This window comes from Cololabis saira, chromosome 17, assembly GCF_033807715.1.
Source record: "Cololabis saira isolate AMF1-May2022 chromosome 17, fColSai1.1, whole genome shotgun sequence".
Taxonomy (NCBI): domain Eukaryota; kingdom Metazoa; phylum Chordata; class Actinopteri; order Beloniformes; family Belonidae; genus Cololabis; species Cololabis saira.
In genome coordinates, this window is record NC_084603.1 from 16,650,380 (window position 1) to 16,782,162 (window position 131,783).

The 131,783-nt window shown below is 41.4% G+C and overlaps 1 protein-coding gene across 1 annotated transcript; it reads left to right on the forward strand.

Moving 5' to 3' along the window:
• Positions 1-34,767: 34,767 nt before the first annotated feature.
• valopa (vertebrate ancient long opsin a) lies at positions 34,768-80,317 on the forward strand. The gene is made up of 5 exons (XM_061745406.1): positions 34,768-35,479; positions 44,563-44,773; positions 61,692-61,809; positions 66,186-66,419; positions 77,873-80,317. Exons 1-5 carry the CDS (start codon positions 35,113-35,115, stop codon positions 78,107-78,109), a joined length of 1,167 nt encoding a protein of 388 aa, XP_061601390.1. The 5' UTR covers positions 34,768-35,112; the 3' UTR covers positions 78,110-80,317.
• The last annotated feature ends 51,466 nt before the right edge of the window (positions 80,318-131,783 follow it).

Consider the following 131,783-nt stretch of genomic DNA (forward strand, 5'->3'; position numbering starts at 1 on the left):
ATGATTCTGACAAAGCTGATTTGGGGATGCCCAAGGAATCTGCTTTGCTCCATTATTATATTTACTGAAAATACTGCTACTTGAGGACATCGTTACAGAGCAAAACTTATTGTTTGCATAAATTTGGAAGACCCACCGCTGAAATAACAAACCAAATTTATTCATCCAACTCTTAAAGTTCAATTTGGTTCAACTCAATTTTATCAATATAGCATCTATTACAATACAAGTTGTCTCTAGGATCTTTCCAGAGACCCAGAACATGAACATAAACCCCCGAGCAATTATTAAATGAACTGTGAAATTTTAAGAAAACACAACCTTTTCACTTTTGAAAACTTTGTGAATTTTAGTAGTCTTAAACTGGTTTTTAAATGTTTCCATAATCATGTTTCACCCCTGTTCTCTGAAGTCCTTATTAAGTAGTAGGTAGTAGTTATTAGTTATTATTAGTTAGTAGTTATTAGGTAGAGTAACCACACGGGCCTCCACCAATGGTGATTGTCGTTTCCCAAAGTATAAGACCTCTTTTGGTGAGTCAGTCTTTTCTGTGAAGGTGCAAATTCTTTACCCACTAATTTAAAATTAGAAACGTGTGGCAATATTTTCAACAGAGGACTCAAACTATGGCTCAAATCTAAACAACAGACCTACATGAATAGTTCAGGTCTGGTTCTGCTCTTGAATGTTGTCTTTGCTCTATATCTTATGTCATCCTCTAATTTTATTGTATATTTTATTGTCTCTACTTTTTTAGAAGCCTCCTGTGGACAAGTGTTGCAAATTAGCATGTATGCTAAAACACTCAAACAGTGCATTTGGTTTGTCCTATGTAATTGTGATGTCCATACCAAATAAAGAAGAGCAGGAAAAGGGAGGATGAAGAACAGAGAAAATGAATAACCACAGATGTCACAGGTACAAAAGACAAGATTTATTAGTAATAACTATCTTTGAGCAGCCGAACTAAGAGTTTGATGAACATATGACTGATGCATGGTTAGTTGGTGGACTATAGAGACCACTATATAGACAGGTGTAGACAGCAGACACTCAGGTGGTCAGAGGAGGGGGGACAAAAGGTCAACAAAAACCAAACTGAAATCTTAGGTGGTGCCGCATTTAAATCATCTGGAGAAAATTAGCAGCCTGACTTTAATCTTATATAACAGGTCTTAGATTGATTCAATGTTAAATTAAGTGGTTATAGAGTCATTCAAATTTCTGGGCACCACAATATCGAAGAAGCTCAAATGGGATGAAAACACCTCCATCATTAAGAGGGCTCTCATTGGAATGTTCTTCCTAAGGCAACTACGGAAAGAAATAAGTCAACTTTTTGCATGAGATTATTATGTAGATCAAGAAAGACTAGTCTTTGTATAAACTACTTAATTTTATGTATGTGAATAATACATTTTGCAAGTACAGTCAACTTTAGTTTACTTTATTTATCAAAATTAAGTTGACTTTAAAAAGAAAAAAAGAAAAAAGAGAAAAAGGGGAAAAAAGGAAAAAAAGAGAAAAAAAGAAAAAATAAATAAAAAATTAAGTTGACTTTAAAAAGAAAAAAAGATAAAAAAATTTAAAAAGAAGAAAAAAAGAGAAAAAAGGAAGGAAAAAAGAGAAAAGAAAAAAAAACAACGAAAGAAAAAAGAACAAAAAAATTAAGTTGACTTTAAAAAGAAAAAAATAATAAAAAAAGAAAAAAGGAAAAACGAGAAAAAAAACAGAAAAAACAAGAAAAAAAAGAAATAAAAAATTAAGTTGACTTTACTTGCAAAGGAATTTTGTACATACTAAAAATTGATTAGTTTATACAAAGACTAGTCTTTATTGATCTACATAAAAATCTCATGCGAAAAAGTCCCCTTAATTTAAAGTAGATCAAGCAAGATATATTTTACCGTGGTGTTCTACTTAAACAAACAAAGCATGTTTCATCTAAACGTTGGTCAATCTGCCCAATAGATTAAAATTGTTAAAGGAAAAGTAAATACAACAAGATAATTGCTTGTTGTTTGTGTGTAAATGAAAAGATTGCCTGGGATTCACATAAATACTGCTGGTTAAGGAAAAAATGCACAATGTCTTGTTTTTTGAACAAATGCAGATTAAGTTCAAAACTAGATGTATTCATGTAAAGCAACAAAGTTCATTTTTAATTGTTAATATCACAGATTCAGTGTGTGGAAAGCCTTCTGACTTCATCCATCATGGTAAGGTTCACCTCAGCATCTGCCCTTGACATGAACAGGTAGAGTTTGCTCCGCAGAGAGGCTGACTGGACAGAGACGGCTGTCAATCAGTGCCCAGTATGAGGCCAGGGCAGGAATAGGGCAGGTAGAATTGTTGCTGATGAATCCCATCCTGCAGCATCTTTGTGCTGCTCTCCTCTGGAAGGCGGTACCGGGCCATCAGGACAAAGACCTCACGACACCTGAATAGCTTTTTTCCTAAGGCTATTTCCCTTCCAAATTAATTACTTCCCCATCTTCCTTGAGGAGTCTGAACTGGATGCCAAGTAAAATTCCTATGTCCATTGATGCATTTGGAAAGGGATTTTGATTCTGATTCCGAAGTCTCTCACATAATCCTGAAATCCATGAAAAGACTACATTAAAGGCATTTTCTAATTCTTTATTACATACCAGCACACATTTGCATGTGAGATGTCACAAAATGTAGTACTCAAGGTCCTTAGTTTTAGCCCAATATGAGAGAAAAATTAGATAAAATTACTAAAATTAGAAAAAAAATTAAAGCAAAAAAAAACAAACAAATCTAGAAACATAGGATATAAAGATGGCAAAGAGCCCAGTTTAGAAAAAAAAAAAGGTAAAAACCTATGGCATTTTTTTTTTTTGGGGGGGGGGGGGGGGGGTGACATCTACTGCTAAACCAGGAAGCAAGAACACACGGAGGCACACGTCGAGCATTGGAAATCTGCAACAAAAACCACAAACGAAACACGAAACTGGCACGGAGCCGACCAAAACACGAGGCCCAAATCCTCCATGGCAGGACCCTTCCATACCGCATTCTCACCGACAAAGACGATAAAATTCACGCACCGTTTCCCCCTCCCCGGGGGGGTCCAGCACTGCCACAAGGCACCCCAGGCTGCGCGGCAAGCCCCGCCAGGCCCGGGCATCGCGACCCATCTGTCCCAGGCCGGCGAGCGAACGTGGGTGATGTGGGCCCCCCCTCCCGCCCCTGGTGTTGAGTGCATGTGATTAATGCAATAAAAACAGGAGGGGGAGGTCATGCTGACAATGATCCCCCCCTTCAGAACTAATTATCCTTGTTAAATGTATTTATTAAATGTTGAATGTGCAGTGTCTACCGTGAGGCGGGGAGTACCGGGCCACGTGGGACAATGTCCCCTACGCCCCCCGCCCCTTCGCCTGTGTGCGTATGAATCGTGTAGGGGGGGGCAGGAGGGGGAGCGGAGGCCGAAGCCAGGAGGCAGGACCAGTAGAGCCGGCCCTGGAAAGACGCCCACGCTCCCCCGCCGGCCCTCCAAGCCGGGCCAGGGCCCCACCGTACCTTCACGTGCCCCCGGCGCAAAAATGCAATTAAAGAGAAAGAGGTAGTCCAGTTTATCACTGACCTATATTGCACAGTCTTCATATTGTACCTGGGGGGGATATGGGGGCTAGCAGGCACCATCAGAGTTCAGCACTTTAACAGCTTCTGGAAAAGAGCTGTTTCTCAGTTGTCCCACTGTGGATGCTCCTCAGCCGTCTGCCTGAGGGGAGGGGGGCAAAGAGAGGGGGTGCAGGATGGGTGAAAATGTCTGTAGTGATGGGCAGGCTGCCCCCCCACAATCTTCTGAGCATCCTTCACCCTCCTCTGCAGCACCTTCCCTCCTGCAGCCGAGCAGCTGCTGTGCCACACTGTGATACTGAGGATGCTCTCCACCTCACATTGGTGGAGCACAGACCCCCCCCAGCACAGAGCTTCCCAGTCTAGCACGTTGCAGCTTCCTCAGGTAGTAGAGTCGCTAGAAAATTTGGTTACAGCATTTGCTAATGCAGTGTTTCCTAACCATGTTCCTTGGGGCACACCGTCCTGGGTGTTTTAAATGTTTCCCTCGTGAAACATATGTGACCGGATCACCATCAGCTGCAATAAACACCTAATGTCATGTGTCAAATATCAGAATAAAATAATTAGGTGTGTAATTTCCATTCATGTATTTTAAATAAATGATATGCAATATAAAAATACACAAACACACACACACACACACACACACACACACACACACACACACACACACACACACACACACACACACACACACACACACTTTCATCCAACCTTTCTAGTTAGTCGACAGCTATGAAAAAAATCAGGCAAGACTAAAAAAAAAATCCTGATAATTAAGAGGACTTTAGATGAGGAGAAATAAAAAGATAAAATTTTATGGTAAGTATTTCCATTAATGTATTTTAAATACATTATTTGCAACACACACACACACACACACACACACACACACACACGCACACGCACACGCACACACACAGGCTCTGACTCTGAAGTTAAAAATGTGTATTGGTGTAAGGCTTAAACCTGCTACCGATATTGAAGACTGTGTAAGAGTTTCTGAACAACGTGACATACAGTATGAGTAAAAGTGTGTGAAAAGTATGTTAAGTTCCAAAACCGGCCACTAGATGGCAAAATCTAAGATGAACAAAAACGATAAACACTCACAAAATTTATAAAAATTGTGATATTTTAGGACATAAGAGATTTTTGTTTGGGAGCGTGTTGGGGCTTCTAGAACACTCTAGTATGCTCTGAAAAATGAGGACGTGAAAAATGTCCTGATATTTCCAAGTTTGCTTATGTTGAAGGTAAGTAGTAAATAAATGTCCTGATATGTCATGAAAACAAGTGCACACACACATACACAGCAGCAACAAAAAGAAAATTGAGCAGGCCATTACTTATGGAGACTGTCTCTAACGCTGCATGTCATGTCTACACTCATCATCACCTCCACCTACAAAGTGTCCTCTGTGGGTTTGGTGATCACCTCCATCTGTTTGATGAATCTTCAGGGGAGAAACTGCACAGATGTTTGACAGATATGAAACTGAGGTCTCTGCCATCCCAACTATGATGAAACACGTATGAACAGATGTGTGGAGATTGATTATTCACCCCCATGGTGTCGAGGCTTCTGTTTTAATGTGGATCAATGTTTCAATTTTATTTATATAGCGTATATTACAACAGAAGTCTCAGATACCTGGGCCAGACATGGAGGTAGTTCCTCTTTTTGCATCAATGAGGAAGAAGCTCTTAACCAGAACTAGATTTAACCGGGCCGGCCACACCTCTCTCACACACGGTGTCATCATTCTTGTATTTCCTACTTTCATACAAAGTCTTGACTCTGAATTGAAATGTGACTATTGTAATGAATTTATGTGTAATATAGACGGAAGATTCTTCATAAATTAATATTAAATATTTATTGTTTATTTTGTATCTTCTGTTTAAACTATATTATTTACATTTTTTTACATTTCGTAATTGTTGTGATAGTGTGAAAATATAAGATTTAAAGTTGAGAGCCATCTTTACAAGGAAACTAGGTGCACATTTAATAAAACATTGTACATTGACAAATAACATTTGTCGATGTACAATGTTAATAAAACAGTTAAAGGGGACCTATTATGAAGAACACGCTTTTTCTTGTTTTAACATATATAAAGTGGTCTCCCCTCACCCTGCCAACACAGGAAAGATTAAATCCCATGAAATTCTGCAAGGTCTGTACCCCCCGCCCGGCTGAATCTTCCAGTGTCATGTGACTTCTACGAGCCGTTCAGAATAAGCTCCTATCGTTACGTAACGATAGACGCTGATTTCCATAGGTCGGCCCCCGCTGCTGAAACCACGCCCACAACTAACTCCGCCGGCCGGAGCTTCCGCCATTGTTCAGAAGCGTTGGCTGTTTTCACAGTGAGGGGACAGTAAAAATTAGGTTTTGCATCGACATTTACCCTTACAAAAGGATCAGTGCCAGCAGTACGGAGCCGGCAACTGCACAAGAGTCAGCGGTAAGTGACGTTATTTTTTTTATGTTATTTATATTTGTCTACAAGTATGATCTTTGCATGGGCTAAGTACTTTATCTTAGCTCCGGAGCACCGGGGCCGCATACGGAGCTGCCGGAGCTGCTCACGGACCGGCCCGGTGAGGAGCCCCGGGCCCCGGCGGCTCCAGTGTTCCCTAACGGAGTGTTAGGTAAAACCGGAGCTCTATTAGTACCGTAATACATTTTTCTTCTGTTTATGGTTTCAGATCTTCCAAGCACCTGAAGCTGTTCAACGACACCTTCAGAAGACGCACGGTCCTTCCTTGAGCCAGCAATAGTGCATACATGTTATTTATATACAACTTTTGTTCTTTTATTTTTTTAACAATAAAGTTGCCATTTGTGAAAATTCAGTGTTGTGATTTATTTACAGTTAACATGATTCATTTGTCTTGTAACATAAGAAATGAAATGATGAATCGGAGTAAAGAACTATGGTGTAACTGTTTAGAATTCAATTAAATCTTCCTGTGTGAAGACGAGGTGACCCGGTCAGGTAACTAAAGGCTGATTTATGGTTCCGCGTTACACCAACGCAGAGCCTACGGCGTAGGGTACGCGTCGATTTAACGCAGAACCATAAATCAGGCTTTAAGATCCGTGTACCTGCATGCGAGCGTCCGACTATCACGTCGAGCTGCGTGACATCGGACGCTCTCTGTCCACACTGAAACCCTTAAACTCGCGGCCAGTTAGGACAGTCCAATAAAAAAAAAATAAAGCAATGGAATTTATTTTTTCGCCGAAGCTCCCTAGCATGGGACACGCTTTGTGTACGCAGCCGGCGGCTCTGGCCGGAGCGAGGCTTTGTTCCCTCCCCTGTTACACGTCATTCAAGCAGCCAATCAGCACAGAGCCTCATTATCATAGCCCCCCCTCCCCTTAGAATCCAGCACAGAAAAAGGAGGCTAGAATCGGTAAAACTAGAGACATGGCCCACAGGCTGAATTTCTGTTTTATGTAGAAAAAACAACCTTTAGATTGTTTTTAAGACATTCAAGGCTTGTTTAAAATATACATTAAATGCCATAATAGGTCCCCTTTAATCATTATGTGGTCTGACACTCAAAGACAAGGTGACAATACACGGGAGAACATATTAAAGACAGAGCAAACCTTCCAAATAAAACAACAACACAAGCTCAATACCAAACAACTAAACAAAAGCAAACAGAAGTAAACCAAGACCTATCAAAATAAGAGAACTTATCAAGAGTCAAATAATCTACAAGTCAAAATACCGTAGTTCAAGACTGAGGATATTAGAATCACATGTAGAACTGTCTTGGAACGATGGGTGATGTTACAAAAGCATGTCTGTGGTTTGGTTTTTTTATTATACATTTCATAAGGATCCATTTTTAATTAACAGAGTATGCTATTTCTATGAATATGTTTTTGTGAACAGAGATAAAGCTATGAAATTACTGCCTAGGTTGCTGAGGAAACAGGAAACTAACTGACTATATCATTCTGGGGATCAGAAATGAACCAGCAGAAGAACAAAAAACTCAGACATTTTAGATGATTCAGACGTTTCAGAGATTTTGCTCTGACCTTTCCTCATCAGACAAAGTGTTTGATGTGGAAAAAGTGCCGTCTTTTTTCCTCTAAAAACAGACCTACCGCAGCTGTCTCTCGCCCAGACTCATTAGACTGATGCACCGATTTCACAGTCAGAACTTCAAGCTACCATTAAATCTATGAAGACGGGGAAATCCCCAGGAGTATATGTTGGCACCCATCTCGGCAGAAGTTTACCGTGGAAGAAATACTCTGAGATTCCTGCCTCATACTTTCAAGGAGGCGCTCACGTCACTAATGCAATAATTCACTGGACCGTGGAAGGTTCAGACCCATTAGCGTAGTAAATGTTGACTGTGAGGTACCTACTGAAGTTCTTTCAATGAGACTAGAGAAAATGTTTTCTGCATTTTTCTCTTTGACTAAGCTGGTATCGTTACCAGAAGGTTCTCTTCTGAACACGTCAGACGGTTACTACGTGTGATATGGATGAGCTGCTTTATTGACGTCCATGTCGCTGCCTTTGTACTTAACCCCTTGTGCTGTCTTCGGGTGAAGGAAGGAGGAAGAGTAGAAGGGAGGGAGGAAGGAAGGAAGGAAGGAAGGAAAGAAGGAAGGAAGGAAGGAAGGAAGGGAGGGAGGCAGGCAGGAAGGAAGGAAGGAAGGGAAGAAGGAAGGAAGGAAGGAAGGAAGGGAAGAAGGAAGGAAGGAAGGGAAGAAGGAAGGAAGGAAGGGAAGAAGGAAGGATGGAAGGAAGGGAGGAAGGAAGGAAGAATGAAAAGAAGGAAAGAAGGAAGGAAGGAAGGGAGGGGGGCAGGAAGGAAGGAAGGAAGGGAAGAAGGAAGGAAGGAAGGGAAGAAGGAAGGAAGGGAGAATAGAGGAAGGAAGGAAGGAAGGAAGGAAGGAAGGGAGAAAAGAGGAAGGGAAGAAGGAAGGAGAGAGCAGGAGGAAAGGAGGAAGGAAGAAAGGAAGGAAGAAAAGAGGAAGGAAGGAAGAAAAGAGGAAGGGAAGAAGGAAGGAAGGAAGGAAGGAAGGGAGAAAACGAGGAAAGAAAGAAGGGAGAAAAGAGGAACGGAAGAAGGAACAGGAGAATGAGGTCATTTTGACCCGAAGACAGTACAACGGTTAATGCCAAGACGGCATTCGACAGGGTTGAATGAGACTTTTTCATTTCATGTTATCGAAATGTCACTGTTATAACAAATGGTTTAATTTCCCTTCTTCTTTAGACTTTCAAGAAGCCCCAAACCAAAGGATTATTTTGCTGGTCTTGTGTTTATATGATTCATTGGAGTCAAAGTTCTGGCTGGTGGAAGAGATCATAAAGATTTTATTTATGCTGATGATACTTTGCTCCTGGTCTCAGACCTGGGATCTTCTTCTGAAGTCAGCTGGCACAAGTAAGAGGTTATGCCTGGTCAGAAAAGACCATCACATCAGTGTCTGATGGGAAACAATTAAACTAAAAGCTCTGACCATGGCAGAATCAGAATCTTTTTTTTTTTTATTGGCCAGGTTCGAACATTGTCCAACAAGGAATTTGACTCCAGTAATTTCGCTCTTTAGGCAGTAAATAAACAAATAAACAAATGTGGTATTTCTTCTTGACATATGTACAGAATAAACATATAAGGTGCAGCAGTTTGAGGTAGAGAAAAAGGACAGTTCTGAATATAATAACCTATTTACAATTTTACAAAACAAATTATACAAACAATTATACAAAAGAAATACAAAAAGTGAGAGGTGCAGTAGAGTGAAGCAGACATGATTATTACCGAAGGTGCTAAATGATTATTATTGCGCGTGTTTGGTTACTCTGAGACTGTTATTTGTGGGAGTTCATCAGAGCAACCGCTTGCGGGAAGAAACTGTCTCTGTGTCTGGAGGTTCTGGCGCACAGAGCTCTGTAGCACCATCCAGAGGGGAGGAGTTGGAACAGACAGTGTCCCGGGTGTGAGGGGTCTGGTCCAGGTCCTGGTCCTGGTCCTGGTCCTGGTCCTGGTCCTGGGTGTGAGGGGTTTGCAGAGATTTGACCTGCCCGTTTCCTGGTCCTGGACCGGTACAGGTCGTCGATAGATGGGAGGTTAAGGGCTGAGTATGGTTCTGCGTCACACACACGCAGAGCACACGGCGCACCCGTGACACCGTCACGAACTGTTCAGACTTCTCCGTCTCTCCATTTGGTCGCGGTGCAGTACCCCCCGCGGCCACTAGTTAGCGATCTTTTTCTGAATGGTTTATCCGACTTTTTCCGGTCACAGTAAATCAAAGAAATAAGGACAACTATTGTGCAAAAAACAAAAACAAAAAAAATCACACATAAACGAAGAAAAAAGCCCTGGAAGTTCACTACTGATTCAAACCGGAAACCGGAAATGCTTCGCTTTCAAACGAACCAATCACAGCCCTCTCGGTCTGCGTGTGGACGGCGTCTCCTCGACGCATAGTTACAATTTTCGGGAGGTGCACGTCACTGACGGCGCATGTGACGGCGTGTCCTCTGCGTGTACAAAAACCACACGCCGTAGACACGGCGTCGTTTTGACGCAGAAGCATAATTCAGCCTTTAGTCCCAACTATCCTCTCTGCAGTCCTGATAGTCCGTTGCAGTCTGTGCCTGTCTAGTTTGGTGGCTGATCCAAACCAGACAGTGATGGAAGAGCAGAGAACAGACTGTATGATGGCAGAGTAGAAGGTGGTCAGCAGCTGCTGTGGCAGGTTAAACTTCCTGAGTTGATGCAGGAAGTACAACCTCTGCTGAGATTCTTCCTGACAGAGTTGATGTGGGTGGTCCACTTCAGGTCCCGGGAGATGGTGGACCCCAGGAATCTGAAGGAGTCTGTGGTGGAGACAATGCTGTTGAGGATGGTGAGGGGGGAGTGGCGGTGGGTTTTTTTCTGAAGTCCACCGTCATCTCCACAGTCTTGAGCAGGTTCAGCTCCAGGTGGTTCTGACTGCACCAGCTGTTCCACCTCCTGTCTGTACGCGGACCCGTCACCCTCCTGGATCAGGCCGATGATGGTGGTGTCCTCCGCTGAATGGCAAAACTGAGATATTTACTTTTTTTGTGCTGATCAGGAAATCATAATTCAGACTTAAATGATCCCTTTTCGTACAAAGACAAAGCATGATGACACTCAATTTAACCCTGTGGGGCAAGATTAGTGCCATAGTTAAACTATCTGTTGATGATATTGCAAATTACAATGGCCGAGGACCTTTTTAACCTGGCATACACATACTGTATGTGGACATTGTTCCTTGGGGCACATCATTATTTATGGATTAAGAAGAGGGAATAGGCTGCAGATGAGTCTATCAAAGCTCTATACAGACAGAAGTCATTGTGGGTTTTCCCTAGCTTAATAATGATCTGGACATTTGCTTTTAAGTTGAAAAAATTGGCAAAACACTGAACCAAAGAGAGTTACTACACAAGATTGTTAATAGTAGATTTTCCATCTAAGGTATTATAGCACAATAAACCATTCATAATAATAATAGAATAATAATAAAATAATAATAATGATAATTTTTTTATTTATTTATTTTTTATTTATTTTTATCCTTTTATTTATCCAGGAAAGTCCCATTGAGATACAATATCTCTTCTGCCAGGGAGTCCTGGTCCTAATTCTTAGGGTTAATGGATTAATGTAATTTTGCATTGCTCAAAGAATGTCTGGACCGCAGTTCACAAATTATTGAAGAGTTAATATTGGGAGGAACCTTGGGAATAACCCGGTCAGGTTAAAGATTGCTTGGGGGTTCTGGTTCTCTGGAAAGCACCTAGAGACAACTAATGTTGTAATAGACACTTTATAAATAAAATTAAATGGAATTGAATTGAAAATTAGGTAAGGAGAACAAGTAGGTTTTTGTTTTTACAGTCCGCGAGAAGCATTTCAAACTTGCCTTATTTAACTGCTGATAACTCATTTAAATCTAATCAGGAACTCAAAACACAGTTCAGTTTGAAAGTGTGTAGTCACATAACTTGTCAGGTTCTCAAGCAGCAGGCGGACACAAGTGTGGACACGACTAAAGTTGCTTTTTAACTGTTGCTCACAACCAGGTGTACGGAAGAGTATTAGGGCCACTTAAAAAAAATAAAAAGAATTCTGAGAAAAAAGTCAGAATTCTAGGCCACTAAAAAAAAAATAATAATAATTCTGAGAAAAAAGTCAGAATTCTGAGAAAAAAGTCAGAATTCTGACTTTAATCTCAGAATTCTGAGAAAAAAGTCAGAATTCTGACTTTTTTCTCAGAATTCTGACTTTAATCTCAGAATTCTGACTTTAATCTCAGAATTCTGAGAAAAAAGTCAGAATCCATCCATTATCTATATCGGCTTTATCCCTTGCGGGGTCACGGGGGTCTGCTGGACCCTATCCCAGCTCATTTCAGGTGAGAGGCAGGGGTTACACCCTGGACAGGTCACCAGTCCATCACAGGGCCACATATAAACACACAAACCATGCTCACAACCACACTCACGCTCACACCTACGGGCAATTTAGAATCACCAATTAACCTAGCGTGCATGTTTTTGGACTGTGGGAGGAAGCCGGAGTACCCGGAGAGAACCCACGCAAGCACGGGAAGAACATGCAAACTCCACACAGAAAGGCCCCTGCCGGGCCTGGGAGTCAAGCCGGGGACCTTCTTGCTGTGAGGCAACAGTGCTAACCACTAAGCCACCGTGCTGCCCCAAAAAAAACAAAAAAAAAAAAAAAAAAAAAAAAAAAAAGTTCTTCTGAGATTAAAGTCAGAATTCTGACTTTTTTCTCAGAATTCTGAGATTAAAGTCAGAATTCTGACTTTTTTCTCAGAATTCTGAGATTAAAGTCAGAATTCTGACTTTTTTCTCAGAATTCTGAGATTAAAGTCAGATTTCTGACTTTTTTCTCCGAATTCTGAGATTAAAGTCAGAATTCTGACTTTTTTCTCAGAATTCTGACTTTTTTCTCAGAATTCTGAGATTAAAGTCAGAATTCTGACTTTTTTCTCAGAATTCTGAGATCAAAGTCAGAATTCTGACTTTTTTCTCAGAATTCTGAGATTAAAGTCAGAATTCTGACTTTTTTCTCAGAATTCTGACTTTTTTCTCAGAATTCTGAGATCAAAGTCAGAATTCTGACTTTTTTCTCAGAATTCTGACTTTTTTCTCAGAATTCTGAGATTAAAGTCAGAATTCTGACTTTTTTCTCAGAATTCTTTTTATTTTTTTTATGTGGCCCTAATACTCTTCCGTACAGGTGAGACGGATGAAGGGGATGAGCGTACAAATGCGGTGCATGATTGAGAGCTGAGGAATGCTGGGAGTTGTAGTTGTAGACTTGTAGCGGGCATGACACATCTATTGGGGGAGGAAACATTGGTGCAGTGTTTTTTTAAGATGTTTAGTACACCACTACTTTTTATATATTGGTTACCAACACATTATTCAGATAATGTAAAGGTCTTAGGCTCATTTAGCACAGAGATTTAAATGTTGACGCTGATCGGGACCGCTGGTAAAGCACCTTTTCTAGCACTCTTAAAAGAGAGCAAACTAGCCCACCATAAGATATTGATATTTGGCATCAGTCTGTCTCCATAACATGGGCTTACTAAAAAATATTCTGTGCTGGAAATAAAAAAGACATAACAGCACCTTCATCTATGCCATTTGGGCCCTGTTCTTTAGTTTGCTCTGTTTGGGAGGAAATAATCAAAACTAAATAAGAAAAACATACTAGCCCCTCAAATCAGCTTTAGGTTTGGGTGACTGATCATGTTTACCGAAACCAGTTTTAATTCGACAGCTTTGTAAGTAGAAAAGCTCTGTCAGAGCAGATAGATTGGATCTGACTCATGACACAGACGGCATGTGTTAGAAAACAAACATAACTCCAAAGATTCTCATTGGCTGGTTTAAGAGACATTGAAGGCTTTTATAACTCCAGCTCAAGTCTGAAAATTATATTTCTTAAGCATTCGTATTTACGTTTATGAGTTATTATGTAAATGAAAGGCTTTTTAAACTTAAAGTATGCTGATAGTCACATCCTTTTTTTCTCTTTTCCTCTGATCGATGCTGTGCCAATCAGTTATTGCAATGGATGCTATGGATGTTATTTGTGCTATTTCCATTATTTACTGCTCACAGATGGTCATAACCTACTACTACTACTACTACTACTACTAGTACTACTGTCATTTAGGAGACGTTTTTTAGAGTAATCTAAGAGCAGTATAGAAAACTTGAAACTGTCCTTTTACTGAATCAGAATGAAAGAAGAAAACTTATTTTCCTTGCTTCATAGAAACTTGCTGATTTATTTTTTTGTCAGAACCAAAAGAATGTTGCTCAAGGAAGGACCATGCTCACACCCTTTGTGTTGTTTACTTGTTTGTCCATTAATTATCGATCAGTTCTATCCTTGCAATCATTTTCCCAATGCAATCCCCAAACAAAGCACACATTACGCGCCTCAACACCTTGGTTGTAACAAGGAGTTATTGAGGAGTTACTGCTGGCTCTCATACAAGGCATTTTCATCCGGACGACTACTGCCCACTGGACGTTTCTAGTTTTCTGGATTATTCTCGTAAGACCCTAGAAACATTCAAATCTGAGTAGATCAACAGCAACAACAACCATGCCATGTTCATAGTATTCAGCAAGTTGTCTTGACCGTTTCTGCATGCCTAAATGCATTGGGTTGCACAAACTAGTTAATGCGTTTGTATCTCCTAGACTAGATTACTCTAATGTGTTATTAGCAGGATGTCCAAGTAATTTGCTGAATAGGCTCCAGCTGATCCAAAATGCTGCAGCACGAGTGCTGACAGGAATCAGCAGGAGAGACCACGTCTCTCCAGTGTTAGCGTCGCTTCATTGGTTACCCGTAAAATTCAGAATCCAATTTAAAATTGTATTACTTGCGTATAAAGCCCAAAACGGCTTAGCTCCGCATTATTTGCAAAACCTGATAGTGCCTTATGTTCCTGTCAGAGCTCTCCGTTCTCAGAGTGCAGGTTTACTCATAGTTCCTAGAGTATCTAAATGTAGATTTGGAGGGCGGGCGTTCTGCTATCAGGCACCATTACTTTGGAACCAACTTCCAATCTGGGTTAAGGAGGCTGACACCACCACCACCTTTAAAACTAAACTTAAAACATTTCTGTTTAGTAAAGCCTATAGTTAGTGTTTAGTAAACCTCTAGCTGGTGTTGGTAAATCTCTAGGTAGTGTAAACTCTAGTGTGTTAGAGTCGCTCCTGTAGTTTCTTGTGCTGGCCCCCCTTTTTCTTCTATTTTGTACATGGTGCAGCATCCTCTGCCGGTGGCGAAGAGCATCTCTGAATGCACAACACCGGATCCTGCAGCGTGGGAGTGAGAGGGACAGGGTAACGGCCCGGGCAGGCGGGGGAGAGATTTGTCCGTCAAGACTCCTCTCCCTGGCCCTGCCCCTTCTCAACCTTTCCCCGACCCTGCACCCCAACCTGGGACTTGATGATTGGGCCGGAGCTTCGGGAGCTGCGTGCTGGCCTGCGGTCCCCACCCCTGGTCATCCCGTTGCTGCTTCCACCTGCCTGCTGTGCTGCTGACGTCCCTGACCCCCAGTCTGGCCCTCGGCAGGAGGGTCCCCCCTTATGAGCCTGGTCCTGCTCAAGGTTTCTTTACCTCCTAAAGGGGAGTTTTTCCTTGCCACTGTTTGGCTTAAGGTTTTTCTCCCACTAGGGGAATTTTTACCTGCCATTGTTTATGTAATAACTGCTCGGGGGTCATGTTTTGGGTCTCTGGAAAGCGTCTAGAGACAACTTTTGTTGTATTAGAAGCTATATAAATAAAATTGAATTGAATTGAGTTGCTGCCAAGTGATTGGTGAGTGATTAACAAGCAATGGAACAGGTGTACCAAATAAAGTGGCTGGTGAGTATGTACTTTTATCATCACTGCATAATTTAACGATTGTGATTTCAAGAATGTTGTCCAAAAGTTAAAAACCTGGTTCAATCTGGACTGTGTGACCAGAGATAATAACGCAGTGGGTCAGGTGTAAATGAATATATCAGGGACGACGCAGAAGACTACCTCTCCCAACTCCTCTTACTTACTTTTTGCTCTCATATTCTATTACAAGCCATGAATTAAAACTTCTGAATCCACGGACATGCACTAATTAGCACAAGAACTGACCTTTGTGTTTCCACACCAGGACTTGTGGGGTGTACTGAGGTGGAAAATGATTGATCAAAGGATGGAATCTCACTGAGAGGAGAGAACAGAGCTAAGTTGGTGACGGAAGAGATCAGATAAACTCAAACAAACAGTGGGATGAATCACACCTCTGCAACAAGTGACAGGTATAGAAGATGAGAGAGGCAATTACAAGACAACTACAGACTAAAATAAACACCTATGCTGGTAAACATCTGTGTCCCTCTCGCTGAAGAGCTTAACTGTTTGTATGCCAACAAGGATCATAAGGGTGAGATTGTGCAGCCTATCCCTTCTTTTGACGCAGCAGTCAACCCAAGCAATCACAAAATCAGACACTGCCTATAAAATATCATCCACAGGCCAGCAGCTGGACCAGATGGTGTGGAAGGACACATGCTTCCAGCTTTTATGGATCAGCTTGCAGGGGTTTTCACAGACATCTTTAACTTCCCCCCGTCACAGGCATGTGTTCCTTTATGGTACAGGGTAAGGTCAAAAGCTGCGTATATGTGCCATATTTTATGTGCAATTTTAGTAGCAATTTCTGAGACATAAATATAATTGATGTGGTTCAGGCATCTGGTTAGGATACCACCTGCGCGTAACCCTGGGAAGGTGGTTCATACGTGTGGGAGGAGCACCTGAGGCAGACCCAGGACATGCTGGAGAGATAATGCCTCCCCGCTGGCCGGGGATCGCCTGAATGTTTTAAAAAGCCAGCGTTTTCTCAAGGTAACCTTGTGATCGCAAGTGCCCGCGGTCAGGAGAGGGAGTCAGTGGGAAAGCCACTGCTGAGACATGGCCTTGGTTTGTCCTCATGCATGAGGTGTTGGGAAAGAAGCCTTCAAACCCAGACACAGTCATCAGAGGGTTCATAGTTGTGCTTAAATGTTAGTATCTCCTCTTTAATCCTGGAATCTTTTGTGTAAACCAACCCAGTCTCACATAAAAACGTACCATGCCTACGTTGGTCCAAAGTGCAAAAACGTAGAGGGGTTACATAGTAGCCCTTGAATTGTTACATTGTTACATTTTTTCTGCCTATTCGTTTTGCGAATATTTACCGTGCAAAAGCACAACATATTTAACGGTTTACTTCCACGTCCACGTCGGGGCACTCGTCACGTGATCAGGATCTCCGCTCGTCACTCTATGACGTAGAGGGGATTCCCAGGGAATTCCCCAACCTGGTTGAAAATGTTGCAGTTTCACATTATTCTGGCCAGATCTGTAAAAACTTTGCATCAACGTGCAAGCGAGTGATTATGTACATTCACTGAGTGAACATTATGAAAGTAAAATATATACAGTGGGGAGAACAAGTATTTGATACACTGCCGATTTTGCAGGTTTTCCTACTTGCAAAGCATGTAGAAGTCTGTAATTTTTATCATAGGTACTCTTCAACTGTGAGTGATGGAATCTAAAAAAAAATCCAGAAAATCACATTGTATGATTTTTAGAGCTTTTTGGTCTAAACTCCATTCGCCGTGTTTGGAGGAAGAAGAAGGATGAGTACAACCCCAAGAACACCATCCCAACCGTGAAGCATGGAGGTGGAAACATCATTCTTTGGGGATGCTTTTCTGCAAAGGGGACAGGACGACTGCACCGTATTGAGGGGAGGATGGATGGGGCCATGTATCGCGAGATCTTGGCCAACAACCTCCTTCCCTCAGTAAGAGCATTGAAGATGGGTCGTGGCTGGGTCTTCCAGCATGACAACGACCCGAAACACACAGCCAGGGCAACTAAGGAGTGGCTCCGTAAGAAGCATTTCAAGGTCCTGGAGTGGCCTAGCCAGTCTCCAGACCTGAACCCAATAGAAAATCTTTGGAGGGAGCTGAAAGTCCGTATTGCCCAGCGACAGCCCCGAAACCTGAAGGATCTGGAGAAGATCTGTATGGAGGAGTGGGCCAAAATCCCTGCTGCAGTGTGTGCAAACCTGGTCAAGAACTACAGGAAACGTCTGATCACTGTAATTGCAAACAAAGGTTTCTGTACCAAATATTAAGTTCTGTTTTTCTGATGTATCAAATACTTATGTCATGCAATAAAATGCAAATTAATTACTTAAAAATCATACAATGTGATTTTCTGGATTTTTTTTTTAGATTCTGTCACTCACAGTTGAAGAGTACCTATGATAAAAATGACAGACTTCTACATGCTTTTCAAGTGGGAAAACCTGCAAAATCGGCAGTGTATCAAATACTTGTTCACCCCACTGTATTTCTAGCTAGAAATGTAATCAAAATGCATTTTTATGCAGAAACTAGCTTAAAATATAGATTTTTTTTCACAAAAAAAATGAGAAATGTCCACCATGTTTTTTGGTGTCACGGCCAGAATTTTGAAAGTCACGTGACTTGGACGCAAAACGAATAGGCAGAAAAATGTAACAGTTATACAATTCAAGGGCTATTATTGTAACCCCTCTGTTTTTGCACTTTGGACCAACGTAGGAAGGGTACGTTTTTATGTGAGACTGGGTTGATAAAACGTAAAACAAATCTTATCGTAGTGGGTCTTAGACAAATACAAATTCAAGCCAACAACATGTAACTTATTTCACTGTGCCATTATTTATGTAACAAAAATGAAACCTAATTAGAAATCTATCATGTGGAGAAGACTAATTAGTACCTTCATGACTTAATGATACGACCCCCGTAAGGATGGGAATCGAGAACCGGTTCTTGTTCGGAACCAGTTTCCAGTGTTTCAATTCCTCAGAATCATTTGCAAATTTTGCAAACGATTTCCTTTTCGATTCCAGTGGGAACGAACGATTGCGTAAGCCAGCAGTCAATAGTAAACATGGCGCCCAAGCAATACAAATGCTCAACAGTCTGGTTACATTTCAGTAAAAAAGAGACAACAGGGCAACTTGAAATACTTGCTAAGTGAATATTTCGTCAACGGGAGGAAATACTACCAACATGCAAAAACATTCGTGTACACAGCATGCAATAACAATCAATGAATGTCACGTTTTGGATCCACTCCGGACTAATGTCAATAATTCTCAGCCCAACAGCAGCAGCAGGAACGTTAGCTAGTCCTTAGCTAATAATATTGCTGGTAACTAATTAACTAATGAACACTGCCTATAATATTAACGCCATTTGCCTCACTGTTGTCCTTTTTTTCCAAATGAGAATCGATAAGGGAATCGATAAAGAACTGAATCGTTAGGCGGAATCGAAAATGGAATTGGAATCGTAAAAATCTCATGATTTCCCATCCCTAGACCCCCGGGAGTTATTTCAGGCAAGCAATATGCCATGTGAATGCCAAGGGAAAGACCAAGGTCCTCAAGATCAATGCAACCAACGCCAACACAATCACGCTGGAGGGGGAAGCACTGGAAGAAATCGAATCCTTCACCTACCTTGGCAGTGTAATTGACAAAGAAGGTGGCACAGACGCAGACGTGAAAGCGCGAACCAGGAAAGCACGTGCAGCATTCGTACAACTACGGAACATCTGGAACTCCAAAGAACTTAACACCAATACCAAAGTCAGATTATTTAACAGCAATGTCAAGGCAGTACTCCTATACGGAGCAGAAACATGGAGAACTACAGCTGCTACCATCAAGAAAGTACAGGTCTTTATTAACAGCTGCCTAAGGAAGATCCTCCACATCCAATGGCCAGACACCATAGATAGATAGATAGATAGATAGATAGATAGATAGATAGATAGATAGATAGATAGATAGATAGATAGATAGATAGATAGATAGATAGATAGATAGATAGATAGATAGATAGATAGATAGATAGAGAGAGAGATAGAACTTTATTCATCCCCAAAGGGAAATTCAACCGTCCAGCAGCTCATCAAAACGTAAACATAAAAAATCAACCACACAATAAAAACACATTCATAATATTAAAATAAATATGAAATATAAGGTTTTTAAAAGAAATATCAAGTAAAGTGCAAACTAAACTAAACCATCAGCAACACTGAACTCTGGGGGAGAACAAACCAGCTGCCTGTGGAAGAAGAAATTAAGAAATGCTGATGGCGCTGGATAGGCCATACCCTGCGAAAGCCCAAAAATTCCATCATAAGACAAGCCCTTAAATGGAACCCACAGGGAAAGTGGAAAAGGGGTCGCCCAAGAAACACCTGGCACAGAGAACTGGAAGCGGACACCAACACCATGAAGATGAACTGGACCCAACTGGAGAAAACAGCTCAAGACAGAGATGCCTGGAGATCGCTTGTTGACGGCCTATGCCCCAGAAGGGATAGTAGGCGTACTATAAGTAAGTAAGTAAGTAATATGCCATGCATACGCCTGCTTATTCACCCGTCTGAATGGTTCGATCCAAATACTCCATTTGGTCTTTTACCTTTTATGGGAAAAAGGAGTTTGGGTCCGGTGGGTATCAGGTGTAAGCCTGATAAACTATGCTTGGCTAAACACCAAAGCCAAATATGTGTTACAAAAAAGGGTCTAAAACTTATTGAGTGGGTTGTCTGACTGAAATAACTTTTAGAGCCACCTCAGTATCAACAACGTCAAGCACTTGTTTCTTGTATGACTTCATCAGTGTCTCGCTCTTGTGAAGGGTTTTTCATCCATTTTTCTTTGCAACAGTTATTTCAGTTCATTGAGGTGATCCCTTCTGCACGTGTCTCTTAAAGTCTAGCCAGTATTTCAAATGTATAATAGGCTGGACCTCCGCAGGGCTGTCAGGAACCTGTGGTCATTCTGATGCAAATTTGATGATGAGGTTTAGATCTGCATAACTCAAACTCAGTCCTACCTTAGAATCCTGTTGCACTCCAAATTTTATGAAAACAGCGTAGCGAAGTCCTTATACGTACAGTCAATTTCCAACAGTTACACAGAAATGCACAAATTGAGACAAAATCTGTTTTATTCCTTTTCAGGAAAAAAAAGGGTTGCAGCAGTGTTGACATTTGATGTTCCTCTCTGATCCTCAGCAAGCTGCTGCACAAAAAGGACGAATATCTGATTTGTTAACAGGGTACTTGCTACCACTAGCCCTCACCCACTACCACTTCACCCTAAAAGTGAAGCCACAGGGTAGGGCCCTTGTAATCTTGCAACGTGCGCTGCTGCCTTCCTGGCCAGGTCTCCCTTGTGAAAGAGATCCTTGATCTCAATGGGCTACTACATAAAGGTTATATAAAAAAATTTAAAAAAATCTTCCCTAGGGATTGGGACACCACTCATTACTTCACTGCGTGGTCACATTCGGGTACGTAAAGGACTGCGTAGTTACGTTTGCACATACGTCACACCATATCAGGAAGCCCAGAGGTAAAAGCTGTTTTAATTTCCGCTGTAGCGCTGTTAATATGCCACTTTATTAAGTTTTAATATTTTTTCAGGCGTAAAAGTAACCGTTAAGATCCCCAAGCTGGGCTCAGTTTATCCAAATAACGCCTGTTAAGAAGTTTGCTCCGATGTTTTCGGGGGATGAGAAGAGCCGCCGGCTCGGGAGCTGATTTATGGTCCCGCGTAAAATCGATGTAGAGCGTACGGCGCGCCTCGCCGCGGAACCTACGCAGTAGGCTTTGCGTTGGTGTAACGCATAAATCAGCCTTTATTCTGGCGAGGTTTGAAAAAGACTTCGCAACAACGGGCAAGCGAGTGATTATGTACATACAGGTGTAACAGGTGAATGTTGCTAGATGTAACAGGTGAATGTTGCTAGGTGTAATAGGTGAATGTTGCTAGGTGTAATAGGTGAATGTTGCTAGGTGTAATAGGTGAATGTTGCTAGGTGTAATAGGTGTAATAGGCAGGGCTGCACATAATTATTCTGGTCTGGTGCTCAGAGGAGCCCCTGGATATGTGACTTGGGCCTCCAAAAAACGCGGTGACCCGTCTCGCCGGGTCGATAAAAGAGGGATGCAGGAATAAGTTATAGGCAAAACGATATTTATTCACTTATAAAGATGAATGGCTCAATATGGTCCTTTACAAAGTTAATTTATTTCAATAATTCAACTAGAATATGGTGTAAAAGTTAATTTATTTCAATAATTCAACTAGAATATGGTGTAAAAGTTAATTTATTTCAATAATTCAACTAGAATATGGTGTAAAAGTTAATTTATTTCAATAATTCAACTAGAATATGGTGTAAAAGTTAATTTATTTCAATAATTCAACTAGAATATGGTGTAAAAGTTAATCTATTTCAATAATTCAACTTAAAAGGTGAAACTAATATATTACCTAGTCTTATTACATGCAAAGCAAGATATGTTAAACCTTTATTTGTTATAATTTTGATGATGGAATTGTTTATTGATTTCATAAAATATTCTCTAATTTATTTTTTATTTGGGGTTTTCATAAACTGTGAGCCATAATCAGAGAGACGCGTCTTGCTGGTGCAGGCACGCTGCTGCTGCACGCAGTGACGGACAATGGCTGATTTATGGTTCCGCGTTACACCAACGCAGAGCTTACGGGGTAGGATACGCGGGAGCGTGAACGTACGGTGCGCGTCGCCACGTAACATCATGCAGCCACTTCTCGGCGAACGCACATTTTCTGTTTCTATCCACGGGTAGTGGTTCAGTTTGGCGTCTCTTTGTAGTTGGTGGTGGTGGAATGCCAGAATAATTACTTAATGGCGCTTGCTTCTTGGACATTTTGACGAGACGTGTCGGGGTTTGTTCAGTAAAGCTGATGCTTACCTCTCTCCCTGCGCAACCCACCGCCGCAACGAGCATGGAGAGGGAGTAAGGACGCGCTGTGATTGGCCAGTACCAACTTTGAGTGGGAGTTCTGGGGAAAAGCTCTCCCAATAGATTTTTTAATATTAGTATTCTGGTCTGGCCACAACCAATAATATGAGCCCCAGCTGTTGGTACGCAAAAGCGCTTCGCAGCACAAGATTGACAGCGCACTGTGGATTTTGACGGCGCATGCGCTCTGGCGGCCCACTTATGTGCAGCCCTGGTAATAGGTGAATGTTGCTAAGGGTAATAGGTGTAACAGGTGAATGTTGCTAGGTGTAATAGGAGTAACAGGTGAGATCCTCAAGTTGTTGTTGCAAAACCTAACAAGAAAGCACTGAGTTGCCTAATTAGACATGACACAGGCAGATTCAGTTAAGTCAGATCAATTCTTGTCAAAAGGAATATTGTGTTCTTTCTTATCCCTTAAGCCCAATTTTAAGCTGCTTGTACTACATTTTAATATTTATGACAGTGCGAGCAGAATGTGACAGCTCAGAGATGCTTGGTTTAAAAGCGAGATGGAGAGAGAAAGATCTCAGACTCTGGATCATGAGGACTTGGCTTACTTAGAATAAATGGTTTGGGGGAAAAAGAGAGAGAGAGAGATCCCCTACCAAAGGTGGATCTTTTTAATAAAAAAACTGCTAAAGCTTGAACCCCAGACGGAGAAAGAACTCACTTTTATTGAACAGCTGACAACCAGGACTTCAGACGTGGTGAGAAACTCCTTAGGCAGATGCAGGAATTAGACCGAAGTCATGATCAGACACAGATGTTTACTCGCTCTGATAATCCAAGCCACATTAATCAGTCAGCAAATCAATCAATCCCATTTTTGAACTCTAAAGGTTCAAAAGAGTGATTAGGAATATTTACACTAAACACCTAGAGCTGAATATCAACACCACCGACTACCCATAATTCCTTGGGGAGATGATAATCAGCATCTGATACAGGAAAATTTATTGCGCAACAAAAAGGAAAGTTATATGACCTTATAGGGTCAGATATTACTGCACTGAACTATGGGAGTCTATGGCATAAATACTGTAGATTCCATTGAGTCACTGAACTAGACTGACTTAGACTGAATTGACTTAAAGGGGACCTATTCTGAAAACCAGGTTTTTTCTTGCTTTAACATATATAAAGTGGTCTCCCCTCAGCCTGCCAACTCAGAGAAGGAGGAAAGCAACCAAATTCTGCAGTGTCTGTACAGCCGCCCGGATGAGCCATCCAGTGTCATGTGGCTTCTATCCATGACTGTTTCCTACAGCGCTTTCAACCGTCTTTCAACGCGAGCGACAGGAAGAAAATAGAAGCAGGGCGTCCGATAAATGTTCAGCTCAAAACGGCGCGCCGCGTGGCGCTGTGTCGCTGCGGCCAGTTAGGACAGTCCAATAGAAAATAAAGCAATGGAATTGATTTTGTCGCTGACGCTTGCATCGCATGCAGCCGGCCGGAGCTTCCGCCATTTTTTCGTAGCGGTGTATCGTGTCATTCAGGCAGCCAATCAGCACAGAGCCTCATTATCATAGCCCCGCCCACTCAGAATCCTGCATAGATAATGAGGTTGTCAGTGGTTGACATTTCCCCCAGTTTGTGTTTCTGTTTTGCCCCGCCTGTCTTCCATCTGCCCTGATTGTTCACACCTGTGTCTCGTTACCCCCTTGTGTATATCTGTTCTTGTCTTTCCCTTGATCCTTGTGGTTCCGTACTGTTTCATTCCTCCATGTGCCCTGCCAAGTTTTTGCTCAAGTTTTTTGGATCCCTGTTTTGTGTTACTTTTGATCCTCCCAAGCAGCGCTTTTGGTTTTTGGTTTTTGTAAAATAAACCCCTTTTTGCTGAACTCCTGCCTCTCGCTCTCCTGCATCTGGGTCCTCATCCAACCACTCCGTGACAGAGGTTAGAGAATGGGATGATAAAGACATGGTTTAGAGGCTGAATTTCTAATTTATTTAGCAAAAACAATCAAAAGCTTGTTTTTAAGACATTCAAGGCCTGTTTAAAATAGGTATTAGATGCCATAATAGGTCCCCTTTAATTAAATGTTTTCTTTGCTGTCTGTATAAAGCTGCGTCTCTAGAACACCAAGGTCCAATTTAAAAACCTTTAAGGACTGGTTTGAGGGTTCATACGCAGCTTCAACTTCATCTCTGGGGATTTTAACATTGACCTGCTCCAAACAACCACAAACCAACAAAAGAGTTCATCGATACGATGCACAGTCTGAGCCCGTATCCTAAAATGACTAGGCAGAGTAGAATTACTTCTCTCAGTGCCACGTTAATAGATAACGTATTTACAAACCTGATAGAAAACAGAACTATAAGTGCTGCTACAAGAAAGAGAAACAGGATATTGGACAACAATTTAAGAGAGTGAAGACAGAGGAGATAATTCATGCATTTAAAGAAGAGCTAAACAGAAGTGGGAGTGAGTATTTAAAGAAGATAACAGTGATAAAGCAATGAAAGGTTTATGTATACCTTCAAATTATTGTATGATAGGACCTGTCCAATAAAGAAATAAACATTCAGACAGGAATGTTTGGATGTCAGAGGGATTGCAAAAACTCATAAATATAATCTCTCATGAATATAATAAATATGACTATTTAACAGATATCAAAACAGGAATACTCTAGCAAATTATTAGACCGGAATAAAACATTAAAGGTATTTGGAACATGTTGAACAATGTCATTAGGAAATGTTCTAGACGGACGAATTATCCACAATATTTAACCATGAAATCATTAATTGAATTGTCTTTTATTGTCATTATAACTAAATGTTACTGCTTCTCCTGTGCTCAGTGCAAAACAATGAAAGTAAAAACAACAAGTAAGTGAAAAGTGCAGATATGCAAAATAATAATATAAGAATAAAAAAGTATAAAGTCTTTATAAATCATAACTGTACATCTTGTATTTATTCAGGTTGTTGATGGCTTTAGAAAATAAACTTTTTCTTAGTTTGTCCTTGCTTTTAAGTTGGTTTATTATTATGATTAATGATATGAATGAGGTGGTGAAGAATGTTAACAGGTATTTTATAGTTTATAGTTTTATATTTAATAGTTCTATAGGTATTTTGTAAGTGTTGGACCATCGCTGGCAGAACATTTGTGATCCTGGATCAGCTGATGGATGGAACGAGACTTTAATAAGTAGAAATCCAAACTCAATGTTCCTCTCAGCTGTGGAGGAGAGAGAAATCATAGATAATGTAAATAAATGTAAAAACAGGGTCTCAGCTGACTGTGATGGCGTAGATATGACAATAGTCAAAAAAGTTTGGATTGATTGGTCAACCATTGACATACACCTGTGATCTGTGATATATATATATATATATATATATATATATATATATATATATATATATATATATATATATATATATATACAAAATGTAAGGAAAATTATTTATTTACAGATTGGACAAATTTATTGATAAACACAAACGGCCTTCTGAAAACCAACATGGTTTCAGATCTCAGAGATCCACACCGTTGGCAGTCCTGGACTTAAAGGTATAGTCTGTGATCGTATTCAAAAACATTTATTGTTTTACTGGGTGAAATGGTCCTTCCATCCTGAGAGCAGCCAGTGAATAATGTGTTCAGAAAAAGGAAAGAAAAAAATACGACCTCTCTGACAGCTTTAATCCTGTAAAAACTGTAACCAATCTATTTTTTACACACCGAATGAAACGGATTGGTCCAGGACCAGAGGATTGGCAGGGGGGAAAGAACCAATCAGATGCCTTCATTTTAAGTCCCGCCCACACACCCCTCCGTCCCATGCGCACTCTCGTCTTGTCTCTCTGCTTCCAGCCCCCGTGTCCACTTCCCACGGGTCCTCCTCGGCTCAGACTGTCCCAGTGTGACCGTAGGGTACGGCGTAGGGTACGCGGTGACGCGCACCATTCTGCGTTGGTGTAACGCGGAACCATGAATCAGCCTTCAGTGTGTGCTCTGTGTGCTGTTCTGAACTTCTCTGTTTCTCATTTTGCTGGGACGCCGGGTCCCTCCGCCGAGACACAACTTTTGCGGTATGCGTTCATTGTTGTGTCTAAAAATGATGCGCAGTGCCCACCCAATCAGAAACGGTACAGATATTCTGTGATATTTTTTATAAAAAAGTTAAATTATAAAAAAAATGAAGTATCCCCATAACTTTGATTGGGTGGGCAGGATGCACGTTTGGGTGGGCACAGCCCACCCCTGCCCCCCCCCTAAAACCGGCCTTGCGTACAGGTGAATGAGACATGCAGTAGTTTTGTTGAAAATGTGCTGTCCAAAATGTCCTGGAAAACCTGCAAATGCACGTTCCCCAAAGTTTGTGGGGGCGTGGCTTTGGATGGAGCGCTGATGGGAAGGGGAGTAGGGGGCGGGGCTTAGAGGAGGTGCCACTTTCAAATCTTGCTAGCTCTCCAAAATCAAGGACTATACCTTTTAATAGAAGAAATCACCAGCTTCATAGACAAAAAGTAAACTGCAGTTGAGCTGTTCATTGATCTTAAAGGTATTGTGACATGAAAAACACATTTTTCTTGATTTTTTGTGTTTTGTTGGGTGTCTTGACATCAATTACACCCAAAAAACAACGAACTTTTAACATTGAGTGTATTGTGTGCTTTCTGGGATTTTCCGCATAACTGTGCAAAAACGGCGCACCTGGTTTGGTGGCGGGCCGTGACGTCAGGGCCCGCTAAATCACCGCCCCCTCCACCCAGCTCCCTGCCTCCTCTCCTCTCCAGCGCACCATAAAGGCTGATTTATGGTTCCGCGTTACACCGACGCAGAGCCTACGGCGTAGGGTTACGCGCCGACGCGCACCGTACGCTGAACCCTACGGCGTAAGCTCTGCGTCGATTTAACGCGGAACCATAAATCAGGCTTAACACGGAGCGGTTTAGAGCCTCTTCTGTTCTAATCACCGGAGGAGAACTGCTAAGAAGACCCGCGGCCACTGACTGGACTTAAGATAAGGAGACACTGCTGCTTGCATGCCTTTATTTTTATGATTGTTTGCTGTGGACTGTCTGCTTCGCCGTGCTGCTTTTCCGTGCATGCTTCGCCTGTCGCTCCCCCGACGGCGCTGTGAGCGTATTGCTGGCGGGGAGCTGCGGTCCCGGTCCTCTGGTCCCGGTTGGACTTCATCACCGGGCTGTAGTCGCCCTGTCTGGGCTGTGTGTCGGTGTTTGTGGTTCGGTGTGCGCGCGTGTGTGTGGAGCATGGTGCGGAGACGCCGGCAGAAGTGTGTAGCGGTTGGTTGGAGGAGGTTTGGAGGAGGAGCGGAGCAATGATTGACAGGAAAGGGGAAAAAGGAAGCGTTTTTCACGGGGCAAAAAAACACTGTAATAAAAAGCCAGAAAAAGAGTACTAGAGTGAAGTTTTTCTTGTTACACTCTTTTAGACACATTTGAGGGATGTTGGCCAAGACTTTTAATAGTGTTAAAAGCATGTTAAAAATGATGTCACAATACCTTTAAAAAAAAACAACCTATTGACACAATAAATCATGACATATTCATCAAAAAACTGGAGCCTTATGGTATCAGGGGATTGGTTTTTACACTGGATGAAAAGTTATTTAAGCAGATCTGGTACAATTTCAGATTTCAAGCTGATGTATAAAGCCAGAAACAAGCGACTACCAGGGGTGGCGGGGGTGCTGCCGTTGGGGGAGAGGTCTTGGGGGCCGGTGGGGAGAGGTGGGTGGGGCCTGGGCCGGCCCGCGAGTGCTAGTCAGGGGTCGGGGTGCTTCTGTTGGTGTGGTGTCTTGTGTCGGCCAATCGGCTCTCAGGGTCCACTGTATATGTGGGTCTGAATGTATCAGTGTGTAGATCAGAGGTGTCAAGTAACAAAGTACAAATACTTTGTTACCTTACTTAAGTAGAAATGTTGGTTATCTATACTTCACTGGAGTAATTATTTTTCAGACAACTTTTTACTTTTACTCCTTACATTTTCACGCAATTATCTGTACTTTTTACTCCTTACATTTTAAAAACAGCCTCATTACTCTATTTCATTTCAGTCTTTAAAACAAACTATCCAGTTAAATTGCTCCGTCCGGATAGAGTGAATTTGGTTGTGGTTGTTTCAGATGTTCTTGTCCAGTTTTGTTCTTACATCCGTTCCCTCAGATTCCTGCAACTAAACTTGGATGTACATTCCAATAAAGGTTAGGATAAATGATAACATGCCTCTGAAGTTTGACTTTTTGCACCTGTTGGACCACACCCAGTGATCATGTGGACTGTTATAAAGGTTTATGAACATTTTGTGAATGTATACCGTATTCAAATGTTGAAACCCTGGACTGTGCCATGAACTACAATCCCAGCATGCCTTGCGGGATGGGGCGGCGCCTGAGAGCGACGCGCACCCAATCCCGAGCGAGGCACTGATGACGTCATCGCAGCGCGCGGAGATACAAAACTCCGTGCTGCACCGAGATTTTTCTCTCTTCGCTTCTCTTCAGCCAACGATCCTGGACGCGCGTTGCTGTCCAGCAGCTTTTAAGAGCTGTGGGGGGGGGGGGGGGGTGTTTCAAGGAGCCCTCGAGGCCCGCACTGACCGGGCGCAAGGTCCCCGAGCCCTGTCTTTCATCCAGGACGACCGCTCCGGGAGACAAAACCCGCCCGGAGCTCCAGCCTTTGGACCGCGAGGCCCTCGCGCAGCCCGGCGACACAACACGGGATGAGTCGACGTTCTGAAGGGAGGAACCGGCCCCCGTGCGCAGCGAGGCGGTGTGCTGAGGACGCGGTCAGGACCAGAGAGCCGGTGTGAGGTTTCTCCAGCCACTGTTCACTTTTTCTGTGGAGTTAGGAAAGGAGAGAGACCGAGCGGCCGCAGAAACTGAGGATCCCCGTCAGGAAACCCCTTGCAGGACCGAGCCGCAGGACGGAGCCTGCAGCCTCAGGTCCGGACTCCCGAGGATGCGTGAGCTGCGGTCTGGGCGATCAGTCACTGGTGTAGACCTGAATTTATGTTTAATGAAATTACTGTGTGCATATTACGGTTATTTGTTCATTTGGTGGCGCCGTTTCGCCAGTAGTCACGTTTAAAACACCGGGAGTAACACCCGGAGACCCGAGGAGGCGTGAGGTTTTGAGACCTGGGTGTATGAGTTTAACTGGGAGTGTTACAGAGCTAAATCTGTGTTCAGAGCTGAGATTACATCAGCATCATTATCAGGACTGTTGTCATTAATTTGTAGTCACTACTTTCTGCTAGTCATTCATGTTTTAAAGCGCCGTTTCGCCAGTTGATCACGGTTTAAATACAGGGATCACCATCCGTTCTAATTGCACGTGGCATGGTTACAGTTCCGCCATCTTTAAAAGACACAGCCATCTTTATGCAGCCACAATATTTTAAACCGTACATGTTCGTGATATCATTTTTATTATTGCTTTGATTTCTTTTTTTTTCATTCCATGCATTTAACTTTCATGTCATATTTTTCTATTGATGTTTTTCTAGTTAATTAATTGTTTTATAATACTTAAGTTCTGCCATCAGGTTTATTGGGGGTGTTGCGTTTATCATCTTTTGACACCTGTATGTAAATAAATCCTGATTGATTTTTAATGAGTGGTTGTTGTTATTTCATGCAAGATTTGGTCACAAATTGATTTGTTTAAGCAGAGCCTAGTGTTCGGATATCACGCCTTCATTGTTATTCTGTAAGATATAGTAAGATTTGCTGTTCTGCAGGATAATTCAAATCATATTGAGACTGATTTTCTGCTGTTTAGTTATCAAATTTCCCCCGGAGTAAGGCATCGGGGGTGGTGCCCCGACGAGAATTATTATCATTTTGATAATTCAAATTGATAAATAGTCCACTTTATTAATTATTAATAATTCTTTAATAGAATTATCATTAGCCTTCGATAACTGGACAGCCAAGCTACCCGAGTTGCACAACACACCATTACAATACTTATAGGCAACTAGTCATCATATCTCCTGCTCTCTGAAACACATGTTAATGCTCAATAGTACACATATATGCTTCTTTAATATATTTGCATTATACTAAGATGCATTCATTTTCAATGGCTTTTGTCCTTAATGGCTTTTTTCCCCCTTACATTACTTTTACTTTTATACTTTAAGTAGTTTTGAAACCAGTACTTTTATACTTTTACTTGAGTTGATACTTCAACTTCTACAGGAGTATTTTTAAACTCTAGTATCTATACTTCTACCTGAGTAATGAATGTGAATACTTTTGACACCTCTGGTGTAGATGGATGTCAATGTCTATCTGAATGTCAATTTACTGAACATCGCTAACATTTTGCATTCAGATAATATTAGATTACTTTCTGCATGATTTTATATGTATATATGTTGGTTTGTTTTCATAAATTCATAAGACTCAGAAAACCGGATGGATATGAGTGTAATTATGGAATATTGGAGAGGGGGGAAGATTGAATACGTTTGACTTCTTCCTCCCCCTTTTCAGGCATGTTAAACAGCATTCATGTGTATTGTTAAGTGTGTGCATGTATATAGGTATATATATAGATAGGTGTGTGCACATTGGGTATAAATGTATTTATTTTGTGTTCATTCAGTTAAAATAGATTCATTTATTTACAAGGGATTCAATAAGTTCAAAATGTGTGTGTGTGTATGCATGTGTGTGTATGTATAAGTAGAATAGAATACTTTATTGTCAATGTACCTGGGTACAGTAAGATTGAAAGCAGCATCACCTCTTCAGTGCAAGACAAATAAGAAACAATAGTGCAAGCAATAAGAAATATAAGAATATAAGAAATATAAATAATATAAAAACATAAAAAAGGTTAAGGTGCATTTGAATAGTGAAGACCTGAGATCGTATTTACAGATAATAGCGTATAGTTACACATGTGGTGGAATATTGCACAGATAGTCCGGGTAAAAAGTATTGCACGTATATCTATTTGCATACTGACACATAGATTCATACTAGTGTTTACGCTCTATACAATGGTTTTGACATGTCTGGAATTAACCAATAAATTGAATGAATGAATGAATGAATGAATGAAAGAAAGGAAGTGCCTTGTGATGACGTTCGTTGTGTATTGGCACCGTACCACTGAATTTAAATCAAATCAGTTCCATCTGAACTGAGTTGAATCTAATGAATTCAGTGAAACTATATTTATTGAATTGAACTGATCATAAGTGCTGACTGCATGTATGGGGGAGAACATCCATGCTCAACACGGAAAGGCCTTCAATCTGTATGTACCACTTGACATTTGACTGGTGGACTAAAAAAACATGGATGAAGCATTAGGTCACATGACCCATCGGTTTCCCGATTTCCTTCTTCCGGGGTGCAGCCATGTTGCTCAGGAAGCTGACGAGAACACGCCCACCGTGTGTCAATCAATCAGAGTGAGTGTTGCGTTTAGTGAACGTTGGTTTCGTAACAATGGCTGGTTGCTTCAGTCATATTGGAAATAAATGTAATGCTTTATATAAATGCTCCTGGCCTGGTACAAAACAATTCACCGCCCTCAGAGTTGTCATGGACGTAAACTCCAACAATCTACCCAAAATGGTATTTCCAACCAGGCTGTAAATCTGTTTTACTTGTGCTCTAAAGTTGGATATTTTAACATGGGAGTCGATGGAGATCGACTCACTTTTGGATCAAACCTCCATCAGCCAATCGAGAAACTGCAACAAATCTTTCGCATGAGCCCCAACCCGAAAGTTAGATGGTTGGTTTTTGTCTTACATCAGGGTTGAAGCATGAACTTTCCAGTGATATGATGCCCCCATGTGGTCAGAAGTAGTATTGCTACATAGAATGCCTTTAAGTGTACATTTTTGCTTTAGTTTGATAACAAATACATTCAAATAGATAACTCTTTGCAGTAATTAGTCAGTGGGTTCATTTACTATTTCCTGCAGCATTGAGAAACAGTAGCTGTGTGGACTGGACATTTATAATATATATACATAATATAAATGACATAATGGATGATTGTTGGCAAGTTGAATGCAGAGCTTTCCTTAAAGGAAAAAAAAAAGAAAAAGATGCAAGATCTGTGGGGTTTTTAAATTGCTCCGGGGGATGATTAATGTCCCTTTAATGGAGCTGATGCTCTGATAGCAGTGAGGAGCCGGCAAGCCAAACAAACCCTGTCCTCATCAGCCTTTCACGTGTTTGTTGGATTTGTTGACTCTGCTGTCCTTCTGTCTCACCCACAGGGTCTCACCCATCTGCCACCATCTCCATCTCCACCGCCTCCCCCTTTAACAGCTCTCGGATCAAAGTTTGTAATGTTGAGGAACTTTGACGTGCAATGGCACATTTATTCCACATTTACTCAGTACTTGAGTTGAGGGGGGATGAGGGGGGATGGCATCCCCCCCTGAAATAAAAACGGTCCAAATCATCCCCCTGTAAAACTGCCATCCCCCCTTTCCATCCCTTATGTCATTTCATCAATGAATGTGGTTTTACTGCTATTTCAACATTTAGAGTCATCACCAGAAAAATAACACTAGAAAAATAACTTATTTGACAATTTTCACCTGTTTCAAGTAAATTTTCACTTGAAATAAGTAGAAAATCTGCCAGTGGAACAAGATTTATCTTCTCATTACAAGCAATACAATCTTGTTCCACATGCAGTTTTTTCTACTTATTTTAAGTGAACATCTACTTGAAACAGGTGAAAATTGTTGTTTTTTCCAGTGATGAGTCTTGTTTTAAGTGTTGAGATTTTCTTTACTAAAATGAGACATTTTAACTAGAAATAAGACAAATATTCTTGTTAAGATTGTGAGTTTTTTCAGTGATCCATTTTACTTATCCTGTGAAGGACAGAGTCATATTGATAAGTTCATAAAACTGTTTTTTATTGTTGTGTTTTGATGTAAGCCCAGTGGATATTTAAAGCTTACATTGTGTGGGTTACGCAGTGGATTCTGTTAGAGAGACTGATTGTTGAGTTGTAGCCTACTTTAATGTCCACTAGGGAAATTAGTTTTAGGAATCAAATACATGCATAACGTATAAAAACACATACTGTACAGACAGCAACAGATATCAGATTCAATACCACAATGAAATTAGTGAGAAACCAAGCAGCAATGAACGACATTGTACATTCCCTAGGCAAAAAATAGCATCTTGCCAAAAAGTGATTGCCTGCAAATCTGATTTCTCCCGTGAAAATGGGTCTTTTTACCTGCCAAAAATTGATTGAAGCCCAAATACAGTTAATGAAAGGTTGTTTCTACCTAAATATGATTTGATCTCATTCTTGAGCTTCATAATATAAACACTAGAGCTCACAGGATTGCTTTTAACTCTTTTAAAGGACCATTACAACACAAAAAAAGGCATTTTCACCTGCATGCCAAAAATTGATTGAAGGCCAAATACAGTTGATGAAAAGTTGTTTCTGCCTAAATATGACTTGATCTCATTCTTGAGCTTCATAATCTGAAAATCTGACGTTTTAGTGCTATCGCTCAACGGGCTGCTGTGCGCGCTCCCGCGGCCAGAAATCAGAAGAAATCATATTCTGGCAGCCAGGCAATCACTTTTTGGCACGACACAGGAACCTCATTTCATTATTTGATACAGTTTGAAAAAAGCAAGAACAAGGAATAAAAACAAGCTTTTTCCTCATTTAGCAGCATAGTAGTAAAGATATTAAAGTAGTAAAGATAAAAACGAGGACTGACTACTATTGGATCAGATCAAATCTGCTCCCGTCCCCTACTGTACCTGTCCCGGTGGGAACACTGCCCTCTAAAGGGAGGACACACATGATACAAGCAAGGAAAAAGAGGCGAGAGTCCCTTGGCAGCTGATTAAGACACACACTAATTGATGTTAAATAGTATTCCCCCTTGTGTAAGTATCCCCAGCCAGCGCGGTACGCGGCGTTCCGGAGCGAGAGTCCTGCCCTCTACCGGGAGAAGTCCCGGTGTTCTGCAGCCACTCCGCCCTTGATCTTTCACTGGAAAAAGCAGCAGTGCACGCATGAATAAGAAGAAAAAAAGGTCCTTTTCGCCTCTCCCCAGGGCAGCCGTGATGATGCAGGATCCGCCTATATAAGACCATCCAAAGATGCCACCCATCAGTCGCGTCTTCATTTGCGCTTTGGAATAGAGTGCGGGCGCGCAACTTCTTCCATCGCCTCTTCCACGTTTCCCGACATCAGCTGTTTGCTGTCTTTCTTTCCAAACACGTTTTTTTGCGGAGGTCTGATGCTGTTCCTGTAGATTTTCGGCATGCACCTCATCCATCCATCCATCCATCGCAGATTTCAACACATGAACTTTGAGAGCAGCGTGCGCCGCGGAGCGCACGATGCGCTCTGACGCGCGTCCAGGAGCGACTCTCCTCTACACCAAGTTGCGAGAGCGGAGAAACAGGGAAAAAGCTGGAATCCTTCTCATTTGAGCTCGTTTAAAAAGCAGGTTCCAGGTTTTTCCCAGCTGGGAATGGGAGGATGGACAGCATGAGTCTGTCAGTGAACGCGGTGTCCTTCACCGCGGCGGCCGACGACGTCTCCACCACCGACGACCCGTTCACCGGCCCCATCAAGAACATCGCGCCCTGGACCTTTACCGTCCTGGCCGTGCTCATGTTCGTGGTCACCTCGCTCTCCCTCACCGAGAATTTCCTGGTCATGTTCGTCACTTTTAGGTTCAAGCAGCTCCGGCAGCCCCTGAATTATATCATAGTGAATCTGGCCATTGCTGATTTTCTCGTCTCCTTGACCGGTGGACTAATAAGTTTCCTGACCAACGCCAGGGGCTACTTCTTCCTGGGGAAGTGGGCTTGCGTCCTGGAGGGGTTTGCTGTGACTTTTTTCGGTAGGTTTTGACACTTGTATCATCTCTTATTCCTCCAACTCCCACCGATCTAACAATAGAGCAAAAAAAAAAGTCTTCTTGTTTTATGAAAGTTTATTGTTACAAACCTGGCTCACAGTTTGCAACATAAAAGAGTCTCCACAAACAATTTAAGGTACAAAATATGATGTATAACTAAACATACTCCAAATTAAGAAAGTAGTAGTTTTCAATTGCAGTTTCGCTCACACTGCAAAAACTCAAAATCTTACCAGGAATATTTGTCTTATTTCTAGTTAAAATGTCTCATTTTTAGTCTCATTACACTTAAAACAAGAGTCATCGATAACTTATTTGACCATTTTCACCTGTTTCAAGTAAATTTTCAATTGAAATAAGTAGAAAATCTGCCAGTGGGACAAGATTTATCTTCTCATTACAAGCTAAAAAAAACGTTCTACTTATTTTAAGTGAAAATCTACTTGAAACAGGTGAAAATTGTTGTTTTTTGAGTCTTGTCTTAAATGTAATGAGATTTTTTTGACTAAAAATTAGACATTTTAACTAGAAATAAGACAAATATTGTTAAGATTTTGAGTTTTTGCAGTGTAATAACTTGTGAAATCAATCATGTTGTTCTGATTTGCATTTGTAGTTATTTTATATGTATTAAATAATAGAATAATCAATTCAAATAGACAGAGTAATTCCATAAATGTATTTAAAAAACAAACATTTACATTTCCCTTGAAGCCAAGGTGTGGCGGCTGCCGTACCTTCATACCCAATTGACGCCCCTGTAATGTTGTATTTTTCTGATTCTTTATCAGTTTTACAAATAAAACCACAAAATGTGCAGAACAAAAGTGTCTGCATGCTAAATTAGAGGGTTAGTGTGACCTTTAAGAACAGATTTCAGTGTTTTTAAGGAGACTGTCCCATGCAGATGTTTGACTGGATTCTGGTCAGTTTAGGTTAAAGAGATCAAGACTCCTGCATGATCTGTTTAAATCTTAAAGAGACCTGGAAAATAAATATGGATGTCTTTAAAATGTTAATTAAAAACAAACTAAGGGTGCTTAAAACTTTTGCACAGCACATAACTGCACTGCAGGTGTTGGATGATGACTTTTAACATCTGTTCAGGAGGAGGACGTGAATAGATGAGGAAATCATTTCTTTGAGCAGCAAAATCAAAAAGACCTGCATCAGTACTTGCAAAGAGTTGAAACGTTACTGAACTATTATTTTATAAACATTAGGTACAATAAGGTATATAAAAAGGAGTGATTAGTAGGAATGGGTGATATTTTACCGTTCACGATATACCTTCAAAAAAATTCCCCACGGTAAGAATTTGTATCTCACGGTAAAAACGAAGGAAGGAAGGAAATAAGCCAGAAAGAAAGAAAGAGAAAAAGAAAGAAAGAAAGAAAGAAAGAAAGAAAGAAATGAGCCTAAGAAAGAAAGAAAGAAAGAAATGAGCCTAAGAAAGAAAGAAAGAAAGAAAGAAAGAAAGAATGAAAGAAAGAAAGAAAGAAAGAAAGAAAGAAATGAGCCTAAGAAAGAAAGAAAGAAAGAAAGAAGGAAAGAAAGAAGGAAAGAAAGAAAGAAAGAAATGAGCGAAAGAAAGAAAGAAAGAAAGAAAGAAAGAAAGAAAGAAAGAAAGAAAGAAAGAAAGAAAGAAAGAAAGAAAGAAAGAAAGAAAGAAAGAAAGAAAGAAAGAAAGAAATGAGCCTGAAAGAAAAAAGGACAACGTACGTGGAAGGAAGGAAGGAAGGAAGGAAGGAAGGAAGGAAGGAAGGAAGGAAGGAAGGAAGGAAGGAAGGAAGGAAGGAAGGAAGGAAGGAAGGAAGGAAGGAAGGAAGGAAGGAAGGAAGGAAGGAAGGAAGGAAGGAAGGAAGGAAGGAAGGAAGGAAGGAAGGAAGGAAGGGCTTGAGTCATTCCAGTTTTGCAGTACAGGTGTAACTCATTTAATTGGTTTTTATTAATTCAATTTAATTGGTGTAGTTTAGTAGTATTTAGTATCTTTTAGAGCAGTGATTTGGGGGCTCCAAAGACTGAATGTGGTGATAGATTTGTAGTTACAAAGATGGAGTTGAATTGGTATTTTTTTATCGCCATTTTTATTGTTATCGGGATAAATGCCAGAAATTATCGTGATACATGTTTTAGTCCATACCGCCCATCCCTAGTGATTAGTGCTTTTCCTTTTCCTCAATTACAATCAGAACTCCATCTCTGATAGGACTGTTTAAAGTTCACATGAATTCCACTTCTTGGGCAAACTAAAACTCAGGGCTTTCTGACATACAGAAGTGTTTGTCAAAAAGATAAAAAGAAAAGTGAGATTCCTCCTGGTATCTGCTTACTTGGGTTTAACACCTGCACCTGCAGAGACCCGTGTGCAGAAGCAGATCACCGGGTCGGTATCAGATCCGCCTGTGAGTCTGTGGAGCTGCAGATGTGAGAGGAAGTGTTGCCGCTCAAGTCTTCTCACATACTGCAACACATGACTTTCCATAAGTAGGTTAGCCGGCGCCGTGACCATCAATTACACCCAGTCATAGGCTCTGTTGTTTTGTTTTTGTTCTTTGTGGGGCAGCATGTAAAGTTTCTGAAAGTGGCATCAGGAGAATCTGTAGGTGTTGCTCAGAAGCCAGGAGAGCGTTATTCAAAGGGTTATACAGAGAGAGAGAGAGAGAGACCCCGGTAGGATGAGTCTTCATGTGACTAAATGAAAAATATCCTCAAATAACTGTCGACGTTTACTCAGATGCTCTGATACAGCGGTCTGCAACCCAACATGTTGAAAGAGCCATATTGGATCAAAAACACAAAAAACTAATATTTCTGGAGCCGCAAAACATTAAAGCAGCACAACGTAACTTTCAGCTTTTGTTGAGTTTGGCGGCCCCTTTGGACAAAAGCGGTAGTGCTTTACCAGTAGTGTGGAAGGGTTCCTACCATCCACCTCCAAGTTACATATTGCCAATGAAGGCGATACAGACCCCTCAGACCATGACAGAGGTGTCATTAAACCTGTTGGAAGTTGATGTACCATCACAATGAATCTGGAAATATTATATTAAGGTGGAAAAGTTACGTAGTGTCGCTTTAAGTCTTGTATAAGTGTTAGAATGAAGGCAACACATGCTGCATGTTTCTATATTAGTGAGAAGTGGGGGAAGATTTTTTTTTTTCATTATGCACTTCGAGAAAAAAGTTGAAATGTCGAGAAAAAAGTCAAAATGTTGAGATTAATGTTGAAGTACAATCTCGAGAAAAAAGTTGAAATGACGAGAAAAAAGTCGAAATGTCGAGATTAAAAGGAAAGGAAAGAAGGAAAAATAGAAGAAAAAAAAGGAAAAAAGAGAAAAAAGGGAAAAAAGGAAAAAAAGGAAGAAAAAAAGAAGAGAAAAAAAGAATAAAAAAAAGGTCAAAATTTTTGAAAAGCTCCAGGTGCTAAAATGTTTAGAAAGTCGAAATTTCCAGAAAAAAGTCGAAATGTCGAGATTAATGTTGAAGTACAATCTCGAGAAAAAAGTTGAAATGTCGAGAAAAAAGTCAAAATGTCAAGAAAAAATTTAAAATTTCGAGAAAAAAGTCGAAATGTCGAGATTAAAAAGGAAAGGAAAAAGGAAGAAAGAGAAAAAAAGGAAAAAAAGAAGAAAAAATGAAAAAAAAAGAGAAAAAAAGGGAAAAAAGAAAAAAGGAAGAAAAAAAAGGAAGAAAAAAAGGTCAAACATTTTTGAAAAAGCTCCAGGAGCCACTAGGGCGGCGCTAAAGAGCCGCATGCGGCTCTAGAGCCGCTGGTTGCTAATCCCTGCTCTAATAAAACAGCTTTATAATGAGGACATACCTGCAGAATTCAAACACAGATAATGCTAAACAAATCCACTGGGAACACTTGTGACACTTGTGATGATGGCGTGTCGTGATGCTCTGAATTATTATCACAGATTAAAAGCACATGAAATCAAATAATTAAGGAATTAAGTGTTCTGGCATTCAGCAACTAAAACCCCCCCATGAAAAAAACAATGTATATATTTATATATAAGTGGTTTTTGGGGGATTTTTTGCTGTTGAGATGCAACAGCGACCGTCTGACAGGCTCCAGTCAGGACCGGGCAGGTCGTGATTATGTATAACAATTAGCCGACTGAAGGGAAGGCTCGCTCGCGTCCTGAAGGGGCTCTGGCTCGATAGCCTCTCTAACTTCTGTCTCCACAGCTGTTTCTGCCAGTGATTACATGTCGTTGCCATCGCGCTCATGGATGTGTACGGGAAGCTCTTCCACTTGAGAAGAACAGAAGCCTTAATTGCTCTTCTGCTCAGGATCTGTTCTCTTCAGCTCCACGTTTTCTTCCTCCGCATGTATCTGTGCTTACAGATCAATATCATAGTTTTTTATGGTTTTTTTTTGTTGTCCCCCAGAAAAACACACATCTTACCAAGCTAAAAAAAAACAAAAATGAGCCATATTGGATCAAAAACACAAAAAAACTAATATATCTGGAGCCACAAAACATTAAGTCTTGTATAAGCCTTAGAATGAAGACAACACATGCTGCATGGATCTATATTAGTTATAACTGGGGGAAAAAGTCAATGTCGAGAAAAAAGTTGAAATGTCGAGAAAAAAGTCGAAATGTCGAGAAAAAAGTCGAAATGTCGAGAAAAAAGTCGAAATGTCGAGAAAAAAGTCAAAATGTCGAGATTAAAAAGGAAAGAAAAAAGGAAGAAAGAGAAAAAAAGGAAAAAAGAAGAAAAAAAGGAAAAGAGAAAAAAAGGGAAAAAAGAAGAAAAAAAAGAACATCTTACTGAGCTAAAAAAAAACCCAACAACTTTGAGGTGACGGTGTTAGTTTCACAGGTCAGACTATACTGTTATGCGTCCTCTCCAGTGAGAATAAAAGCCGACACAAAGAGCAGCTCTCTGCGCAGGGATAAGTAATTAACCAGTCTTTGAGAGTGACTTATTACCACAATTAAAGTGTTTTTTTTTTCAAAGCTCATTAGGCGGCAGCTTGACTCTCCCACCCCAGACCACTAAAGTATTTCCAGTTGTATTTTCTTCTATCATGTCAAAAATGGGGCTGTTTTGATCAGAAATGAACTCATGATCGTGATCCCGACGCTTCCACTGAAAACCTCTCACAATAACGGTGCAGGGTGAAGAGGTGGATGTTTGGAGCTCATGTTTTATGAACTCATTTCTCTCGGTTTATCAATGATTTCTCTCGGTTTATCAATGTATCAGAGAGCAAAGGCAAAACACAGAAGAGGGATTTTCAAGCGCATGGAGCTACTTTTTCCCTTCATTTCTGATCTTGACAATAATCTCTGACAATAATTTGGTCGTCGTCCTTGTTATTGATATGATGTGTACAGTAAATTGACGCCAGCAGCGGTTAAAAATATGTTTTTAAGGAACGAAGAGGTGGATGTTTTGAGCTCATGTTCTATGAATTAATTTCTCTCGGTTTATCAATGTATCAGAGAGCAAAGGCAAAACACAGAAGAGGGATTTTCAAGCGCATGGAGTAGGGCTGAACGATTTTTGAAAATAATCTAATTGCGATTTTTTTCGTCAATATTGCGATTGCGATTTAATATGCAATTATTTTTTTCAAGGTCCTGTTCTCATGTATTTTTCAACTACACAAGCAACAAATCAGTCTGTTTTATAATAAACAATGCCAGATTTATTTAAAGCACAGATTACAAGAATAAAGAAAACAAATCTGTGGCTTTACCTCTTTAACATGTCTTAACACGAGTGTTATGGGTCGTTCTCTCTGAAACCAATCGCACGACACCAAACCGGGTTAAACTTTAGCCAAAACGAGGCGTAGTTTAATAGAAAAACACAGAAAAACTCCCACAGGGAACAAAAAAAACCTTCCTCACAGGAAACTCAGAACTACTTCATAAATAACTCAAAAATCACAGGGAGAAAAAAAACCACCAGCAAACTAACAAACAAACCAACAAAGCTCAGAGTTAACAAAACGAACCAGCAATGAACAACTCGCAGCCCCGCTCTTTAACTTCTCCTCCTGATGAGCTGACGGGCTGCAGGTGGTTTAAGGATAATTTATGGTTCCGCGTTACACTAACGCGGAGCCTACGCGGTACGCGCAACGTACGGCGCGCGTACCTACGGCGTAGGCTCTGCGTCGATTTAACGTGGAACCATAAATCAGGCTTCACAGCGCGACTCCACTGTCCGCCGGCGCGCGCCCGGCTCGTGCTCGGCGCCACGTACAGCTCCTCGCCGACTCCGCGCTCATATATTTAATACATTTATAAAGCCCATACATTTATAAAGCCCTGCCTGGCCGAGCCCTAACGCTGAGACCATGGTAGATTTAGGTTACACACGGACACGCGGCACTGTTGACTTTTTTTCGCTGCAACGTGACCAGATCACGTGACCAGATCACGTGACTGGTCAAATCGCAGCTTTGCGATTAGAAAATCTTGTTTTGTCACATCGCGATATTATCGCAAATGCAATTTATCGTTCAGCCCTAGCATGGAGCTACTTTTTCCCCTTCATTTCTGATCTTGACAATAATCTCTGACAATAATTTGGTCGTCGTCCTTGTTATTGATATGATGTGTACAGTAAATCGAGACTGTATTAGACCCCAGCAGCGGTTAAAAATGTGTTTTTAAGGAGCGAGAGGTGCTCATCTCCCTCATGTCTTTCCCCCACCAAGCTCGCTGCCACTTCTCAAATCCCCCCTCCTCTCCAGCTTCCACCTGTGGGCTCCGGTTGTAACGCCTGGTATCCCTAAGTATGTGCCTTTTACAAGTGGGGATTCATTAAATTATGAGCCTAGACGCAGAAAAGCCAAGTGTTTTATTATTGAAGGTCTATTGAAGGACTTTAAAGTGTTCAGAATGGTCGTAAACGATCACATCCAGGTTTCAGCTGTCATTTTAAGAGGTGCATGATTGATTAAGTAGTAAATACAAGTTTGGAGAGAGCAGTCATACCGAGAACTTTTTTCAATGACCTTCTCCTTCCTCTGAGCATTAATTGGATCTGCAGATTATCTAAACTCCAAGCGCAGATCCACCAACCCCCTGAATCCGTTTAGTTCAGTGAGAAACATCCTCCAGTCGTGGCACATGACTGGCTGTAATGTGTCTGATTGATTTAGGAAGATAATAACAGTCGGGAGCAGGGGGGGGAAGGGAGCGGAAATGGAGTCTAACAGAGAGTTTCTGAGTCGCCATCAAAGTAAAACAACCGTCGTGCCAGATCAATAAAAATCTGGATCAGGATTATAATAATAATATAGGACCTTTAAACACATTTCTTTAAGAAGTGCCCTCTAGCTCACGTGAATGAAACAAGTACCGTATTTTCTGGACTATAAGCCGCTACTTTTTTCATAGATTTTCAACCATGCAGTTTATACAAAGGTGCGGCTTTTCTGTGGATTTTTCTTCCACCGCTCGGGGCGCTTTAACAGGAATTAGAATCAAAACTAAGACAAAATAAATGCAAAGAAGAATACACTACTTCTTCTTTAGCAGATAGAAGTAGGTAGAAGCAGATTTCAAACAGATAAATAGATAAATAAATACCGGTTATTTTCTCTTGGTTCTGTCCCGTTTTAATCAGCAAAGTTGCTGCCGTGTTAAAAGACACTGTTAGGAAAGATCTATTTAGGTACAAACATGTACATCATTTACAGTTCAAAATCCTTCTGTACATGTAGTAAATATCTAATCTAACAACAGAAATATCTGCGGCTTGCATATCTTATGTGCAGGTGAGGCTTATAGTCCAGAAAATACAGACATGAAACTGGCTCACGCAGCTGTGGTGGTCATAGTCAGAGAAAGAGAAAGTAATGACTGAAGAGAAAAGGAGTGAATAAAAGACCAAACAGGAGTAACTCCAGCATCTTTTCGTCCGTAACTTAAGGTCGCCCAGCTGAGCTAGAAACTCCGTCGTGCCTCTAAAGCCGGGCAGACACTGTGCGATTATTGGCTCGTTTTGAGCCGATTTTCCAGTCGTGCAACTTTTTTTTGGATTGGGCCGGATTTCGACTCAATCGTTGGTTGTGCCTCGTGCAGTTATACGTGGGGCAACGACGAGAGATTAACACCTCACGAAGAGAGAGTAACACTTCACGACGAGCTCCCGATCACGAATCATGTGCTCGCAAGAATATCAAACGTGTTTGAAATCCTGGTCGTGCTACGACCCGATTTGCCTCAACCTTTCACAAAGAGCATGCGCAATCTCTGATGTCACTTCAAAAACTATTATTTGTAGTTTAAAGTGTTGCAAATTCACATTACAAATCAATCAATTTCAATAGCAGAAAAAAAGACTGCATTTCCCACGTCTGCCCAGCCAATTCCTTGTCCAATCACGACATTCTCTCTTCTTTTTTCATTTATCGCCACACAGAATGGCACAAATTGCTAAACGCTGAGTTATGGTTCCGTGTTACACCAACGCACCGTACGAGGCGCGTCACCGCGTAGCCTACGCCGTAGGCTCTGCGTTGGTGTAATGCGTAACCATAAATCCGCCTTCAGTGTGTCTCTGTCTGCTGTTCTGAACACTTTTCTGTTGTCTCATTTTGCTGGGACGTCGGGTCCCTCCGCCTAGACACAACTTTTGCGGTATGCGTTCATTGTTGTGTCTGAAAATGATGCGCAGTGCCCACCCAATCAGAAACGGTACAGATATTTTGGGATTTTTTTTATATATATAAAAAAATAGAATTATAAAAAAATAAAGGATCCCCATAACCTTTGATCGGGTGGGCACCCCTGCCCCAAAACCGGCCTCGAGTTCCAGTACACAGAAGTCCGATGTGAGGATTATGAACGTATAGTGTGAACAGACGGGTCGCATCAGAGCATTGGGTCGTACAGTGTGAGACCATAAATCGTGGGCTGTGAACTTTTGAACTCAGCGATCTAGTCGTGCAGTGTGAGATGGGGCTGAATCAAACCATTTAAAATATTGCAAAGTGTATGCCCAGCTTAAGTGCATGACCTGCAGGAAAATGCCAGCATATTTACGTAGTTAGTGTTTCTGACTGTGCTGCCGTTCCTGCTCAGGGATCGTGGCCCTGTGGTCTCTGGCCGTCCTGTCCTTCGAGCGGTTCTTCGTGATCTGCCGGCCGCTGGGGAACATCCGTCTGCAGGCGCGGCACGCCATGCTGGGGCTGCTGTTCGTGTGGACCTTCTCCTTCATCTGGACCTTCCCCCCCGTGCTGGGCTGGAACAGATACACCATCAGCAAGATCGGGACCACCTGTGAACCCGACTGGTGAGAAACCTCGGCTTTAGAGTCTGTGTCATCCGTCCAGATCTGTGAGTGTTTGGAGAAAAAGAAAACGGAGTGACTATTTGCACCAGGGTACAAATAGCAAGCTATTCACACCCTGTTGACATATGAAAACAAATGCGTTGCCCATTAGTCCAGCTGTTTAGCTATAACATGTATAGGAATCGTTCAGTTTGTGATACAAGCATGAAATTTGGTACACAAATAGCCAAAGGTTTCCCCAAAAGATATGGACGTGGAGCCATCGTGAATTTTAAACATGGCACCCATGGCAGCCATTTTTCAAAATGGACACCAGAAACAAGTGTTTTCTAATGAGTGATTAGTTGAAATGAGTTGCCAGTTTGCCCTGGCTCTTTTTTTCTCTTTTTTCCACTTTTTACTCTTTTTTCATCTTCTCTTTTTCTCATCCTTTTTCTCCTCTTTTTTTCTCTTTTTTCCTCTTTTTTCTCTTTTTTCATCTTCTCTTTTTCATATTTTTCTCCTTTTTTTCTCTTTTTTTCCTCTGTTTTCCATATCTTTTTACTTATTTTTTCCCTTTTTTTCTCTTTTTCATCTTCTCTTTTTCTCATCCTTTTTCTCCTCTTTTTTCCATATTTTTTTCCTTTTTTTCCCTCTTTTTTTCCTCTTTTTTTCTCTATCCCCAAAAGATATGGACGTGGAGCCATCGTGAATTTTCAACATGGCGCCCAAATTACGGTATATATTTTTTGTTTAGGCTAATATGGCTGTTATCATGAAAGAAACAGTTGTCATGTTCAGTTTTGAAGTAGAAGGAAGCTTCTGGCCAATTCCAATGTTTCAAATTTGATTTCTGCATCATAAATAATGACTGATTAGACACCAAGATCATCCATATCAGACAGTCACACAAATGATGGCTGCCATCTTTAAAAAATGGCGGCCATCTTGAATATTAAATGACAACTTTTCAATTATCCAAGAGACATCTACCAAATACTATATGTGGTAAATATGTCTAAAATATCATATTATGTCCCCAAGTCATATAAAAAGAGTTGTTCCTGGTGTCCATTTTGAAAAATGGCTGCCATGGGCGCCATGTTGAAAATTCACGATGGCTCCACGTCCAATTATTTTTGGAATGCCTTTGGCTATGTGTGTACCAAATTTAATGCTTGTATCACAAACTGAACGATTGTTTTGGTTATTTCCTGCACTACATGCGCATGTGCACCACTCTAAAATTTAAATCATGTTAAACAGAGCCAGGCAAACGTCTGCTCTCACACTTTTGTATGAAGAATTTTTGCTCTTATGTCATTGTAAGATATTTTGAAGAGGTTAAATGAAGTTCATCCAAAGTGGTGTGAATACCTGTCCATCACTGTTGAGCTGCTTGTAGGGTTGACGCCATTCCATGTGGCATTACATGGGGTATTTAAACTACAATAGCATACATTGATATTGGTCGCAGGGTGTAAATAGCCTAAGCCGAAAGAAAAACACAACACAAGGTTTTTCAACCTTATGAATTAACAAAACAAAAGGCTTGTGGGTTATTGATTGCAATATTGTATTTCTGGAGGGAATGAGTTAAGTTGACAGTAATATATGAACGGGATTTTAATGTTTTTGTTCAACACAGCATCAAGTCTGTTCAGTCCAATCATACAGAGACACAACAATCTGCTTCCAGAGAGAAAACATAGTTTTTCTCAACATTTTATCCTTTTTAATTATTTTTAGTCAAGTCAAATTAATTAATGACATTAATGAGAACATTTAAAAAATGGCAGATGTTGACCAAAGTCCGTAAATTCAAATTAAATCAAAATATACAACAATAAAATGTTCTAAGTATATAAAAACACAGTAAAGAAAGTCAGTGTTGCAGAAATGAAATTTTCCTGACACGGTGACGGCACACGACTAAGGAGAACGTGAATCCGAATCAGAAAGAAGTTTATTGCCAAGTAGTTTAACACACACAAGGAATCTGTTGTGGTGATTGGTGCAATACAAAAGAGCAAATAATATTAAAGGACAAAATGTACAACAAGTTGGTTCTAAAGTAAAAAAAATGAAAGAAATGAAGAAAACTATTCAGAAATCACCTGTGGAAGTACCAGGATGTAAAACCATGGACGAGGGGTTTGTCCATCGATCAGGCTCTACGGTCGCTCGGGTTAAGCCAGGCAGACACTGTGTGATTATCGTCTCGTTTTGAGCCGATTTTCCAGTCGTGCGACTATTTTTTGGATCGGGCCGGATTTCAACCCAATCGTTGGTCGTGCCTCGTGCAGTAAACGTGGGGTAACGACGAGAGATTAACACCTCACGACGAGCTCCCGATCACGAATCATGTGCTCGCAAGAAAAATCAAACGTGTTTGAAATCCTGGTCGTGCTACGACCAGATTTGCCTCATCCTTTCGCAGAGAGCATGCGCAATCTCTGATGTCACGTCAAAAACTATTATTTGTAGTTTAAAGTGTTGCAAATTCACATTACAAAATAGCAGAAAAGAAAGACCGCATTTCTCACGTCTGCCCAGCCAATTCCTTGTCCAATTACGACGTTGTCTAATCTTTTTTCATTTATCGCCACACAGACCGGCACAAATTGCTAAATGCTGATTTATGGTTCTGCGTTACACCAACGCAGTGTACGGTGCGCGTTGCCGCGTACCCTACGCCGTAGGCTCTGCGTTGGTGTAACGCAGAACCATAAATCAGCCTTCAGTGTGTGCTCTGTCTGCTGTTCTGAACACTTCTGTTGTGCTCATTTTGCTGGGACGCCGGGTCCCTCCGCCGAGACACAACTTTTGCGGTATGCGTTCATCATTGTGTCTAAAAATGATGCACGGTGCCCACCCAATCAGAAACGGTACAGATATTTTGTGATTTTTTTTTTCTATATATAAAAAAAATAAATTATAAAAAAATAAACCATAACTTTGATCGGGTGGGCAGGACGCACGTTTGGGTTGGAACAGCCCACCCCTGACCCAAAACCGGCCTCGCAGTTCCAGTAACAGAAGTCTGACGTGAGGATTATGATCGTATAGTGTGAGCAGACGGAGCATCAGAGCATCGGGTCGTACAGGGTGAGAACATAAATCGTGGGCTGTGAACTTTTGAACTCAGCGATCTAGTCGTGCAGTTTGAGATGGGGCTGAATCAAACGATTTAAAATATCGCACAGTGCATGCCCAGCTTTAGGAGGCGTGGGTTCAGGGACGGGTCAGAATAAGGGGTTGTACTTTTTAACCGCGTTTTCAAAGTTTTTCCAACATCCTCTGCACAACCTTTAATACGAACGTTGGTATTTGGAGTGTGGAGGAAAGCAGGAATGCTGCTTCCATGCCAGTCCGGCAGCTACTTGCTCCGAAACCGTAATCTATCCTCAGCACCTCCGTTTTATATTTATTTTTTTCCAGATTAAGTGTCACTTTTTAAAAATGCAAGTTCAAAATCTACACTCTTCTGTTTTGTCTCCTTTTGGTTTGCCTGTTGCTCGCTCTTTAGCTCGTCTGCATTCGATACGCAGTTGAATAATCGCAGTTCTTATTTTTTTTCCGTTCGTGACTGCTGTCGATAAAGTCGATCAAAGCCGTGGGATTAAACTAAAACGCTCGTCAAACCAAAACAGGGAGCTGAGAAAAAGGCTGAAGTGTGACGAGTCTTGTCACCAACACATGACGTTGTTAATAGCTGAAACATATTTGTTGTTAATGACACATAATGAGTTGAATCAGGTCACACGCTGGTCCTGAGAAACACCAGTGCAGCCACATCCTGCTATCTGGCAGTAAATCACTGCTTTACGTAGCTTTAAGGCACTTTTACAACAAGGAACAGACATTTCAGCTGTTTTAACCAACGGAAACTTTAATTCTAATTTAATTTCAGCATCAGGCTAAGCTTATTTTTCTCCCCACACGCAGGAGCCCAGAACCCACACTGCTGTTCCAATCATACAAGTTCACATTAATGTTATTCATTAAAAAAAAATCTAAATCAAGAAACAGGTCTGCTGTGCCCTCGGCCCTCGGGGTGCCATCTGGATAATGTTATTTAGCTGTTTTGAAGGAAGGCGTGCTGATACGGGGCTGAGTGTTGGCTGCAGGGTCTGAGAGGGGAACGATGCTGAGGTGGTCGGGAAGAAAACAATGGCTCATGCCGCACAATCAGGAGATCGCCTAATGGAGAGTCTCTGTAAACAGATGAGCCGGCCCACTCCTGGCTGCAGGCGGCATGAGTCAGGCTTTGCTTAACAGCACGGGTTGCAGTTCTATGAGCCCCAGATTGTTGCTAAACAGGCAGCTCATCTCTGAGAGGATTTGCAGCTCTCCGGAGGTGAAGGCATCATCACCTGAGGAATGTATCAATGTTCTCGAGGGATCTTTTATCTCTAGCTGGTATGCCTGTGTTGAAAAAAATCAATTTTCCGATTCTATTTTGATTGATTCTCATACTAATTCCTAAAAATCGATTCTTCCACTGAGTGATTTTAAGTCTAGAATGAGTGCACTTAAGACAGCATCTCTGATTTGTAACTGTTTTAAATGATTTCCATTTTTTGTTTCATTTGATTTTATTGGATTTTAATATTTCACATTACACCTCTGTAAATTTTAATATCTGAAATCTTGTGCTGCCTCTTGGCCAGGACACCCTTGCAAAAGAGAATTTTAATCTCAATGGGTTTCTTTTCCTGGTTAAATAGGTTAAAAAGGTTAAATAGAAAAAAATAAATAAAATCGATTCGTATGTCTTTTTTTCATCATTACATTATAACTTTTGGTATTATTTTGTTTATGCTCAAAAAAGGAATGTTTTGTTGGACACAAGAATAACTGGTGCCATGTTTTTGCCTTTAAATATGTTTAAAAGGTATGAAAACATTAAGGTTTTCAGTTATAATTGCTTAAATTGTCTACATTTCATTACTTTATATACTGTCTTGGGGTTACATTTGCATAAAATACTAAAAAATTAAAAACCAAAATAGACCGAAAATGGAAAAAATAAAAATGGAATGCCGGAAAAAATAAAATCGATTTCATAGGTTCCTACTTCTGTTTCCTCCCTGGATCTGTTTGATAATTCTGCCCCACATGATGCTTCTGAAAGCAGTTCTATTGTCACAGAGTGGTAGGATGAGGACCCAGATGCAGGAGAGCGAGAGGCAGGACTTCCAAAAAACAGGGTTTATTTTGCAGAAACCAAAAATCAAAGCGATGCTTAGCAGGATCAAAAAACACAGAAGCACGGATTGAAAAACTACGGGACAACATGGAGGGAGCAAACAGTACGGAACCACAAGGAGCAAGGGAAAGACAAGACCAGATATACACAAGGGGTTAACGAGACGCAGGTGTGAACAATCAGGGCAGATTGAAGACAGGCGGGGCAGAACAGAAACACAAACTGGGGGAAATGTCACACACTGACATATATCAGCATTCTGGGAGCTGATTGGTCCTTACAGCATCATTAGCTGCCAATACTTGCTGTTGAATCTCAATATAATACTAGTATTAATATGTTGCAGAACTACACAGTCATATAATTCATGCAACAGCTGAAAAAACTGTTTTAATAACACTAACCCAAATATCGGAATCGAATCAAATCAAATCTTGATAATCGATTTTGAATGTTAAGAATCGGAATCGAATCGATTCTTGACATTTGAATCGATCCCCAGCCCTACTAGCTGAGTATTGAGGTGAAATATCTTAAACCCTCCAAATAACAGTTATGTATCAGTCTGGAGGACATAGGACGCTGAACATAGGAATGATCCTGTCTCGGTTTCTCTGTATTAGTATCGTTGTTTCATAGGATTTGAGATGCCATCGATATTTGTGGTTTTTTTATGTTTTTCGTGCTGAACAGCTGAGCACAAGATTGGATCAGCGATGCTGTTTGAACCAGCTTGCCTTGACCCTGACACCCAGTCGAAACACTAATCACAGCATGAAATCCCCCCTGCTGCATTTTTCCAGCAGATCCTCCATCATAATAGATGCAATGACATAAAGACTGTGTTTGTGCCTGACTAACTTTCTTTCCCTGCCTCTCAGGCTCACTTTACATTTACTTACATATTTTTACCTTCCTTGATTTGGCTTGACAAAACTTCTGATGAGACTTAAGTAAAGTAAAGAATTCAATAAAGGCTTCCGACAGCCAAGGTCAGCAGACAAACACACACAAATTTAATTTACATTTATTTATGTTACAGTGATACTGTTACGTAAAGATTACCATGTGTGTGTCTGCTGCTGCTTCTTGTCTAATCTAATTTTCTGATGGAATGAAGCTGAGTTCAACATGGCATCGTCAGGTAACACTGGCTAACGTACAGAAGTGTTGCTGCTCATCAGTCCAGCAGACCAGAACAGGCTGTAATGCTTTTGTTTATTGGTTTACAAGCTTCCATCTTGCTAGTGCCAGGTTGACCCTCTTTGCTGAAAGAACAGCTTTAATTCTTTAATTCCTGTTTGCATCGACTCTACGAGGTGCTGGACATGTTCCTCAGAGGTTTCGGCCCATAATGACATTATGAGACCACAAAGTTGCTGCAGATTTGTTGGGGACTGACTAAAAACAGAAACATTACTGTCGTTTTCAAAGAAACCAGTCAGAGATGATTTGAGCTTTGTGACATTAGAGCTGGGTATCATCACTGACCTCCTGATACGATACGATTCCGATACACTAGGTCCCAAGTCGATACGATTTCCGATACGATTCGATATTCTAGTTACAATACCGATTTTGCTTTGGCAATGGAAGGGATTCTCTGACCGGAATAGTGTGATCCTTCCATGCGCTACGTCCTGCCGGAGAAGCCCCACCCTGTCTGGTTAAAAGAAGCTGCTCACTCCTCAAGTTAAGGAGGAGACCTGAGCTCAGTGTAGGGTCCCGGGGTTGGTAGAGGGAGCAATGCCCAGGACTGACTTAGGTAGGAACACTGGGGGATAAAATGGGGAAAGAATCGGGATAGAAATATATTACGGAAGAGTATTAGGGCCGTGCAGTAGAAAAAATATTTGAGAGGGGAAGATTTTTTTTTCATTATGCACTTCGAGAAAAAAGTCGAAATGTCGAGAAAAAATTCGAAATGTCGAGAAAAAAATCGAAATATATATATATATATATATATATATATATATATATATATATATATATATATATATATATATATATATATATATATATATATATATAATTTATTTTATCGATACTTGGATTTATGTATCGTGCTGCACGTAGCTGTCAGGGGCAACAATACTGAGGCAGGCTGAGGCATTCAAACGTGTGTGTGTGTCTAAAAACGTAGAGAAAACATAATCTGATCAGTACTTGTTTAGTGCTTTTGACTGATCCAGAAGGATTTGGACAGGTGTCGACTAGGTGCTGCTGATGCACCGCCTGGATGAACTGATCCTCAGCAGGTGTGCAGAGAAAATATAGGCAATTGTCTTAGATAAGTGTTTGTTGCCAGACATCATCTGGCAAAGGCTATCAAACCACTTTCAAACAATTTGTTAAATAAACAGTGGCACAGTAAGAAAAAGTTGTTTTTGTTTGTCTTGGGTTGTATTTGATTAATCAACGGACTCACTACAATCATCGTTTTGCTCAAAAAGTATATCTATCTATCTATCATGTTGTGGTGAATTGTGTTGGGGGAAAAACAGACATGGTAATGTAAGTTTATTTTTATAGTACAATTCAACAACAAGGTGATTAAAAGCACTTAACAAAGACATTAAAACATGAATAAAAAGCATGATTTTAAAATGTAAACAAAAAAAAGCAATAAAATCAAACAAAGTCAAATTTACGGGACTTAAAAAACGATTACGTTTTGAAACTCAAATATAAAAGTGCCAGTGAAGAAAATAGTTGAAACACAGGCCAAAATCAGTTAAAAAGAATTAAACAAATCAGATGCAAGAAATAAAAGTTGCAGTACATTAAGGTAGATTACTGAAATGCAGCAGTAAAAAAAAAAAAGTTTTCAACCTTGACTGAAAACACCAGCCCTGATGCATTCTGGGAGTTTGTTCCACAGGTAAGAAGCATAAAAGCTGAACGCTGCCTCATTGACTACGTTTACATGCAGTCAAAATTCTGGTTATTGCTAATATTCTGGTTACTGAAACATTCGGAATATTCCGTTTACATGGTAATTAATCATTCAGGATATCTGGATCAAACCAGCGACGTACGGAGAACATGATGACGTAATTCCCGTCATTTCTGCTTCTTCTTCCTGTATCCAAATTCAAAACAAATGCTGCTTTACGCAACTTTCCGCTCACCTTCTTGTAAATCTCACTATCCCGGTACTTTCTACCGTCTACAAATGCAGAAATGTTCATATCCTTCATTACATTTATGAAGTGATTAGTCTCCTCCTGGTCTTGTTTCTCCGTGTTTATAAGAACTTCCTGGACTCAAAAGACCAGGATTCCTTGTGAACAGAGCATGCGCAGAAAACAAATTCATGTTCCGTTTGATGGGGATATTCCGTTTGGCGTTTACATGACCCAATATTCAGGTTTTAAAAGGAGTAACCCAGGGGTCATATTTGGGTTTTTAAAAACCGGAATATGAGCAAATTCAGGTTATTCAAAGGGGTTATTGGTGTTTACATGGCGGTGCAAAACCGGGTTATAGCCAATATTCGGGTTTTAAAAGGGTTATTGACTGCATTGAAACGCAGTCCCTGATGCATTCTGGGTGTTTGTTCCACAGGTAAGAAGTATAAAAGCTGAATGCTGGCTCACTGTGTTTGGTTCTAACTCTGGGTACAGAAAGTAGGCGTGACCCTGACGACCTGAGGGTTCTGGTTGGTTCATAACGGACCAGGAGATCAAAGATGTATTTTGGTCCGAGACCATTCAGAGATTTATAAACCGACAGCAGGATTTATTTTGCGAGAGACAGGAGGCTGGTGTAAAGATCTAAGATCTGGAGTTATGTGGTCTACTCTTGGTCTTAGGACTCGGGTCTCTTGGTCTTAGTGAGGAGTCGGGCAGCAGCTTTGTCTAAAAGCTTTCTGGACTAACTGCAGCTCTGTGACGGATGTTTTGGGAGACCCGTGAGACCAGCGTTACAGTAGTCCAGTCTACGTTTTTCTAAGTCCTGCTGAGACTTCACTACTGTCTTAATGTGGCTGCCAAAGTTCAGGTCCGAGTCCAGAACCAGTCCCAGATTTCTGCCTTGGCTGTTTGTTTTTAGCTTCAATGCTTGAAGCTTTAAGTTTTCTTCATTGCCCCCAAAAACTTTTAATTCTGTCTTATCCTCATTTAAACTGAAGAAAAATTCCCGGCACATCCACTCTTTAATCTGATCCAGACATTTGATCTGTGTTTGAATTGGATTATAGTCTCCTGATGAGATGATTATATACATTTGTATGTCATCTCCATAGTTATGGTAACACATTTAGTTATTTTTCATAAATTGAGCGAGAGAATATAGATGTCAAACAAACAGAGGCCCCGGATATGAACCTTGAGGAACTCCACATGTTGTTTTTGTTAGCTCCGATTTGTAGTTACCTAAAGACACAAAATAGTCAACCGCTCTATCAAGATGTTACGGTAAACTGTGTCGGATGCAGCACTGAGATCCAGTAAGACCCAGGGCCAATCCCAATGTTCACCCTACTTTCTACCACTAGCCTTCACCCACTACCACTTCACCCTAAAAATGAAGCCACAGGCGTAGGGTCCTTGTAATGTTCCCTAGGGATTGGGACACCACTTGCTACGTCACTGCGTGGTTTACGTTCGGGTACGTAAGCGACTGCGTAGTTACGTTTGCACATACGTCACACCATATCAGGAAGCCCAGAAATAAAAGCTGTTTTAATTTCCGCTGTAGCGCTGTTAATATGCCACTTTATTAAGTTTTAATATTTTTTCAGGCGTAAAAGTAACCGTTAAGATCCCCAACCTGGGCTCCGTTTATCCAAATAACGCCTGTTAAGAAATTTGCCCCGATGTTTTCAGGATGAGAAGAGCCGCCGGCGATTTATGGTTCCGTGTTAAATTGACGCAAAGCCTACGGCGTAGGTTACGCGGCGTCGCACGCCGCAAAGCTAACAAATATAACATGTGGAATTCCTCAAGGTTCAGTTCTGGGGCCCCTGTTTGTTTGACATCTATATGTTCTCGCTCAAATGATGAAAAAGAACTAAATGTGTTACCATAACTATGGAGATGACATACAAATGTATATAATCATCTCATCAGGAGACTATAATCCAATTCAAACACAGATCAAATGTCTTGATCAGATTAAAGAGTGGATGTGCCGGGAATTTTTCTTCAGTTAATTAAATTAAACAGAAATAAAAGTGTCTGGGGGCAATGAAGAAAACGTAAAGGTCAGCGCTCAGCTTCAAGCATTGAACCTAAAAACAAACGGCCAAGCCAGAAACCGTTGGGGTAACGCGGAACCATAAATCAGTCTTTATTCTGGCGAAATCTGAAAATACTTTGCAACAACGACCAAGCGAGTGATTATGTACATTCACTGAGTGAATATTATGAAAGTAAAATATATATTTCTCGCTAGAAATGTCATCAAAACACATTTTTATGCAGAAACTAACTCAAAATATTGATTTTATTCACTAAAAATTAGAAATGTCTGCCATGTTTTTTTGTTTGATTCAGTCTGCAAATGATGACGTAAAGCATTCTGGGAAATTTTCTGTAGCCCTCGGTCAGCGAGTCAGCATCTGAAATCCCTCGCTGTGAAGGGTTAGATTGTTATGTTATGTTATGTCTCGTTATGTCCACTAGCCCTAGATGAAAAGATGAATTGGGACACCACTACCCTCACGGGAACGCGGAAAATTTAGGGGTAGGACTGAAAAGTAGGACTAGGGGGCAGACTTATTATCGTTCACGAAAACGAACGAAATAATGAAAACTAAAATTGAAAAAACTATTTCATTAACTGAACTAAATAAAAACGAAAATTAAAAGACAAAAACGATAACAAACTGAAACTATATTGCGTGTTTAGAAAACTAACTAAAACGAACTGAAATTATAGATATAATTTCCTCCGTTTTCGTCCCTGTCAATATAAGCCTCTTGGTATGATCAATTTATTCCGTTCTGGCCGTTTATCTCCAACTGGCAGCTACGGCACCTGAACGCCTCACGGTCCGTGACGTCAAAACTAAAACTAATAAAAACTAAACTAAAACTAAGCACTTTTGAAAATATAAAAACGAATAAAAACTAGCAAACCCACACTAAAAACGAATTAAAACTAACTGAATTGAAGGAGAAAAAGTCAAAATGAAATAAAACTAAACTAAAATGAAAAATTCAAAACTATTATAACCCTGCTAGGGGGGGAGTGGGACTGTCCCCATCCGAATTTGAGCGGATGTCATTAAGGACCTTTACTAGAGTCGTCTCAGTGCTGAGATCAGAAACCTGACATCTAAACAGTCATTTAGTGTCATGAGTTTGTGCAGCTTTTTCTATGATTTTACTAAGAAAGGGAAGGTTTGATACGAACGACATGTTCATAAGTGACCTGTCTAGACTGTTCTCTTTTAAAAGTGGCTTAATGAAAGCTGTTTTTGTTTTCCAGACATATAGCCTCTCAGCTAAATGTTACGTGCGTACACTGCAAATAGCCTTTATCAGAATGTATTTGTAAGTTCAACAACCTTGTTTACAGGTGAAAGTGGTGGATAATGAGAGATTTAAACATTAAACCGTCTCTCCAGTGGTTGTGAATCAAAAATAAGAGCTTACTGTTTGGAGCTGTGGATTTATTCTTTGACATATGTGTTTATTATTGTTCACACTGGCATCAGGAGTGGTCTCGTCAAACATGACGGATTTATGTGAAGTTTCTTGACCAGAATTTGAAATGACTTCGGCCTCCTGACCTGCAGATGGATCTAATGTGAATTCTGAAGGCCCCGTTCACATCAGCCATCCAACGAGTGATTCCTCTCTGTATTTCAGAGTTACTTTAATTTAGTTTCATGGGCACAGTAGCTGGTTTAAGAACACAAAAGGCTGATGAGCGTCATTAACTGTAATCTCAAGTCAAATGACTCCCAAAATCACAGGGATCGGAGAGAAACGCACCAAAAGGTCTGAGCACAATACAGGACTGTATTATGTTCTCATAAAAGCACAGAGATCACAAACAGAGCGGGCATCAGTGTCTGTAAGGGCGCAATTACGAGAATAGTGTGCATACTTGTTTTGTACCTTAAGGGGTTTTGAATAAGGGAGGAAGTATAAATGATTCAGGGGGATGCTCACGAGTGCATTGTAAATATTGATATTTTTTTTTTAGATCCTCAAGTGGACGGGGTTCAGAAAATACAGCAGCATCTTTTCAGAGCGATTCTATCACATATACGATCACTGGCCACTTTATAAGTTACATCTGGTGTAGCTGATAAGGTGGTGAGTGTTGGGCTTTTTTTTTTTTTTTTCACCAAACAAATCCTTCACAACATGATTATCTTTTAACTGACATTTCAGCCCATTTTGCTTAAAGGTATAGTCTGTAATCGTATTCAAAAACATTTATTGTTATACTGGGTGAAATGGTCCTTCCATCCTGAGAGTAGGCAGTGAATAATGTGTTCAGAAAAAGGAAAGAAAAAAATCTGACCTCTCTGACAGCTTTAATCCTGTAAAAACTCCAATCTGCACCGAATGGCATGGATTGGTCAGAGGACCAGAGGATTGGCAGGGGGGAAAGAACCAATCAGATGCCTTAATTTTAAGTCCCGCCCACGCCCCCCTCTGTCCCATGCGGGCACATGTCACGTCGAAAATCTTGCCGGAAAGCTACACACACTCGAGTCACGTTTGCTGAAGAATGGCAGAGAAAACGAGAAACGAGGGGTCTCCATCCCGGCGAGGGCGGAGAGCGCCGGTGCAGGTGGCGGTGCGCTGCGGTGCCGTGAAGGCTCTGGAGCCACGGCTACGCCGTAGGGTACGCCGTAGCCTACGGCGTAGGGTACGCGGCGACGCGCACCATTCTGCGTTGGTGTAACGCGGAACCATAAATCAGCTTCAGTGTGTGGTCTGTCTGCTGTTCTGAACTTCTGTGTTGAGCTCATTTTGCTGGGATGTCGGGTCCCTCCGCCGAGACACAACTTTTGCGGTATGCGTTGATTGTTGTGTCTAAAAATGATGCGCAGTGCCCACCCAATCAGAAACAGTACAGATATTCTGTGATATTTTTTTAAATTTATAAAAAAATTAAATTCTAAAAAAATAAAGGATTCCCATAACTTTGATTGGGTGGGCAGGACGCACGTTTGGGTGGGCACAGCCCCCCCCCTACCCCCCCTAAAACCGGCCTCGCTTACAGGTGAATGAGTCATGTGGTAGTTTTGTTGAAAATGTGTCGTCTAAAATGTCCAGGAAAACTGGACTCCTGAAAGTGCGTGTTCCCCAAAGTTTGTGGGGGCGTGGCTTTGGACGGAGCGCTGACGGGAGGAGGAGGAGGGGGCGGAGCTTAGAGGAGGTGCCACTTTCAAATCTTGCTAGCTCTCAAACATTACAGACTATACCTTTAACTTATTTTCTGCAGGCAAAAAATATATACCCTTTTTGGTTTTGTTTGTACCAGGACAAAAAGCATCTGGTCACAAAATGTAGCCATGCTTAGACAACAACATGACACGTTACACAATGTCATTGCTTATTTCGTAAAAACCAATCCAAAATGCAATGGAAGTAAAGTCAAACTATTTCCATAGGAACTAAGTGGCTAGGTAGTAGTAAAGTGCTGCAAACTGAATACTGATTTATCTTCAGTGAGTGTGAGTATAATAGTAGAAACTTTGCTGGTCTGGAACATTCTGGCTTGTTTTAAAGCTTCATATCTGAGAAAAGAACATGACAGCTTATGTCAGCTTATGTTAGGAAAATATCGTCTCACCTATAATTCCTTTTAGACAAATGGGATAACTGCGAAGATGCATTCCTTGATGTTTGGTGAAAAATTAAAGTATATTGAACATCTCCATAGCAACTGTCGAGCATGGTGGCGGAAGGATCATGATTGTTTCATTGTCATTAGTCCATGTTCCAGACCAGATGTCAGTATCACTCAAGGTGACAAAACTTTCTTACAATTTTTGAAAATATCCATGTCTGTAGATTATATTCTGGTATGATAACCTTCCTGAGTGGCAGCTGGATCATAGTTAGCCACCCCCTTCAGAAAACTACATTTTAGATGGCGCTGCATATCCTGGTTTAGACTCATGTACAGGAAATCTGTCAATGTTTCACAATATTGTCTTTGCTTAAAAGGTCCCCTTTAAAATTATACCATTCATTCAAGCTAAGGTGTGTGGGTATATTATACATTTCCTGAATCCTTATGGTCCTGTGAGTATTCCAGTTTTTGTATTTTGTGTCTCTGTTGTTCCTAGATGACACAGGGATAAAAGATAGTATGTCATTTAGGATTAGAAAATTAGAAAATTGTTTAAACATGTGTGTTGTTTATAGTTTAAAGAGCTGCAGTGACCTCTATGTTGGTCAGAAAGACTCACATCTTAACTTGAATGAATGCTTAAAATGATACCAAAGACAATATAGTGAAACATTGACAGTTATCCTGTACAAGAGTCTAAACCAGGATATGCAGCAGCATCTAAAATGTAATTTTCTGAAGGGGCTGGGTAACTTCATGAGCTGATAACTCTGATCCAGCTGCCACTCAGGAAGGTTATCTTACCAAAATATCATCTACAGACATGGATCTTTTCAAAAATCATAAGTAAGTTTTGTCACCTTGAGTGATCTTGACAAGTGAAATGTTGTGCTCTGGCCCCTGGACTACATTGGCTCAACCATGAAGTCCTCATTATACCAGAGTATTCTAGAGACTAATGTCATTCCATCAGCAGCTAAAATCCACTCATGCAACAGGACCATGCTCCCAAACACAAATTCTTAAAAAAAAAAAAAAAGGACGAAGGTGTTCACTGACTAAAACGCTGCAGATCTTGAGAGAGCTGTGCATAAATGAAATCACAAAAAACTGAGGCAACATCATAAAGAAGGGTGGACCAGCATTCAACAACAATACAATATCAGTTAAGGTCCTGCTAAATGAATAATAGTCATTAAATACATTATTTTCCAACACAACAGTTGTAACTGAGGTGTATTCTTCACGTGTCACTATTAATCAGGAGTGAAGTGTGAAATGTAGCATCACAGATGTGAGCTCAGCCACACTTCCTCTGTCCAACGAGGATTAAGATGGATGGATGCAAAGACTCACATCTGCACACACAAACAGACTGAGTGCCAGGTGGATTTCTAGACATTAATCTGGGGCTTGTTTCATTTGAGGATTGTAGGTGTTCTTAGGGAAATGACTTAATTGGACTAAATTAGTGTCCTCTGGGCTCCTAAGTGATTTACGGAGACTTGTCTCAGCTGTGAAATATTCCTTTTAGCCGAAGCTCAAACGGTGGCGCAAAACTGTTTCCCTTCTCTGGAGTCGCATAAAAGCCTTTAAATTCCAAACGTGCAGCAGCTGGGAATTGATGGACTCGTTTACTTTTCTATTTTTAGATTTTTAAGGGGAAACTCAGGTGTTCAGAAACAGCAGGTCTGAGTGTGAAATGCTCCATATTTTAGCCCAAATCTCTTGTGCAGCGGGTCAAGGAAGGAGGAAGAGAAGAAGGGAGAAAAGAAGGAAGGAAGGAAAGAAGGAAGGAAGGAAGGAAGGGAGAAAACAAGGAAAGAAGGAAGGAAGGGAGAAAAGACGAAGGGAATAAGGAAGGAGAGAGCAGGAGGAAAGAAGGAAGGAAGGGAAAAAAGGAGGAAGGAACGAAGGAGGGAAGGGCGGAAGGAAGGAAGGAAGGAAGGGAGGGAGGGAGAAGGAAGGGAGAAAACAAGGAAAAAATGAAGGAAGGGGGAAAAGAGGAAGGGAAGAAGGAAGGAGAGAGCAGAAGGAAGGAAGGAAGGAATGAAGGAAGGAAAGAAAGAAGGAACGAAGGAGGGAAGGGAGGAAGGAAGGAAGGAATAAGGAAGGAAGGAAAGAAAGAAAGAAAGAAGGAACGAAGGAGGGAAGGGATGAAGGAAGGAAGGAAGAAAAGAGGAAGGGAAGAAGGAAGGAGAGAGCAGGAGGAAGGAAGGAAGGAAGGAAGGAAGGAAGGAAAGAAAGAAAGAAAGAAAGAAAGAAAGAAAGAAAGAAAGAAGGAAGAAAAGAGGAAGGGAAGAAGGAAGGAAGGGAAAAAAGAAGGAAGGAAGGAATAATGAAAAGAAGGAAAGAAAGAAGGAAGGATGGAAGGAAGGAAGGGATAAAATAAGGAAGAAAGGAAGGAAGATGATTGAAGGAAGGAAGGAAGGAAGGAAGGAGGGAAGGGAGGGAGGAAGGGAGAAGGAAGGGAGAAAACAAGGAAAGAAGGAAGGAATGGAGAAAAGAGGAAGGGAAGAAGGAAGGAGAGAGCAGGAGGAAAGAAGGAAGGAAGGAAGGAAGGAAAGAAGGAACGAAGGAGGGAAGGGAGGAAGGAAGGAAGAAGGAAGGAGAGAGCAGGAGGAAAGAAGGAACAGGAGAATTAGGTCATTTTGACCCAAAAACAGTACAAGGGTTAAGTTCTGCATAACTGTATGTTTGTTTTTTTTTTTTTTTCAAAGATTTTTTTGGGCTCTAGTGGCCCTTTATTGGAGATGCAGACTGGAAAGGGGTAGAGAGAGAGAACGGGGAAGACACGCAGCAAAGGTGCGCGGGCTGGATTCGAACCCGCGACCGCTGCAGGAGGAGGACTGTAGCCTCAGTATATGGCCCGCTGCTTAACCCACTGCGCCACCGAGCGGCCCGCATAACTGCATGTTTTTAACGGTAATGTCAGACATTTGTTTTTTCTTCTGTGAACAGGTACTCGACCAACATGAGAGATCACAGCTACATCATCACTTTCTTCTCCACCTGCTTCATCTTGCCTCTCGGGGTCATATTCTACTGCTACGGGAAGCTGCTCCGCAAGTTAAGAAAGGTCAGTTCTTTTCCATGCACACGGAAAACAGTATTTCAAGGAAATGCACTTTGGAAGATATTTGCTTTGGATGTGGTGGGCTGAATACTCGTGTCACCATTATTGTTCTTCATACAGGAAAATATTCCTGACTTGATCTCCGATGTGAGTGTTAAATGGAAGATATACAACTGAAGAGCTAGTTGAGGTTTATATGAAAAAGTTTTGCAAATAACTAATAAATAATATCAAGGAAGGAGGGAGAAAAGAAGGGAGAAAAGAAGGAAGGAAGAATGAAAAGAGGGAAAGAAAGAAGGAAGGAAAGGAGAAAAGAAGGAAGGAAGGAAGGAAGGAAGGAAGGAAGAAAGGAAGGAAGGAAGGAAGGAAGGAAGGAAGGAAGGAAGGAAGGAAGGAAGGAAGGAAGGAAGGGAGAAAATAAGGAAGGGAGAAAATAAGGAAGGAAGGAAGGAAGGAGAGAGCAGAAGGAAAGAAGGAAGGAAGGGAAAAAAAGAAGGAAGAAAGGAAGGAAGGTAGGAAGAAGGAAGGAAGGAAGGAAGGAAGGAAGGAAGGAAGCAAGGAAAGAAGGAAGGAAGGAAGGACAGGAGAAAAGAGGAAGGGGAGAAGGAAGGAGAGAGCAGGAGGAAAGAAGGAAGGAAGGGAAAAAGGAAGGAAGGAAGGAAGGAAGGAAGGAAGGAAGGAAGGAAGGAAGGAAGGAAGGAAGGGAGAAAACAAGGAAAGAAGGAAGGAAGGCAGAAAAGAGGAAGGGAAGAAGGAAGGAAAAAGTTTTTATATGAAAAAGTTTTGCAAATAACATTTTAAAGTCGGCAGCAGAGACAAGTGAGGAGAAGGAAAGGATTCACTACTCGACTACACTACTCAGAATGTGATGCACGTCTGCTAATACCGACCATACACCAGATAACTTGTCAAAAACTTCCCAGCAGTCTCTTTTAATATGCAGTTTGTACCACAAATGTGGGGCAGTACACTCACGTGTTGACAGATTTACAGTCAAAACGTGTAAGTGTACATACTCATTCTCGATTGACTTCCCAAATATGCCGCTATCCATCCTCATGATGTCTGATGTACCAGGAAGAAGCAATGAAGCTTACTATGTCAACAGATCAACTTCATGTACTCTGCTGATTTTCAAGTTATGGCATTTGTGAAATGTTCAGAATGTTCAGAGGAGTAATAGAGTTAAGTAATGCACATCACACTGCACAAACAGAAGCAGAGGAACACACTATCATATCATCTCCAAGTTAACATAATAAAACTAGGGGTTTTTCTGGAAAATGCACAAGGACTATAAAATATGTTGTGTCTAAGGCTCTATTGATCTGCTTCTCATCTTTATTACTGCTCCTCAAGCCATGCATTTCCCCCCTATTAGGGGCTGCTTCATGCTTAGATAGAGTGCAGATTTTAAGGGTTAAGGGAATAACATGTGATTTTCAGAATTCTATATATAAAGTGTTTATATTTTACCAGAAGGCAGTGGGGTGAACAGTGTGTGTCCAGGGCGAGTGTGATCTTTGGTGATGTAGCTGGCTTTCTTTTGGAGTTGGCCAGTGTAAATGTCTCTGAGGTGGGGTAGTGATGAGCCAATGGTCCGCTCTGCCGCCCTTACCACTCGCTGCAGGTTTTTGCTGTTCTCCGTAAAGCTCCCAAACCACACAGTGTGCCTGTAGGCCAGAATGCTTTCTATTGCTTGACTTGTAAAGGTGTAAAGGTGCGTATGGAGGCGCTGGGGGAGGTGAGCAGAATTTACAGTTGTGTATCTTGTGACTTTCTTGCTTGATGAGAGATTTGTGTCGTCCAGGTGAGGTCAGCAGAGATGTGCATGCCAAGGAACTTGAAACTGACCACCCTCTTTACCTCCTCTCCCACTATACAGAGGCCATTGTTACCTACTAGGTTTTAGGGATGTTTAGGTCCAGCTTATTGTCAGTACACCACTGTACAATATGCTGAACTTCCTCTCTATAGACTGCCTCATCGTTGTTTATCAGTCCTACAACGGTGGCATCGTCAGCAAACTTGACAATGGTGGTTGTGGGTTGGGTGGAGGCGCAGTCGTGTGTGTGAATAGTGAGTAGAAGAAAGTGCTAAGGACACAGTCCTGCAGGGTACCTGTGTTTAGGATGAGGGTAGATGAAGACACGTCTCCCATCTTAATGTTCTGTGGTCTGTTGCTCAGAAAGTCCAGAATCCAGCAGGACGTTGAGCTGCCTAAGCCTGAGTTGCACAGTTTTTGAACCAGTTTGTAGGACTTAACTGCATCCTCGGTTGACCCGTTTGCCCTATATGCAAATTCATGTTGGTCTATGTCAGCAGGGATTGCAGCTTTAATGATGGCAAGAATGAGTCGCTCAAAACACTTAGTGATGATGGGTAGTCTTTTAGGAAGTTCACTATGCTTTTCCTAGGTACTGGGATTATGGTAGCTGTCTTGAGACAGGTTGGGACTCCAGCCTGCAGGAGCAAAAGGCTGAAAATCCTGCTAAGTACCCCTGCCGGCTGGTCCCTACATGCTTTAAGGATCCTTCCTGTGACACCATCAGGGCCAGCTGCCTTCCTTGTGTTGAGTCTGCGAAGGTTGGCTCTGACTTGGTGTTGCTGTAGTTTTTCGGGGGTGTCTATCTGGTGTCGGGCGGAAGCAATGCTGTTCAAGTTTCTTGGCTGTTCAAAGTGTGCAAAAACGTTCTTGAATCAATCTGAGAATAAGTAGCCTGTGGCGTCAGTGTGGACGGAGTGCTCTTTATCCCCATTTCCACTGAGCGGTACGGTATGGTTTAGAACACAGGTGTCAAACTGAATCCCAGAAGGGCCGGTGTCCTGCATGTTTTAGATGTTTCCCTGCTTTAACACTCCTGATTCTAATTAATCATCGTCATCAGCTTGTCGTCCAGGGCTGAACAATTCTGTTAATGACACAGTCACTTGTATCATGGTGTAATGAAGCAAGGAAACATCTAAAACCTGCAGGGACACCGGCCCTCAAGGACTGGAGTCCGACACCCCTGGTTTAGAAAGTTCCAGTCAATTAAGGTGAATGTTTCCACTACGAGTGGGAGCACTGCAGCCCATGTGGGGTGTAGACCAAATACCGGGCGTGGTGTCATATTAGTGCGACGACAACAAAAGTGAAGCAACCTTGGAGACACTACCAAGAGCAACAGTGAAAATCATCCAGCAGCTCGTCATTGTTACGCTTGGCTTTTGGTACTTCGTATGTATAATCATTGCCACATTGTTTGAGAGAAAATTGCAGGCAGCAAAGAGTCTTTACAAATGCTCACGCTGGTTTTGAGCTTCCTTTTGTCGTGGGTAGTGACATTTCCTGCCTGCCAATCAAAGGATGGTATTGTGTGATGCCAGAAGCTCTGCCCTAACCGTATCGTGCCATTTTTCTATAGACCTTTCAAACAGGGGCCCAACAATTGTATGGTTTAGTTTAATCTGACCATTTTATAATGGAAACACACAAAAACCGTACTGCTCATTGAAAACCGGCTTTTGTAGCCAGTTAATGTTCCTGTCAAACCACAGCTTTGGGTTAGGGAAACCTCCAACAGGAGAGGAGACATTCTCAGAGCAGAAGTTTGTTGGATAGGACAGTTGTAGTGTGTTCCTCCAGGTCTGTCCCCTCAGCAAAAACTGCCCAGTCTGTGTTCTCAAAGCAGTCTTGGAATTGTCTTGGTAGGTTTTTTTTTTCTTTGCAGATGATCTGAGATTCCAGGTGTGGCAGAGGTCTGGCTTTATAGGCATGTGAGATATTACCAGGGGTGCACACAAGCCGGTATTCGAGGGCTAGTCTACTGGATGTTTTAGATGTTTCCCTGTCTTCAACACACCTGATTCTAATCACTGGTCGTCATCAACATGTCATCAAGGTTTACACAACTCTGTTGGTGACACAGCCTTGTCTATCAGGGTTGTGTTGAGGCAGGGAAACATCTAAAATGTGAAGTAGACTGGCCCTCGAGTACCGGCTTGTGTGCACCCCTGGATATTACAGTGGATTTGGTCCAGAGTTCTATCTTCTCTAGTCGGGAAATGTATGTATTTGTACAATTTGGGGAGGAGAGACTTCGTATTGGCATGGTGAAAGTAATGGCTGGCTGACGCAACATCTGCTGTCTAATGAACCAATGTTGCCTCTCCAGTGCTAGCCAAGTGTTAGCTTGTGGTGGTACATAGGCAGCCTACTGATGTAAATTCCCCCGGGGTAAGTTAAAGGTCTGCACTGTAGTATCATTCAGTCAGGGGAGCAGTGGCATTAGTGCATATTCAAACTGCCTTTTTGGTTTATCCGTCCATCGCCCTGGCTACGGTAGGCTTTGTTTAAACCGAGTAACACGTACACATTTGGCCTCTCTTTCCTCCAGGTATCTCATGGTCGTCTAGCAACTGCCAGGAAGCCCGAGCGGCAGGTGACCCGCATGGTCGTAGTGATGATTGTGGCATTTATGGTGGGCTGGACACCGTATGCAGCCTTCTCCATACTGGTCACAGCTTATCCAACCATTGAACTCGATCCCAGGCTGGCAGCAATTCCCGCTTTCTTCTCCAAGACGGCTGCCGTCTACAACCCAATCATCTACGTCTTCATGAACAAACAGGTAACTGCTCATTTTACAGCAAGGATCACATTTAGTGATGCACCGATTGTTCGGTAACCGAAATTGTTCGGCCGAAAATGGCAAAAAAACACTTTCGGTGTTCGGTGGAATAAGTGGGGAAAAAAAACGAACAATTAATAACGGCGTTGTAATATAAGGAAATAGACTGGCCGCTCCGTCCCGTAACGTTGCGCACTACATAAATCGTTGGCCAACCAAAAACTAACCCCATAAGAATTTTACCTAATAGACTGGCCGCTCCCGTAATAAATCGTTGGCCAAGCAAAAACTAACCCCATAAGAATTTTACCTAACATTCACCAGGAGGTGGAACCAAAACAACATAATGCTGGGAAATTTAAAAAAATTCATTTTTTTATGTTCAATAAATATTTTCTACCTTGTAATTTTGTAAAAGATTTTTTTCTTTTAAAAACATGCCTAAATCAAATTTATTTGATTTATGCAATGGTGAAAAAATTGGCAAAATAAATGAAAAACTGCTGAAGAACCATGTTCGGTATTGTTCGGTATTCGGCCAAGTGTTTATTATTATTTTCGGTTTCGGCCACAAATTTTTATTTCGGTGCATCACTAATGACATTTGCACTTCCAGACGTCACCAAATTGTCTACATTGGTTGCTATTATACAAGAAAGTTTAATTTCCAATCACGTTTAGATGGCTTCCCAATTGCAGGTTCCTTCCAGTTTTAGCTTTACCGAAGGCTCCTTGCAAATCACCAGGATCAAATTTATTTTAGCATCCATCCATGCCCCCCCTCCACAGCATCTGCGAGCAGCAGCTTTGCTCAATCTCTGGTCTTTGATAGCGGCGGAATTGATGTTTCTGTTTGTGTCATATTACTTCCCGAGAGACTGTACTGAGACATCTGTAGAAAACTGATCTGAATAACATTTCAAATCAAGATGGCTTTTCTGTTGTTGTGTCTCTCAATAATTTATGATGAGTGGATGAAATCCAGGGACTGCATTTGTCCATGTGTGTCTGCAAAACAAATTTAACAAGCCGCCCATAGCACTTGTGAGTTTGAATTTTTGAAAGACTGGAACAAATAAATGAAATGTTTCATTACTAGGTGTCCACGATGATAGAATGCCAACATTAGGAAATAGCAAAACCGCCCTGATTTTTTCTCTCTGTTTTTGGAGCCTGAAATGTAAAACAATTATTGTACATAATCAAATGTAACATCATAAAATACTTCCTCATCATCCCAGCTTTTTCTGATTTGGGTTTGAATCAGAAGCTATTAATTGGTAAACTGCTAACCCTAACAATACTACAATACTGTGTGTGGACAAAAGTGATGCTTGAATGTTTGCGGAGCCCTTGAGAATCTTCTGTTAGTCTTGATCAATAAATGTGATGGAAAAAAAGATCCATTGCTCTTTCAGCACAATTGCTTATTGCTGTACTTGAGTAAATCTGCTGCAGTATGCACGTGTAAACGTGGATCAACACGTTCAGTAAAGACAAATGTTTTTGCAGATTAATTGTAATGCCAGTGATTATGTCTAGACTGCCAGCTCAAATCAGATTTTTAGTATATCCAGGTGGTATGTAAGTACATTGTAGACATTCTGAGCAGTAAAAAAACACATGCATATTATATGTACAGTATGTATATATATATATATATATATATATTAGGGCTGGGCAACAACATTTTTAATCGCGATTAATTGCATGATTTCCCTGATTAATCACGATTAATCACATTGTATATGCAAAATAGAATAATGAATTCAAAAGTTGTGTAAAGTGCACTTTTATTTATAAAAGTATGAACGAAAGTGCTATAACATTTGTTGTGCAAACATCTCAGCAAACATCAGCACTTGTCAGTAACACATATTTAATGTAAAAATGTCAAATAAAATATAGCTTATTGCCACTGCCAGGGCATTAATGTCATCCTGTTTTTTTTATGAAAAATAAAAAAAGTACCAACAAAATCCTGATCCACTATCATGACATTAAAACAGGCAATTTCTGAGGAAACAGCAGAAACTTTTAACGGGGAGCAGCATTACCGTCGATATTCAGCACCAAATGTCCCTGTTAGAAAGTGTGAAGCACAAAAAAAAAAATCACTATTGAAATTTCCTTTCCAGGGGTCGAATCCGCCGTCTGGGAGAACTTTAAAATGAAAATGTCCATGTAACCGTAATTTGACCGCTCTCCATGTCTGTTTTAGCTTTTCGGCATGTTTTTCCGCCAACTTTCTTCCGGTTCCGGAGCAGCCGGCAAAAGACTTTTCAAAACAAAAGAATGTGAGCAACATGCGTTAATGCGCGATAAAATATATGTCGGCGTTAATAAATGAATGAGTTAACGCCTCAGCCTGCCTCAGTATTGTTGCCCCTGACGGCTACTTGGAGCACGATAATGAGCCATGACACATAGGGGTGGGTTAAAAATATCGATATATCGATATTTTATCGATATACATGTGTAGGAACAATTATCGATACATAAATCCAAGTATCTATAAAAAAAAAAATATATATATATATAGGCTATATATATTACGGAAGAAAAAATATTTGAGAGGGGAAGATTTTTTTCTATTGTGCATTTCGAGAAAAAAGTCGGAATGTCGATATTAATATTGAAATACAATTTCAAGAATAAAGTCAAAATTTATCATTTTTTCTCAACATTTCAACTTTATTCACGAAATTTTGACTTTTTTCTCAACTTTTCGACTTTTTTCTCGAAATTGTACTTCAACATTAATCTCGACATTTCAACTTTTTTCTCGACATTTCGACTTTTTCAACCTTTATCGATATACATGTGTAGGAACGATTATCGATACATATCCAAGTATTGATTAAAAAAAAAATAAAAATTATATATATATATAAGTAAAAAGCTAAAACAGACAATTTTATATATAAAATTATATAAAGTCAAAATTTTGCATTTTTTCTGAACAGCTCAACTTTATTCACGAACAATATGCACAATAAAAAAAAAATCTTCCCCTCAAATATTTTTTCTCCTGCATGGTCCTAATACTCTTCCGTGATATATATATATATATATATATATATATATATATATATATATATATATATATATATATATATTGAAATATATAATGTATGTACAAAACGGGGAAAGGTGGCATGTGCCACAATGCAGCTCCATGAATGTAAGGAGATAACGGAAACCTTTAAGGGCCAACTGCTCGTAGAAATGACTCCTTTTTCTTTTTCAAATTCTTTAGCATCCCCCAGAACATTCACTTCACTCATGTTATATTTGCTTTTAATTCTTAATCAATTTTGAACTGCTGCACACTTTCATGACCACTGCCACATCAAGTCAATTTATGACACGCCATTTCCACTGAGGTCTTACAAAGTTCATGGTGCCATATCGTCTAATCCGTTTATGTTGTATTATTCCTCGATAGGGCACTTTAGAGTGAATGTCAAAACGGACGAGGCACATTACGACAAACATGAACACATGAGACGTGTCCTCGGAATAATTTACAGCGTTCATACATAGACGGCCTTGACCGGCACCTTGATCATCCACACAGTCCTGAGCCTTTACACGGGTCAGCCAGAGTTTCCACTAAGACCTTGACTAGATTTAAACAGAAATGAGTGGGCAGATTCCAGTCGGAACAGGAATGCTTCTGACAAACAGCCAGCGCTCGTATGAATTCAGCCGACCTCTTGTGCTTGATTTTGTCTCTGTGCGTTAGCTAGCAAGGTGAGGTCAAACGGAGTCTGAGGGGATTTACATGGTGCATAACTAATGCCACTTGTGATTTCAGAGGTAGAGCGCCTCTAGGGATCTCAAAAGGTCAAAAGGTTTCGACTACAGGATACCTCTGTATCACTTCAGATGGAGGGTTTTAAAATCCCTTTCACATGAGCCTTTAAACGCTCTTTGATCTCTAAATACCGTGCCAGTTTATCAGTCAGAGAGGAAAGAAGAGAAATAATAAAAAACACGATTCACAATGAAGTGTGGGCTCTGACAAAATTTTTAATGTGTTAGGATGATTATACAGGACTGTCTCAGAAAATTAGAATATTGTGATGAAGTTCTTTATTTTCTGTAATGCAATTAAAAAAACTAAAATGTCATACATTCTGGATTCATTACAAATCAACTGAAATATTGCAAGCCTTTTATTATTGTAATATTGCTGATTATGGTTTACAGTTTAAGATTAAGATTCCCAGAATATTCTAATTTTTTGAGATAGGATATTTGAGCTTTCTTAAGCTGTAAGCCATGATCAGCAATATTAAAATAATAAAAGGCTTGCAATATTTCAGTTGATTTGTAATGAATTCAGAATGTATGACATTTTTGCATTACAGAAAATAAAGGACTTTATCACAATATTCAAATTTTCTGAGACAGTCCTGTACACTCACTTTCAGTGGATATTTATGAAAATAATGTTTTAAAGTCGTAGTGGTGGTGGAGTTGCATTTGAACGTGTTTCATGTCTCCTCGTGTATACAGGCGCGCAGGAAGACGTTTTTGCCAGGGGGTGCGGGGTGCTGCGGTTCTCCTTTAGAAATCACTTGCCCCTCCCCTGCATGAAGAACAGCTGAGACAGTGCGCACAAGCTTTACCAAAACATAGAGAACCAACCATCTACAGTAAAAAAGGAACATGACTATAATTATTATCATAGGCGGCGGGTGACAGAAAATATTTGGTGAAGCTATAGGCCTACAGGGAGGAATCCTCGAAAATTTTGAAGTTTTTTTTCACCCAAAACAGTTGCATAACAATGATTTGAGCATAATTTGACCAATATTACCGGCAGTGCAGTCTCCTCCTCCTCCCGGGTCATCGCTGCTCATATGACCGGCTGCACCATCAGGTGAGCCGGTGTTAAGACACTGGGAGGGTCGCTGACGCGGTGGCTGCCTGCAGTGCAGCGGTGCAGTCGCTCTCCTCCGACTCACTGTCACATTGGCAGCAGCTTCGGCAATGTTTATCTTGGTCTTGACTTGGAGCTTTGTGTTGTGTTTTGAAAGGAGCGCTGCTGGCTGTGCATTTGTAATTGGCGGACAAAAATGCGGATGTTTAAAAACAACATTTGCGGTTCTGATCACCTGAGCGGTCCGCAGACCAGGGGGGTGTGACTGGCTACTTTTCTTTTTTTTTAATTAAAATTACCCATATATTCAGCCTTCATCTCAAATGTGGCTTACAATGTTGTGGAACAGAAACAGCAACCACAAATATTTATATATTTATAATATTTTATTGTCATTTCAATTTTTCCAGGGGGTGCTGCAGCCCCTGCCGCACCCCCACTTCCGGCGCCTATGCGTGTATAGTAATGATGTTTTCGTTTTGAAGGCAGCTTCATAATTGTTCCTGCTGCAGAATTAAACATTTTTTCATGACATCAGGGTGGGGGGAAAGCGAGGCCGGTTTTAGGGGGGGCAGGGGGGGGCTGTGAAAATAAAGTTTATAATCACTGCCTCGGTGCTCCCGTCTGCCCACTCTGCTGGTATTTAGTTTACTTTAGTTTAGTTTATTGTTTTTGCACAGTTTTAAAAATATACAGGAAATATCAAATATAAATACTATAGTTGCAGGAAGAGGCAAAAACCCAATGGGCTTATTTGAAGCCTCCACCGAAGTTATTACAATTTCATGTGTTATAAAGAACACAAGATTAACATACAGAAACAAAAAGTATAACTACACAAAAGTGATGGCAAACTCATAATGCAATATATAAATAATAAAGAATAAACACAAAAAATAAGTGTGTGTGTGTGTGCATGGGATATTGTTTTTACAACTTATATTACTTATATTGACTCCTTAGCAAATAAGACGGTTCATGTCACTATGAGTGAAACACAAAAAAACAAACAAAAAGAACATGGATACATGTACAACATTACATCGGGAAAACAGTTACCAAACAGCAGTCAAGTTCCTTCAAACGTCTTTTGTAACATTTCAAAGAGGAAGAGTCTTTGCCAAGTGGGAAAAATCATTCCACAATTTAGTCCCTAAATCTCACGGAAAATTGACGTCTGCAAGTGATAAATTTAGGAGGATGAAGATCTGAGGATTGTCCAGTTGAATAAGAATGAACCTGTGAATTTAATTTAAAGTAAGGCTTGAACTGTCAAGGTATCAAGAAAGACATGCATTGTTTCTTTAAGCCTATAAGCAAAAGCCTCCGAGACGCCTCTCTCCATCCCGGCGGAGGCTGCGGTCCTGTGCAGGCTCTGGAGCCGCCAGCCTGCCGCGGGACCTTTTAAATCCACGCAGAGCCTACGCCGTGGGGTACGATTGATTGATAAAAAAAAAAAAATCAAACCAAAGAAAAGCAAAAAACATAAAATAAATGCAGCCTCAACAGGGCACAAGCCAGTGTCCAATTTGTGCTGGTCCCAAGCCCGGGTAAATGCAGAGGGAAGTGTCAGGAAGGGCAATTGGGTTAGCATATCGGTACTGTTGGTCAAAGAAGGAGAAGATAGATGAACTGATATAATGATAGCATAGTTTTCTATGCATTTCGGGGGTTTGACCCACCAAAATCTTTTCGGCGCGGGCAGCGTCGCCCACCCTACGTTTCAGTCTGCCCACCTTAGTGGGCCTCGCTAAATCCGGCCCTGGGGGAAAGAGAGGTGTGCTTGCAATTCTTGCCACATTTCAGCAGTTATGAGGCTCGTTAAACACCTACTGTAGTTCTGGGTTTGGTAATCCTGAATTCTTCCACGGGCTTAAAAAAACCAGAGCCAAGAAAAAGGTCAATCAGAGGTTTTAGATTTAAAGTAGTGCACAAAACACTGATTGTTGGGCTGTGAGGGATAAATGTGTTGAAAATATTATGTTCTTTCCAGACTAACCATTTAAAAAAAGAACCACTTCAAATGGTTTAATTCCAGGTATTAAATTAGATATTCAACCTTTATTTGTCCATAAAATGTAATAGCACGTCTTTCCTCATTGAACATTTTGGGATCTATGAATTTATAAACCCTCCTTCACCTTTTAACACCTTTTTGCTCGCTCTCTTTCTGCATACAGTACGCTCGCCAGCCCAAGAGGCCTCACTACAAAGTGATTTCCCTGTTTTATGTTCAGCAGCTCAGCTGTTATTGTTTTTATAGTTATGTGATGAGTTTTTACGAACCGGAATAAATCTTAATTTTGCAGAAACGGCACACAGTAGAGACTTTTTAGTGCACATGTCAAATAAAACCACCCAAAACTGGACTGCCGCCCCGGTCCTGGTTCTCTCTCACAACTCTTTCAGCCGTTTACGGCAACATCATGTCACATACACAGTAACAACGCGGCTACAGGACGATGCTATCGCACGGAGCCAAAGACGACATTCAATTCAATTAAACTCAGCTTTATTCCTGTAGCTCTAAATCATGACGAATGTCCTCAAGGCACTTCAATGATACAGCTAAACCAATTCCAAAGTAGTCCAACTAAAATAGATCCAATAGAAAAGTAATAAAAAGTTATTGCTTGCTAAGGAGACTAACAGACTGCATCAAAACTTTTCCTCGATACAAACCCCCCCATCCTGAACTAGAAACCTCTGGCAGAACCAGAGGTTGAGAGGACGGGAAAGAGAACAGGAGCGCCTGCTCTGTTTCACATTTCACATTTTGTTTTTTTCTTCTTTCTTATAGTACTGGAGTTGAGGGGGGATGAGGGGGGATGGCATTCCCTCCTGAAATAAAAATGGTCCAAATCATCCCCCCTGTAAAACTGCCATCCCTCCTTTCCATCCCTTATGTTATTTCATCAATGAATGTGGTTTTACTGCTATTTCAACATTTAGGCCCCGTTTACACGGAGCAAAAACAGTGATGTTTTCATGCATTTTGGCCGTTCGTTTACACGAAAACGAAGCTCAAAGTCACCAAAAACCATCATTTCTAAAAAACTCCGGCCAAAGTGGAGATTTTCAAAAACTCTGTTTTCACGTTTGCTTGTAAACGGAGGGAAACTGACATTTAGGCTTCAGAACGACACATTATGCAACAGAAACGTCACCAGCGTCATGTGTACAACCTGTGTTTACAATTAGTTTGGCCACCGTCAATATTTTCTTGTATTTTACCTTTTTATATTCTAAAGTCACACTTAAAAGTAACTCCACTTTTCTGTCACTCCAAACCAAAGACTCTCGTTCATCTTGGAAGTAACTGGAAGTTACTTGTGTCATTTGTTGATGTTTTTTTCCAGGATTCCGATTGGCTAGCATGACTTTATCTTCTCGTTACACTGCCCCCTGTAGGTTTGGCTGCTCATAGCACCTTAACAGATATTTATGCAGGTTCCTGGAAATGATGGTATTTTTCAAAACGTAGATGGGGAAATATCTGTTTTTGTAAATACCCGGCTATGTGGAAACGTGGCCTAAATTGCCCGTAGGTGTGAGTGTGAGTGGTTGTTTGTCTGTATATGTGGCCCTGTGATGGACTGGTGACCTGTCCAGGTGTAACCCCTGCCTTTCACCTGAAAATAGCTGGGATAGGCTCCAGCAGACCCCCGTGACCCTGCAAAGGATAAAGCGGGTTAAGATAATAGATGGATGGATGGATATTAAATATAAATATTTATATATTTATTGCTTTTCAGAATTTCAAAGATACAGAGCAGACAAATGAAAAAAGAAAAGATAAAAGATAAAAGAAAAGCCTCCCCCCACCCTCAAACCAAACAAAACTTGAACAGATTCAGCACATCTCGTAAGAAAATAGTAAAGGTTGCAATCCATACAATAAACTAAGTATAATTAAAGAAGACTGTACAAAGTAAAAAGTAAAATAAGTAGTACACACAGCAAGGAGGTTCCTATTGATACATCAATCTTTTCTTTGAAACCATTTCAGTACAGGGTCCCACATTTTCTTAAACATGTCTTCGTTACGAAGTCTCAGTCTCTCCATGTGAATTTGGTGGAATTTGGAATTTGGTAGGTGGATTTCTCTCAGCCACAAATCATATGTGGGTGCAGTGTCTGCCCTCCATGTCCGGAGGATAAGCTTTTTTGCAATCACATTTCCAAATAGAACAGCCTTTTTCTGATATTTGTTGGCAAAAGACAAAGGGGTAGTTGCCCTGAGAACGGCTACAAGTGGATCCTGCTCCCAACATCTCCCATAAGCCCTAGAGAAGCAATGGAAAATACCTTTCCAGTATTTATTAAGTTTACTGCATAACCAAAAAGAATGTACTAAATTACCAGTCGCAGACTTGCAGACAAATGGGTGAAACGTTGGGAAAGAAACTGCAGCTTTTCTCTAGGCCAGGGGTCGGCAACCCAAAACGTTGAAAGAGCCATATTGGACCAAAAACACAAAAAAACAATATGTCTGGAGCCGCAAAAAATGAAAAGTCTTGTATAAGCCTTAGAATGAAGGCAACACATGCTGCATGTTTCTGTATTAGTTTTTTTTAGATTTCTTTTTTAATTATGCACTTCGAGAAAAAAGTTTAAATGTCGAGAAAAAAGTCGAAATGTCAAGAAAAAAAGCGGAAATTTTGAGAAAAAAGTCGACATTTCAAGATTAATGTTGAAGTACAATCTTGAGACAAAAGTCGAAATGTCGAGAAAAAAGTTGAAATGTCGAGAAAAAAGTAAAAATTTCGAGAAAAAAAGTCGAAATATCGAGATTAGAAAGGAAAGGAAAAAGGAAGAAAAAAGAGGAAAAAAAAGAAGAAAAAAAAGGAAAAAAAGGTCAAACATTTTTGAAAAAGCTCCAGGAGCCACTAGGGCAACGCTAAAGAGCCGCATGCGGCTCTGGAGCCGCGGGTTGCCGACCCCTGATATAGAAGAATACAGTCTACGTAACGTCGTAAACTGTATAAGACAGTGCCTGACATTCACAGAACAGTCATGTAGACTTTTCAAACATTCATCCCATACTTTTTCTTCCAATTCTACATTCAGCTCATCCGTCCATGTCTGCTTAATACTTGCTGTATTCGATGAAGTATTGCTTTGTAGAATCTGGTAAAAGAACGAAACCGCCCCTTTAGCAATAGGCTCGAATTTGTTTATTACCTCAAGGGCCTCATGCTTTACCAGAATTTCAAAATTGGGTAAATGCGTCCTGACATAGTCTCGGATTTGAAATAATCGAAACAGGATAGATTTGGGAATGTTGTATTTAGCTACAAGTTGTGAGTGTGATCCAAAAGTGCCATTAATGTATAAGTCAAGTGATGATATTTGATGATTTATAATTTCATGACTTTATTCTTATAGAATCCTACGGTGGCCGAGACCCGCCATTTAGGGTTGCCACCCGTCCCGTAAAATACGGAATTGTCCTTTATTTGAGAAAAAAATGTTGCGTCCCGTATTGAACTAATACGGGACACGATTTGTACCGTATTTTCATTAACTTTTACACCATATTCTAGTTGAATTATTGAAATAAATGAACCTTTACACCATATTCTAGTTGAATTATTGAAATAAATTAACTTTTACACCATATTCTAGTTGAATTATTGAAATAAGTGAACTTTTACACCATATTCTAGTTGAATTATTGAAATAAATTAACCTTTACACCATATTCTAGTTGAATTATTGAAATAAGTGAACCTTTACACCATATTCTAGTTGAATTATTGAAATAAATTAACCTTTACACCATATTCTAGTTGAATTATTGAAATAAATTAACTTTTACACCATATTCTTCACCTGTAGGCTATATTATACATCTGGGCTGATGTGGACATACATAGAATAGGAGGATATTTCAGTTGTATGGTTGTCTGTCTGTACAGTCATGAAAGTTCAATGCTATTAAAGCACTTTAAACTTTAAATCAAAGCATTTCGTTTTTTCATATAAAATAAACACATTTTTATTCAGTTTAGAAGTTTTGGGGCTTTTTTTTTGCTCCTGCGCTGCTGAAATCAGGGCGTCCCTTATTTCTATTTCTGAAAGGTGGCAACCCTACCGCCATTGCTGAAAATGAAAGTAACGCTGCAAACAGAAACAAACGCCGCTGCAAATAAAATAAACGCTTAGCAAATAAAATAAACGCTGCAAACAAAAAGAAACGCCGCTGCAAATAAAAGAAAGGCTTAGAAAATAAAATAAACGCTGCAAACAAAAAGATACGCCGCTTCAAATAAAAGAAACTCTGAAAATATAAAGAAACCCAGCTGCAAATAAAATAAAAAAACGACGCAAATTAAAAAGCCACAACGGAAGTGAATTACCGGGGACTATTTTTGCTGATGCACCGGTGTTTTTATGTGAGAGGAGAAGAAGAAGACGAAAAAAATTACACTCTCGGCCACCGTAGAATCCCCCCCCCATTCCCCTCAAGGTGGCTCCAATTTCTCCGGCCCTGGTGTGAAGCACGGGGAAACATTGTAATGAAGCTAATCCCCTTTTATCGTCCTGCTTTTCTCTCCAGTTCAGGAAGTGCCTGATCCAGCACTTCACCGGCATGGGGACCATCCCGGAGAGCAACATAAACCAGACCACGGACCGACCCGGAATCACAGCCGAGTCTCAGACCGGAGAAATGTCGGCCATCGCAGCCCGGATCCCCATGGGCGGCACGGCGCCGCCCAGATCTGAGGATTCTCAAACCGACTGCGGCTCGTTCGCTCAGCTTCCCATCCCAGAAAACAAAGTGTGTCCGCTGTAACCGCACACCTCGCCCCCATTGGTGTTCTCTCTCTCTCTTGTTTCGGTAACTTCTTGGACATCGCAACGAATGGACAAGAGGTAGAGAGTGCCGAGAGCTCGAAAGGATTTTCCGTGTTTAGGATTCTGGAAAAGTTTGTGGGGGGAAAAAAAGACAATGAAGGCAAAAAGGATGAACTGTGAATGACAGCGATGCTTCAAGGTTCACCCCATAGATACCTTGAAAATGCTGAGAACTCCTTCGTCCTGTTATCCGAGCTCGTCTTGGATATTTCCCTGACCATCGCTGCACATCTGGCAACGCATCACACTAGAGGGCACTTGATTCAACCTGATCGCATCTGCCTGTAAATCTCAATGGAAAAAAAAAGACAGGCTGCCAAAAACACAAACCTTTGCATCAGTCAGTCAGTCAGTGGAGGACTAGCCAGTGTGTTTTCAGAAACCACGATGCATCCGGCCTCTCATCTCGCCCTCGCCGTCTCCTTTGAAGCCCCCGTGATTGGCGCCTGCAGAGAATCCATTGTTTTTCTATGCTGTTTCAGTATTTGCTTTGGCAGCAAGTCCATTCATCTTTGCAAAGTCAAAAGCATGGCGTGGTCTTTTGAATTTAGATATTTTCACTTTATTGTTACCGACACAGACTAGTTTGGGTCAAAGCTTTCATGTTTAGTGAAGATGGTCAAGTTGACTTAGATAGAGATGCTGGTCCCCTGCTGCCTCCGCTACAGATGTAGAAAGACGAGATATTTATGAAGCAAGCGGAGCAGCAAACGCATGCATTCATGCAGCGAGGAGCTGACACACACGTGGGTAGCAGTTCACAGCTTATTCGAAAAAATAAAACCTATAGTTACTGTGACAAATACTACAAGTCACCAGTATATATCAATAGCACAAGAGCAGCTTTGACAATTAGCCATGTGTGAAAGCAACGGGGTATTTCCATCACAAGCACAAAGTCAGCAGCAATAGCTAAATAAAAGCCCAACATATTCAGCATTAGCTACAGTAGATGTAGCAGTGTTTGTTCAATTGTCTTCTACTTGACTTTGTAGTGCATGTTCGCTCAGTATTCCTCAGTATTTGTCAAAGACACTGTCATATGCTACTACAGTGATTATCTGTGTTATAATTGTAATGGTTTGGTGCCTGTTTTCAGTGTACTCCAGTGTTCTCAGTGTGGTCCTGTCACGTTTGAATGTTCCATCCAAAAGTAACATTTAGCATTTTTAAATGTCCTTTACATCCGTGCCGATTTTATTGTGATGCCTTAACGCCATAAAACAGTGGTAAAGATCTTGAAAATTAGGCTTCATTGCATACCCACCGTAGCTCTGAATTAGGAATTTACCTGTGTATTGTGAAACACCGCTCAGATGTTCAGACGTGGCGTTAACTCGCATCCCAGGTGATCGCATTAAACACCAGTGTGAATCCGACTCCGCTTAAGCAGAAGAGCTTTATTTCTTACTCTTGCTGTGCTTCAGAAAGGGTTCCTGTAGACGTGTTGCAGCCGGAGAAGTTACATTTTTGGGATTAAGGGCCAATCCCAATACACCCCCTACTTTCTACCACTAGCCCTAAAAATTAGTAGGGCCCTTGTAATCTTCCCTAGGGATTGGGACACCACTTGCTACGTCACCGCGTGGTTTACGTTCGGGTACGTAAGCGACTGCGTAGTTACGTTTGCACATACGTCACACCATATCAGGAAGCCCAGAGCTAAAAGCTGTTTTAATTTCCGCTGTAGCGCTGCTAATATGCCACTTTATTAAGTTTTAATATTTTTTCAGGCATAAAAGTAACCGTTAAAATCCCCAACCTGGGCTCAGTTTATCCAAATAATGCCTGTTAAGAAATTTGCTCCGACGTTTTCGGGATGAGAAGAGCTGCCGGCTTGGGAGCTGATTTATGGTTCCGCGTTAAATCGACGCAGAGCCTACACCGTACGGCGCGCGTCACCGCGTAACCTACGCCGTAGGCTCTGCGTTGGTGTAACGTGGAACCATAAATCATCCTTTATTCTGGCGAGATTTTCGCGGACAACGGGCAAAGGAGTGATTATGTACATCCACTGAGTGAATATTATGAAAGTAAAATATATATTTCTTGCTAGAAATGTAATTAAAATGCATTTTTATGCAGAAACTAACTCAAAATATTGATTTTATTCACTAAAAAATAAGAAATGTCCGCCATGTTTTTTTATTTTTATTTATTCAGTCTGCAAATGATGACGTAAAGCATTCTGGGAAATTTTCTAGCCCTCAGCGAGTCAGCATCTGAAATCCCTTGCTGTGAAGGGCTAGATTGATACCAACTAGCCCTCGTTATGCCCACTAGCCCTAGATGAAAAGAGGAATTGGGACACCACTACCCTCACAGGAACGCACAAACTTTAGGGGTAGTGCTGAAAAGTAGAGGTACGGGGGGGATTGGGACTGGGCCTAAAACCAGGGAGTACACATAAAGGCACACTATATAACGACATCATTCCAGACCAGGGGCAGTATTTCATGAGCACGTCCCCCTCGTCAAATCCAAACATAACCCTCACAACAGCAAACGTAGAAATGCAGCACAGTGATGCAACATAGAGGTGGAGCGGTCACAAGTTGAGGATCTTTTGTTGTTACGAAAACTGGACGACCTGAACTACATGTATGAACTTTTCTGGAGTCAAATGTCAAAAGAAATTATTAGAGGAAATGATTATTAATTCAATTCAATTCAATTTTATTTATATAGCGTCTAATACAACAAAAGTTGTATCTAGACGCTTTCCAGAGACCCATACCCAGAACATAAACCCCCGAGCAGTTATTACATAAACAATGGCAGGTAAAAACTCCCCTAGTGGGAGAAAAACCTTAAGCCAAACAGTGGCAAGGAAAAACTCCCCTTTAGGAGGGAAGAAACCTGGACCAGGACCAGGCTCATAAGGGGGGAATCTCCTGCCGAAGGCCAGACTGGTGGGTCAGGGACGGCAGCAGCACACAGCAGGCATGTGGAAGCAGTAACGGGATGACCAGGGGTGGGGACCGCAGGCCAGCACGCAGCTCCCGAAGCTCCGGCCCAATCAGCAAGTCCCAGGTTAGGTTCAGGGTCGGGGAAAGGTTGAAAAGGGGCAGGGCCAGGGAGAGGAGTCTTGAGGGACGAAGCTTCTCCCCCGCCCAAAAGGGGCCGTTACCCTGCCCCTCTCACTCCCACACTGCAGGATCCGGTGTTTTGCATTCAGAGATGCTCTTCGCCACCGGCAGAGGATCCTGCACCATGAACAAAAGAGAAAAAAGAGAAGAGAAGGGGGGGCCAGCACAATAAACTACAGGAGCGACTCTAACACACTAGAGTTTACATTACCTAGAGATTTACCAACACCAGCTAGAGGTTTACTAAACACTAACTATAGGCTTTACTAAACAGAAAGGTTTTAAGTTTAGTTTTAAAGGTGGAGGTGGTGTCAGCCTCCTTAACCCAGATTGGAAGTTGGTTCCATAGTAACGGTGCCTGATAGCAGAACGCCCGCCCTCCAAATCTACATTTGGATACTCTAGGAACTACGAGTAAACCTGCACTCTGAGAGCGGAGAGCTCTGACAGGAACATAAGGCACTATCAGGTCTGGTATTACCAGTTACTTTTGCTAAATGTGGTCCTTCAAGCTATTAAATTACAGTCTAATTAGCTTTTCACTGCTGCCTTTTGACCTAGCATTTGCTAAATGCTGCAGTGTAATATGTCTTCTCTCGTCTACGTGAGACGGCATTCACATCCTTGTCATTGTTGTGAGTTCTGCCATGTAAATACTCACGTCGGAAGAAAACCGCGGTCTTGCGATCATGAGCGGTCTGAGCAGTTTCTCGGTGCAGTAATGATGGACAGACTTGTGACAATTAAGTGAATTGAAGTGATTCTTCTTTTTTAAATTGAAAATTAGAACAAGCATACCGTTTTAATTTGCTATTTTTAGGTTTTTTAAATACCTGACATGTTTCGGCGATTCTTTTCGCCTTCATCAGATCGATTCTGATGAAAGCAAAATTAAATTGTAAAGTCATGGGCAAAGTGAACTTTATTAAATCAAACATACCGTTTTGTCGACCCAAACTTGCTAGTTTGTGGTGTAGAACGTATATCAGTAGAGATTTCATTCTTGCAGCCTCTTTGTTGTGCTCATTAATCCAATTCATCAACAGCATTTACAGATTTTAAAAGCACAAGAGACCATCAATTTTTTTTTTGCTATTGTTTTTTTAAGTGACTCCCAACTTTAAAACTCAGATATTACACAAACCCAGTCACTTCCTGTGATGCTATTTCTTTTTCAGATTCACAGATTCCAGTTCAGAATAGTTGCTTCCACCCGGCTTCATGTCAAGCACATTAGTCTAAGTCGACAACCAGCCTAGTATCAACAAAATCCAAATGATGAAAAAATGTGGACGTCAGTAAATGACTCGGGTTTGCAGTAAAAACTCATTTGTCCAAAGTGGGTCGCCTATTCTGCCCCCCCATCTCTCTGTTTTTGAGAAGTGGCTCGGCACCTCTGTACCAGTCTTCAATGAGGCCTGACCCTTTCCTGTCACGACCAGTTCGGTACATTCTGTACCAGTGGAAATGGCTGTGAACGGGAGAAGTACCAGGCACTACACACTGTAACTTTTTTGTAAGTTGAATATTTAGTTTAGTTTATTTATTTAGCAAAACAAATTGAACAATAAACGTAAAAACATTGAAATACATGCAAGGAAAGGAAGAAGCCTGGTGGCTTCTATAGAATCCTTTCCACATATGAATAAAAAACAAAACAAAAGCTACACAAGGGGGAGTAAAAAAACAAAAAACAAAAGAAAATGTAACTCAGATTAAATAATAAACACTACAAAAATGAAACAATAAGAAAGTTCTTTAAATGTTTTTTGAATATTGGCAAGAATGGTGATGATTTAAGAGATTTATTGAGTGAATTCCACAAGTGGGGAAAGATTGATGTTTAGATGTTCTACAAAACGGTAAATTAAAATCATCTTTGTGCCTTGTTGCATAAGAATGAATATCATAATTAACACAAAAGAAATAATGAAAAAAAATATAATAAATAAATAATATAATAAATAAATATTCATGGCTCACCAGGTATTTTGAACAAAGCATGTCACAGATATTTCGTAGAGACCTCAGGACTTGTAGTGGGATCGGTGTGAACAGACTCGTTCACAAATTCATTAAATTGTACTGAATGGAGAAAGCACTGATCTTTGCCTGGTAATTATTCAAAATTATGAATACTAAAATCATTTAATTTTTTTATTTTATTTATTTTTTGGGCGTAAACCTGGTAATCAGCCGTGCAGCTGCAGACCTACCGCCGTACAAGAGTTTGGTCCCAAAATGAAACCAGCAGCAGAACACTGCCAGATAACAAAAAGACGTGAGGAAAGCTGCAAACACCCAATCTTTACATCGTGGTCCGTCCTTCCATGTCAGCAGAGGTCCTGTGCTATAATAAAACTGCTTTCCCTCGGCGAGATGCTGAGAGATCAGAAAGGAACATCTAGCAATTGCAATTTCACTCAATATTTTTTGAATGTTTTCATTTAAAGGTCTGCACTTCTCATATCCTGATGACGGAGACTCGTACAAAACTGAGAACAGCAAAAAGAACAATTTATTTTTTTGGTCATCACACAGATAATACTAGTGGGTACCGGTCTACTGTTTTCAGAGTCTCCTCACAACCACATGGCAGACCCCACAGACCCATCAGTGCCACCAGATCCAGTAGCCTAGCCGTGTAGTGACTTTACTGTTGAGATCAACCCAGATAAATAACACGGGGGATAAATAAATCAAGCAAGCCTGAAAGTGTCACATTCGTTGGAAGGATTACAGACTGCACTGCATGCTGATAAAGGGAAGGTGCACTCCCAACCTCTCTAGATGAGTTAACGCTCCCGTTTCCCACCTCCTTCCCGGAGTCGGGGGGTGAGAAACAGCACTTGGCATGTCAATACCTGTTCTGCTGTATGTGTTGGGTGTCCTGAGTATTACTGTGTTGGATTTAATGGGTTAACAAGTGATAGATGCACGCTGTTTATAAGATTGTCTGTATTAAAGTATATTTTTGAAAAGCAAAATTGCTCGTTTTCTTGTATTAATAGTCTGTTTTTCATTTTCATTCAAGGGAATACTTGATTACGTTTAGAAAGCTTTGCCTAGTTCAGGGGTCGGCAACCCAAAATGTTGAAAGAGCCATATTGGACCAAAAACACAAAAAACAAATGTCTGGAGCCACAAAAAATGAAAAGTCTTGTATCAGCCTTAGAATGAAGACAAAGACATGCTGCATGTATCTATATTAGTTAGAACTGGGGGAAGATTTTTTTTTTCATTATGCACTTCGAGAAAAAAGTCGAAATGACGAGAAAAAAGTCAAAATTTCAAGAAAAAGGTCGAAATGTCAAGATTAATGTTGAAGTACAATCTTGAGAAAAAAGTCGAAATGTTGAGAAAAAAGTCAAAATGTCGAGGAAATAGTCAAAATGTTGAGGAAATAGTCAAAATGTCGAGAAAAAAGTTGAAATGTTGAGAAAAAAGTCAAAATTTCAAGAAAAAAGGTGAAATGTCGAGATTAATGTTGAAGTACAATCTCAAGAAAAAAGTTGAGAAAAAAGACAAAATTTTGAGAAAAAAGTCGAAATGTCGAGATTAAAAAGGAAAGGAAAAAGGAAGAAAAAAAGAAAAAAAGGAAAAAAAAAGGTCAAACATTTTTGAAAAAGCTCCAGGAGAGCCGCGGGTTGCTGAACCCCGGTCTAGCTCATGGTCTACAATCATATTATTGGCAAAATCACCCAAAAGAACTTTGGCTTCAAATGCTGGTCGTCTCTTCCCAGCCAACGCTTGGGTGGGGCCCAGGGGAGACACGAATGGGCTGAAAACCTGGGCCCCATACGAGACTGTTGATGGTTATACTCAGGTTATACTCAGGTTCATGGGTGATGAAAGGCCACGGGCTCAACTTTGCTGTCCTTTTGGAGTCATATGTGCAAACCCAAGTGGATCACTTGAAGAAAAAACAAAAAAGATTACATATTGACCCCATATGCTCCATTTTTAACCCCATTCTTATCCCTTCAGTGGTAAATAAAGTATTTTTGAATAGACTAGAATTGAATCAGGTTGAATGTACTGTATATCTTGTGATGGGCCATCGACGCAGGGTTGTGACAACTGGGCATCTCTTTACACAGCACATCGTCACACATCAACAACGATGAAAGTAGCTCACAGCTACAGTCGACATCCCGGCAGAGGAGAATAGGACTCAGGAACCAACCCAGTCTCACACAAAAACGTACCCTGCCTACGTTGGTCCAAAGTGCAAAAACGTAGAGGGGCTACAATATTAGCCCTTGAAATGTATAACTGTTACGTTTTTTTAGCCCTTAAAACGTATAACTGTTACATTTTTCTGCCGATTCGTTTTGCGCCCAAGTCACGTGACTTTTAAGATTCTGGCCGTGATACCAACAAACACGGTGGACATTTTTCATTTTTGAGTGAAGAAAATCAATATTTTGAGTTAGTTTCTGCATAGAAATGCGTTTTGATTACATTTCTAGCAATACATATTTCACTTTCATAATATTCACTCAGTAAATGTATATAATCTCTTGCTTGCTCGTGGTTGCAAGGTTTTTTCAGATCTCGTCAGAATAATGTAAATCTGGAACGTTTTAAAAACGTGAAATGGTTACATTTTTGGTTGCTGTACACGCTGTGAAGAAAATCAATATTTTGAGTTAGTTTCTGCATAGAAATGCGTTTTGATTACAGATCTGAAAAAACCTTGCAACCACGAGCAAGCAAGAGATTATATACATTTACTGAGTGAATATTATGAAAGTGAAATATGTATTGCTAGAAATGTAATCAAAACGCATTTCTATGCAGAAACTAACTCAAAATATTGATTTTCTTCACAGCGTGTACAGCAACCAAAAATGTAACCATTTCACGTTTTTGAAAACGTTCCAGATTTACATTATTCTGACGAGATCTGAAAAAACATTGCAACCACGAGCAAGCAAGAGATTATATACATTTACTGAGTGAATATTATGAAAGTGAAATATGTATTGCTAGAAATGTAATCAAAACGCATTTCTATGCAGAAACTAACTCAAAATATAGATTTTCTTCACAGCGTGTACAGCAACCAAAAATGTAACCATTTCACGTTTTTAAAACGTTCCAGATTTACACTATTCTGACAAGATCTGAAAAAACCTTGCAACCACGAGCAAGCAAGAGATTATATACATTTACTTAGTGAATATTATGAAAGTGAAATATGTATTGCTAGAAATGTAATCAAAACGCATTTCTATGCAGAAACTAACTCAAAATATTGATTTTCTTCACAGCGTGTACAGCAACCAAAAATGTAACCATTTCACGTTTTTAAAACGTTCCAGATTTTCATTATTCTGACGAGATCTGAAAAAACCTTGCAACCACGAGCAAGCAAGAGATTATATACATTTACTGAGTGAATATTATGAAAGTGAAATATGTATTGCTAGAAATGTAATCAAAACGCATTTCTATGCAGAAACTAACTCAAAATATTGATTTTCTTCACTCAAAAATGAAAAATGTCCACCGTGTTTGTTGGTATCACGGCCAGAATCTTAAAAGTCACGTGACTTGGGCGCAAAACGAATCGGCAGAAAAATGTAACAGTTATACGTTTTAAGGGCTAAAAAAACGTAACAGTTATACATTTCAAGGGCTAATGTTGTAGCCCCTCTACGTTTTTGCACTTTGGACCAACGTAGGCAGGGTACGTTTTTGTGTGAGACTGGGTTGCAGGAACGGGAGAGTGAAACCAAACGAGTGGATCTGTGTCATAAATACGACTTAACGACCGCACATGTACAGGAAGGAGCTGAGGTAAAAATTGCAAAGGTTCTTGACTTCTGCTTTAGCTGGAAATATCTTAAAGCACTGAAGTGTTTTCTATCCAATAAACAATTTTTGTGCAGGTTTTAAATCTACAGGGTGCTGAATTTCTTCACCCCCCTGTACAGTCAGTGCCTGCATGTTTGCAGTTAAAACTGTAGTCTCCATCTTCACCTGAGACGCCAGAGAATTTTGAAACCCAACACCTTTCTTTATCTCATCTTCAGGCCAAAGGAAGTGAAAATGTATGTTATCATAACACAACCATGGGAAAAATGTCTCCACAGACTCACGGGATACAGGACAGGTCATCAATGTGTTCAACCTATTATGGGACCTATTATGAAAAACACGTTTTTTCTTGCTTTAACATATATAACGTGGTCTCCCCTCAGCCTGCCAACTCAGAGGGGCAGAGCTGGGTAGAGTAGCCAAAAATTGTACTCAAGTAAAAGTACTGTTACTTCAGAATAATATGACTCAAGTAGAAGTAAAAAGTAGTCATCCAAATAATTACTTGAGTAAAAGTAAAAAAGTACTTGGTGTAAAAACTACTCAAGTACTGAGTAACTGTTGAGTAACGTCTGATTTATTTTTTTAACACAACCATTCAAACAGACAAAAGTACAAAATACAAAATAATCATCTTCAGGCAAATTAAATCAATAAAATAAATTAAAATTAATAAGAAATAGCTTAGATTAAAATAAACCTAAAGTAAATTCAAGTAGGGTACTTTGATAAATAATAAAATAAATAAAAAAAATAAATTAAGCACAAGTATCACAAAATTTCAAGCCTTTGTACTTTTCTTTTTTAACCAGGCAGAACTAGAACAAGCCCATGAACTCATAGAAACTCTGTGTGTGTTTGAGTCTGTGTAAATGTGACAAAACATGCAAAAACAAACATTTTTCCCAAAGAATCACTCAGTGATGTCATGAGATTGACGCGTACGTGGATAAAAGGGATAAAAGAAAAGTAACAGCTCAACGTAGCCTAATGTAGCGGAGTAAGAGGAACAGTTTCTTCTTCACAAATCTACTCAAGTAAAAGTAAAAAGTATAGTGATTCAAAACTACTCCTAAAAGTACAACATTTCCCAAAACTTACTCTAGTAAATGTAACGGAGTAAATGTAACTCGTTACTACCCAGCTCTGGAGAAGGATGAAAGCAACCAAATTCTGCACTGTCTGTACAGCCGCCCGGATGAGCCGTCCAGTTTGATGTGACTTTTACGAGCCGTTCAGAATCTGCTCCCGTCGTGAGTCACGACGGGAGCAGATTTCCATAGGTGGGCCTCCGATGCTGAAACCACGACCACAACTAACTCCGCCGGCCGGAGCTTCCGCCATTGTTCAGAAGCGGTGGCTGTTTCAACAACGAGGGACACTAAAAATGAGGTTTTGCATCGACATTTACCCTCATAAAAGGATCAGTGCCCACAGCACGGACCCGGCAACTGCACACGAGTCAGCGGTAAGTCACGTTAATTTTTTTATGTTATTTATATTTGTCTACAGATATGATCTTTGCATGGGCTAAGTATTTAGCTTAGCTCCGGTGTTACTCGTTGGGTAACACCGGAGCTCTATTAGTAATACATTTCTTTCTGTTTATAGTTTCAGATCTTCCAAGCACCTGAAGCTGTTCAACGACACCTTCAGAAGACGCACGGTCCTTCCTTGAGCCAGCAATAGTGCATAAATGTTATTTATATACAACTTGGTGTATATAAACAGTGTATGGTGTATATAAGTGGTGTATATGGTGTATATAATGTGTACAAATGTTATTTTATTTTTTTAACAATAAAGTTGCCATTTGTGAACATTCAGTGTTGTGATTTCTTTACAGTTAACATGATTCATTTGTCTTGTAACATAAGAAGTGTAAAATGATGAGGAATCGGAGTAAATAACTGTGGTGTACCGGTTTAGAATTCAATTAAATCTTCCTGTGTGAATTAGTGTGAAGACGATGTAACCGTCCCCCCCTTCAGGGAACTAAAGGCTGATTTATGGTTCCGCGTTTCACCAACGCAGAGCCTACGGCGTAGGGTACGCGTCGATTTAACGCAGAACCATAATTTAGGCTTTAAGATCCGTTTACACCGTGTCATAACTGAATGAGAGCGTCCGACTATCGCGTCGAGCTGCGTGACATCGGACGCTCTCTGTCCACACTGAAACCGTTAAACTCGCGGCCAGTTAGGACAGTCTAATGCAAAAAAAAATAAAGCAATGGAATTTATTTTGTCGCTGACGCTCGCTCGCTTTAATTGTGTACGGAGCCGCTGCTCTTCTGCCCAGAGCGAGGCTTTGTGCCTCCCCTGCTACATGTCATTCAGGCAGCCCTCTCAGAATCCCTCATAGAGAAGGAGGTTAGAAACAGTAAAAATAAAGACATGGCCCAGAGGCTGGATTTCTAATTTATGTAGAAAAAACAATCAAAAGCTTGTTTTTAAGACATTCAAGGCTTGTTTAAAATAGACATTAAATGCCATAATAGGTCCCCTTTAAGCTACGTCCTGCTTGCACCCTGCTGCTGAAAACAAAAGGATTCCACCCCTTTTTTAAAAAAAGTAATTGCGTCCAAATCAGCCACTGCCTTCATGTGGAATTAGTGATAGCGATGGTACGAAACCTGTTCTCAAATGTCTCTCTGCAACTCTGCAGTATAAGAAATATTAGTATTAAAAGTATTATTTAAAAGTGTACACCATGTTCAGAACATCGGACACCTGGCTTGAACTTATTTATTTAACAAAAAGCTCTAGACACATTACAGAGACCTCCGTGGTGGAAAGGGTTATGGTCTTTAATGGTAAGGAGTGAAAGTTCCTTTTAGACGTGTCTAACCTCAATCTGAAGAGAGGAGTGTTTGAAAGAGCTCATTTAAAGCAATCACGGTGTATCATCTGCATTACTGCACTTTTTTAGTTAATATGTGTTAGGCAGAGCTGGGTAGAGTAGCCAAAAATTGTACTCAAGTAAAAGTACTGTTACTTCAGAATAATATGACTCAAGTAGAAGTAAAAAGTAGTCATCCAAATAATTACTTGAGTAAAAGTAAAAAAGTACTTGGTGAAAAAACTACTCAAGTACTGAGTAACTGTTGAGTAATGTCTGATTTATTTTTTTAACACAACCGTTCAAACAGACAAAAGTACAAAATAATCATCGTCAAGCAAATTAAATCAATAAAATAAATTTAAATGAATAAAAAATAGCTTAAATTGAAATAATCTTAAAGTAAATTCAAGTACTTTGATAAATAATAAAATAAAAAAAAATAGTAACAGAATAAAAAATAAATTAAGCACAAGTAGCACAAAATTTCAAACCTTTGTACTTTTCTTTTTTAACCAGGCAGAACTAGAACAAACATGAACTCATAGAAACTCTGTGTGTGTTTGAGTCTGTGTAAATGTGACAAAACATGCAAAAACAAACATTTTTCCCAAAGAATCACCCAGTGATGTCATGAGATTGACGCGTACGTGGATAAAAGGGATAAAAGAAAAGTAACAGCTCAACGTAGCCTAATGTAGCGGAGTAAGAGGAACAGTTTCTTCTTCACAAATCTACTCAAGTAAAAGTACAAAGTATAGTGATTCAAAACTACTCCTAAAAGTACAACATTTTCCCAAAACGGAGTAAATGTAACTCGTTACTACCCACCTCTGGTGTTAGGCTGTGTTAGAATTACCGGATTTAAAGGATTTTATTTAGGCCAAAAATCTCTTCCCGGCTCAGTGCCAGTGACCAGGGGCCGGAATATTAAACAGTTACACTGTATATATTAACCATGACTGTTCTGTTTCAGTCCAGAGGACACAGGTTAATTATATTTTGGGAGTTGCTAGCATGTTTTTTTATGTATTTATCTTATTTAGCAGGAAGCAAGCCGTCCAATGAGGTTGACAAACTGGACAGCAGCATGAATGCTCCCACCCCAAACCCTTCCTTCAGCTCCTCTGGCAGGTAATACTACAGTATAAGTAGCAGCAGAGTGGTCACCTGTCAGTTGGAAGGGTCTTGTTTTATCATCTTAGGGCATGATCCTGCACTGCAAAAACTCAAAATCTTACTCGGAATATTTGTCTTATTTCTAGTTAAAATGTCTAATTTTTAGTCAAAAAATCTCATTACACTTAAAACAAGAGTCATTACCAGAAAAATAACTTGTTATTTGACAATTTTCACTGTTTCAAGTCAATTTTCGCTTGAAATAAGTAGAAAACTCTGCCAGTGGGACAAGATTTATCTTCCCATTACAAGCAAAACAATCTTGTTCCACTGGCAGATTTTTCTACTTATTTTAAGTGAAAATCTACTTGAAACAGGTGAAAATTGTTTTTTTTTTCCAGTGATTAGTCTTGTTTTAAGTGTAATGAGATTTTTTTTACTAAAAATGAGACATTTTAACTAGAAATAAGACAAATATTCTTGTTAAGATTTTGAGTTTTTGCAGTGATCCATTTTACTTATCCTGTGAAGGACAGAGTCATATTGATAATTCAGAAAAGTGTTTTTTATTGTTGTGTTTTGATGTATTTGATGTAAGCACAGTGGATATTTAAAGCCTTACAGAAGGCTGCATTTAACTGCTGCTATGTCATTCCTGCAGTATTTCTGCAGGTGTTTTGGTCAGTGCTATTATTTGTAATATATTATATTATTTGTATCTCCTTCCTTCTTCCCTTCCTCTTTTCTCCCTTCCTTCCTTCTTTCCTTGTTTTCTCCCTTCCTTTCTTCTTTTTTCCCTTCTTTCCTTCTTTCCTCCTGCTCTCTCCTTTCTTCTTCCCTTCCTCTTTTCTCCCCTTCTTCCTTCTTTCCTTTCTTTCTTTCTTTCTTTCTTTCTTTCTTTCTTTCTTTCTTTCTTTCTTTCTTTCTTTCTTTCTTTCTTTCTTTCTTTCTTTCTTTCTTTCTTTCTTTCTTTCTTTCTTTCTTTCTGGCTCATTTCTTTCTTTCTTTCTTTCTTTCTTTCTTTCTTTCTTTCTTTCTTTCTTTCTTTCTTTCTTTCTTTCTTTCTTTCTTTCTGGCTCATTTCTTTCTTTCTTTCTTTCTTTCTTTCTTTCTTTCTTTCTTTCTTTCTTTCTTTCTTTCTTTCTTTCTTTCTTTCTTTCTTTCTTTCTTTCTTTCTTTCTTTCTTTCTTTCTTTCTTCCTTCCTTCCTTCCTTCTTTTCTTCCTTCCTTCCTTCCTTCTTTCCTCCCTTCTTCTCTTCCTCCTTCCTTGACCCGAATACAGCACAAGGGTTAAAACCGGAGTTCACTGTATTCCAGTGACTTCTTCAGTCCTCACATCAGCATTTCTCTGGGATGTGGAGGAACGAAAGTTACGCCTGTAACTACGGTTCTATGAGTCCCGGATGACCGCCAGGCGGTGCTGTAAGCACTGGATATCTTCCCTCGCGCATGCGCATGTCGAGTACAATACCAACAATGTCACGTCACCCGTGACCCCGGCATGACCCCCGGAAGGGTATATCTTCCGGCGTCAGCATGGGATCGACTCCTAGAATCTTCTCGCGAGAGCACGAGGATTCGGAGTGACCGGCAGGCCTGGCGGTCATCCGGGACTCATAGAACCGTAGTTACAGGCGTAACTTTCGTTCTATTTCGTCCCTACTGACCGCCAGGCGGTGCTGTAAGCACTGGATGACGAATACCAACAATGTCACGTAGGATCCCGGTCACTTGCCTCACTGACCAGGGGCAGAAGGACCCGGGAGTAGAACCACGCCCAATGGTTGGGGAGTGGCGACATTGATCCGGTAAAAGCTGGAGAACGTGTCTGGCGACGTCCACGAAGCCGCTGTGCAGATGTCCTCCAGAGGCACCCCCTGCAGGGCAGCCAAGAAGCTGCGACGCTTCTGGTCGAGTGGCACCTCACCCCCACTGGTAAGGGGCGGCCACTGGCCCTCTAGGCGTGCTCGACGGTGTCCACCACCCAGTGGGACGGCGCTGTCCAGAAAACAGCACGCCCCCTGTTGGGGCCACCATAGCAGAGAACAAGCTGCTCCGACCGTCGCACAGGCGCGGTAACATAAGCAGCGAGGGCCCGTACGGGGCACAAAGGGCTCGGCCCACTCTCTGCAGGACCTAGGGCAGGAACGCCACGTTCGGCCACAACGTAGCCCCTGAGCTGACTGACAGGGCATGTAACTCATCGACTCGCCGATGTTATAGCGAGGAGAAAAGCTATCTCCATAGAGAGCCACTTCAGGCCCACCCGGGCCAAGGGCCCAAAGGGTGGGGAAGAGAGGGCACCTAGCACCATGGGCAGGTCCCACACTGCTCGGGGGTTTCTATTTATGTTCATGTTCTGGTTCTCTGGAAAGCGTCTAGAGACAACATCTGTTGTATTAGACGCTATATAAATACATTCGAATGGAATCGAAAACTGGGGCCTTTGGGCTCCTCGGGGGGGGGGGGGGGGGGGCGCAGCCTCAGAGCCCCCCCTGAGAGAGAGAAACCAGCCGGTGGCACTCTCAACCAGGGCATGTTGCGACGAAATGACCGCCACATACACCCTTAAAGTGGACTGAGCACGGCCACCATCCAGGAGGGACCGAAAGGAACCCCAGGATCATGGCCACGGGTCAAAGAACAGGGTCCTCTGCCCCGTCTGCACACCAGGCAGAGAATCTCCCCCACTCGCACTCATACCAGAGGCGGGTGGGAGGCACATGGGCATTCGAGATGCCAGCCCTGACGTGTTCAGGACAGCTTGACAACAATGGGTCGGGCGCCGCAGCGGCCAGACTCAGAGCCAAAAACGACGGGGTCGGGGTGCAAAACCTGAATCCCCGGCTGGAAAAGACGGTCCCTCTGGGGGGCGTCATGTTGTGTCGCAGCAGAGCCTCCGCAGCAGTGGAAACTGTGTTTCCCCGGTCGGAAGGGGGCCACCAAGAGGAGCCCGTGAGCCCTCTGGAGGACCCTCTGCAAAGGCGGCTTGCGCCGGGAGAGGAAGTCCGTCACCCGGTTCCTGTCTCCAGGCCGGGCAGGCGAGGAGACACTCTACACTAGGAGGCCCCGGGACACCTGCAGCAGCTGTGCAGAGTCGGGGCCCCCTCTGGTGGCCGATCAAGGAACAGTGGACACACTGTCCGACCGAACCGGCACGTGCCTCCCCCACAGGAGTTGCAAAAAATGTTAGTGTGAAGTGCAGAGCCCAGAGCTCCAGCACATTGATGTGGCGCGTGCGGACTACTGATGAAAGTCTCCCGGCAGGGAGGGGACAGCGCCTAAGGGCACACCCCTCAGCCGGAATGTGTATGGAAAGGGTATGGACACACCCGCGAAACCCTGACCAGCCTGCGCCCGTGCCTCTTGGCATCCAGGCGAGGCTGTCCAGCCACATTGCAGGGGGCGTAGCGACAGCAGGCCCAAATGTATAAGAGGGGCAAGGGTTGCCACCATGCACCTGGTGAAAAAAATCCTCGGTGACAGGGAGAGCCCGCACAGGAGCACCCTGAACCGACAACGGTGGCCCCGGTAGGCGAGCCCCCGGAACTACCGGTGACGTGCCGCGACCGGCACGTGAAACAAGCGCCCTGTAGGTCCACAGTTGCAAACCACTTCCTCCTGACCAACGCAGAGCATCTGCTGTGGTCAAGCTTCCGGAAGGGCAGGACCTTCATGTATTCGTCGAGGTCCCTCAGGTCCAAGATGGGACGACGTCCGTCGTCTCTCTTGCTGACGAGAAAGTAGCTCAAGTAGAACCCCCAGGCCGCGGCGGGGGGTCCACCGGCATGATGGCGCTCTTGGCCAGTAGGGCAGGCAACACCTGAGCCCGAGCCGGAATGTTTGCCGGGTCTCTGACGATGGTCATCTCAACCCGGCCGGAGGTAGGAGGCCGGTGTCGGAACTGCAATACGTACCCCTGGGCTAGGGTGGAAACCACCCGGGCCCCAATGAGCAGGCAGCCCAGTAACCGAGCTGCTGCCGGAAAAGTAGCTGACGACCGGCTCCGTGGCCTTAGCGCCGTCTCCCCCGGGCTCTGGACGTCCCGGGGGGGCGACAGTCGGGATCAACGCCCCGACGCTGGTGGGACGGTCCGCGCACAGGGGGGCGAAAGTCACCAGCAGGCTGACTCACAGACCGCTGAAAGCCGCCGTGGGCAGGCGGCCGGGGGCGAAGCCCGGGGGCCGGTGAAGGGCCTCCCGGTGTACAGGAAGCGGCCGCACCCCTGTGAAGGTACACCAGCCGCTGCCTGGTCTCATCGGCCAGGGCGGTGCGGTTCAGAGCTTCCAGGGCAGTTGCCCCAAACAGCTCCCCCGGTTCTGCCGGTGCCTGACGAAGAACCCTACGAGCAGTCTCCGTCAGGGGCGACTGTGCCAGTCAGACATGACGGCGCATGCGCACCAGGGTGGACATCAGCCGCCCCAGTTCCCTCGTTTGGGAGGCAAAGCCTGTAGGGACACATCACACAAGTCCCGTGTGGAATCATCCACCTGTGCATCCTGCAGGGAGGTGGAGAGAGCCAGTAGCAGATGAGAAAGGGTGTTCCCCAGCCGGCCGATGCGTGCCGCTGTTTCATAAGCCTTACAAATATGCCCATCAGTAACCCTACTCTGGGTAGAGGGGCACTTGGGATCTGACTTCAGAGCCTCATCAGGAGCCACTATCAGTGCTTGCAATGGAGGGCTCGATGGGGGGGGCATGTGGTGGAGACCAGCCACAGCAGCGTCCTCCATCGCCGTCAGAGCACGGTCATCAGCCGGCTGTGACATCTCTCCAGCATGAGTGCAGCTCCCTCAAAAAATCCGACGAAGACGGAATGGCGGCTGCAAGTGTGCCAGGGCAGTGCGGATAATGCTCTGCACGGAGGAACAAACCGTCCCCTCCCGAGAGCTCTGGGCAGATGAGTGCGAGGAGAACCCCGAGCGCTGTGAGGCCGGGTCCCCTGATGACACGTTGAAGTGGCTCGCCGAGGCTGCAATGGAGATGGCGTCCTCCGGCAGCGGCGGTGGCGACCCCAGAGCAAACTCTGGCATGGCAGGTTCCACCTGGCCAGTACCAGGTTGCAGATTGAGGAGGAGCGCCTTCATCTGCTTCATGTCGGCAGCCAAGCGATCTACCTTCGAGGAGAGCTGGCTCGTCATCCGCCGTCGTTTGGGGGCACCCCCACTCTCTTTGCCGATCGCTTCAGAAAAGACCCCGGCTGGGATGAGGGGAGGCAGGCCGACGGCTCCGGCTGCTCAGGGCCCAGGCACGACACGCAGAGGTCCTGGTCATCCGCAGGATCCAGGGCGGCCATGCACCCTGGGCATGAACGCTCCATCACAGCAACCGGTGCGAGAGGGAGCGGACACGCTGCCGCCGCCACGGATGTGCCGGTGGGAGAGGGAGCGGACGAGCTGCCGTCACCACGTAGGTGTCGGTGGGAGAGGGGAGCGAAAACGCTGCCATCACCACAGCGAGCACGCTGCCGTCACCACCAATATGCCGGTGGGAGAGGGGAGCGGCCACGCTACCGTCAGCACGGATGTGTCAGTGGGAGAGGGAGCGGACACGCTGCCGTCACCACGGATGTGCTGGTAGGAGAGACGAGCGGACACGCTGCCGTCCACACGAATGTGTCGGTGGGAGCGGTCACGCTGCCGTCCACACGAATGTGTCGGTGGGAGAGGGGAGCGGTCACGCTGCCGTCACCATGTAGGTGTCAGTGGGAGAGGGGAGCGGAAACGCTGCCGTCACCACAGCGAGCACGCTGCCGTCACCGCCAATGTGCCGGCGGGAGAGGGGAGGGCCACGCTACCGCCAATACGGATGTGTCAGTGGGAGAGGGGAGCGGAGACGCTGCCGTCACCACAGCGAGCACGCTGCCGTCACCGCCAATATGCAGGCGGGAGAGGGGAGGGCCACGCTACCGCCAATACGGATGTGTCCGTGGGAGAGGGGAGCGGAAACGCTGCCGTCACCACAGCGAGCACGCTGCCGTCACCGCCAATATGCAGGCGGGAGAGGGGAGGGCCACGCTGCCGTCACCACGGCTATGAGAAAAGGCAAAAATAGGCGTCTTTACTCAAAAAGAAGAGAACAATCCTCTCTCGTTCCTTTCCTTTTTTTTTTTTTTTAAAAGAAAAAAATAATTTGCAAGGAAAAAATAATGCTGTAACATCAATAAAGTGGGAGAGGGAGCGAAACACTGCCGTCACCACAAATGTGCCGGTGGGAGAGGGAGCGGACACGCTGCGTTCACCACGGCTGTAAGAAAGACCAAAAAAGGGTGTTTGTGTTTTTCTCCAAAGAAAAATAATCCCTTCCTGTCTTTTTTTTTTTTTTTTCTTTTTTTTTTTCAAAGAAAAAAATAATCTGCAAGGAAAAAATAATGTTGTCACATTAATAAAGTGGGAGAGGAAGCGAAACGCTGTCTCCCTGCGCAGATTGTGATCAGGTGTCAGGCGCAGCTGACAGCTTACCTTCTGTCAGCCGCGCTGGGGGGCGGGGCGGGGAGACGCCGCCGCAACCCGACACCATCAATACCGCGCCGGCCACAGCCTCTCGGAGGACGAAAAAAAATCGTTACTCCTACCTGAATGGCACGAAGCTGCACCGAGGCCGGCGGTTTTTTAGGGAGGAAAGGAAGAAGCTTCACAAAGCTCCTATTTCCGTCCAGTACTTCAGACGCGCGATGCGAGAAGAATAAGGAGTCGATCCCATGCTGACGCCGGAAGATATACCCTTCCGGGGGTCATGCAGGGGTCACGGGTGACGTGACATTGTTGGTATTGTACTCGACATGCGCATGCGCGAGGGAAGATATCCAGTGCTTACAGCACCGCCTGGCGGTCAGTAGGGATGAAATAGAACAGGATATTCCCATCGTGGATATGCAGCTGATAAATCCCTAAATAATTACTGGAAAAACTGTATTTAAAAAGGCAGACGTAGAAATTCGACATTTCTAAGAAGTGCTGTTCATCAGTGAGTCACTGCCTTTAACAGATCAGTGCGTGGATGCAAAACTATTTTATCCAGTAACTGAAATCATTGAATTTGGACCACAGAAACCAAGAGAACGCGTTGCCTTGTGATTCTCTCTCTAGAAGCTGCTAATCAGGTTAGACGTCTAATATTAAGCAGCTTTTTACCATTGAAAAAACCATCGCCATAATCTCAGGAATGGTGTATAAACCAGATTTAGAAAGACTAATAGGATAGACGAGTCTGCTCACTGGGCTCGAAGCGAACAGGACGACGTCTGCAGAACATCCAGAACGCTGCTGCTCGGGTCCCGATTAGAACCAGGAAACACAATCAGTCCAGTCCTCAGGTCTCTCTTCCCGTCGCTCGGAGAGTCGACTTTAAAACAGCTTTTCTTGTGTTCAAGTATTTTAAAATCCAGACCAGACAACCGTCAACTCTGTTTTAAGTTCAAATCCAGGCTGAAAATGGTTATTTTTACCTGTGGATAAGACAACTGAAAGGATTTTATCTATACTTTGTTTTTAATTAATTAATTCATTCATGATTATTTTTATGTTTTATGGGATGATTTAATTTGCCTTCTTGTGATTTTATGTAGCTGTAAAGCACTTTGTGTATCAGTTTGTGGAATTAAACTGTGGAATGGTTTGAATTTGGAGTTAAAAGATTGTACAAACATAAAACAATTTAAGAAGAAATATAAATAAATGGTTTATTTAAGGTATAAAAGTGAAGACTGTTTAAAGATCACCAGATGTGTTCTTTTCTATTTTGCCATGTTGTCTTTGTATGTTTATATACTTAGATATACGTATTATATTTATATCATAGCTATATATTTATGATAGAGTTTACATCTTGTATTAAACAGGTTATTTTTGTTAAAATGATATATGATATATATTTATACAAATTACTGTATAGTATAAAAAATAAATACAGACATATCATTTATGTTTAGTTGTCATGGTTTCCCAGTGTAGTTTTTTATTTTAACTCACTCCCCTGTCTTTCCAGATCCTGCCACCCTCATCAGCCAGAAATCCACTCATTCCCTTCACCTGTGCTTCCCCACCCAGCTCCACACCTGGTTTCCCTCATCAGCAGTTCCCCTCATATACCGGCCCATTTCCACCTTTCTGTTGCCAGATTGTCGAGTGTTTATGCCTCGCTTTCCAGCCTTCCTGTTCTGTTCTGTTTCTGCCTGCCTGCCTGTGACCCTGCATGGCTCCTGGTTTTTGGATTTTGCCTGCCCCTTCGGATTGTTTGCCTGATCTGCCTGACTACCCGGTTTTGACCCCTGCCTGCCTTGGACCCGAATAAAGCCTCTTGGACTCTGATCCTGCTTGGCGTTGTGCATTTGGGTTCTCTGTCCTGTCTGAGCCGTGACAGTACAATCTGGCAACAGAAAGGTGGAAATGGGCTGGTTTTTGAAACTTTTTCTGTGTTTTGAGTTTGACATGCAATTACTTTTTGAGTTGATTAGACACAACTGAACACTATTAAGGCAGGAACTGGATCTTGACTGACAGCTGCACCGGCCAATGAAGTACTGCAGGCTGGCCCCCCTAGACCAATGGTGGACCAGGGGAGGGTTTCCTTCCCCCTAGATATTCACAGAGAGACATTCAAGCAGGAGGATGGACTGACGGACAGAGGCCCACGGGGGCCCAGGTTCTTGGGGAGCCCCCGGCGGACCCGGACGGACCGGACAGGGGACGCAGCAGTGTATTGGAGGCCTTTGGACGCTAATGGCAGAAGTAGGAACTTCTGCCTAAAAGCTGTGTGTTATGGCAATCTATCCACAAAAAATGCCATATGAGGGATTTTGAAGCCATTTCCAACTCTTGCTGATCTTGAAAGAAGTGGTCCGACAGGGAGCTGCGTTGAACACTTTATTTGCATGTGAAGCCTCAAAAAACACCTACAAAAACCTGGGTGCTGACGAGCCGGTGTATTATCAAAAACAACTAAGCTGCTGGTGATAGCACAACAATACGGACCCACACAAACTATGTGCACGGTTGAAAAACTGTGTGGCTCCTAATTCCCCATCTGATCACCTGTGTCTCCCTTACTTAACCTCTAATTGCCAATCACCTCCCATGCCCACAGGTGCGCAGGTGATGTAATGACAACCTCCACCCACACATACATAAACACACAGCAGAACTCTAAATTGGCTACAACACTGTGAGTTTCTCCAACCAATACACTGGCTGTTGCAAGCCGAACCACTTTGTGATAGCCAAACAAAATATCCTGTGGTTGTAGGGCACATTGCTGGCTATTCTTCTTTGCTCCAGGGTCAAAGAGTGTCGACCGGAGTTGTGTAGCGGAGGGATTCCTGTTGGCGTGGGCCTGACTGCTGTGGATTCCAGAGGGAGCACTAGAGGACAGTCTTTGAATAAGACGGTGAGTCCCTGAACGGATTGACTTTGACTGTTTGGTTTTAACCCTTGCCTTTTAAGGATTGGCCATTTTAAGAGACATTTCTCCCATTTTAAGAGACATTTTCCCCACCCTTGATTTTATGTAAACATTCTTTGCACAATAAATGTTTGTTGCTGCACCCTTTGTATGTGGGTTACTAAGTACTGCTCACCCTCGAAGAACTGAAAAGTATTTCCTTGGGGTCTTGGTTATTGTATTACCATAACTTTTTCGATCCACCCTTTTGACAGAGACACCAGGGTTAACACTAACCATCCAGCTCTTTCCCCAAACCGAGGTGAATGCTGGTCTGCCAAAGACTCATTGCTCCCAAAGTAATCCAGGTAAGAGGCTGTTTTTTTAGTGTATTTCATTACTTTTGTTATTTCTTGTGAGCTGATTCCGCAACATCTATGTTTTTGTAATTGCTGCTGACGTGAGTTTACTCGTTACCAGTTTACCTGTTATTGCTCGGTGTGGGAAACATCAGAGCAACTGAGTTTTCACGGGTGGGAAGTCATTTTAGTTTGGTGGGATTTACTCTCTTTCCATCTTTGCTCCCGCCACATATGAGGTTTAGATAGTAGAACTTTATTCCAGATGCTTGAGACTGATTGTGCTGTTTAGTTATTAATTCCTGATATTCAGGCGATACCTTGTTTTAATTTATGCATATTGATACATTATTAATGTTATTAGTAACATTTATTAGACAAGTATTAACAAGCCCTTTGATAACTAAAGGAGTAGTTAGAATCTCTCCAGCATGTCCAGTTCCTACTGTACCTTTGGTCTCCACGTGGTTGCACATGCCTCTAGTTAACTACAAGACTTTCAAAATAAAACAGGAAGTAAAGCAAACACAAAACAGCCGTTCAAAAAGAAGAAGACTCAGGAGAACACAGCGTCAAATCCAAAATCAAAACCCCAGGGCCAAACATACAGCAGGTTGAGCAATTGTTTGCATATGGCAGACCATGATTTGTTAAATATATAGTAAATATAGTTCACAATTTTGAAAATGGGCTTATTTAATTTATTTGCTGAGCTTCCATACAAGGGATTCCTGCGACATTCATAGTTTAATGCAAAGTCTGGAAGGATTTTGCTTCAAATCGAAGCAGTTTACTGGTTTATGTTTGTTAGGTTTTGATGATTATCATTTTTATTATTTTACAGCATTGTTGAAATCCTCTTAGAGACAACTATTTCTGCAAATTATATTTCTGAACTCCTGCAAAACTTGTCAACAACTCAGAAGACGTTTAAAAAGACGTAAAGAGTAAGATATTGGGGGGGTTCTTGTCTTGTTGGGCTGCATCTCCTGTTCTCAAGTGGTCTTTCCTTCATTCTCTATCCGCTGGAAAAATGTCCATCCATCCTTTGAAGCATCAGTGACGGCGGTGACTCCATATCCATCATGTGGAGGAAGTAGTAAATATTTACAAAGACTGTCAAATCACATTGACAGCTGAGATGAAAGTGTCAGGGTCGAGAAAGGAAAGGAAAGGGAAAGAAAAGGACAAGTTTCCCGTCTCACAGGTAGAGGCTGATGTAATGACCGAGAGGCCCGGGTTAAAACGGTATCCAGTCGGTTGTCCAGTTCTCTCTCGGTGAATTATAGCAGATTATTTCTACGGACAAACTGTGGCATAACATGAAAGTGCACACGTTATGTCCTTGCAGTCACCAACAAAATATCAGACTTTTTCAGTGAAAAACTATAAGAGTTAAAGATGAATCTAAGAAGTTATGCTATAGTTTTAGAATTGTGCACCATTTGTTATTTTTGGTTTATATTCTTCTCCTCAAATCAAAAGAGCAACTGGTCCTCTGTCGGAGCTGCAGCCACACTCCCGCATCGACGTCATCCATCTTGCATTTTCTGTGCACAATATCTAAATTAAACTACAAATAATGCTGAACCAAGTTTCAGCTCCTCTTGTTTCTGTTAGTTGTGCTGCTCCGGATTAACCCTTGTGCTGTATTTGGGTCAAGGAAGGAGGAAGAGAAGGAAGAAAGAAAGGAAGGAAGGAAGGAAGGAAGGAAGGAAGGAAGGAAGGGAGAAAACAAGGAAAGAAGGAAGGAAGGGAGAAAACAAGGAAAGAAGGAAGGAAGGGAGAAAACAAGGAAAGAAGGGAGAAAAGAGGAAGGGAAGAAGGAAGGAAGGGAAAAAAGAAGGAAGGAAGGAAGGAAGGAAAGGAGAAAAGAGGAAGGGAAGAAGGAAGGAGAGAGCAAGAGGAAAGAAGGAAGGGAAAAAAGAAGGAAGGGAGGAAGGAAGGAAGGAAGGAAAGAAAGAAGGGAAAACAGAAGGAAGAAAGGGAGGAAGGAAGGAAGGGAGAAGGAAGGGAGAAAACAAGGAAAGAAAGAAGGAAGGGAAAAAAGAGGAAGGGAAGAAGGAATGAGAGAGCAGGAGGAAAGAAGGAAGGAAAGGAAAAAAGAAGGAAGGGAGGAAGGAAGGGAGGGAGAAGGAAGGGAGAAAACAAGGAAGGAAGGAAGGAAGGAAGGAAGGAAAGAAAGAAAGAAAGAGCAGGAGGAAAGAAGGACAGGAGAATTAGATCATTTTGACCCGAAGACAGTACAAGGGTTAAAACAGCTGAAAAAGCAGGATGGTAAGAGCACTTGCTCTGCAGGCTGAGGACTACAAAACCCAAACAATAAACTAAAATATTGTTAAAAGGGGGGTGGGGCTTCAGACCCAATTCATTCACTTAAGATAAACAAGATAAATTATTAGAGTTTCAATAATTTGCATGTTTAAGTTAGACAAGAAAACTTGGGACGGGCGACATGAGAGACACCCAGCTACTGTAGTCTAGAACAGACACAATATCCAGACGTAAATAACCATGAGCAGATCAAAACAATGTCCCACGTCATCTTCTGTCTCAAGGCGTTATGCTAAGTCTCGTCCATGCACATTATAATTCACCTATACTTCTAACCTTATAAATCACTATAAGTGCTCATACGCTCATCTAATCACAACACAGGAGGGGATCATTTATCATCCGTGTGAATACAGTGACAAGAAGTGAGTAGAACGAAGGTGAGAGGTGTGGACAGCACTCTCTACCCATCCGTCTTGTCTGGTAGAGACACCGGGGCAGCACAAAGACTCAGCCAGTCCTCCCTTCTCATGTAGGTGAAGAGCAAGAGCACTTTGAAGTTGCTGCTCAACTTCCTCTACTTCAGGGGTATTCAACTAGATTAGGCCGGGGGCCACATCTGCAAAAAGACTGTATGGAGAGGGCCGTAAAATTGGGTTTTCAAAATGTATTTTGCACTCAAAGACGAAAATGTATCTATATATAATACATTTGTGCTCAGGAATGAGCAGGAGAATATATCTGTCTAGTTTAGATAATAATTACCGTATTTTCTGGACTATAAGCTGCACCTGCATATAAGCCGCTCTATTGAAAAAAAAAAGATATGCAAGCCGCAGATATTTATGTTGTTAGATTAGATATTTACTACATGTACAGAACGGTTTTGAACTGTAAATTATGTACATATTTGTACCTAAATAGATCCTTTCCTGCACTGCAAAAACTCAAAATCTTAACGAGAATATTTGTCTTATTTCTAGTTAAAATGTCTCATTTTTAGTAAAAAAAAAAATATCTCATTACACTTAAAACAAGACTCATCGCTGGAAAAAACAACAATTTTCACCTGATTCAAGTAGATTTTCACTTAAAATAAGTAGAAAAATCTGCCAGTGGAACAAGATTTTTTTGCTTGTAATGAGAAGATAAATATTGTTCCACTGGCAGATTTTTCTACTTTATTTCAAGTGAAAATTTACTTGAAACAGGTGAAAATGGTCAAATAACAAGTTATTTTTCTGGTAATGACTCTTGTTTTAAGTGTAATGAGATTTATTGACTAAAAATGAGACATTTTAACTAGAAATAAGACAAATATTCCTGGTAAGATTTTGAGTTTTTGCAGTGTAACAGTGTCTTTTAACACGGCAGCAACTTTGCTGACGGGACAGAACCAAGAGAAAATAACCGGTATTTATTTATCTATTTATCTGTTTGAAATCTGCTTGTACCTACTTCTTGTACTTCTGCTAAAGAAGAAGTAGTGTATTCTTCTTTGCATTTATTTTGTCTTAGTTTTGATTCTAATTCCGGTTAGAGCGCCCCTAGTGGTGGAAGAAAAATCCACAGAATAGCTGCACCTTTGTATAAGCTGCACGGTTGAAAACCTATGAAAAAAGTAGCGGCTTATAGTCCCGAAAATACGGTATGTATTAATTGTCTCCAAATTTTGTCATTGTGAATGTTAAATATAATATTCAGATAAAAAAATATTATTTTAAATGCAAGTTCATTTTGAAACCATGCATTGTGCAAACTTAATGAAGTTGATATTGACCTACTTTTAATAAAACACGCCATAATGACAAAGCACCACTTTCCACCTTATTTGAATATTACATTGAGCACAAGCATTTCAGTCCATAGTAGCCAATTTGATGTTATAAATAAGGAAACAAAATATTAACCATAAGCTCCTTTATTTATGACAGATCTGTGCATTATATCAGCAAAAACAAAACAATCGCATTAAATTATAGGAGGCTTAGAAGTTCCATCTGAAATGCAAAGTCCTCATTTAGAGATTCAAATGAAAACAAATTTCAGGCCAATCCTAGAAGCCTAATGATGTAAACAAGTCCTCGTTACAACGGAGGTTAATAACAAATAATGTGACAAACATTATCACTGTGCAACACTGGCAAAAAACCTAGACACGGTGACGGCACCTGGTTTATTTAAAGATTGTTTTAAGACTTGATAACAGATAAATATAAGACATAAGTCATCAGTGTCTTATGAAAGTGTACAGCCATGGTTACCATGGAGATAAGAGGGCTACACGCCTACACAGCAAACCTTTGTTTCATCAGGAACTTTCATTACACTTTTACACTAAACTGGGCCATCAACACGTCTTTTTGACAGTTTTTTCTTTGTGTTATTTATGTGTTGTTTAATTCTATACTTACTGGAAGGACCGTAGCCAACAGACACCGAAGGGATGGCTTTGTAAAGAGTCATGTTGATAAAGAGGTGGGGATCAATCATTAAATTATGGAATCATTTTTCAAAATGTTTCAAAATATGCCTATTTGTGGAAAATAATATGTAGTATTTGAGTTGCATAAAAGCTTGTTATTTGTTTTCTTCCTAATTGTCCTTGAAATAGTGGTCAAGAACCCCCAACACAAAAATGGTTTGGCCGCTGATCAAAATTTGATGTTATCATTTAATTTGAAGTTCAGTGCGCTCAAAATGTCCGGTCAGCACAAGTCCGGTGCTCAGAAAAGAGAAGAAGAAAATAGAGGCCTCAGAGATTCTCTACACAAATATTTTAAAAAGGTGGTGACGGTGAAGCTGGAATTAATAAAGTCAGTGTAGAGCAAGGTAAGAAACAGCGTAGCCAACGTTTACCAACCTTGTAATTTAGGCCCCGTTTCCACATAGCAAAAACGGTGGCATTTTCATGCGTTTTGGCCGTTCGTTTACACGAAAACGAAGCTTAAAGTATCCAAAAACGATCATTTCTGAAAACTCCGGCCAAAGTGGAGATTTTCAAAAACTCTGTTTTCACGTTTGCTTGTAAACGGAGGGAAACGGAGATTTAGGCTTCAGAACGTCACACATGGCCACCGTCAATATTTTCTTGTATTTTACCTGTTTTATATTCTAAAGTCACACTTAAAAGTAACTCCACTTCTCTGTCACTCCAAACGAAAGACTCTCGTTCCGTCTTGGGAGTAACTGGCAGTCCAGGCTGATTTATGGTTCCACGTTACACCAACGCAGAGCCTACGGCGTAGGGTACGCGGCGACGCGCACCGTACGTAGGCTACGCCGTCGATTTAACGTGGAACTATATTATTCAGGCTTCACGCGTGTCATTTGTTGACGTTTTTTTCCAGGATTCCGATTGGCTAGCATGACTTCTCGTTACACTGCCCCCTGCAGGTTTGGCTGCTCATAGCACCTTAACAGCGTATTCATGCGGGTTCGTGTAAATGAAGAGATTTTGAAAACGATCTCGTGTAAATGATTTTTAAAATCGTAGAGGGGGAAATATCTGTTTTTGTAAATACCCGGCTATGTGTAAACGTGGCCTTAACCTAACTGGCTAGCTCTACTGTTAACGTCCATTAGCTTGTATAAAAACCTGAAGAGCAGAGGGAGAGGAGAGGAAGAGGGAGAAGGAGAGATCCGGGCGCAGGGGGGCCCATCTTAGATTATTTTGTCCGGGGCCCAGGCAGGACTGTCAGCTGGCCTGACACAACCACTTGCTTCTTCTGCAATAACCACTTTTCATTCAGTAGTTTCACAAAGTCACTCAGGAAACCAAGAGAGAAATTAAAGTTGCACGCAGCGATGAATGGGCCCTCGCACTTATGGCCACCGCCAGGGGTTCCCCCCACATTCCTAGGTCAATAATACAATAAAAAGTACCTTTGCTGTTCACATAAAACTCAACTTATCATCATAAGCATATCAGAAATGACACCATCCACGACTCTCTCTGTCAAACCATTCAAAAGTTATGGCAGAAAATACGAACAATCAAATATCGACCAATCAGATGAAGGGGGGTGCGCATTTTGGCGTCTAGCGTCGCCACGGTAACGCTTTTGACTGAGAAAAGTAATGCCCGTCGTCGCAGGATCGAGACGGACATTTTGATGTATAACACACCTGGGTGCACATTACGGTGCAGGCCGTATTAATGGCCGAAGAAATGGCATAAAATGCGCCAAAATTATACGATTAATTCAAAATGGCCGACTTCCTGTTCGGTTTCGGCCATGGCGCCAAGAGACTTTTCTTTAAGTTGTGTACTGATACAGGTGTGTAGCGATTTTCGTGCATGTACGTCAAACCGTATTGTGGGGCTTGAGGCGCAAAGTTTTTTAGGGGGCGCTGTTGAGCCATTAGGCCACGCCCATTAATGCAAACCATTAAACATCACATTTTTCGCCAGGCCTGGCTTTCGTTGGAAGAAAAACGAGGAAAATAAAAACGAGAACAATAGGGCCTTCGCACTGTCAGTGCTCGGGCCCTAATTATCAGATTCCACATACCGTGTTGGTGGAACCTGCCCAAATTCATTAGTATTCAATGACTTAAACAAGCGAATAAGCCTCATACAACACCTTCATTTTAATGTGAAAACCACTTTTAATAGTTAATTTATACAATTTATACATAATGGGGACTGTACTGATGTTGCCTCAGCTCCTGTAATGTACCGTGAAGGCAGTTGGGACACAGCATGAACCCTTGAAATATTCATAACCGAACATCTTTAGAGAATGAGGTATGACAAAGATCTGCAACAGTTTAGGAAGTATTCATAAACTTTGCTGCGAACAGCCCACGGACTCTGCGTCCTATTTGTTCTGCGCAAGTTATCTCTCAGTCCTTCAATGTTTTTCTTCCCTTAGGAAGACTCATGTGCTGTCAAAACACAAAATCAAATACCGTGTCGCTCAATCAATACGACTCTTGTTGCACGCTAGACGTTACTCCGCGAGACATCGTCCATCACCAGCGCTTGGCCTAAAGGCCCACGTGGACAGTACGGGGCAACAAAAAAACCCAGCAGACCTCGAGGAGACAAATTCCAGCTGTGCTTTAAACGTGATGCCGCAAAAAACCTGGACGCCAGTTGATAAAATCAGTCAGCAAAAATCAATGGGATAATGATTTTTGAGAATGAAGGCAGCTTTGCTTCGTGAAGCAGAGGTCACCTGAGGAGAAAGGAAATGTGAGAGGCAGTTTCTATTCGACTCACTAATTACAGGCTGTCGTTTAAGGATGAACTGATGGCTGCATTTAAGGACTGTATAGGGGTCATCATGCCCCGAGCAAGGGCACTAAGATGTCAATGAGAAACTGAGCTCTAATGCTCTCTAATACACTCTTCACAGGTGATTTTTGATTTCTTTGCTCCTCCATTTGTTCAGAATGACAGAAGACACATTTTTACACTTTTACCGCACTTTGCACATGACAGGTTTTTCTACTGTGGCTCTGGGAGCGACTGAGTAGTCACTCTGTTTCAGGATGTGAGGAGTTGGAAGGGGCAGTTTTGATGGTTTAAAAAAAAAAAAATTGTTTTATTGAAAATCAGACAGTCCATAAATAGTGCACAAGGCACCAAACTGAGAATGGAAAAATAAACCAAACCAAAAACAGACTAATCAAATCAAATCAAATCAAATCAAACTTTATTTGTAGAGCACCTTTCATGCATAAAATGCAGCACAAAGTGCTTTACATAAAACAAATATACAAACAAAACCGGACAATACACGTCCACAAACATTCAAAAGCACGTATATCCAACATTATTAACAGTACAAAGCACACGTTGTGTGTGTGCTCTCATGAGTAATATAAAACATATCCATGTTTGAGAGTACATATGACGTGCTCTCAAATAAAATCAATAATATATAATAGGTATAATAATATATATAATATAATAATAAGTAATAGAATAACCACACCTTATGTGTGTCCTAAAAAAAACATAGTGAAATATAACAATTATGCACTCGGTTGCAGGTACCGCGACACATCGCTGGGCCGTGGGCGTGGGGGTCCCGCTCGGAGGGCCCGGCCCTGCCTGGGTGCGGGGTGGCTGTCTGCGCTGGGGGGGGCATTGCTGCCTTGGTGCTCCGTCGCTGGGCGGGGGCGCATGCCCCTGCGTTTGTGGTGACTCCATGTCCTTTGGGGTGGCCCCGGGGGGGGGGGGGGGTAGGGCCGGGTCCGGGGATCGGGCCTCCCCTGGTATGAATGGGGGGATGTTGGACCGGTTCCCCCTCCATCTGGGGGCTCCGGCGGTGCCGGGGGAGCCCGTGGAGGTACGGTGGGGCCCTGGCCCAGCTCGGAGGGCCGGCCCCCGTCAATTGGATGGCCGGTGGGGGAGCGTGGGCGTCCTTCCAGGGCCGGCTCTACTGGTCCTGCCTCCTGGCTTCGGCCTCTGCTCCCCCTCCTTCCCCCCCTTACACGATGCATACGCACATAGGAGAAGGGGCCGGGGGTCCGGGTCGTGGGGGACATTGTCCCGTGTGGCCCGACACTCCCCGCCTCACGATTTAAAAGAAAAAAAAAAAAAAAAGGTTTCCCCTTTTTGTTATTTCCCAAAAGTACCTTAAAACCATTATCCCAAAACTACACTGACTAAATAGGAAATTTCTGGAAAGTTTCAAAATAATAAATATCAAATGTTATGGTGGCCGAGACCCGCCATTGCTGAAAATAAAAGTAATGCTGCAAACAGAAACAAAGGCCGCTGCAAATAAAATAAACGCAGCTGCAAATATTTATTTATTTATTTTTTAACGCTGCAAATATAAAGAAACGCTGCTGCAAATAAAAAGAAATGCTGCTGCAAATAAAATAAACGCAGCTGCAAATATTTATTTATTTATTTTTTAACGCTGCAAATATAAAGAAACGCCGCTGCAAATAAAAAAAACCGACGCAAATAAAAAAGCCACAACGGAATTGAATTACCGGGGACTATTTTTGCTGATGCACTGGTGTTTTTTACATGGAGGAGAAGAAGAAGACAAAGAGGACGTAAGTGAAAAGGAAGAAATAAGAAGAGCGAGGAATAAGAAGAACAATGAATGAGAAAATAAGTGAAAAGGTTAGTGTTCAACGTCACTACGTGTAATTCTTTTCGTCTTCTTCTTCTACTCTCAAATAAAAACACCGGTGCATCAGCAAAAATAGTCCCCGGTAATTCACTTCCGTTGTGGCTTTTTTATTTGCGTCATTTTTTTATTTTATTTGCAGCGGGGTTTCTTTATATTTTCAGCGTTTATTTTATTTGCTAAGCGTTTATTTTATTTGCAGCTGCGTTTGTTTCTGTTTTCAGCGTTACTTTTATTTTCAGCAATGGCGGGTCTCGGCCACCTTAAAATGCTCAACATGAATGTTTGATCCGACTCCGTGTCCATGCCTGTTGGGGGTTCCTGCACTAAACTCACTGGAGACACATTGAAACTGCATTGTGTGACAAAGTGCAGCTCACGTGTCAACGGCGTTTATGGAGCAGCTGAACCGAGGAAAACAGTGCTGTAGATGTAAAAGACTGAAATAGGTATCTCACGCCACTGATTCAAAGTCAGTGTCTCGTGTAATTACAGTAATTACAGGATAAGGATCATGTGGACGTTCTGTGCATGAATGTATTTGACAAAGATTTTCAAACAAGCGCTTGAAGCTGAAATATGAAAGAGTGGGATGATTAAAGTCAAGAGAGCGATGGTAAAATATTAAGTTGCAATCTAAAGACAGTGGCAAAGAAATAGATTAGATGTAATAGTAAGATTGTCTTGTCAATTAAAGATACAGTAGACAAATGTTTGTATATGGTCTTCAAACACTTCACAGGAATGAAAAGTTTGAAAAGATCTGATAACACTCCAGGTAAAATCAGTCAACCCCGGCGCCGTATTTGCATTGTGGGTTCAATAAACACAGAAGATTAATGAGGATTATTAACTTTTATGTAGAATTTTTGCCTTTGTGGCGGCGGCCCCTGGACTCTGGATAACCTGCAGTTTCAGTTTCGATCTGCATGATCAATTGAGGTTTTTAAATCAGCTTTAATAACACACTTTTTCACCCTGGCTTTGGATTAGTTTTGTCAACATTTTATTTCAAATATATTCTAATTTTTGATAATTTTACTCTTATCTTTTTATTTCATTTTATTCTTGTATTTTGTACTCATCTTATTCTATTTATTTTACCTTTTGTAATACGTGCCTTTTATCCAGCTGTTTATAACTGTGCAGCACTTTGGTCAACCTTGGTTGTTTTAAACTGTGCTATATGAATAAAGATTGAGTTGAGTTGAGAATTGAATGTGCATATTTGACTCAAGGAACTGAGATCGCAGGAGCTTATCTTCTACATTCTGCAGTTGGGATGGGCGGTATGGACTAAAAATGTATCACGATAATTTCTGGCATTTATCCCGATAACGATTAAAATGACGATAAAAGAAATACCAATTCAACTCTACCTTTTTAACTATAAATCTATCACCACATTCAGTCTTTGGAGCCAAATCACTGCTCTAAAAGATACTAAACTACAACAATTAAATTGAAATAATAAAAACCAATTAAATGAGTTACACCTGTACTGCAAAACTGGAATGACTCAGATCCTCCATGTTTGTTACACAAACACGTATCAACGGGAATTTTTCTTTCTTTCTTTCTTTCTTTCTTTCTTTCTTTCTTTCTTTCTTTCTTTCTTTCTTTCTTTCTTTCTTTCTTTCTTTCTTTCTTTCTTTCTTTCTTTCTTTCTTTCTTTCTTTCTGGCTCATTTCCTTCCTTCCTTCCTTCCTTCCTTCCTTCCTTCCTTCCTTCCTTCCTTCCTTCCTTCCTTCCTTCCTTCACGTACGTTGTGCGTAGATTTAACACAGAACCATAAATCATCTTTACACAAAAACATCATCAACAGGAATTTATCGTTTTTATCGCGAGATACAAATTCTTACCGTGGGGAATTTTTTTGACGGTTTATCGTGAACAGTAAAATATCGCCCATTCCTAGTCTGCAGTTGGCGTCTTACCACCAAACATCACTCCGTCATACCATTACACCCAGGTACTAATTTGTCACGTTGGAAGTAATCACAATCAGAATCAAAATCATGTTAATTTGGCCAAGTCAGGTGAAACAAGACAGGCAATTTGACCTTGTTATTTTCCCTCACTGTACAGTAAATAGGCAAATGACAGCTCTTATTAACATATATACAATTTAAAAAAAAAAAAAAAGTGAAATGTGCAGCAGTATGAGGTAGACCTGGTTATTGAAAGGTGCCTAAGTAAGTTTATGCATATCATCCTATGATCCATATGAGCAATTATCCTGTTGATTTTTTTAATTTTTACAAGTAAGTCTGTATCCATCCACTGTAACTGTGCACCCTGGTGTTCAACACAGGGAATTACAGTTTTTTTTTTTTTTAATTTTAGCTCAATGTTAATGCTAAAATTGCTAATGCTGACCACAGACTGTAAAATCAGACAGATTGTCCGTGATGTCACCCACAGATTTACAGAACAGCCGTTTTGAAGCCGCTTACCTGGTATTGAGCAGCACGCCCGCCAATAGGCGGGGACAAACGGGTCTGTTCTGAAAAAGAACTGAAAAAAAATAAATATATATATATATATATATATTTTTTTTTTTTTTTTTTCATTAAATTATGGAATCATTTTTCAAAATGTTTCAAAATATGCCTATTTGTGGAAAAATATGTAGTATTTGAGTTACATAAAAGCTTGTTATTTGTTTTCTTCCTAATTGTCCTTGTGGTCAAGAACCCCCAACACAAAAATGGTTTGGCCGCTGATCAAAATTTGATGTTATTTAATTCAACCATTAGAATCGTCAAAATGTCCGGTCAGCACAAGTCCGGTGCTCAGAAAAGAAGAGAAGAAAATAGAGGCCTTAGAGATTCTCTACACAAATATTTTAAAAAGGTGGTGACGGTGAAGCTGGACCCACCAGTCTGGCCCTCGGCAGGAGGGTCCCCCCTTATGAGCCTGGTCCTGCTCAAGGTTTCTTCCCTCCTAAAGGGGAGTTTTTCCTTGCCACTGTTTGGCTTAAGGTTTTTCTCCCACTAGGGGAGTTTTTACCTGCCATTGTTTATGTAATAACTGCTCGGGGGTCATGTTCTGGGTATGGGTCTCTGTAAAGCGTCTAGAGACAACTCTGTTGTATTAGACGCTATATAAATAAAATTGAATTGAAAAAAAATTGAATTGAATTAATAAAGTCAGCGTAGAGCAAGGTAAGAAACAGCACAGCCAACCTTGTAACTTAACCTAACTGGCTAGCTCTAATGTTAACGTCCATTAGCTTGTATAAAAACCTGGAGAGCAGAGGGAGAAGGAGAGATCCGGGCGTATCATAGATTATTTTGTCCGGGGTCCCGGCAAGACTGTCAGCTGGCCTGCTGAGCCGTACCATAATGCCAATAAGCACAACAAACCGGCCCTGGAAACTGACTAAAACATGCCAACCGTATCTCAATCAAAGTTTGCTGTGGCTGCATCTCATTTAAGATGTTATTTCAGTGGCAAAATCAGAAATGACGACTGCGTTCAGTACCAACTTTCGATTGAATAGAATAGAATAGAATAGACTTTATTGTCATTGTGCTAAGGTTACAATGAGATTGGTTAGGATGTTCCCACCAAAGTGCAAAGGAAGCAATCAAAATGAGAGGAATAAATAAGTATAAAAAGCACAGTATAAAAACATAAAAGCAATAAAAAAACAATGTATGGATAAAGTGCAACAAACTGTGACCCAAACATCACTCCCACATCATTCAGAAAATACACCTGTTATGTTATGTTCTGTTCAGTTTTGGGGTAGTTACTCAAAAAAAGTAATCCATTACATATTACTAGTTACTTTTTTAAAAAGTAATCCCTTACACTACTTAGTTACTGGTTGCTGAAAGTAACTAGTTACATTACTTGTTACATTACTTTTGGATTACTCCGCAATATCACCTGAGCTGCACCATAACTCGATTGCCAATGAAAAACATACACAGGACTGTCTCAGAAAATTAGAATATTGTGATTTTCTGTAATGCAATTACAAAAACAATTAAAGCTGCAAGCAGCGATGAACGGGCCCTCGCACTCACGGCCACCGCCCCCCATAAGCATATCAGAAATGACACCACCCACGACTTCCTATGTCAAACCATTCAAAAGTTATAGCAGAAAAAAAGGACAACCAATCAGAAGAAGGGGCGGGGCTAATTCAGGCCAATGAAGGTCAAGGACTCCATACAGAATCTGATGACACCACCCACGACTCTCTATGTCAAACCATTCCAAAGTTATAGCAGAAAATCGGGACATCCAATCAGAAGAAGGGGCGGGGCTAATTAAGGCCAACGAAGCTCAAAGACTCCATAACGAATCGGATGACACCATCCACGACTCTCTATGTCAAACCATTCAAAAGTTATAGCAGAAAATCAGGACAACCAATCAGAAGAAGGGGCGGGGCTAATTAAGGCCAACGAAGCTCAAGGACTCCATACAGAGTCCCATGACACCACCCACAACTTCCTATGTCAAACCATTCAAAAGTTATGGCAGAGAAAAGTATTCTAGGGGGCGCTGTTGAGCCGTTAGGCCACGCCCATTAATGCAAACCATGAAATATCAAATTTATCGCCAGGCCAGCCTTGCATGCAAAATTTGGTGACTTTTGGAGAACTATCAAATATGGACCAATCAGATTTCAAAATGGCCGACTTCCTGTTCGGTTTCGGCCATGGCTCCAAGAGACTTTTCTTTAAGTTGCAACATGATACAGGTGTGTAGCGATTTTCGTGCATGTACATCAAACCGTATTGTGGGGCTTGAGGCACAAAGTTTTCCGGGGGGCGCTGTTGAGCCATTTTGCCACGCCCATTAATGCAAACCATGAAATATCAAATTTATCGCCAGGCCTGGCTTGCATGCCAAATTTGGTGCCTTTTGGGGAACTATCAAATATGGACCAATCAGATGAAGGGGGGGTGCGCTTGTTGGCGTCCAGCGTCGCCACGGTAACACTTTTGAAAGAGAAAAGTAATGCGTGTAGTCGCAGGATGGAGACGCACATTTTGATGTATAACACATCTGGGTTCACAATACGGTTCGGGCTGTATTAATTCTCGAAGGAATGGCATATATTGCTCCAAAATTAGGCGATTAATTCAGAATGTTCAAAATGGCTGACTTCCTGTCCGGTTTCGGCCACGGCGCCAAGAGACTTTTCTTTAAGTTGCGACATGATACAGGTGTGTACCGATTTTCGTTCATGTACGTCAAACCGTATTATGGGGCTTGAGGCGCAAAGTTTTTTCTGTCTGAACCAATCAGATGAAGGGTGGGCACGCTTTTTGGCGTCTAGCGTCGCCACGGTAACGCTTTTGAAAGAGAAAAGTAATGCGTGGTGTCGGAGGATGGAGACGCACATTTTGATCTATAACACACTTGGGGGCACGTTACGGTTCGGGCCGTATTAACTGCCGAAGGAAGGCATATATTTCGCCAAAATGACACGATTAATTCAAAATGGCCGACTTCCTTTTCGGTTTCTCGACATGACGCCCAGAGACTTTTCTTTAAGTTGCGCCATGATACAGGTCTGTACCGATTTTCGTGCATGTACGACAAACCGCATTGTGGGGCTTGAGGCACAAAGTTTTCAAGGGGGCGCTGTTGAGCCATTTTGCCACGCCCATTAATACAAACCATTAAATATCAAATTTTTCGCCAGGCCTGACTTGCATGCAAAATTTGGTGACTTTTTGGGCACGTTTAGGGGGGCAAAAAGGCCCTCCTTTTGTCAGAACAATAAGAAGAAGAAGAAGAAGAAGAAGAAGAATTAAAGCTGCAAGCAGCGATGAACGGGCCCTCGCACTCACTGCCACCGCCCCCCATAAGCATATCAGAAATGACACCACCCACGACTTCATATGTGAAACCATTCAAAAGTTATAGCAGAAAAAAGGGACAACCAATCAGAAGAAGGGGCGGGGCTAATTCAGGCCAATGAAGGTCAAGGACTCCATACAGAATCTGATGACACCACCCACGACTCTCTATGTCAAACCATTCAAAAGTTATAACAGAAAATAGGGAGAACCAATCAGAAGAAGAGGCGGGGCTAATTCAGGCCAATGAAGCTCAAGGACTCAATACTGATTCAGATGACATCACCCACGACTCTCTATGTCAAAACATTCAAAATTTATAGCAGGAAATATGGACAACCAATCAAAAGAAGGGGCGGAGCTAATTTTCACCAATTATGGTCAAGGACTCAATATCGAGTCCCATGACACCACTCACAACTCTCTATGTCAAACCATTCAAAAGTTATGGCAGAGAATAGTATTCTAGGGGGCGCTGTTGAGCCGTTAGGCCACGCTCATTAATGCAAACCATGAAATATCAAATGTATCGCCAAGCCTGGCTTGCGAGCAAAATTTGGTGACTATCAAATATGGACCAATCACATGAAGGGGGGGCGCGCCTTTTGGCGTCTAGCGTCGCCACGGTAACACTTTTGAAAGAGAAAAGTAATGCGTGTAGTCGCAGGATGGAGACGCACATTTTGATGTATAACACATCTGGGTGCACATTACGGTTCGGTCCGTATTAATTGCCGAAGGAATGGCATAAATTGCGCCAAAATTACACAATTAATTCAAAATGGCCGACTTCCTGTCCGGTTTCGGCCATGGCTCCAAGAGACTTTTCTTTAAGTTGTGCCATGATAGAGGTGTGTAGCGATTTTCGTGCATGTACGTCAAACCGTATTGTGGGGCTTGAGGCACAAAGTTTTCCGGGGGGCGCTGTTGAGCCATTTTGCCACGCCCATTAATACAAACCATGAAATATCAAATTTATCACCAGGCCTGACTTGCGTGCCAAATTTGGTGCCTTTTGGGGAACTATCAAATATGGACCAATCAGATGAAGGGGGGGTGCGCTTGTTGGCGTCTTGCGTCGCCACGGTAACACTTTTGAAAGAGAAAAGTAATGCGCGTAGTCGCAGGATGGAGACGCACATTTTGATGTATAACACATCTGGGTTCATGATACGGTTCGGGCCGTATTAATTCTCGAAGGAATGGCATATATTGCTCCAAAATTACGCGATTAATTCAGAATGTTCAAAATGGCCGACTTCCTGTTCGGATTCGGCCATGGCGCCAAGAGACTTTTCTTTAAGTTGCGACATGATACAGGTGTGTACCGATTTTCGTTCATGTACATCAAACCGTATTATGGGGCTTGAGGCTCAAAGATTTTTCTGTTTGAACCAATCAGATGAAGGGTGGGCGCGCTTTTTGGCGTCTAGCGTCGCCACGGTAACGCTTTTGAAAGAGAAAAGTAATGCGTGGTGTCAGAGGATGGAGACGCACATTTTGATGTATAACACACCTGGGTGCACGTTACGGTTCGGGCCGTATTAACTGCCGAAGGAAGGCATACATTTCGTCAAAATGACACGATTAATTCAGAATGGTCGACTTCCTGTTCGGTTTCTCGACATGACGCCCAGAGACTTTTCTTTAAGTTGCGCCATGATACAGGTGTGTACCGATTTTCGTGCATGTACGACGAATCGCATTGTGGGGCTTGAGGCACAAAGTTTTCAAGGGGGCGCTGTTGAGCCATTTTGCCACGCCCATTAATGCAAACCATTAAATATCAAATTTTTCGCCAGACCTGGCTTGCATGCAAAATTTGGTGACTTTTTGGGCACTTTTAGGGGGGCAAAAAGGCCTTCCTTTTGTCAGAACAATAAGAAGAAGAAGAAGAATTAAAGCTGCAAGCAGCGATGAACGGGCCCTCGCACTCACGTCCACCGCCCCACATAAGCATATCAGACATTACACCACCCACGACTCTCTATGTCAAACCATTCAAAAGTTATAGCAGAAAAAAGGAACAACCAATCAGAAGAAGGGGCAGGGCTAATTCAGGCCAATGAAGGTCAAGGACTCCATACAGAGTCTGATGACACCACCCACGACTTTCTATTTCAAACCATTCAAAAGTTATGGCAGAAAATCGGGACAACCAATCAGAAGAAGGGGCGGGTCTAATTCAGGCCAATGAAGGTCAAGGACTCAATACCGAGTCCCATGACACCACCCACGACTCTTTATGTCAAACCATTCAAAAGTTATGGCAGAGAAAAGTATTCTAGGGGGCGCTGTTGAGCCGTTAGGCAACGCCCATTAATGCAAACCATGAAATATCAAATTTATCACCAGGCCTGGCTTGCATGCAAAATTTGGTGACTTTTGGAGAACTATCAAATATGGACCAATCAGATGAAGGGGACGAGCGCTTTTTCGCGCCTAGCGTCGCCACGGTAACACTTTTGAAAGAGAAAAGTAATGTGCGTCGTCGCAGGACAGAGATGCACATTTTGATGTAAAAAATAGACAAAAATTGCTGACAAAAATTTCAGCATACAGGCAGGCTCGAACTCCCGACCCCTGGCACCAAAGACAGCAATTTTCTGGCTGAGCTATGTCTCAGCTGTTCCTTTCACTTTGACTTACTGCCTTACGAGAGAGCAACATAGCGATAAAATGTCTGGAATTTTTTTTTCCTACTTTTTTAAATATTTGTAATCAGAAGAAGAGGCGGGGCTAATTCAGGCCAATGAAGGTCAAGGACTCCATAAAGAATCTGATGACACCACCCAGGACTCTCTATGTCAAACCATTCCAATGTTATAGCAGAAAATCGGGACAACCAATCAGAAGAAGGGGCGGGGCTAATTAAGGCCAACGAAGCTTAAGGACTCATTACAGAGTCCCATGACACCACCCACAACTTCCTACGTCAAACCATTCAAAAGTTATGGCAGATAAAAGTATTCTAGGGGGCGCTGTTGAGCCGTTAGGCCACGCCCATTAATGCAAACCATGAAATATCAAATTTATCGCCAAGTCTAGCTTGCATGCAAAATTTGGTGACTTTTGGAGAACTATCAAATATGGACCAATCACATGAAGGGGGGGCGCGCCTTTTGGCGTCTAGCGTCGCCACGGTAACACTTTTGAAAGAGAAAAGTAATGCGTGGTGTTGCAGGATGTAGACGCACATTTTGATGTATAACACACCTGGGTGCCCATTACGGTTCGGGCCGTATTAATTCTCAAATGAATGGCATAAATTGCTCCAAAATTACGCGATTAATTCAGAATGTCCAAAATGGCCGACTTCCTGTTCGGTTTCGGCCATGGCGCCAAGAGACTTTTCTTTTAGTTGCGACATGATACAGGAGTGTACCGATTTTCGTTCATGTACGTCAAACCGTATTATGGGGCTTGAGGCGCAAAGTTTTTTCTGTCAGAACCAAGCAGATGAAGGGTGGGCGCGCTTTTTGGCGTCTAGCATCGCCACGGTAACGCTTTTGAAAGAGAAAAGTAATGCGTGGTGTCTGAGGATGGAGACGCACATTTTGATGTATAACACACTTGGGGGCACATTACGGTTCGGGCCGTATTAACTGCCAAAGGAATGGCATAAATTTCGCCAAAATGACACGATTAATTCAAAATGGCCGACATCCTGTTCGGTTTCGGGCATGGCACCAAGAGACTTTTCTTTAAGTTGCGCCATGATACAGGTGTGTACCGATTTTCGTGCATGTACGTCAAAACGTATCGTGGGGCTTGAGGCACAAAGTTTTCAAGGGGGCGCTGTTGAGCCATTTTGCCACGCCCATTAATGCAAACCATTAAATATAAAATTTTTCGCCAGGCCTGGCTTGCATGCAAAATTTGGTGACTTTTTGGGCACGTTTAGGGGGGCAAAAAGGCCCTCCTTTCGTCAGAAAAATAATAATAATAATTAAAGCTGCAAGCAGCGATGAACGGGCCCTCGCACTCACGGCCACCGCCCCCCATAAGCATATCAGAAATGACACCACCCACGACTTCCTATGTGAAACCATTCAAAAGTTATAGCAGAAAAAAGGGACAACCAATCAGAAGAAGGGGCGGGGCTAATGCAGGCCAATGAAGGTCAAGGACTCCATACAGAATCTGATGACACCACCAACGACTCTCTATGTCAAACCATTCCAAAGTTATAGCACAAAATCGGGACAACCAATCAGAAGAAGGGGCGGGGCTAATTAAGGCCAACGAAGCTCAAGAACTCATTACAGAGTCCCATGACACCACCCACGACTTCCTATGTCAAACCATTCAAAAGTTATAGCAGAAAAAAGGGACAACCAATCAGAAGAAGAGGCGGGGCTAATTCAGGCCAATGAAGGTCAAGGACTCCATAAAGAATCTGATGGCACCACCCACGACTCTCTATGTCAAACCATTCCAAAGTTATAGCAGAAAATCGGGACAACCAATCAGAAGAAGGGGCGGGGCTAATTAAGGCCAACAAAGCTTAAGGACTCATTACAGAGTCCCATGACACCACCCACGACTTCCTATGTCAAACCATTCAAAAGTTATTGCAGAAAAAAGGGACAACCAATCAGAAGAAGGGGCAGGGCTAATTAAGGCCAACGAAGCTTGAGGACTCATTACAGAGTCCCATGACACCACCCACGACTCTCTATGTCAAACCATTCAATAGTTATGGCAGATAAAAGTATTCTAGGGGGCGCTGTTGAGCCGTTAGGCCACGCCCATTAATGCAAGCCATGAAATATCAAATTTATCGCCAAGTCTGGCTTGCATGCAAAATTTGGTGACTTGTGGAGAACTATAAAATATGGACCAATCAGATGAAGGGGGGGTGCGCCTTTTGGCGTCTAGCGTCGCCACGGTAACGCTTTTGAAAGAGAAAAGTAATGCGTGGTGTCGCAGGATGGAGACGCACATTTTGATGTATAACACACCTGGGTGCACGTTACGGTTCGGGCTGAATTAACTGCCGAAGGAATGGCATAAATTTCGCCAAAATGACACAATTTATTCAAAATGGCCGACGTCCTGTTCGGTTTCGGCCATGGCTCCAAGAGACTTTTCTTTAAGTTGTGCCATGATACAGGTGTGTAGCGATTTTCGTGCATGTACGTCAAACTGTATTGTGGGGCTTGAGGCACAAAGTTTTCCGGGGGGCGCTGTTGAGCCATTTTGCCACGCCCATTAATGTAAACCATGAAATATCAAATGTATCGCCAGGCCTGCCTTGCATGCCAAATTTGGTGCCTTTTGGGGAACTATCAAATATGGACCAATCAGATGAAGGGGGGGTGCCCTTGTTGGCGTCTAGCGTCGCCACGGTAACACTTTCGAAAGAGAAAAGTAATGCGTGTAGTCGCAGGATGGAGACACACATTTTGATGTATAACACATCTGGGTTCACGATACGGTTCGGGCTGAATTAATTCTCGAAGGAATGGCATATATTGCTCCAAAATTACACGATTAATTCAGAATGTTCAAAATGGCCGACATCCTGTTCGGTTTCGGCCATGTCGCCAAGAGACTTTTCTTTAAGTTGCGACATGATACAGGTGTGTACCGATTTTCGTTCATGTACGTCAAAGCGTATTATGGGGCTTGAGGCACAAAGTTTTTTCTGTCTGAACCAATCAGATGAAGGGTGGGCACGCTTTTTGGCGTCTAGCGTCGCCACGGTAACGCTTTCGAAAGAGAAAAGTAATGCGTGGGGTCGGAGGATGGAGACGCACATTTTGATGTATAACACACTTGGGGGAACGTTACGGTTCGGGCTGAATTAACTGCCGAAGGAAGGCATAAATTTCGCCAAAATGACACGATTAATTCAATATGGCCGACTTCCTGTTCGGTTTCTCGACATGACGCCCAGAGACTTTTCTTTAAGTTGTGTACTGATACAGGTGTGTACCGATTTTCGTGCATGTACGTCAAACCGTATCGTGGGGCTTGAGGCACAAAGTTTTCAAGGGGGCGCTGTTGAGCCATTTTGCCACGCCCATTAATGGAAACCATTAAATATCAAATTTTTCGCCAGGCCTGACTTGCATGCAAAATTTGGTGACTTTTTGGGCACGTTTAGGGGGGCAAAAAGGCCTTCCTTTTGTCAGGAAAATAATAATAATAATTAAAGCTGCAAGCAGCGATGAACGGGCCCTCGCACTCACGGCCACCGCCCCCCATAAGCATATCAGAAAAGACACCACCCACGACTTCCTATGTCAAACAATTCAAAAGTTATAGCAGAAAAAAGGGACAACCAATCAGAAGAAGGGGCGGGGCTAATTCAGGCCAATGAAGGTCAAGGACTCCATACAGAATCTGATGACACCACCCACGACTCTCTATGTCAAACCATTCCAAAGTTATAGCAGAAAATCGGGACAACCAATCAGAAGAAGGGGCGGGGCTAATTAAGGCCAACGAAGCTTAAGAACTCATTACAGAGTCCCATGACACCACCCAAGACTTCCTATGTCAAACTATTCAAAAGTTATAGCAGAAAAAAGGGACAACCAATCAGAAGAAGGGGCGGGGCTAATTTAGGCCAATGAAGGTCAAGGACTCCATAAAGAATCTGATGACCCCACCCACGACTCCCTATGTCAAACCATTCCAAAGTTATAGCAGAAAATCGGGACAACCAATCAGAAGAAGGGGCGGGGCTAATTAAGGCCAACGAAGCTTAAGGACTCATTACAGAGTCCCATGACACCACCCACGACTCTCTATGTCAAACCATTCAAAAGTTATGGCAGATAAAAGTATTCTAGGGGGCACTGTTGAGCCGTTAGGCCACGCCCATTAATGCAAACCATGAAATATCTAATTTATCGCCAAGTCTGGCTTGCGTGCAAAATTTGGTGACTTTTGGAGAACTATCAAATATGGACCAATCACATGAAGGGCGGGCGCGCCTTTTGGTGTCTAGCGTCGCCACGGTAACACTTCTGAAAGAGAAAAGTAATGCGTGGTGTCGCAGGATGTAGACGCACATTTTGATGTATAACACACCTGGGTGCACGTTACGGTTCGGGCTGAATTAACTGCCGAAGGAATGGCATAAATTTCGCCAAAATGACACAATTTATTCAAAATGGCCGACATCCTGTTCGGTTTCGGCCATGGCTCCAAGAGACTTTTCTTTAAGTTGTGCCATGATACAGGTGTGTAGCGATTTTCGTGCATGTACGTCAAACCGTATTGTGGGGCTTGAGGCACAAAGTTTTCCGGGGGGCGCTGTTGAGCCATTTTGCCACGCACATTAATGCAAACCATGAAATATCAAATTTATCGCCAGGCCTGGCATGCATGCCAAATTTGGTGCCTTTTGGGGAACTATCAAATATGGACCAATCAGATGAAGGGGGGGTGCGCTTGTTGGCGTCTAGCGTCGCCACGGTAACACTTTTGAAAGAGAAAAGTAATGCGTGTAGTCGCAGGATGGAGACGCACATTTTGATGTATAACACACCTGGGTTCACGATACGGTTCGGGCTGAATTAACTCTCGAAGGAATGGCATAAATTGCGCCAAAGTGACACGATTAATTCAAAATGGCCGACTTCCTGTTCGGTTTCAGGCATGACGCCAAGAGACTTTTCTTTAAGTTGTCCCATGATACACGTGTGTACCGATTTTCGTGCATGTACGTCAAACCGTATCGTGGGGCTTGAGGCACAAAGATTTCAAGGGGGCGCTGTTGAGCCATTTTAACACGCCCATTAATGCAAACAATTAAATATCAAATTTTTCGCCAGGCCTGACTTGGGTGCAAAATTTGGTGACTTTTTGGGCATGTTAAGGGGGGCAAAAAGGCCATCACTTTGTCAGAAGAAAAAAAAAAAAAAAAATAATAATAATAAAAATTCCTGCAAATACAATAGGGCCTTCGCACTGCAAGTGCTCGGGCCCTAATAATAAAAATTCCTACAGATACAATAGGGCCTTCGCACTGAAGGTGCTCGGGCCCTAATAACGCGAAGAATTCCTACAGATACAATAGGGCCTTCGCACTGAAGGTGCTCGGGCCCTAATAATTCCTGCAATTACAATAGGGCCTTCGCACTGCAAGTGCTCGGGCCCTAATTAAAGCTGCAAGCAGCGATGAACGGGCCCTCGCACTCACGGCCACCGCCCCCCATAAGCATATCAGAAATGACACCACCCACGACTTCCTATGTGAAACCATTCAAAAGTTATAGCAGAAAAAAGGGACAACCAATCAGAAGAAGGGGCGGGGCTAATTCAGGCCAATGAAGGTCAAGGACTCCATACAGAATCTGATGAAACCACCCACGACTCTCTATGTCAAACCATTCAAAAGTTATAGCAGAAAAAAGGGACAACCAATCAGAAGAAGGGGCGGGGCTAATTAAGGCCAACGAAGCTTATGGACTCATTACAGAGTCCCATGACACCACCCACGACTTCCTATGTCAAACCATTCAAAAGTTATAGCAGAAAAAAGGGACAACCAATCAGAAGAAGGGGCGGGGCTAATTCAGGCCAATGAAGGTCAAGGGCTCCATAAAGAATCTGATGACACCACCCACGACTCCCTATGTCAAACCATTCCAAAGTTATAGCAGAAAATCGGGACAACCAATCAGAAGAAGGGGCGGGGCTAATTAAGGCCAACGAAGCTTAAGAACTCATTACAGATTCCCATGATACCACCCATGACTTCCTATGTCAAACCATTCCAAAGTTATAGCAGAAAAAAGGGACAACCAATCAGAAGAAGGGGCGGGGCTAATTCTGGCCAATGAAGGTCAATGACTCATTACAGAGTCCCATGACACCACCCAGGACTCTCTATGTCAAACCATTCCAATGTTATAGCAGAAAATCGGGACAACCAATCAGAAGAAGGGGCGGGGCTAATTAAGGCCAACGAAGCTTAAGGACTCATTACAGAGTCCCATGACACCACCCACAACTTCCTATGTCAAACCATTCAAAAGTTATGGCAGATAAAAGTATTCTAGGGGGCGCTGTTGAGCCGTTAGGCCACGCCCATTAATGCAAACCATGAAATATCAAATTTATCGCCAGGCCTGGCTTGCATGCAAAATTTGGTGACTTTTGGGGAACTATCAAATATGGACCAATCAGATGAAGGGGGGGTGCGCTTGTTGGCGTCTAGCGTCGCCACGGTAACACTTTTGAAAGAGAAAAGTAATGCGCGTACTCGCAGGATGGAGACGCACATTTTGATGTATAACACATCTGGGTTCATGATACGGTTCGGGCCGTATTAATTCTCGAAGGAATGGCATATATTGCTCCAAAATTACGCGATGAATTCAGAATGTTCAGAATGGCCGACTTCCTGTTCGGTTTCGGCCATGGCGCCAAGAGACTTTTCTTTAAGTTGCGACATGATACAGGTGTGTACCGATTTTCGTTCATGTACGTCAAACCGTATTATGGGGCTTGAGGCTCAAAGTTTTTTCTGTTTGAACCAATCAGATGAAGGGTGGGCGCGCTTTTTGGCGTCTAGCGTCGCCACGGTAACGCTTTTGAAAGAGAAAAGTAATGCGTGGTGTCAGAGGATGGAGACGCACATTTTGATGAATAACACACGTGGGTGCACGTTACGGTTCGGGCCGTATTAACTGCCGAAGGAAGGCATACATTTCACCAAAATGACACGATTAATTCAAAATGGCCGACTTCCTGTTCGGTTTCTCGACATGACGCCCAGAGACTTTTCTTTAAGTTGCGCCATGATACAGGTGTGTACCGATTTTCGTGCATGTACGTCAAATCGTATCATGGGGCTTGAGGCACAAAGTTTTCCGGGGGGCGCTGTTGAGCCGTTTTGCCACGCCCATTAATGCAAACCATGAAATATCAAATTTTTCGCCAGGCCTGACTTGCATGCAAAATTTGGTGACTTTTTGGGCATGTTTAGGGGGGCAAAAAGGCCTTCCTTTTGTCAGAAAAATAATAATAAAAAAAAAAATAATACAAAGAATTCCTGCAAATACAATAGGGCCTTCGCACTGAAGGTGCTCGGGCCCTAAAAAGAATAATTCCTGCAAATACAATAGGGCCTTCGCACTGCAAGTGCTCGGGCCCTAATTAAAGCTGCAAGCAGCGATGAACGGGCCCTCGCACTCACGGTCACCGCCCCCCATAAGCATATCAGAAATGACACCACCCACGACTTCCTATGTCAAACCATGCCGAAGTTATAGCAGAAAAAAGGGACAACCAATCAGAAGAAGGGGCGGGGCTAATCCAGGCCAACGAAGGTCAAGGACTTCATAAATAATCTGATGACACCACCCACGACTCTCTATGTCAAACCATTCCAAAGTTATAGCAAAAAATCGGGACAACCAATCAGAAGAAGGGGCGGGGCTAATTAAGGCCAACGAAGCTTAAGACTCATTACAGAGTCCCATGACACCACCCACAACTTCCTATTTCAAACCATTCAAAAGTTATAGCGGAAAAAAGGGACAACCAATCAGAAGAAGCGGCGGGGCTAATTCAGGCCAACGAAGGTCAAGGACTCCATAAAGAATCTGATGAAACCACCCACGACTCTCTATGTCAAACCATTCGAATGTTATAGCAGGAAATCGGGACAACCAATCAGAAGAAGCGGCGGGGCTAATTAAGGCCAACGAAGCTTAAGGACTCATTACAGAGTCCCATGACACCACCCACGACTTCCTATGTCAAACCATTCAAAAGTTATGGCAGATAAAAGTATTCTAGGGGGCGCTGTTGAGCCGTTAGGCCACGCCCATTAATGCACACCATGAAATATCAAATTTATCGCCAAGTCTGGCTTGCATGCAAAATTTGGTGACTTTTGGAGAACTATCAAATATGGACCAATCACATGAAGGGGGGTCACGCCTTTTGGCGTCTAGCGTCGCCACGGTAACACTTTTGAAAGAGAAAAGTAATGCGTGGTGTCGCAGGATGGAGACACACATTTTGATATATAACACACCTGGGTGCACGTTACGGTTCGGGCTGAATTAACTGCCGAAGGAATGGCATAAATTTCGCCAAAATTACGCAATTAATTCAGAATGTTCAAAATGGCCGACTTCCTGTTCGGTTTCGGCCATGGCGCCAAGAGACTTTTCTTTTAGTTGCGACATGATACAGGTGTGTACCGATTTTCGTTCATGTACGTCAAACCGTATTATGGGGCTTGAGGCGCAAAGTTTTTTCTGTCTGAACCAACCAGATGAAAGGTGGCCGCGCTTTTTGGCGTCTAGCATCGCCACGGTAACGCTTTTGAAAGAGAAAAGTAATGCGTGTAGTCGCAGGATGGAGACGCACATTTTGATGTATAACACACTTGGGTGCACGTTACGGTTCGGGCTGAATTAACTTTCGAAGGAATGGCATAAATTTCGCCAAAATGACACAACTAATTCAAAATGGCCGACTTCCTGTTCGGTTTCGGGCATGACGCCAAGAGACTTTTCCTTCAGTTGCGCCATAATACAGGTGTGTACCGATTTTCGTGCGTGTACGACATACCGCATTCTGGGGCTTGAGGCACAAAGTTTTCAAGGGGGCGCTGTTGAGCCATTTTGCCACGCCCATTAATGCAAACCATTAAATATCAAATTTTTCGCCAGGCCTGACTTGCATGCAAAATTTGGTGACTTTTTGGGCACGTTTAGGGGGGCAAAAAGGCCCTCCTTTCGTCAGAAGAAAAAGAAAGAAAGAAAAATTCCTACAGATACAATAGGGCCTTCGCACTGAAGGTCCTAAAAATGTCATACATTCTGGATTCATTACAAATCAACTGAAATATTGCAAGCCTTTTATTATTTTAATATTGCTGATCATGGTTTACAAAATACCCCGCCCTTTGTGTTATAAACATGTATTAAAAATTTTATGAATTAGTAAATAACAGAAAAGACCCCCCCCTTTTGTGTTATAAACATGTAATAAATGTGTTATAAACATGTTATAAATTAATAAATAACTGAAAAGACCCCCCCTTTGTGTTATAAATATGTATTAAAAATTTTATAAATTAGTAAATAACTGAAAATGCCCCCTTTGTGTTATAAACATGTAATACATGTGTTATAAACATGTTATAAATTAGTAAATAACTGAAAAGACCCCCCCCTTTGTGTTATAAACATGTATTAAAAATTTTATAAATTAGTAAATAACTGAAAAGACCCCCCCCTTTGTGTTATAAACATGTATTAAAAATTTTATAAATACGTAAATAACTGAAAAGACCCCCCCCCCTTTGTGTTATAAACATGTAATAAATGTGTTATAAACATGTTATAAATTAGTAAATAACTGAAAAGACCCCCCCCCTTTGTGTTGTAAACATGTATTAAAAAATGTATAAATTAGTAAATAACTGAAAAGACCCCCCCCTTTGTGTTATAAACATGTATTATAAATTTTACAAAATTAGTAAATAGCTGAAGATACCCCCCCTTTTTGTTATAATAATGTTATAAATTAGTAAATAACTGAAAATACCCCGCCATTTGTGTTATAAACATGTATTAAAAATTTTATAAATTAGTAAATAACTGAAAAGACCCCCCCATTTGTGTTATAAACATGTAATAAAAAATGTTTAAATTAGTAAATAACTGAAAATACCCCCTTTGTGTTATAAACATGTAATAAATGTGTTATAAACATGTTATAAATTAGTAAATAACTGAAAAGACCCCCCCCTTTGTGTTATAAACATGTATTAAAAATGTTATAAATTAGTAAATAACTTAAAAGACCCCCCCCTTTGTGTTATAAACATGTAATACAAATTTTATAAATTAGCAAATAACTGAAAATACCCCCCTTTGTGTTATAAACATGTAATAAATGTGTTATAAACATGTTATAAATTGGTAAATAACTGAAAAGACCACCCTTTGTGTTATAAACATGTATTAAAAATTTTATAAATTAGTAAATAACTGAAAAGACCCCCCCTTTGTGTTATAAACATGTATTAAACATTTTATAAATTAGTATATAACTGAAAATACCCCGCCCTTTGTGTTATAAACATGTATTAACAATTTTATAAATTAGTAAATAACTGAAAATACCCCTCCTTTTTGTTATAAACATGTAATAAATGTGTTATAAACATTTTATAAATTAGTAAATAACTGAAAAGACCCCGCCCCTTTGTGTTATAAACATGTATTAAACATTTTAGAAATTAGTAAATAACTGAAAAGACCCCCCCCTTTGTGTTATAAACATGTATTAAAAATTTTATAATTTAGTAAATAACTGAAAAGACCTCCCCCTTTGTGTTATAAACATGTATTAAAAATTGTATAAATTAGTAAATAACTGAAAAGACCGCCCCCTTTGTGTTATAAATATGTATTAAAAATTGTATAAATTAGTAAATAACTGAAAAGACCCCCCCTTTGTGTTATAAACATGTATTAAACATTTTATAAATTAGTATATAACTGAAAATACCCCGCCCTTTGTGTTATAAAAATGTATTAACAATTTTATAAATTAGTAAATAACTGAAAATACCCCTCCTTTTTGTTATAAACATGTAATAAATGTGTTATAAACATTTTATAAATTAGTAAATAACTGAAAAGACCCCCCCCCTTTGTGTTATAAACATGTATTAAACATTTTAGAAATTAGTAAATAACTGAAAAGACCCCCCCTTTGTGTTATAAACATGTATTAAAAATTTTATAAATTAGTAAATAACTTAAAATACCCCCTTTGTGTTATAAACATGTAATAAATGTGTTATAAACATGTTATAAATTAGTAAATAACTCAAAAGACCCCCCTTTGTGTTATAAACATGTATTGAAAATTTTATAAATTAAATAACTGAAAAAAAACCCTTTGTGTTATAAATATGTATTAAAAATTTTATAAATTAGTAAATAACTGAAAATACCCCCCCTTTTTTTATAAACATGTAATACATGTGTTATAAACATGTTATAAATTAGTAAATAACTGAAAAGACCCCCCCCCTTTGTGTTATAAACATGTATTAAAAATTGTATAAATTAGTAAATAACTGAAAAGACCACCTCCCGTTTGTGTTATAAACATGTATTAAAAATTTTATAAATTAGTAAATAACTGAAAAGACCCCCCCTTTGTGTTATAAACACGTAATAAAAATTTTATAAATTAGCATATAACTGAAAATACCCCCCTTTTTGTTATAAACATGTTATAAATGAGTAAATAACTGAAAATACCCCGCCCTTTGTGTTATAAATATGTATTCAAATTTTTATAAATTAGTAAATAACTGAAAATCCCCCCCCTTTTTGTTATAAACATGTAATAAATGTGTTATAAACATGTTATAAATTAGTAAATAACTGAAAAGACCCCCCCCTTTGTGTTATAAACATGTATTAAAAATTTTATAATTTAGTAAATAACTGAAAAGACCTCCCCCTTTGTGTTATAAACATGTATTAAAAATTGTATAAATTAGTAAATAACTGAAAAGACCGCCCCCTTTGTGTTATAAATATGTATTAAAAATTGTATAAATTAGTAAATAACTGAAAATACCCCCCCCCTTTTTGTTATAAACATGTAATAAATGTGTTATAAACATGTTATAAATTAGTAAATAACTGAAAAGACCCCCCCCTTTGTGTTATAAACATGTATTAAAAATTTTATAAATACATAAATAACTGAAAAGACCCCCCCCTTTGTGTTATAAACATGTATTAAAAATGTTATAAATTAGTAAATAACTTAAAAGACCCCCCCCCCCCCCTTTGTGTTATAAACATGTAATACAAATTTTATAAATTAGCAAATAACTGAAAATACCCCCCTTTGTGTTATAAACATGTATTAAAAATGTTATAAATTAGTAAATAACTTAAAATACCCCCCCTGTGTTATAAACATGTAATAAATGTGTTATAAACATGTTATAAATTAGTAAATAACTGAAAAGACCCCCCCCGTTTGTGTTATAAAAATGTATTACATTTTTTTATAAATTAGTAAATAACTGAAAATACCCCCTTTGTGTTATAAACATGTAATAAATGTGTTATAAACATGTTATAAATTAGTAAATAACTGAAAAGACCCCCCCTTTGTGTTATAAACATGTATTAAAAATGGTATAAATTAGTAAATAACTTAAAATACCACCCTGTGTTATAAACATGTAATAAATGTGTTATAAACATGTTATAAATTAGTAAATAACTGAAAAGACCCCCCCCCCGTTTGTGTTATAAAAATGTATTACATTTTTTTTATAAATTAGTAAATAACTGAAAAGACCCCCCCCCCCTTTGTGTTATAAACATGTAATACAAATTTTATAAATTAGCAAATAACTGAAAATACCCCCCTTTGTGTTATAAACATGTAATAAATGTGTTATAAACATGTTATGAATTGGTAAATAACTGAAAAGACCCCCCTTTGTGTTATAAACATGTATTAAAATTTTTATAAATTAGTAAATAACTGAAAATAACTGAAAAGACCCCCCCCCTTTGTGTTATAAACATGTATTAAACATTTTATAAATTAGTAAATAACTGAAAATACCCCCCCTTTTTGTTATAAACATGTAATAAATGTGTTATAAACATTTTATAAATTAGTAAATAACTGAAAAGACCCCCCCTTTGTGTTATAAACATGTATTAAACATTTTAGAAATTAGTAAATAACTGAAAAGACCCCCCCCCTTTGTGTGATAAACATGTATTAAAAATTTTATAAATTAGTAAATAACTTAAAATACCC

What these genes read in the sequence shown, in the direction of transcription:
- valopa (XM_061745406.1), top strand. Translation starts at nt 35,113, where the DNA reads ATGGACAGCATGAGTCTGTCAGTGAACGCGGTGTCCTTCACCGCGGCG. An exon ending in ACCACCTGTGAACCCGACTG is followed by an intron (nt 44,774 to 61,691) that starts GTGAGAAACCTC and finishes TTCTGTGAACAG; the next exon opens with GTACTCGACCAACATGAGAG. An exon ending in TGCTCCGCAAGTTAAGAAAG is followed by an intron (nt 61,810 to 66,185) that starts GTCAGTTCTTTT and finishes TCTTTCCTCCAG; the next exon opens with GTATCTCATGGTCGTCTAGC.